We start from the raw sequence: 144,179 nt of genomic DNA on the forward strand, positions 1-144,179 counted from the left end.
GCCATCACCAACACCCATCCTCACAAATCTTCATCTCATAAATCTGAAACTTTATACCTATTAACTAACAACTGCCCGTTCCCCTCTCCCCGCAGCCATTGGAAACCACAGTTACAATTTCTGTCTGATTTTGACTATCCTGGGTACACCTTATAAATGGAATCATACAGTATTTGTCATACTGTGACTCGTTTATGTTACGTAGCATAAGGTCCTCAAGGTTCATTCATGTAGTAGTGTGTGCCAGAATTTCCTTTCTTTTTAAGGCTGAATAATATTCCATTGTATGCATATACTATGTTTTGCCTATCCATCCATTTGCCTGTCCCTCAGTGAGGGACACTTGTTACTTCCATGTTTTAGCTGTTGTGAGTAATTCTGCTGTGAACATGGGTGTACAAACACCCCTTAAAGACCTGCTGTCAGTTCTTTTAGATGTGTACCCACAGGTGGGTTTTGCTGGATCATATGGTAATTCTACTTTTAGTTTTTTTGAGGAACCACCACACTGTTTTCCACAGTGGCTGTACCGTTTTACATTCCCACCGATAGTGCACAAGGGTTCCAGTTTCTCCATGTCCTTGCCATCATTTGTTTTCTGTTTATTTGATGGTAGCTATCACAATGGATGCAAGGTGATGTCTCATTGTAGTTTTGATTTACACTTAACTCTGAGTGATGTTGAGCTTCTGTTCATGTGTTTCTTGTCCGTATGTCTATCATCTATGAAGAAATGTCTACTGCAGTCTTTTGCCCATTTTTGAATCAATTACTTGTTGTCTTATTGTTGAATTTTAGGAGTTCTCTATATATTCTGGGTATTAACCCCTTATCAGATACATGATTTACAAATATTTTCTCCCATTGTGTGGGTTGCCTTTTTACTCTGTGGTTGGTGTCTTTTTCTTTTTCTCAATTTTTTCTTTTCCCCCAGTTTTACTGAAATACAGTTGACATACAGCACTGAGTTAAGTTTAAAATGTACAGCGTACCCTGACTGTCACATCTTGTGAAATGATTCCATAAGTTTAATTAACGTCCATCATCTCGTGTAGATACAAAAAGAAGGAAAAATGTGTTTTTTCCTTGTGATGAGAACTCTTAGAATCTACTCATAACTCCACGTATATCATAAAGCAGTGTTAACTAAAATCATCAAGTTGTGCATCACATCCCTAGTACTGATTTATAACTGTTAGTTTGTACCTTTGGACCACTTTCATCCAATTACCCCACCCCCCACCTCTGGTAACCACAGATCTGATCTTTTTCTCTGAGTTAATTTTTTTACTTAAGTATCATTGATTTACAGTGTCAGGTATATAGCAAAGTGATTCAGTTATACACACATATATGTATCTATTCTTTTTCAAATTCTTTTCCATTATAGGTTATTACAAGATATTGAATATAGTTCCCTGTTCTAAATAGTATAGGCCCTTGTTGTTTATTCTATATATAGTAGTGTGTATTTGTTAATCCCAAACTCCTAATTTATCCCTTTCCCTCTTTCCCCTTTGGTAACCGTAAGTTCATTTTCTATGTCTGTGAGTCTTTCTGTTTTGTAAATAAGTTTATTTGTATCACTTTTTTAGATTCTACATATATCTGAGTTTTTTTTTTTTGTTTGTTTAAAGATTTCACATATAAGTGAGATGATACAGTGTTTTTCTTTCTCTGACTTATTTCACTTAGCATAATACCCTCAAGGTCCATCCATGTTTTTGCAAATGGCAAGATTTCCTCCCTTTTTATGGCTGAATAATGTTCCACTGTGTATATACCACTACTTCTTTACCCAGTCATCTGTCGATGGACACTTAGGTTGTTTCCATGTCTTGGCTATTGTAAATAGTGCTGCAAAGAACATGGGGGTGCAGATATCTCTTTGGCATAGTGTTTTCATTTCCTTTGGATATATTCCCAGAAATAGTGTTGCTGAATCATATGGTATTTCTATTTTTAACTTTTTGGGCAACCTCCATATGTTTTTCCATGACTATACCAATTTACCATGCCACCAACAGTGCACAAGGGTTCCCTTTTCTCCACATCCTTGCCAGCGTTTATCTTCTTTTCAATGATAGCCATTCTAACAGGTATGAGGTGATACTTCCACGTGGTTTCGATTTGCATTTCCCTGATGATTTCCGTGATGTTGAGCACCTTTTCACGTACCTATTGGCCATTTTTATATGTTCTTTGGAAAAATGTTGATTGAGATACTTTGCCCATTTTTAATTGGATTATAATGACCCTTGAACAATATGGGTATGAACTACAAAGGTCCGCTTACATGTGGATTTTTTTGAATGGTAAATACAGTACTGCATGATCTGTGGTTGGTTGAATCCATGGATATGGAACTGAGAATAAGAAGGGCCAATAGTGGGTAGGGTATAGCTCAAGTCATAGAGTGCATGCTTAGCATACACAAGGTGCTAGGTCTGATCCCCAGTGCTTCCTCTAAAAAATTAATAAACCTAATTAACCACCCCCCCAAAAGGGCCAGCTATAAAGATAAACATGGATTTTTGACTGCTCATTGGAGGGGGGGTGCCCCTAATCCCCACATTGCCCAAAGGCCAACTGTATTCATTTTGTTTTTGCTATTGAGTTGTGTGCATCCTTTATATATTTCAGATTTAATCTCTTGTCAGATATATGATTTGCAAACTTTTTTTCTGATTCTGTAGAGTGTTCTATTTTGTTGATCATTTCTCTTGCTTTTCAGAAGCTTTTCTGTTTGATGTAGTTTCGTTTGATTATTTTTGATTTTGTTGCTTGTGCTTTAGGTGTCATATCCAAAAAGTTAATGCTAAGACCCACGTCAAGGAGCGTTTTTTCCTGTTTTCTTCTAAGAGTTTTACGGGTTTTGGTCTTACAATATAAATCTTCAATCCATTTCAAGTTAATTCTTGTGAGTGACATAAGATAGGGGTCTGGTTTCATTCTTTTACATGTGAATGTCTAATTTTCCCACCATCATTGTATTGAAGAGAGTGTCTTCTCCATTAGGTATTGTTGGCTCCCTTGATAAATGTTAGTTGACCACATATGCATGGGTGTATTTCTGGGCTCTCAATTCTGTTCCACTGGTATATATATTTGTTTTTGTGGGAGTAGCAAACTGTTTTTATTACAGTAGGTTTGCAATATAGCCTGGAATCAGGAATGATGCCTCCTCTTTGTTCTTCTTGGTCAGGATTGTTTTGGCTATTTGGGGTCTTTTATAGTTCCATATAAATATGTGCAGTATTATTTCTGCTTCTGCAAAAAATGCCATTGGAATCTTAATAGGGATTGCATTGAATGTATCGGTGACTTGGGTAGTGTGGACATTTAAACAATAGTAATTCTTCCACTCCATGGGCATGGGGTGCCTTTCCACTTACTTGTGTCTTCTTTGATTTCTCTTATTGATGTCTTATGGCTTTCAGTGCAGAGATTTTTCATCTCCTTGGTTAAATTTATTCCTAAGTATTTTTGATGTTATTGTAAATGGGATTATTTTCTTAAACTCTTTTCCAGGTAATTCTTGTTAGTATATAAAAGCACTACTGCTTGCTTAATGTTAACCTAGTATTCTGCAACTTTACTGACGTTGCTCTTAGTTCTAACAGTTTTTTGGTGGAGTCTTCGGGGTTTTTTGTATATAAAATCATATCATCTGTAAATGGAGATAATTTTATTTCTTCCTTTTCAATTCTGATGCCTTTTACTTATTTTTCTTGCCTAATTGCTCTGGATGAGACATTCAGTACTATGTTGAATAGGAGTGGTGAGGGTGGGCACCCTTGTTTTGTTTCTGATCTTACAGGAAGAACTGTCAGTTTTTCACTGTTGACTGTGATATTAGCTGTGGGCTTGTCATAAATGGCTTTTATTATGTTGAGGTACATTTTTTTCTGTACCTAATTCATTGCTTTTTTTTTTATTATAAATGGATCTTGAATTTTGTCATGCTTTTTCTGTGTCTATTGAGTTGATCATATGATTTTTTTTTCTTTCATTTGATTTGCAGATGTTGAACTGTACTGGTATCATTGAAATAAATCCCACTTGATCACGGTGAATTTTTCTTTTAATGTAATGTTGAATTCAGTTTCCTAATTTTTTTTTTCTGTTTTTTAGGGGAGAGGTAATTAGGTTTACTTATTTGGTTTTTTTGGAGGAGGTACTGGGGATTGAACCCAGGACCTTGTGCATGTTAAGCGCGCACTCTACCACTTGAGCTATCCCCTCTCCCCCTTGCTAATTTATTAATAATTTTTATGTGTATATTCATCAGGGATATTGGTCTGTAGTTTTCTTGGAGTGTCCTTGTCTGGGTTTCATATCAGGGTAATGCTGGCCTCATAAAATGATTTTCGGAGTGTTTCCACCTCTCTGATTTTTTAGAAGAATTTAAGAAGGATTGGTGTTAATTTTTCTTTAAATGTTTGATACAGTTCACCAGTGAAGCTATCTGGTCCTGGGCTTTTGTCATTGGGAGATTTTTTGATTATTGATTCTATCTCCTTACTAGTAATTGATCTCAGATTTTCTATTTCTTCTTGATTCAGTCTTGGTAGATTGTATGTTTCTAGAAGTTTATCCATTTCTTCTAGTTTGTCCAAGTTTTTGGTATGTAATTGTTCATAGTGGTTTTTTATGGTCCTTTGTATTTCTATAGAATTGGAACTAATGTCCCCAATTTCACTTCTGATTTTAGTAACTTGTCTTCTCTCTCTTTTTTGGCCTATCTAGCTAAATTTTTGTCAATTTCTTGATCTTTTCAAAGAACTAACTTTTGGTTTCATTGATTTTTCTATATTTTTCTGTTCTCCATTTCATTTATATCTGTTCTTATCTTTATTGTTTCCTTTCTTCTGTTTTGGGTTTAGTTTGTTCTTTTTCTAGTTCCTTAAATTATAAAGTTAGGTTGTTGATTTGAGATCTTTTTTGTTTTTCAGTGTAAGCTTTTAGAGCTAAAAAATTCCACCTTAGTACCACTTTGCTGTATCTCATAAATTTTGGTATGTTGTGTTTTCATTTTCATTTTTCTCTAAGTATTTCAATATCCCTTGTGATTTATTTTTGACCCCTGGTTTGCTTAAAAGTGTGTTCATTTCCACAGTTTCATGAACTTTGCAGTTTTCTTCATATTATTGATTTCTAATTTCATCTTACTGTGATCAGAGAAGATACTTCGTAAGACATTTTATCTTCTAAAATCTATTGAGACTTAATTTGTGGCCTAACATATGCTCTGTCTTGGAAAATGTCCCATGTGCACTTGAGAAGAATATATATCCTGTTGTTGGGTGGTGTCCATATGTGTCTGTTAGATCTAGTTTGTTTTAAGTTCTCTATTTCCTTCATTATCTTCTGTCTGGTCTGTCCATTCTTACAAGTAGGGTATTGATGTCTCCAACTGTTATTGTAGAAATGTCTATTTCTCCCTTCAGTTCTGTCCATTTTTGCTTCATATATTTTGATGGTCTGTCATTAGGTGCTTAAATGTTGTAGTTGTTAAATCTTCTTGCTGTATTGAAACTGTTATTAATATATAATGTTCTTGATTTTGTAAACTTTTTTGATTTAAAGCCTATTTTGTCTGATGTTAGTATAGCCACTCCTGCTCTCTTTTGGTTACAATTTGCATGGAGTACTTTTTTTTCTTAAATCCTGAAAGGATTTTGGATCCCAAGTCAGTCTCTCATAGGCAGCATATACTTAGATCGTGTGTTTTCATCCATTCTGCCCATCTCTGTCTTTTGAATGGAGGAGCGTTTACATTTAAAGTAATTACTTATAGGGAGAGACTTCTGTCATTGTGGTATTTGTTTTCTATATGCCCTGTAGCTTTTTTGCCCCTCATTTCCTGTATTCCTGTCTTCTGTTGTGTTTAGTTGATTTTTTGGAATGAAATATTTAAATCCCTTATTTCCTTCTTTATATATTCTATAGCTATTTTTTTCAGTTACCATAGAGATTACATTTAACATAAAGTTATAATATTCTAATTTGAATTTATAGCAGTTTTAGAACACACAAAATCTGCTTCTTTACAGCTCCATTCCCAACCATTACAGTTGTCTGACATAAAATTACATTTTTATACATTGTGTGCCCTTAAACATAATCATTCTTTTAAATATATGAGTCTTCTCATTTAGTTTCCTAAATTATGTGGAAAACAAGATTTGGAGATACAAATCAAAGTTACAGTAATACAAATTTGTTTTAAAACTTTTTTTTTAAGTAGATTTTTTTTTTAAGTTTTCACTTAAAAAATTTTTATTTTTGGGGGGAGGTAATTAGATTTATTATTTATTTATTTTAATGGAGGTACTGGGGATTAAACCCTGAACCTCATGCATGCTAAGCACACATTCTACCATTGAGCTATACCCTCCCCCAAGTAATACAAACTTTTACATTAATAATTTTTTCTTTAGATGCATTTGTCTATTAAATCATGTAGAAAACAAAGTACAGTTATAAATCATTTTTATAATACTAGCTCTTATTACCCATGTATTTACCTTTATTGAAATCTTTATTTCTCCATGTGACTTTGAGGTACTTTCTAGGGCCCACACGTAACCTTGCAGGACTTCCTTGAACATCTCTTACAGAGCAGGTCTTAGTGGTCACAGTCTCGCTCAGCTTTTGTTTATCTGGGATATTCTTAATTTCTTCCTCACTTTTGAAAGACAGTTTTGCTGGATAGAGGATTTTTGGTTGACTATTTTTAAGCTGAGTACTTTGGCTATATTGGCTCACCAACTTCTGGCCGCCAACCTTTTTTTCTGTGAGTTTGTGTTTTGAAGTATAATTGACCTCTAGTGCTACAACATAGTGATTTGCTATTTCTGTGCATTACAAAATGATCACTATGATAAGTCTAGTTACCATTGGGCACCATACAAAGATTTTACATTATTATTGACTATATTCCCCATGCTGTACTTCCACCTCTATGACTAATTTATTTTGAAACTAGAGGTTTGTACCTCTTAATTTCTCTTGCCTATTTCACTCATCCTCCACCCCTTCACCTCTTGCAGCCACCTATTTGTTTCTGTATCTATGACTCTGTTTAATTTTACTTGTTCATCTGTTTTGTTTTTTAGATTACACATGTAAAGGAAATCATATGGTATGTGTCTTTCGCTGTCTGACTTAATTCACTTAGTGTAATACCTCTAGGTCCACCCATGTTGTGGTAGATGGCAAGATTTCAGTCTTTTTACGGCTAAATAATGTTCCACACACACACACCACATCTTTTTATCTAGTCATCTATTGATGGACACTTAGGTTGCTTCCATATCTTGGCTGTTGTGAATAATGCTGCAGTGAACATAGGGGTGCATATGTCTTTTTGAATAATTGTTTCTGTTTTATTTGAAAAAATACCCAGAAGTGAAATTGCTGGATTTTTTGGTACTTCTATTTTTAATTTTTTGAGGAACCTCCATACTGTTTTCCATAATGGCTGCATTAATTGACATTCCCACCAACAGTGCACACAGGTTCCCTTCTCTCCGCATACTTACCAGTACTTATCGTTCATTGTCTTTTTGATAATAGTCATTCTGATAGGTGTGAGGTGATATCTTATTGTGGTTTTGATGTGCATTTCCTTGATGATTAGTGATATTGAGCATCTTTTCATATGCCTGTTGGCTATCTGTATGTCTTCTTTGGAAAAATGTCTATTTAAGTGTTCTGCTCATTTTTAAGTTGGGTTGTTTGGTTTCTCTTGGTGTTAAGTTGTATGAGTTCTTTGTATATTTTGAATGTTAACCACTTATCAGATACATCATTTACAAATATCTTCCCCAATTCATTAGGTGGCCTTTTCATTTTGTTGGTAATTTCCTTCACTGTGTAAAAGCTTTTTAGTTTGATATAGTTTCATTTGTTTATTTTTACTCTTGTTTCCCTTGCCTGAGGAGGCATAACCAAAAACTATTGCTAAGACCATTGTCAAAGAGTGCACTGCCTATGTTTTCGTCTGAGTTTTATGGTTGCAGGTCTTACGTTTAAGTCTTTAATCCATTTTGCTTTTGTCTTTTAAAATTATGATTATTATTATTTTTAAAATAGTGGTACTGAGGATTGAACCTAGGACCTTGTGCATACTAGGCATGCACTCTACCACTGAGCTATACATTCCCCCGTTTTGATCCCTTTTGAATTTATTTTTGTGCATGGCGTGAGAGTAGTCCAGTTTGATTCTGATTCTTTTGCAGGTAACTGTTCAGTTTCCAAACACCATTTATTGAAGAGACTGTCTCTTTCCCATTGAATATTCTTGTCTCCTCTCTCGCAGACTAATTACCCTGTAAGTGTGGGTTCATCTAGGCTCTGTTCTATTCTGTTGATCTGTGTGTCTGTGTTTGTGCTGTCAGTGTACTGTTTTGATTACTATAGCTTTATAGTATAGTTAATAATCAGGGAGTATAATACTTCCAGCTTTGTTCTTCTTCCTTAAGATTGTTTTTGCTGTTTAGGGTCTTTTGTATTTCCATACACATTTTAGAATAATTTATTTTGTTTCTATGAAAACTGCCATTGATATTTTGATAGGGATTGCATCAAATTTTTAGATTGCCTTGAGGAGTATGGTCATTTTAACAATATTAATTCTTCCAATCCATGAACATGTTACATCTTTCCATTTGTTTTTGTCATCTTCAATTTCTTTCATCAGTATCTTACAGTTTTCCAAGTACAGATCTTTTAACTCCTTAGATTTATTCCTAGGTATTTTATTCTTGTGGATGCAATTGTAATGGGGTGGTTTTCTTAATTGCTGTTTCTGATTGCTGTTAAGTGTATAAAAACATTTCTGTATATTAATTTTGTATCCTGCAACTTTACTGCATTCATTTATTAGTTCTAATAGTTTTTTTGTGACACATTTATAATTTTCTGTATATAGTATCATGTCATCTGCAAAAAGTGACCGTTTTACTTCTGTACTAATTTGGATTCCTTTTCTTTCTATCTGATTGCTGTGGCTGGGACTTCCCATACTATGTTGAATGAAAGTGGCTAGAGTGGGCATCCTGATCATAGAGGAAATACTTTAAGCTTTTCACTACTGAGTATGCTGTTGGCTGCCAGTTTGTCATATATGGCCTTGATTATAATGAAATGTGTTCCCTCTATATCCACTTTGTAAGAGTTTTGATCATAAATGGATGTTGAATTTTGTGAAAAGCTTGAGATTATTATATGATTTTATTCATTTTGTTAATGTGGTATTACATAGACTGATTTGTGGATATTGAACCATTCTTTCATCCCTGGGATAAATCTCACTTCATTGTGGTGTACGATCCTTTTAATGTGTGGTTGAATTTGGTTTGCTAATATTTTGTTGAGGATTTTTGCATCTATGTTCATCAGGGATATTGGCCTATAATTTTCTCTTTTTGTGGTATTTTTGTCTGGTTTTGGTATCAGGGTAATGCTGGCCTTGTACAATGAGTTCAGAAGCATTCCTTTCTCTGCAATTTTTTGAAATAGCTGAAGAAGGATAGGCATTAATTCTTCTTAAAATGTTATGTAGAATTCACCTCTGAAGCTATCTGGTCCTGGACTTTTCTTGTTTGTTGGAAATTTTATTACTGATTCAAGTTTTTACTGGTAGTTGGTCTGTTCATATTTTGTATTTCTTTCTGAGTCAGTCTTGGGAGATTGTACGTTTCTAGGAATTTATCCATTTCTTCTAGACTGTCCATTTTACTAGCAGATATATATACATATAGATATGTGCATGTATATAATATACTAGCATATATTGTTTGTAGTAATCTCTTATTATCCTTTGTATTTCCATGGTGTCAGTTGTAGCTTCTTTTTCATTTCTGGTTTTATTTGCTCCCTTTTTTTTTTTTTCTCATGAATTTGGATAAAAGTTTTATCAATTTATCTTTTCAAACAACCAGTTCTTAGTTTCATTGATCTTTTTTCTTTTTTTTGGTCTCTATTTCATTCATTTCTGCTCTGATCTTTACGATTTCTTTTCTTCTACTAACTTTGGGTTTTATTTATTCTTTTTCTAGTTCCTTTAGGTGTGAGGTTCGGTTGTTTGAGATTTTTCTTGTTTCCTGAGATGAGCTTGTATTGTTATAAACTTTCCTCTTAGATCTGCTTTTACAGCATGCCATTAGATTTTTGAATCATTGTGTTTCCATTTTCTATTTGTGGTCATGTATTTTCTGTTTCCTCTTTGATTACTTCAGTGACCAATTTGTTGTTTAATAGCATATTGAGTTAATCTTACTTGAAACTTGTTGAGATTCTTGGATGTTTACATTCATGTGTTTAATCAAATTTAGGAACTTTTCAGCCACTATGTCCTGTGATACTCTCTCTGGCCCCTTACTTTCTCCTTCCTCTGGACTCTCATGATGCATATGTTCGTCCACTTGAAAGTGTCCTACAGGTCCCTTAGGCTCTGTTCACTTTTCTTCAGCCTTTTTTCTTTCTGTTCTTCAGTCTCAATAATTTCCACTGTCCTGTCTTAACGTTCACTGGCTCTTTGCCTTCTCAAATCTGCCTCTGACCCTGTCTAGTGAATTTTTCATTGCAGTTATTGTGCTTTTCAGCTCCAGAATTTCTTTCTGGTTTCTCTTTAGTTGTTGTTGTTTTTTTTTTTTTTAATGTCTGTTGATATTTCCATCTTGTTTACACATTGGTTTTCTTGACCTTCCTCATATCTACCTTTAGTTCTCTGAGCGTATTTAAAGCAGTTATTTAAAAATTTTGGTAGTACATCTGTTACCAGGTCTTTTTCAGGGAAAGATTCTGTTGAATTCTTTTTCCCTTTGAATAGGGCATGCTTTCCTGTTTCTTTGTGTGTCTTGTGATTTTTTGTTGTTGAACGCTGGCCATTTGAATCTAATGTGGTATTAACTCTGGAAATCAGATTATCCTTCATCCTCATGTTTTGCTAGTTTGTGTTGCTATTCATTTTTTGAGTGTTGTAGGCTATCTCTGTGCTGAGAATCAGTCTGATGCTTTCTCAGGTCTTTTTGGGCCTTTCCCTGGGCATGTGTGGTCACTTTCTAATTTTCCCTGTTTAGGCAGTTGTTTTGGGATGTCTTAGTCTTTAATGTCTGGCTCCTGAAAGGGGAAAATGTACAACATGAAGGGTGGGGTGAAGGTTGTTAGTCCTTTAAATCCCCTTAGAAGTCACCTGAACCAATGATGGGAGTGTGTGTGTGTGTGTGTGTGTGTGTGTGTGTGTGAAACAATGGCTGCCTGCCTCTTTGCACCTCAGTAACCATGCAGCAATCAGTATTCAGAGCATGGATCCCTGATATTCAGGGAACAGAGTCCTTTTTGCCCACCCTAGCTCCCACAAGTCGCTCTAGAAAACTTGCAGAGCTGCCTGCCACATGGCTGCTGGTGGTAGATGGGTAGCCGCCATTGTGCTAGGGACTGAAATTGGCATTGTCTGCCATTTACCACCTATGCCTGGAAGTTGCAAAGCTTCAACAGACTCCAAAATTCCAAAATAGTTACATCAGGCAGATTCTGCCGGTGTAATTGTTGTCTAGGTGGAAGGGAGATTCCTGGTACTTCCTACTCTGCCATCTTCCCAGAATCTTCACACTCAGGCTGAAGAACTGTGATCAGTGTGAGTGGACAGATTTCAGATCAGTGTGGCCTGAAGGCCATTTTGTATTATGCCTCCCTACCCCATGTCAAGTTGTTGCTGGTTCCCAACGCCTCAAAGACCAAAATCAGGTTGCAGGGATTGCTAGAAAACCATGTGGTTCTGGCCTCCACATCTCAAAATGAGTAACAAGAATGAAGGGGCCACTGAGACAGAGATGCAAGGCTGCCTGTGAGTAAGGACAGGACGCCAATTTGTTGAGTGTCTACTACGTACTGGATTGGGTATATGTACTAGATGCTGAGAGGGTGATGAGGGTTCCTTGACCCCTCAGTGGGGGTCACATGAGTTTACTGTGTTTAGCCTGGCGTCACCTTTAGGAAGACTTAAGTATCTGAAGTGCGCAACATCTATGTGGGTTCATGGTTTTAGACTGAAAAGATCTGAAGTTCTCATGTGGCAATGTGGTTATGAGTGGACATCAGATCAGGCTGTAGAGTAACTGGAACTAGTCGTCCCATCGCCAAATACCAATCATCAGCTACTGGTTCTTCCACCTTATCTCCTTGGTAAGAAACTTTTAAGGAGGTAATTTCTTGCTGTAGGCATTGTTTTGGCTTTAAAGTTACTTTATGAAAGCACATTATCCAAAGCAGACCCAGGCCAGAAATATTTAATGCCTCAAGAAAGGCTTAGCTACCTGTCAACTAAGCCAGGTTTGAAATACATGCCCCAGAATTCCTTCCTTGCATTCTTTTGGGTTAGTAAGGACCAGATGATCTTATGTGAGATTTGGAAAGTGGAAACAATGCAGCAGCCATTCTTTTATCTGGAAGGTGAGTGTAAAGAGGGTTTGTCTGGCACGTAGTAAGCAGTTAGTAGTTATTACCAGCTTTAGCTGTGGCTGCAGGACAGCTTTTCCTAGTCACTTTTCTTAGCAGCTGGTACCTACCCTACCCTCATCAAAACCTGGCAAATGACTGAAGATTGTATTACTTGCCCTTGATTATGTTAAAAAGGTGGGGGTCCCTCCAGACATGGACACTGAAGTGTTGGCTCTAACAAGCAGAGTGTGGAGGAAAACCTTTTGCCTTTTCTTTTTCCAATCAGATTCCAAGGTGATGGGTGGGGAGGATCTCGTATCTAGAGAAAAGGATCTGAAAAAACAAACCAAACACAGAAATTCTTTTAGCTCAACCCAGAGCATATGTTAAAAAGCAAAACATCCTTATCCTTTACATACTGGTCAATTTCCCACGTTTCCTCCAAAGTAGAATATGAGGCCTATGGCGACGTTGCTGTTTCAGTTCCACCAAATACGTGCGGATTTTAAGGAACCACCAACATCTCATTCCATATGCCGAGAGAATCATGCTTTAGACTAGAAAAAGACTGATTTTAAAAGTGTATTCCCAGGTGACCTGGATGATGGTGGGCTGATCACTTCATTCTGGATCCTCCCCATCCTTGATTCTAGGGAACTCCTACTTTGTGGACTGTGCTTGAGTTGTTTCATCTGTAGGTAGCAGTTAACTCCAACAGGTGTGGCCAAAGGTTGTCTTGGGAGTTACATTGTGATGTCCCTTTTTTGCAATGTATCGTTAAGGTCACACATGTAGATTATATGTAACTGTATATTGAGATGAATTATATAAATAGCAGGGTCAAAATTATTGTGCCTTCTCTATAGCTTTCCTCTACCTCCGAAAGAAATGTCAGACACATAGGACAGAAAAATCTGAAAGGAAGCACCGAGGATTCCTCTTATGTACACTCTTGTCAGTCATTGCTATTCAAACACGTAAGTAGCCAGTTGATGGAAATGACATACAGCTAGGCTGGGGAATTCTGAGTTTTGGGATTTTGATGAAATCAGCTCAAATTCAATGCATTTTGTCACCAGTGTTGGTGACAGTTTCCTGGATACATTCTAATGCACCATGCTAAAAACCACAAATTTATAGCCAGGAAACTCTGTTCACCTTCAAGATCCCTAGTTAATCACTATTCATTTAGGAAAAACATGCAAATAAAGGGAATTATTCCATTACCAAATAATTTAGCAGCAAAAGGAGAGGAGTATAATTAAAATCCAGAGATGAAGCAAGGAATTCAGAGGGAATAAAAGATGCCTGGAGTCTGTGTTGACCTGTCTGTAGACCTCAGTGGTACAACTGGAGACAGGTGTGCCCCCAGCCCAGCCCCACACCCCCTTTTTTCTGCACAGGATTCAGTGTATGTAGTATCATCTCCTATATGCTACATAAGGGGAAATACATGTTTAACACAGAACATCACCTGACATATGCTTACTTCCACTTTACATATTTATTAAAGAGCAGAATTAAATAGATTTCCCAAAATGAACCTACCTTACAGTCAGTTAAAATGGTGAAGGGTCCACTGATTAATGAAAAAACAAAATTCTCGTTTCTCTGACTTTTTTGGTTCATTTGAACAAAGATGCATGATTCCACTGCCTTTAGCCCAGTGTTGACTTCAGGTTGTGCATCAGAGCCAGGAGCTGAACAGTACTGTCTCATGACAATTTTCTGATATCTCATTTCTTCAACTCGGCTCCCACCATAGTTTTCCAACCAAAACAACCTTTCTTGAAGACTATTTAAGCAAAACCAAGTACAATGGGAAATCATTTGTTTTTCTGAATTTATTTAAGAACACCAAAAAAAGTGCATCTGGATAATTTTTTTTAAAAAGCAATTTATGTTTTTAATTCATTATATGCTGCCTCACCACTCCAAATGCAATCTGAGAGCTGGTTCAAAGACATTTGTTGATTTCTAGACAAAACTGTTGAAAATGACTGAATTTGATACAAGAATGTGTGTGAAGTTTCTTTTTCTTGAGTGGTGATGGACACTTCATAATCTTTTGCTCAGAACCACTTGCCCACCCTTTCCGCCCCTCCTCCCCACATTTTTTCCTGCCTATTTCCATGACCCGTAACACACACTTGGGAGACAGTGGGCTAAGATAATCTAAGTTTTAGAATTTTTTGTTACCTGCGAAGAGCTAACTGGCCTTTTGGATCTAATTTCAATCTTGGCCTTGTTGGAGTCATGCTCTAGTCAACAGAGCTACAAATACTACACAGTTAAGCAAATAAGCAAAAATCAGCTTCTGCTCTTCATATTCCCTAGGTGAGATTGGGGGCTTTTTAAAGAAGTATCTTATGAGAAAAGAGAAACATGTAAATGAGAAATTAAAAGGATTTTAGTTAAAGGAGAAACTCACAATTCCATTTGTTCCATGGAGACAGAAACTGATATAAAAGGAAATGACTATATTTTTAGGTTTTTAACATGGTCTTAACCTAATGATGAAAATGTTTTGTTAAAACCACCATAAAAATAAAAACTAACCTAAAATATAACTGCCAGTGTTCTTTAGGATTTAAGAAAGTGAGATGTTCCAGGTTGAAGCAAATGTTTTCTCGGGTTGCCAGATGCATTCCCGTGAGTGTTTCTTACTTCTTAGGCTGTGGGACTAGAAAGCCAGGCTTAATCTTGCTTACCCGTAAGGACTAAAATTCAGCTACACGTACATATTTAAGATTTGCCCTAGTTCAATGCCCAAGTACTGGAGATTTTAGGCTAGATGTACCTGCATGGGAAGCTGTTCTTACCTCTCTTTCACAACTCACACCAGAACAGAGCAGCTATCAGCACAGGGAAAGCAAGCTACCGCATGTCGGACTTGAAAGAAAATCCTTAAGGGCATTGAGTTCTTTTTCAACCTCAGATTTGTTTTTAAAAATTAAGTTACTTAGTAGTAAAAAGTCAATTTTTTGCATGATAGAGGAGTGTAAATAAACTTTCATACATCAGTATACATATGTTTATGACACAGCAATTTAAAAACGACAACAAAAAAAGCTGCATGGATCCTAGGCAGATATGTAAATAAATTCACTCCAGGTCAAAGGTATGACAAGAACAAGTCTCAAATTCTTAATAATTTGGGGATCAGAACAGAAGGAAGAAACTGAGCCGTAGCAATGTGAGCAGGCAAACTGGACTCAACATAACTTCCTGGAAGGGACAGGAGGGAAGGGAAAAAGCACAATTCTGATTGTTCACATTTCAGCATCTCAGAACTTCATCCAAAACAGGGAAAGCTAATCCAGAAACCCTCTCTGCTCACTATCACTGAAGCGTGTTTTAGGAATGACAGAATGCCCCCTCCGGAGACAGCCTGGGCAGGAGCCCACGCTCACAGGCAGGCTGCTTAACAAGGGGGCGTTTGGGAGGCAGCTAAGTCAGCAAGTGAGTGGCCTCTGAGGTTCTGGCTTTCAAGTTTGTGACGCTGCTGTGGACCTGAGGGGATACCTGGCCCCTCTACTGTGGGTTCTGTTGGTTAGAAATGCAACAGCTTGCATTTGGAGCATTTGAGTCACTGAAAACCAAAACCTCCCCCTCCTCTCCCCTGCCCAATTGTAGGAAAGGAGAAACTCATTAAGCATTTATTGGTAGGTTTCTGCAGTGTATTAAAGTTCAATCAAATGGAAAACCTGACAGACAGCCCCCAATTGTTAGAATTATCTCAAGGGACCCTGAACTGGATATTGCAAGTTGACATAACTGAAATGAGCTGGACTAGGCTGTTGGCTCAATCTCTCCACACCAACAGCCGCCGCTTTGTTCCACCTGGAGTGGTCCCATGCCACCCCCTCACGGAGAGCTCTGGGCAGCAGCAGGGTGGTGGTTTTTGGGAAGCTACTGGTTTTGCCGTTTGCTTCCAGAATCACATAGACTATAACAAACTTTACATTAAACACTGTTTAGTCCTGAGTTGGGGGCATGCCCATGGAGGAGGGGCCGAGTTCACAAGGACTCGTCCCTCCCTGGCGTGATGTCATACGTGGTCCTCAGCTTTCTCTTCTTCCATTGATTGACTTTCTGTTTCTTTTTCATCGGTGACCCCTTCTGAATTCTTCTTGCCCATTGCTTTACTGGCCTCTTCCTGAGGAAGAAATAAATCAAGAGGGTTAGAGAAAAAAGAAAGTGTCCAATTACTTCTTAGCTCCTCTAGACTGTCAGGTATGAAATAAGAGGACGTTACAGGGCTTTATTCAGGTGGCCCGGCTGGGTAAGTCATGGCTCTGCTGCCAATAGCTGAGAGGGAGCTTTCGCTGTTCTTGGGTTAAAATGACTAGCTTGCCACAGGGGTCACCAGGGGTTCTGAGTGGAGGGGGAGTGAGGGACCAGAATATAGCGTTGATGTAGGGAGGTGGACTTCTCCCATCACGTTTGCCAAGTTGGCTCCCGAACCTCAAAGTAAAGGCAAAATAGCTGGGCTTCCCCATCAATCCATTTCCTGGGAAATCTGAAGTCTCAAAAGCAGGTATTATCTGGAGGGAAAAAACCCTGATGTACTTGATTTTTTAAAAAAACAGTAAAAGTTTTAGGACATTTCTAGGGAACTGACTTCCCTCATCCCTTGCATGGACATGCCAGGGCCTCACACCTATGTGCCTGTGGTAAGTAGAGTATGGTGGAACAGCCTTACTCTACTCCTGGATCCAAACCAGCCTCAATCAGATCCGAAATCACTTCCCCTATCCTTGGTGCTCGCGAGTTGTCTACCTGCACCTGTGTCCTGTGCTTCACCCTCTCAGAACAAAAGTCAAAGGCGCAAGGTCAGGTCTTGGTCCTCCTGAAGGCGGGGGGCTGTGCACATACCTTTGCATCTTGCTCTGCAAACTTCTTGAACATGTTGGCATATATCCTGCGGTCCCGCTCATTGTGCTCCTTGGCTTTTTTCTGGCACATGGAGATCTGCAGTCTTGCGGCCTTATTTTGGGGGTTTACTTCCAACACTTTCTCAAAGTCGCCCTTGGCTGACTCAAACTCGTTCATGAGCAGCTGGGCTTCGCCCCTCCTGTACAAGCCCTTCTCATTGGCACTGTCCAGTCCAAGGGCCTAGGGACAGACGGACTACGTTTTAGAAAGGATGCATGTACCCTGTGGGCATTTGAAGAGAAAAAGGTCTCTGGCCAAGGGAATTGGAAAAGGCGTATTGAAAAGACTGGGCTCAAGGTAATTACATACTACTGATCAAAATTTACAAATTATAGAAAATTCATTAAATACAGAAAGTAAAGATCCCAAGGAGACTTGGGAAGGGGGGCTTTTGAGAAGTTCATTTTAAAGTTCAATGGAAGAAGTAAATGCCTAAGAATGGCTGAGAAATTTCTGGAGAAAAAGATATACTATTAAACTACTGAAATTAAAAATTTGGTTAGTAGTCCATGGACAAATGGGTCCGTGGAACAAAACAGCATTCAGAAATAGATTCATGTGTATGTGTGCAAAAAGATTTAATAATCACAAAGATGGTAATGTAAATCATATAGAGAAAGTATTAACTTTGGAATAAATGGGGCTGAGGCAGTGACTATCCATGTAGAAAACTAGTTGAATTCTTACCTTATGTCATATAAACGCAAAAATAAATTCTAGACCAACTATATTTACATGTCAAAAAAACTCCCATAAAATTGTAATAGGGTTTTTTTCTTTTTAAGCAAACCTTGATGGAGTAGGTTTTGTAAGTATCGAACAGGGTTATTTTTTATACTGTCAGGGTGAGGAAGACCTTTCTATCTAGAAAGAAATAGATTTTACTAGGTAAATATTAAAACTTTCTTTTCAGAAAAAGCTACCATCATCAAAGACAAGTGAGAACAGAGTCCCTACTGTCAGGCAAAAAGTTAATGTGCAGACTACCTCAATCAATAGAACACAATAATTTGGTTGAAGGATATGAACAGGCAATTCAAAGATGAAATACAAATGGCCAATAAGTAATGAAAAGATGTGCAACTTCATTAGTAACCAAGAAATAAAAATAAGAATTTTTTGTTGCTAACAATATTGAGAATGAAAACCACTGACAATATTCAATAATGTATAAAGTATTAAAATTTAAATATATTAAAATAACATCTTTGACCCAATATTTGCACTTCCAGGAATCTATCCTATAGAAACAATCCCACACATATTCAAAGAGACACTATATATATAATTTGTAATATCAAAACCTGGAAATCTACCAAAAGGGATTGGTTAAATAAACTATGATAGATCCATACAACGGATACTATATTGACTTTAAAAAAATGAATTAGATGATGAACTGGTAATATGGGGAAAGATGTCCTTATTTTATAAATCTATATATCCTCATTAAAAAAATTCATACATGTTACTCTTATATGGAAAAAACAAAAGGAGTATTTTTTTAATGATTTTTTTTCTCTTTTTTTATGAGGGGGAGGTAATTGGGTTTATTTATTTATATTTGGAGGAGGTACTGGGGATTGAACCCAGGACCTTGTGCATGCTAAGCATGCACTATGCTGCTTGAGCTATACCCTCCCTCCCCAAAAGGAATATATAGGAAATGAATGACTGTGGTCTTGGGAGAGGGTCAATGGGAATTTTATAAATGGGCTCACTTTCTTGCATGTTTCTGTAATGTCAAATTTGAACAAGAACAAAGTTAAAATGTAATTAATAATAACACTGTCTTCTCAGGCAAAATTTAGCATAACATGATAGGGAACACTGATCCACAAAACTTGAAGTCTTAAAACTCAAAAATAATCTTACAGCGGGGAGGGGATAGCTCAGTGTTAGAGTGCATGTTAGCATGCACAAGGTCCTGGGTTCAATCCCCAGTACTTTTGTTAAAATAAGTAAGTAAATAAATCTAATTACTTACCCCCTCCAAAAAAAAAAAATCTTACAAAGAATGTATGAAATAATTGGGTTTTTTTTTTTATCCCTTTGTCTGTCTTTAAGATATATCCAATTATTAGCTTTTATCCATAAGAAAATATACACTGTTCACTCAGTCCAAGTCTCTGACATAACAGCATTAGCTAGTATATAAAATAACACAGTCATACATCACTACTGTCACTGGCCTCTGGTACTTAGGTGCTCCATAACAGCGTTAACAATGCACACGTAATAAGGGAGAGGGCTGCTGGTGCTCTGTGGCTCTTTCAAGTTATGTGTTTTCTGAGTGAATAAATACGATAAAAAGTGACTTGCCAAGGTCCTGGGTTCAATCCCCAGTACCTCCATTAAATAAGTAAATACAAACCTAACTATCTCCCCCATTTCAAAAAGGAAAAAAAACAAAACAAAACTTCTTGAAAAAAATGACTTGCATATCCCTGTAGGAGCAGTCACAGTCTGTTCTTATTAAACTGAATCTGAAGAGTTCTATGTCTAATCTGATACCAAATGTCACAGACTTAAGGTCATGGATAAAACCTGCTTAATTTTATCTAAATCTTTGTTCATAATGTATTATTATAAATAGTCTAAGCATCAGGAAATTATGACTATAATAAAAAATGCTTCTGCGCTTCTCAATTCATCCTGAGAAACAAATAACCCCAAACAAACAAAACTAAGCAATGTGGAAAACCCAGCCCCTGGATGAAAGGCAGCAGAGGAAGACTCAGTATGAGGAAGGAGAAAAAGATCTGGAGGAGCTTAAGTCATCTCACAGGCAGACACTTCACCTTGTCACAGCACTCGACGGCTTTGGTGTACTCTCTGAGCTTCAGGTAGCACATGGCCAGGTTCAGGAAGGCAGCGAGCAGAAACGATTCAGAGGCTTTAGATTCCTTCTCCGATAAGCCATATTCCATCTCTAACCAGGACACTATCTTCCCATACTGAATCACCGCCTGCATGTACTTGCCTCCCTGAGAGAGAAAAGCTAGTGATTACTTGCTGGACAGGCTCTGGGGGTGGGAGTGGGAGGGGTACAAAAGTAGTGCAAGCTCAGCCCCCCCCCCCAAGAAAGCCAAATCCGCAAAAGGACCCCCCCCCCCCATTCTAACCAAGCCATTTGATCATTTCTTCCTGTTTCCAGGAGGTGGCTATCCAGGCACTTTTCCCAAGTCCCCACGACCCCGGAGCTGGTTTAGGACCAGGCACTGTAACGCTGGTCTCCAGAGTCCACCATCTCACCCTATCCAGGGGGCATTTCTCTCAGCAGGTGGGTATCAAGGCTTCTGGGTTACAGTCTTTGGTGCTAGTATTTATCACTTTCAAAAGGCTGGTGAGTAGTTGTAGACTGTGTCACTAGTTTACTTTTCCCTCTTCTTCTGACCATTAGCTCGGCACGATAGGTAACTATATTCTGATAAGTGCCAGTCCCCAGCCCAGCAAATCTTAAGTTATCTAAGGGCTGGCAACCTTCTCCTATGAAGGTGCAGATAGTAAATATTTCAGGCTTTGCAGGCCAGTCTCTGTTGCAACTCTGTCCTTGGTGGTACAGAAGCAGCTCCAGACAATATATAAATAAATGGGTGTGGCTGCGTCCCAGTAGAACCTTACTGTCTACAAAAACAGACCGTGGTCTGCTGACCTCTCATCTATAGACCATGGGAAGACAGAGGTGAATAGCAGCAGTGACGTAAGTAACTAAAACATGAATCACGTGTCAGCTAACTACATGAGAAAAACCTTTCTCTTAGTTGCATTTTTGCTCTCTTACCTGATTAGAATTCTAACAACTGTATAATTAATTAACATGAATTATATATATGGTCTATACAGGAAATACCAGGGCTGAGACAATGTTTATTGCCATTTTAGGATGAATGAAAGGAGTAAGAGCAGGTAAGACGGAGTACAGGGGAGGGATCTCTTCTACAGGAGGTGATTATAAGCTTGAAAACATGACACATCCCGCCAGATGGCAGAATTGCAGCCACACCTCATGGGCATTAAACCCAATGTCTGACCGACAAACAGGGTTAAGATCATGTCACTAGGATTTACCAGTCAAAGTGCGTACACTTCTCAGTCTCCCCACACACACTGCAGGCCTCACCCAGTGAGTAAGAGGAGGAAGATCACAGAGCAGGTCTATGAGAATGTTCCAGTTTTACAGGACTTTAAGTGGTTGGTATAAAAATGTGTTCCACCTGGAGAAAGGAAGCCCCAACACTGATTTTTGGTGATGAGGACGGGGTAGACCAGTTCTAGGTAGAGGGCCTGGGTCAGAATGTACAGATCTTCCTCAAGTTACAAGGGGTCACCTCCCAATAAACCCACGGTAAGTCAAAAATGCACCTGATACACTTGATCTACTGAACAGCCAGGCCTACTTTAAAGGTGCTCAGAACACTTACCTTAGCCTACAGTTGGGCAAAATCATCTAACATGAAGCCTATTTGATAACAAAGTGTTTAATGTCTCACATAGTTTATTGAATACTATCCTGACAGAAGCAGAATGGCTACACCGGTGGTTTGCCCTTCTGACCGTGGGGCTGATAGGAACTGCGGGAGGGGGTCGTACTGTGTATCGCTAGCTGGGTAAAGTCAAAAACCCCCAATTCCAAGCACGGTTTCTACTGAATGTGGAGAGCTTTTGCATCACTGAAAAGTGGAAAGATTGTAAGTTGAATCATCGTAAGTCAGGGCTGTCTGCACTTAGGTTTTGCTGCAGCCTTAGGCCCACCACTCAAGAATAGGGTCCTCACCAGCACCAGGATTGGCATTTTCTGTCACCATCTTTTCTCCCGCTGGAGTGTGAGCTCATTGAGGACAGGAAGCATATCCTATCCCTTTCGGAATATCGAGGGTTTAGCACAAGGAGGCCCTTAATGAAGATCTGCTGAGTAAATAGTAAGGTCAAAGGAATATAACTGTGGAATCAAAAGTTTTTCAGTCATTGGGAGCAAAATGGAGATATGGATGGAAATGAAAAGTGTCATTTCATTTAGGCTAGGTGAGAAGGACAGGCACCTTCCCTGTTTGCCTAGCTGCTGCTTCCCCTCTCTTCTCCTCCACCATCTTTATCAAGTATACTGTCCTAGGGAAAGAGAAGAGCCAGGGAGGAGAAAAACCCAGATCCTACCACTTCAGTTGGTTCTGACTTTCAGAATAGTAGAAGGCTATGGTTTCTCAAAACAACAACAAACCAGAATAGACTTCATAATATACATAAATGTTCCTTCACACGCATCGAGCACTTTAATTTCTTAAAAGCAATTTCATATATAATGTGACTTATATCTCAACTTCTAATGAGCAAAGGTCTTTGTAGTATTTCTGCTTCTGATGTACTAAAGAGTTCTCCACTAGGGTGCTTTTGCCCCAGGGGACACTTGGCAATGTTTAGAGATGTGCTTTAGTTGTCACAAGTGGAGGGCATGCACCTAGTGGGTAGGGGCCAGGGATGCTGCTAGATGTCCTATAACGCACAGGACAACTTTCCGCCAAAACAGAGCTACACAGCCCCAAATATCAACTGTGCTGAGGCTGAGAAATCTTGTTCTAAAACAATGAAGAAAGAGAAAGAGAGGCAGGTTTTGAGTTTTTTTTTTAACCTAAAAACCTAGAGTCAAAGATGACTTGTTTCTAATCAATAACACTGGTTTCTTGGTTCAGCAAGGGTGGTCAAAATATATCAAAGCCTGGTTTGTCTGCAAAGGGTTCCATGGTTGAAGGATGATCCTTAACTAGCTTGCTTTAGAAATGCTTTTTTCCCGCCAAGGAGCACAAGAGGGCGCAAGAACCCCGTATCACTGCAGTGTCCGCAGCTGCCTTACCTCTGCCTCCAAGTCAGAAAAGTAGGTAATGCTGTTGTCCTGCACATGCTGTCAGTTATGAGGGCAAAAATCATGTCTATTTAACTGACTTGCACAATGCCTGGCATAACATCACGGTGTTAAATGTGCTAAATAATTATTTTCAGAGCCAAATGAAGAGAGTCCTCTCCTACCTTTCTTCTCTTTAGTGTTCAGAGGTTGATAGTTTACAGTCTGAACACCAGAATCATTCCCAGTGAAAAGCTTATTACAATTCTACCCTACTAAGGGGAGAGATTTACCCATTTAGAGGTAAACCAAAGCAACAGGTCAATGAAAATAGAGCTCCATTTTATTGTACAAATGGGGTGAAACACAAACCTACACTTCACACCATCTCTGCTCTCCCCTATACATCTGGCCCCTGTGCATATGCACAACGCACGTGCCAAGTCAAACACCCTGGAAGGATGAGGCCCTGAAAGGCAGTGTGGCAGATTGAAGTTTGTAAAGGGAAGGTGTGCAGGAACTTATCTACCACCCATTTTTAAAGTCTTACGGTTAAAATTAGGATCACTGCTGGGATCTTTTACCTATAATTATGAAGGTGCCTCCAGGGATGTTTTGAGTAGTACAAAATGTTCAGAGACATTCTGGGAGAAAAGTCTTAGGTCAGCGGTTTTGAACCTTTCATTAATTTTCCCCCAATAGACTAATGTTTTGAAAGATTTTTGTCTATCAAATTGCATGTTAAAAATAATATGTTCCATATGTGTGACTGCTGATCCAGATTTTATCCAAAGATCAGTAATTTTAAGAGGGTTCATAATATTATGAAATACACAAATCACTATTGCACCAGTGTGATGCTAAGAAGCAGCACAGTCAAGTAATTGTGTAGATACTCGAGCACTGCTTTCTGCTGCTGATCAAATTCTGGCCATCTCTCTGTGTATACTGTGGGTACAGCTATATGACACGTGGCTCTGCAGCATTCATTATCAATACTGTTACCCAAAGTTCTGAGTCATCAGCAGCAACCAATTAGAGCTTCTGAATAGCTAAGCTGTTTATTACACTGAGTTGATATAATTCTAGTCAAATGCCAAAAGCCTCACCTCCCCCCATGTTAATATTCTATTTAGAAGTTTTGGGAAATATAAAAAATACACTTGAAGACTTTTATGGACTCGCAAGTAGGTAGGAAACACAGTTTAAGACCTATGGTCTTAAGTACAGAAAATTTTTTTATTCTTAGTGTATTATGTATTTGAGTCTTTGGATCTTATCTGAATAGTTAAAGAAGTAGCCAGTACCTCAATTAGAAATTAAGAAAAATCAAACTTGTTCTTGAGAACTTAGAAATGCATAGAAGTTTAGGGCTGGAAAGAAAACTTGGGGATCATCTAATTTAATTCCCTCACTTTTCACATGAAAAAATAACTTCTTTGGACCTTAAATGACTTTAAATCATTTGGAGCCACAAAGCCCAGTTTTCCCAATACAGAGCTCATTCCACCATACCCCAGTGCTTTCTGGTGACCTATACGTTATTTTAGTACATATAGTAAACATTTATAAATAATTATATATTATCTATACCCAGAATAAGAAATGTTTTCAATCATGATCCAGTACCCACTCACACACAACAGAACAAGTTTTATGAAACAAAATTTATCCTTACTACATAATGCAATACACTTCCACTAAATTGATTTCATGACCCAATAATGGGGCTCCTCTCAATTTAGAAAACAATGACCATACATGTGGCCCTCTGGCTGTGTAATTCTGTGTTGGTGACGGTCTTATGTAATTCTCTCGCTGTTTTCTGTGGGTTAACGCTGCCTCCTCTCCCTCTAGACAAGCATGTTACCCCAAGGACGGGTCTTATAGAAGCTTCTCCATAAAGATGTGCTGACGTACACTGATGCATCTGCTTTAGACTATTAAAAACATCATCTAATTTTTCTCTTGTTCATGGATTGCAGTCGCAAGTTAAAAAAAGAAACCTTGACAAAACTCCCATTCTTTCTCTCACACTCTCCTGCACTAAGCCCTTTCTGCTCCATACAGAAAAGTTACATATTTGGGGTTGGGGAAGCAATGGCTGGAGCGTTCTGATTAGAATCAAAGTGCTGTTCTCTTTTTTTCTTTATCTGAGAGTTTAAAATCTAAGTGAGGAGATAAATTCCTAGATTGTAAGAAAGGGTTTGCAATAATCAAGAAATGACAAGTATCATTAAGGAATTTCTGAGGATTCCTCACAAAATCAAGTGTGGGAGGGATCATCTTGGCCATTAGACGAAATTAACACACTCCTCCTGTCAGTTCCTTTTAAAGTCTGTGCGTGATCTCTTTTTATCCCCAAGACAGTGGAAAAGAAAATGATGTGAAACTTACCCCTTTGAGTTCTATTACTTGCTAACAATTATTCTATTCATTCTTTGTTTCGCTCCACAAACACATGTTGAGTGCCCACCATGTACCAAGCAAGCTGCTCTAGGCCTTGAGTGACACAGTGGTGGGTGGGCGAGCAGACCTGGTCTGCCTTTGTGAGGGTTACAGTCTAGAGCAGAATGTGTAAAAGAGGCATTTGTGTTCTTTTTGTCACATTAATTCATTCTGTCTCACCATTTCTTATACTAAAAATGACAGACCTGTAAAAATTCAGGCTAATGCTTATCCAGAATGGTATTCATAGAATTCAGAACAAGGTATATCAGCACAACTCACTGATACTTGACTAAATTCTTTGAGATGGAAAGGACTGTACAAAGACTCACACACCTTGAAGTACACAGTTCCCTTCTCTTTGACAATGGCAGCCTGTTCCAATTTTTCTTTGGTATCCATTTCCCAGGATTCTTTGGCCTGTCGTATAAATTTGTGACAATGGTTAGATGAACAGAGATGGAAAATGCACCAGCTGATGCCCGTAAGAACAAACAATAGCTCTTCCTAAAGGCAACCCATACTTCAGAAGCCCCTGGCTTTTAACACTGTCTGCCCTTGCCAGGGCACCAGGCTAGAACTCACTTTCTATGATGACAGGGTGCTTGACCCGTGCTGCTCAGCAGGGAGGAGTGGGCACAAACACTGAGGAACAAGAACTGTTGAGCACTGTTAGAGGGAATCTCTAGAATTATGAGGTGAGGCCACACAGGGAGAGCCAGGGTCCCTTATTTCCCTCCTGCAGACTTCTCCACTAAGCTGCTATTATAATTTAGGCAAGCTGTTTCTCTCAAGCCTCAGTTTTTCAACTCTAAAATGGGAATACTCTTATAGTCAAGTCACAGTTGTATATTCATACACAATTAAAAAATTCCAGAACATGTAGCTGTTTCTCCACTCTAAAACAACCATATATATTAAAACCTCCAAGCTGTAACAACCTGCAGATGTATACTTGGGGAAGCTCAAGGAAAACATAACTGGGAGGGTGAAGGTGATGCAAAGAAAACAAATGATTTCATGATCGTCTGCTAATTTGTATTATGTGTATCATTTCTCCCCACCATTACAGACATCCATCAGGGACACCTGCACTTTCAATATGAGTGTCTGGATCAGTCAATACAACACTGGGGTCCTTTAGGGAAGGTGACAATGGCTGTGTCTGTGCTATATTGCAGAAGAATTAGGAAGCTTAACTGTGTAACTGTAAAATTCTCTACTCAAAGGACAATTAGTGGTATATTCCTGGCGTCATACCAGTGCTCCCCGCCTTAAAAGAAGATAATGAGTTACTAGTCTTTTTGGCAACACTATGTGATTCCTAACAATTTAGCTCTATTATTTAAAAATCTACTTAGTAAGGGCCCTCTGCATTTTTTATATTGTGTTTAGGCTCTATGGAGTGTAAATCTATTATTACAAGTCAGAGAACTAAATCATGTTGCCTCCAACAACAACACACACCTTCACAAAGCTTCAAATACACCAAGCAGTGCTGCCCATGGGGGCCGTGACTAGGCGCAGGTGCATTGTGGGTCCCAGTGAGAAGGCTTCTGAGTGTGCAAGGTCCACTGGGCTGTGATGAGGGGTTACTTTATTAAAATGGAAATAGGAAAGCCAGAGGTCTAAATGACCATATGCTAAGGGTTATTTTCTCTCTTTAAAAATAAAAACCACTTTGTGCTATGAAGGCAGCTTTGGAGGATCAGTGCTGAGCTAGCGAGCCTTCAGATGACATTACCCGACAACAAGCGATGGTCGTGACAAGTGCATGTTTGTTTTGAGGAACATATTATTAGGAACATGACCATTAGGGGACGATCACAAAGCAGTCCTCCCCTGACCTTCTTAGCCCAAAGTGAGAGGCCTACAGGACCGTGATTTCCTCTCTGAGTCTAATAAAAGAAATAGTCACGTTTCCAGTCCAAAGCTTAAAGTACAGAACGTGAAGCTGGCACTGTGGGGATAAAAAAGATACACTAAACGCAGCTCTCGAGGCCCCCGGGGGAGGAGGGGCTGGACATGACAGCAGACCTGAACAGGCATGTGCTCTGTGCCTGCCCAGTGCAGCCGCTGCTGGGAGCCCCCGAGTGGGTCTGAGAGGGAACTGTGCTCAAAGAGGCGTGTCATTTCTGGACCCCGAGGCAAATGTTCTTTTTTCTACTTGGGCAGGTATGAAAAGAGAAGGCCTCAGGTTAACAGGTTTATTCCTTGTGTCCCTTGTCACAGAGCCTGATGGCCTACAGAGCCCTGCATTTTGGATAATAACTTGCAGCCCCAGTGAAGGCCTCTTCACGACTCCCGTGAAGGGTACGATCCGTTCAGCCCTGGAAACTGCACCCCACTCCCCCAAGGAGCTGCTTGGCAGAACGTGAACCTTTTTGTCTTCAACCCAGGAAAAAAGTACAAAAAGAACAAGTCTAAGAACAAATAAGGGAACAAGTCTTGGATTCTACCCAAAAAAGTTAAAAAAAAAGGCTGACACATAGGAACAAAACAAGAACACTGAGCTCCCTGGGTGTGTATCAGCTGTGCTGTATCAGCTGTCCTGTACTCCAGCGGTAGCAACCTCGACAGGAGACACTTGGTCATGAAAAGCGTAACACACACAACACACACACACAAATACCATCTATCTACACCACCTGGTACTATCAGACGCCAACTTAGAGGAAGTGAATGGAAAAGAAATCTGCCATGATTTCAGAGAAGTTGGTATTTTCTCACCTTTTCGAAGCTCTTAAGTGTAACTTCATATGTAAGTTCAGCATTAGGTTCAATGCCAAATTTAGGCTTCCCTGCCTCTCCAAAACCATATCTGAAATGGAGAGTAAAAAAATAAAACTTTAAAGAATTGGTGTATGTCCAGGCACTTCCTTGGGTATCTTGAGGCATCACATTAGCACAGAGCTATCATGTGCAAACTACACACATCCGAGACCCTGAAGACAAAGCAGATGTTGATCAGAAGATAGGGTGCCAGACAACACTGCTGTGGTGTTTTAAGAAACCAAGCTTGATTGAGTTTTCTTCTTCACATTGATACGTAATGTAACACCTGTACTCCTTGGAACAGCTTGCTTAATGTGATTCTAAATGTCACTGCCTTTCTCTGCTTGATTTTATATCTAGTTCTTTTTATAGAAAAGCCATTATTTGACTATTAGGACTCTTCCTGATGCTTTATCAGAAGGACAGAAGACAACCACTGTAATTGTTACAATGCTGTTTGGTAGAGGTATGTTTTTAAAGTGAGAAGTGCTCTTCCTTTCCAAAAGCACCACTTCCAGTCAGATAAACTGAGAGAAAGGTTCACACCTCAGGAAGGAAATACACTCTGACAGTATGTCTTCAAGACTTTTAGAAAGCACACTAGAAAACAGCAATGATATAACAAATATATAATCAAAAAGGAGAGTCCCAGCAAGCTCTAACACTTCATCAAGAGAAATACTGCATTGTGTTCTCACAGCTCTCTGGCTGTAAAACTAAAACACTAAACCTTTTAGCCAAAACTGACTGAATAAAATAACTGGGAATATATACGTAAATCTGTTTTTTCGAACCATTTAAGTTTTTTAACAAATCCAAGGCATTCGAGGGAGCACACGTCCACTGGAATGGAAATTCTGGTGGAGCCTCCGTCTGTCTGGGTTAGTGGTTTTCCAGATGCAGAACAATGCACAAAATATTAGGAAAATATTCACTGGAACGTATCCTGCTCCCGTGTGTTTTAAGCCACACTACTCTTTGACTTATAGAATAGTATTGCAAAAAACTTAGTAAACCCAAACTTTCAGGCTATAAGCTGAAAAGGTACCAAAACCAGGTTGATATGAATACTTAATACCTTCAGTTTTCTCCAGGGCAAAAGGCCTAGAGCGGAACATTCATCTCTTGCCACTCGCACCTCTTCTTTACCCCTTGCCTGAATTTTTCAGGAAGAAAATGCTTACTCACTTACCTCCATTGTTACACAAGAACATGGAAGCTGGAGCCAGAGAGAGGCGTAAAGATACAGTGAGAGCTGGTAGGAACGGGGTGGGGTGGTTTTAATAGCAGGGCAAAGGGTATCTTCAGCAAAGAAATAAAAGAGGACATAATTACCAGTGGCCAGTTGCAGGAAGTGGTGACTAGTTTTCTACTTTGGGCTCTTAGACCAATATATCTCCTATTTTGTTTCTGCCAGCTGGTAAATAAAGAACATTCCTCAACTGCTGGGAATCAGGTAGGCAGGTGAGTCCCTACTGAGCATGTGTTTACTGACAGCATGTTATATTTGGAGCCCTGTGCTGACAGGTACAAACCCAACAGATGATCTGGCACTTGCCTTAGTCTGCTAGCTCTCAGCGGGTGACTTTAATTCCCCCTCTCCATCAGGGATATCTGGGGATGTCTAGAGATTTGGAATCTGTCATAACTAGGAGGGTGCTACTGAAATCTAGTGGGAAAAGGCCAGGGACACTACCAAACAGCCTACGATGCACAGGACAGCCCCCACAACCAAGAACTATCTAGCCCATCTGGACCAAAATGTCAGTAGTGCTGAGGATGGGAAAAGCTGCCCTAGAGTAGCTTACAGACAGGGGGCTCATGGCTGGGGGCAAGGAGTTTGGTGGATCTGGGTCAAAGGAGGCACCTAATTGTCCTGGTTATCATTGATGGGATTAAAGAAGACTAAAGGATTTATTTCTACAATCTCTCCTGGGTTCAAATGAAGAAATTCTGTGAGATGTATGTGGAGCACATAATCCTGGGGAGGTGTAAGCTCACCTCGAACTGTCTGGGAAGCATCTAACCTGACTTCCTATTACAAGGAAAGTTGGCTGACTTATGCTAGATCAGGCTGGGCAAGGAAGGACCCAGGACACACAAATTGATCTGACTGAAAGACAGCACACCACAAATGGAATTCCAGGACTTAACCAAAAGACAAGCTGGGCTACAGTAACAGAAGCAATCCAGAATTAATGTTGTTAAATTAAGAGCTGCCTGCAAAGAGTAGAGATACAAATAATGACTTATTAACGACCATTAAGCCTTTACGTGCATACGAGAAGCACTTGTATCCTAAGTTCTTACCAACTGCTCCCTTTTTACAGATGAAGAAACTGAGGCTCAGAAAGAAGTGCTTCCTGAGAGTCACACTAAGAGGCAGTGGTAGAGCTGGGATTTAAATCTGGACTCTGCCCCCAGAAAATTGTTTAGTTTTTGACCCACACTGCCTCATAATTAGACACTATGGCTCTTGACAGCCTGTGTTATTGTTTGGCGTTGGTGCAAGACAGAAGATAAGAAAAGGAAGAAAAAAGTTAAAATGAGCCATACTTTACCCAAAACAAAAAATATTAAGTCAAAGTATTTAAAATAATATAAAGGACACTTCCCGATGAGAGGCGAGAAAATGGGTTCTCTGGAAGTAAGTTTTGAATTTATTGTGAAAACATCCTGCAAAAGTACCTATCAGAATCAAGAGGAGGTATATGCCCTGGAAATCTTTTAGAGAATGAAATACAGATGACATTAAGAATAACAACATATATTTGCAACAGCCATATTTATAGCAACACGCAGATGTAATGTCTCTGTAAGTGGGAATCTGAGTAAGTCAAGCAAATTCACTGCACAGGCTCACAACGCACCTGTGGGCAGGGATGCTCTACATACATGGATAACCTTACGCAGTGCATGTGTGGACGGTCTCAGGTTGCAGACTTTATATAACTCCTCAACATATTAAGCAGAAGCCTTTCTAACTATGCTAAGTTATTTCCATAAAACGTATGAAAAAAACCTTTTATACCTAGAAATTCATGAAAACTTGTCAACTACATTTATGCCTCAAAAGATCTGAAAAATCTGCCATATGTTAAAACAGAGTTTCCTTTTTCTTATGGTCTCAAGGTAAAATGGAAGAGAAAAACAGTCATCACAACAGCAATAAGAGCTAGTACACTGAGGGTTAGGGTGTGCCAGGCACTTTGATAAGTTCTTTACCTGCATTATCTCACTTAGGCCTCCACAACTTTAGGAGGTAGACACCATTTATCCCCATTTTACAGAAAGGGAAACTGAGGCTTAGGAGAGTCAAGTGCACACAGATGGATAGTTGGGAGGGGTGTGTGTATGGGGTTAACCACTAATCATACAACAAACAGTTTAAACTTGCAAAGAACTATTTGCATTAATAAATATAAGGATAATTCCTGTTTCTCTTTGCCATTAAACTTGGGCCATCTGCTCCCACAACTGGTTTGTCAGCTAGGTTAAAATATAATGAACTGATTCATACAATACCTGCTCACAATGTATGCAGAACTTCTCTTCAAGGAGCTTAAATCTGCAAACATACATGGGTCATAAAAATCACTCTCTTTATATGAGTTTAGAACTACTGCAATTTTGGAATGCTGGAATAAAAATAACTAAATATTATTTGGACAGGGAGGAGATACCCTCCTCTATGCACCACCTCATTTAAAAAGTTCTGTATAAAAAGAGAGAAATAGGTTCATTTAGGAGTGAACTACAAATACAGAGTAAATGCAAATAAAACACACTGAGGTGGGAATACACTAGTGGAATATAACAGAATAAAAGAAGGTATTAAGTAAAGGCTGCCTCAGTGAAGGCTCTAAAGGGTTTGAGGTGTAGAGCATTTTGCAAGAATTTTCAAGTGGGTAGTGGCATGGCTAAAATGTCACTTGAGAAATACGATTATGGCTCAAGTGTGAGGGCAGAGGTAAATATGCCGCTGGATTACTACCGAGGCCACACAAAGGCAAGCGACTGTACAAAAGGCACAGTATTACCGATCGGTAAGTGCAGGTCATCAAGATTCTCAGTAACTAAAAATCCTACTGACTGAAATCCAAGGAGCCAGAGAGGGAGGAGACACCAGATAAGCAGATGCACTTTCACGCAATCAGAATCAAAACACCCTGGTTTCTCAAGGGTCTATTTCTCAAGATAGAAGGGTTGGATTCATGGTATAATTTTGGATCTAAAAATAATACCAAACATGTTTTCACAAGAGAGACTGTCAGTGTCTGATAGTTCTAAGCTTGGAAGTGCTAATGGATATCCTTATGATGGGAAAATTTCAGGCAAAAATGAGTCATCTCCGCTGCTTTAGATCCAGGAAGAACACTCTTTTTTCAGGGACTTTGTATAAGAACAAGTGGCACAAATTCAAGTGGCAATAAATCATCCAAATGCTCTTTCTACTTCCAACCCCCGTGTTTCACTGCCTCCTGCCTAATTTACGGAAAAGGGGAGGGTGGGTGAGAGAATCAAGTGAGAAGGGCCAATAGCTTCCTGTCTTGGCAATATGGAAGGTGAAACAAGAAAAGCAAAACTTGCTGGTCAGTCTTATCCTAAACACACATCAATCACGTAAATAGGCTTATAAACCTCTGTAATAGTATAAGGCCCATTAATTCACTTCATGACTAACTGCAGCCTGATTTAATTGTTTCCATTGTTCGCATTAACTTCACTGAAAATACCAAAACGCTGAGTGAAAAAGCAAGGGTACCCCTGTTCTTTAGATAACTTCACCGTATACTGAACTGGTACACTGCTTACCGTGGTCCAAGATATAAAATACATTGTTCCTCACGCTGCATTTTCTCCAGAGCTTTGTCAATTCCAATTGGAATGTCGTGGTCTTCTCCTTCACCAACGATGAACCCTACATCTCTGCAATCAAACATCCTTCCTCCACAGCGGCCTTCCAGGTGGACTGAGGGAGAGGAGACAGGATGGTCAACAGAGCTGCTCATGACTAGATAATTTAGGGAAGTGATAAGTGAGGACTTCCCCTTATTTCATCTAGAGACATACATGGTCTCACGTGAAATCATATTTCTTTCTGTTTAAGTTTAAACTTATAATTACTGATAACGGTATCAATAAGATAGCTTAGTGGATAATTAAGTGGAAACATAGGTTTAATTTAAACCTACTGTATGACAGAGGTTTCCTCACCTATAATACAAGATCAAGAGATACTAGGTTATTTAATAGGTAATTATCAAAATGCCACATATTTAATGTCAAACATATAAAGGCTTAAATATTTGTGACTGCATCATAGCTTTAGATGCTTGGGTTGAAAACAGCTGAATGGCTGTGATATACAAAGGTTAACTGAATACAGAAACTTTTTTTTTTTTTTAAGAGTCTTAACCTCATTCACAAATATGTTTGCATAGAAATGGAAAACCCAAAGGCAGCATCATCAATAACCAACATAGCTATATCCCTTAGTGGAGTAATAAATGCAAAATGTGAAGGAATCAATAGTCTACTACAACTTTACAAATCAAATTACTCAACCACCTCCTCTGAAATGTTAAGTGAAGAGGTCAGTTTCTTGGGGCCTACTTCTTCCCCACTCCACTCAGACTCACTCAGCTCATTCCAGGGGTAATTTCATATTAGAAAAGGGCCTTTTATTTTTTTTTTTTAAAGACAAAATAGGAAAAACACATATAGATATGTATTTTTTTCTTGATTGGTTAAGACTTTTTTTCTGGGATAAACAATTCTCTGAAACTTTCCAACTACTTTTAATATTAAGGATAATCATTCCTTTCCATTTAGGTCTTTGACTCAGTATGAAAAATGAATGACTTGTATGACTGCATGACAGTCAACAAGCAATATGATAATTTGTCTTTATTCCTACTTCTGTAATGTAATGGCCTTGATTTGAGTGTAACTATTTCCTAAAATGCTTCTTTTCTAAGACTGGTTGCTCTACTTTAGATCAATAACTTGCTTTAGAGAGACTGCAAATCACTTGTTCTGTTACATTCATTCTATGAGACAATTATTCTCCAAATACAAATTCAATTCCAACTTACTTTACTTTTGAACGACTTGATCTCAAAGGTCCCCTCTAAAGCTCTAAAATTCTACAATTCTATGACCCAGTATCAGAACTCTTGACATAGGCCAGAAACCTGTTTCAAAACTAATTCCTGTAGTTAATCATTTGATCGGGTTACCTTTAGCCCAGGCCTGGGAAATGAGAGAAACCCTGAAGAGTAAACAGCAGTGGCACAGACACTAGGGGCCAAAATGTCACATAGACATTTATGCTTTGAAGTTCTCTCCCCTTTTCTAAATCACTTGGATTAATACCATACTGATTTGCTCCCATCGTGGCCATAGGCTGGAGTCAAAGAAGCTTGGGCCAAACTCACGAAGGCCTGACTCTTGAGTCAGATGCTCTAAACAGGTGCAAGAGCTAGATTGGCTTTCAGGGTGGAGCTGGCATACAGAGATTTTGTTCTTTGCCCCATTCTCATATATGCAGATGACACTCTATTATATTCACTTTTGGAATGTTCTAGATAAAATACAACTTAGCTTGCAATACAGTGAAAGTTCTTTTGAAATGGAAAATAGTTTCAAAATAAATTCCAATTTTATTATTTTCAAATATATACATTCTAGAGAGGGTCTGCAGGGAATCCAAGGCTTAAGATATTTTTACTACAGTAAAAGCTGATGTTTCTAAAGAATTTGAGAGTTCTGAAAAGTTTGTGTTCTTAAATATTTTAAAATCTGCCCCCAAAGTTTAATTTAGACTAATGTGATGATACTTTTCATGAAAAGAGATTTCATTCAAAGTGAATTTCAGCCCACATATTGTGGAGTATATCAAGTATTGAAATTTATTATCTTAGTAGCTCACAATTTAGTTGACAGATCTTTTTGTGTGAGGTTTATTGTTAGAAGTACTTTCCTCCCTGAAGGAGAGCACATTTAGTGGGGGAGGAAACTATCAGTACATTCGTTGTGGTTTTTGGTTGATCAAGTCTCAATGTGTTTTCAAAACAGGAAATCCAGAGACTCTGCAAAGGATTCCTGCCTGTGTGTCAGTTTCCTAAGCAGGTTTTCAGCCTGATGCATGTACTTGATATTGAAATTATAAAAATAATCTCAGGAATTCTCTTTACATGTGATAACTCTTCATATTTGGGAAAGAAAAGATTGGCTATTAATAAACATGCTAAGAAAGACAAGTGAAGCAAGCAAGCAAGCTTAAAACAAAAGCTCACTGCAGCCGGTCTTTGAGAGAGACAATAAATGACAGGCCCAATGTTTGTGGCCACCTATTAGGAAGGTAAAAATTTGCAATAACTTTTATAAATACTTACTACCTTATACAGGGACTAATCTTTTTTCCAATAAAATGTCTTTTAAGTTGACCCTGAACAAGCACTACCCACAGTACCATAAACTCTTAAATTGATAAAATAATATGCATGCACACACACACATCTATATGTGTATATATAAAACCATCACCTTTTAATAATGACATTATCTGCAATGTCAGTGTAAGAGGAGGTATCATAGCCTCAGGGAGAATAGAGCCCATGGATTCTTTACATCTACAAGTAGCAAAGGCTATCACTCAGTTAACTGGTTTCTAAACTTGGAATACTGGTGTGACAAATTCTACAGGACTGCTGACAAGAACTCACACACCACCTTGGAGCCACAGAAATGCTTGCCTATTGCCACAGCAGGGCCCCCATCATGGTGACAGATGCAGACACATCTAGTTCCTACAGATTCAGGTTTTTTTTTTTTTGTTTTTTTTTTTTGAAGGTCTCAACAATTGCTACCAAAGAAAACTGTAGCAGCCCTGGCTGTGGAAGACCTGTGGTTGCTTTTGACCTTGTATCTCTTAGTGCAAATACTCACTTAATAAATATTTAATAATAACCATCATGACTCACTGGGAGCTCGGCCTCCAGGGCTCAGGAGGTCTGTTGCTAATTCCAACCAGCATGATTTACGGGAAGTAAATGATCTATGACGTGCCCAAAGAGAATAAAAGTACATACAGGATGCTTCTACTTAGGGCTTTTTTGGGAGAGAAAGAAATATGCAAGTTAAAAAGGGACAACATTTTCTCTTGAGTTAAAGTCTACGTAACTTAAAGAGGGGAGGTTCTCCAAACCCCACGAAGTCAAACCAAACCAAATTACCCGAGCTTTGCTGCGCAATCTGAGTGTAACCACATCAAGTGAGCCCAGTCTGCTGCAAAACATCACTTAAACTGGAGCTCTGACTTATTGTTCTCTTACTGCCCTAGAGCAATTTTGTTTTGAAGAGCACAGAACACCCTGTTCTGAATGTGGCTGGCACATGAACTCGATGTGCTGACAGCAATTTGTACTCCGATTAAAATGGGGGGAAAAGGAAAGAGAGTGCACTGCAGTAAGGGAAAAAAAAAAAACAACTGGAATGCAAGAAACCAAAAGCTGTATAATTTGTATTTTAGGAAGCAAAACTGAGAGAGGTTCCATAACCTTAAAAAAAAAAAAAAGTGCTGTAAATGCTCCAGCCTAAAAGACATTAGCTCTGGTAAGTGTTTTTCCCTTTTCTAATTATAGTAGTTGGTGTCTGATAGCTTTGCACTCATTCCTGAAACAATTACTAGGTCATGGGGATCTGAATGGGAATGTTGTAATGGCATTACTACTACACAAGATGGGTCATTTAGCCAGAGAAAACCAGGTTGTGACAGGTTACTCCCACTCGGCAAGGGTTTTCTCTGCTGCCTAATTCATGCCAAGTGAGTTTCTCTCTGCCTGCCTAACAAAGCAGGAGCATCCAAGAGACAGTGGGATCTTAACGACCCCCTGAAAAGGCAAATGGGGAAGCAGAGGCAGATTTATAAAATCAGGAGGGGCATATTAATCACTGATTAGAAGACAAACTCCTCATCAGGCATGATGGTTAATTTCCCCAAAACTGCCTCCTGTCCTCCTCTGCACCATTCTGTACTCTTCGAGATGAACAAATACCCAAGACTGCTTATGGCACTGAGGGGCCAGATGCTGACTGAGAGCAGGCATGGAACCTGGCTCCTTGAAGAGAATAACATTTATGCAGATGATTACATCTTAGTCTACACGGGAAGCATACACAAAGCAATAAATTCTACACCAACCCAAATCCTCACCACTCTTCTCTTTACACCAGTATAGCGCTTTAGTTAGACCTGGATTCCAGGCCCATCCCGCCACTTAACTATTGTGGCTTTGGGCAAGGCCATTTAAATTATCTGAAGCTCAGTTTCTACATCTCTAGAACAGGGGAAATAACATTAGCTACCTCATAACCATTGAGAGGATTAGATTAAGTACTGAATTAAAGCTTTTAGCCCAATAGCTGGCATGCATTCATTTATGCGTCAGAGCAGCAACTATATGAAAATACTTTGTCACGTGTGGATATAGAGATGGACCCAATGAATGTTAGCTATGATTATTTTCCTGCAATTAGTGGTAAATTATACCAGATCAACCATGTTTTAGAGCGTGGTATAAGAAACTACTTAAAGTCTCCACAGAAAGAGGTGTCAAAGTATGAACAAAATTCAAAGTGGGCAGAAGCAGTATCTTCTTTTGGATCTCACAGGGCCCGACACACAGTTCAGGGCCAGAAAGTAAATATTTATTTAATGATTAATTTGAAAACAGGACATTAAGGAAAATTGCAGTAATTTTCACTCATTTATAGGAATTTTCCTTTTTGAATATATTAGCATTTCTATTCTTTTTTTGCCTGATAATTTTTTCACTTATGAAATTTAAAAAATTTATACCATTTTAAAGGTTATTTTCCATTTATAGTTATTACAAAATAATGTAATTGGCTCTATTCCCCATGCTGTACAATATACCTTCGAGACAATCTTATACCCAACAGTGTGTACCTCCCACTCCTCCACCCCTACTGTTGCTCCTATTTTTAATAAATTCCAAGAACTATTTAAATTCTTTACTGATACACAGCTTTTGTTCTTTAATACCATTCTAAAATAAATGGTCCATTGGCTAGATTTTTTAAATAACAAAAGCTTATTTTCTATTAAGACTTTACCCAAAGACTTGAAGATCCCTTTTTGGAAGAAAGGAGCTATATAAATCCAACATATTTGAAAGAATAAACACTATCCATTTTAGACCAAGTACCATACTACATCATTTTGTGAAAAATGGTTTCAAGAATTTAATTTCTCTTATTGGACAAAATTTGCCAGGACATTGATAAACACTTCAAAAGTATGGGAAAAACAAAACCAAAAAGCCCTCATACCTCTATCAGATCTCAATATGGGCATACATGAAATCTTTCCTCTGTTTAAAATTTTTGGACCATTTTGTTTTTTAATGTAATAATAGTTGGATTTTGTTGTCATCATTGTTTTATCCTTATGAGGATTTCTGCCCTTAATAGGTGGCTTTTTCCCCATTCATATTTTTTGTAATCACTGGCATGACTGATTTTATTCTTACCATCTTATTTTAGGTTTCCTACATAATGTTTTCTTGTTATTTTTCTTTTATTACTTTTTCTAGATTGAGCAAATTTTCCTTGTTCCTCTACTTTCCCACTCCACCCTGGGTGGTCTCGGAGTTCTACATGCTATTCTTACTCGTATCTAACGTTAAATTTTAAACAAATCATTCAATGTTATACATACACATGTACATTCATGTTTATCTATATTAACTAATCAGCATAATATCCCCTGGAGTAAGAAAATCACTTTCCTCTTCATTTTCCATCTGCACAACATTTTGTTTAAATGACTCAGAACCTAGCTCCGTACTATTAAACTATTATTATTTTTAATGTTATAGTTCTACCATTTCAGGGATCTTTCAAGATAAATTTCTAACTTCATGGTCATGTTATGGAAGTTACTTTTACGCCCACTAATGTTTCTTATGCTTTGAATCTTCAGTTCTTGGCTTTATTTTTTTGTGATGTTTTAGTATATCCTATAGTATTATTTTTTTCAAAAAGGGCACAAGTCTACAAATTCCAAAGTTAATTTTGTTCTCATACTTAAATGGTAATTTGGCCGAGTATAGAATCCTAGGTTCAAAATACTCACAGTGCTCAAAGCATTGTCTTTTAGTGTTTAGTGTCACAAATTAGAAGTTTGATGTCATTTTGATTCTCATTCCTTTGCATCTAGCTTGATTCTCCCTCGAAGAGTTCAAAATTTTCTTTCAAGCTATGGAATTAAGAAATTTCACCAGATACACACACACACAAACACACACAATGAAATACTATTCAGCCATAAAAAAGAATGAAATCTGGCCATTTGCACCAACATGGATGGACTTAGTATTATGCTAAGTGAAATAAGTCAAAGACAAATACCATGTGATTTCACTTACTTGTGAATCTAAAAAACAAAGCAAATTAACAAATATAACAGAAACAGAGTTACAGACACACAAACAAACAGGTGGTTGCCAGAGCTGAGAGGGGTAGGGAGGCAGGGAAACCAGTGAGGGAGATAAAGAGGTATAAATTTCACTAGAAAATAAGTCAGGGAATATAATTACAGCATGTGGTCAATATATGTAGGAATACAGTTAATACTGTAATTTTGTATGGTGACAAATGGTAACTTGACTTATCATGGTTATCGTTTTGTTAATGTATAAAAATACTGAATCACTATGTTGTACACCTGAAACTAATATAATAAGTCAATTATACTTCAATTAAAAAAATAAACTTCATCAGGATGTATCTTTAAAATGAAAAAGCACTTCTTACTCCTGTATGCCACTATAAACTAAGACTTTCAATCTTAAGGCTCTCCTATCTTCTCTAGGAAGTTTTCTTCTATTATGCGTTTGGTTATATACAAACTGTCTATCTTTGACTTATTATTCCAGTCTTCTAATTTTTCTTTCATTTTTCATCTCTTGGGTGTTTTTTTTTTTTTTTCTTTTTGCTCTGTGTTCTGAGATATTGTTGACTATCTTTCATATTACCAAGTCAGGATTCTGGGGCTGTCCATTTTGATTTTCAACCCTTCCTCTGGATTCCAATTTTGGTAATCATATTCTTAACTTCCAGAAACTTTCTTCTCTTTCCTTGTCCAGAGAAGCTGGTTTTTGACTTAGAATTTTAATATCCTGTTAAATATCTATTAAGATAGTAATTAGTATTTTGAAAATCTTCTATTTCTTCTTAGTTCACCTCAGTGCTTGTTTCATGGTATCTGCTGATAATTCTGTATTGTTTGGTCATATGATAAAGGAAAGATTCAGAAAGATCAAGTGATTATAGTTACCTGACACAGTTTTTCTAAGCATTTGGATATACTTCCATGCTAGGCCCGTTCCCAAAGGAGGTGGGCTGACTGTGGAGCTCTCTGGGTGAAGATTCCACAAGTACCTATTGTGCATTTACTACGTGCTGAGCATGATGTCCACAGGAAGGCTGGGGATACCATTTTCCACTGTTGATGCAGGAAAAAGTTGTACTTTAGGAACCAAACACTTCAGCATATTACTGAAAGAGCAGGGCTGCTCTTTCACTTGTTTCCCCTTCAAGTCTGTTTTCAAAGTTCAAAGCTACTTTATGCTTTCATGTTATAGTCCAAGTCCTAACATGTGGAGTCTTCTGAGGCCCATCTCTATTTTATTTAAAAAATCTGGCCTAACTCACTTTAGCCTGAGAGCGAAAGTCACAGCCAGAGCCTATAGTAATTTTCAAGCCTTGGCTGCAAACTAGAATTACCTGGGGAGTTTAAAAAAACATACTTGTGCCTGGAGTACCACCCTTTGAGATTTGAGATTCTTATTTAACTGGTCTGGGCTGAGACGTAGGCATCAGGGTTTTAAAAGCTCCCCAGGTAATTCTAAATTCAACCAAAGTTGAGAACTACTACACTAGAGGTCTACTGGCCCAGCTGTTCCATATTGTTTTATAACAACCCTGATGATTGCCCCATAGTCTGCTTTGGCTCCCTTGCACCAGCTGACTGAGCTTGGAGTTCTGCCCAAGCTCACTGAGAAGAACGGCATGTACCTCTGCAGAGGTCTTCTCTACACCTGTTGTGGGTTGGGTTTCCTGAGTCTAGTTTCCATCAGTCCAATTTTATCTACTTTACATATTCCAGAAATTCTTCCTAATTTCTGATCCACTTCTTGTATTCTTCCTTTTTTCCAGCACTAATATGGATTTCTTCCTCTTTTTTGAAATCATTCTCCACCCCTCACCTCCCACCATCTCTCATTTCAGCAGGATTTGGAGAGGGAAAGGGGGTGAGAGGGAAGGGTACTCCAATGACTTCAATCCCTGCAGATCACTCTGCTGAAATGTTCACATTAGAAAATACTGCCAATTGCGTGCATTCTTTGCATTCAAATGTGGTTGAAAGCACTGTGAAACAAGAAGCAAGAGAGCCACACACAGCTGGCATTTTGATGTGCCTACTCCAAGCACTAAGTTAACAAATCAGAAGATGTGAAAGATGGGAGCTGGGGGAAGAGAAACTGGTAGCTATTCACAACCTTATGTCAGACAGATTGGATTTTCTAAGAAAGCAAAGCTTAAAAGTAACAATTTAGCCACTACTGGCACCTAAACTAAAGTATGATGACTAAAGTATCAGTTATCATGATAATGTCAATTAGAGTACCTTAGAACAGTGTGACTTTTTTTTTTTAATAGAAAAAGGACAACACAATAAAAATTACAAGATGGTCATCTTAATTGACACAAAAAAAGCACACTGGAACAGAATCTAAAAATTGATTTGCAAGCATAAGGATCTTGATAGAGTAAAAATCACAATTTCTTTAAGAAATTATAAATCCTGTCAAATTAATGTTAAGTTCTCTCTACCACATAGAAACAAATTATTAAAAGGAAGCAAAAGATCACAGGGAACTATATTCAATATCTTGTAGTAACCTATAATGAAAAAGAATATGAAAATGAATATATGTATATGTATGTATGACTGAAACATTATACTGTACACCAGAAACTGACACAACATTGTAAACTGACCACACTACAATAAAAAAGGAAGCAAAAGATCATAATTCAATAAAAGGCTTTTGATTCAGTCCATAACTTTATTCTTCAAAAAACAAAAATCCTAGAGAAATATGATTTAGGTAAAATTACTATTAAGAAGATATATAACCAATACCATGCTGTCTTGATGACTGTAGCTCTATAGTATTGCCTGAAGTCTGGGAGAGTTATTCCTCCAGCCTCTTTTTTTTTCTTCAGTAATGCTTTGGCAATTCTAGGTCTTTGATGGTTCCATATAAATTTTATTATTATTTGTTCTAGTTCTGTGAAATATGTCCTGGGTAATTTGATAGGGATTGCATTAAATCTGTAGATTGCCTTGGGCAGTGTGACCATTTTAACAATATTGATTCTTCCAATCCAAGAGCATGGGATATCTTTCCATTTTTTTAAGTCTTCTTTAATTTCCCTCATCAATGGTTTATAGTTTTCTGTGTATAATTCTTTCACCTCCTTGGTTAGATTTATTCCTAGGTATTTTATTACTTTGGGTGCTATTTTAAAGGGGATTGTTTCTTTACTTTCTTTTTCTGTTGATTCATCATTAGTGTAAAGAAATGTCACTGATTTTTGAATGTTAATCTTGTAACCTGCTACCTTGCTGAATTCTTCGATCAGCTCTAGTAGTCTTTGTGTGGACCTTTTAGGGTCTTCTATATATAGTAACATGTCGACCAATGGAACAGAATAGAGAGCCCAGAAATGAAACCACAAACTTTTGGTCAACTAATCTTTGACAAAGGAGGCAAGAATATACAATGGAATACAGACAGTCTCTTCAGCAAATGGTGTTGGGAAAACTGGACAGCAGCATGTAAAACAGTGAAGCTAGAACACTCCCTTACACCATACACAAAAATCAACTCAAGACGGATCAAAGACTTAAACATAAGACAAGATACAATAAACCTTCTAGAGGAAAATATAGGCAAAACATTATCTGACATTCATCTCAGAAATTTTCTCCTAGAAGAAATAAAAGCAAGAATAAACAAATGGGACCTAATGAAACTTACAAGCTTCTGCACAGCAAAGGAAACCATAAGTAAAACAAAAAGACAACCTACGGAATAGGAAAAAATTTTTGCAAATGAAACCGACAAAGGCTTGATCTCCAGAATATATAAGCAGCTCATACGACTCAATAAGAAAAAAAATAACCCAATCCAAAAATGGGCAGAAGACCTAAACAAGCAGTTTTCCAAGGAAGACATACAAATGATCAATAAGCACATGAAAAAATGCTCAATATCACTAATTATCAGAGAAATGCAAATCAAAACTACAATGAGGTATCACCTCACACCAGTCAGAATGGCCATCATTCAAAAATCCACAAATGACAAATGCCGGAGAGGCTGTGGAGAAAAAGGAACCCTCCTTCACTGCTGGTAGGAATGCAGTTTGGTGCAGCCACTGTGGAAAACAGTATGGAGATTCCTCAAAAGACTAAGAACAGACTTACCATATGACCCAGGAATCCTGTTCCTGGGCATATATCCAGAAGGAACTCTACTTCAGGATGACACCTGCACCCCAACGTTCATAGCAGCATTATTTACAATAGCCAAGACATGGAGACAGCCTAAATGTCCATCAACAGATGACTGGATAAAGAAGATGTGGTATATTTATGCAATGGAATACTACTCAGCCATAAAAACCGACAACATAACGCCATTTGCGGCAACATGGATGCTCCTGGAGAATGTCATTCTAAGTAAGCCAGAAAGAGAAAGAAAAATACCATATGAGATCGCTCATATGTGGAATCTAAACAAAACAAAACAAAACAAAAACAAACAAACAAACAAAGCATAAATACAAAACAGAAATAGACTCACAGACATAGAATATAAACTTGTGGTTGCCAAGGGGGTAGAGGGTGGGAAGAGATAGACTGGGATTTCAAAATTGTAGAATAGATAAACAAGATTATACTGTATAGCACAGGGAAATATATACAAGATCTTATGGTAGCTCACAGAGAAAACAGTGTGACAATGAATATATATATATATATGTTCATGTATAACTGAAAAATTGTGCTCTACACTGGAAATTTGACACAACATTGTAAAATGATTATAAATAAATAAAAAATGTTTAAAAAAAAGAAGATATATAAGTAATTTGAAGACTGTTATTAAAGACAAAGACAAACTGAACACTGTGTTCTAGGTCAGCCCCAGTAGAGCCAAAAGGATTTGCTGGTGAACTGGATGTAGAATGTAAGAGAAGTCAAGGATTTATTTCCTTTAAATCTATTTAAAGGAAGCAAAACAAAAGATATAAACATAATACAGAAGGTTAAAAAAAAAAGAAATTAATTGTCTACCATGTACTAGGCACCTTTCTTCATTTAACTGTCACAACAATCTGGGGGGGTAAAAGATTATTATTACCATTTTACAGATGACGAAACTGGATGCTCAAGGTGATTAAGTGCCTTGTCTAAAGCAATAGAAAAATCAAGTAGTGATTCCAAGATTCAAAGCTCACGTCTATCACTTCCAAAGCCTATGTGTCCCCTCCCCTGACTACTCACTGCACCTTTATACAGAAGTGACAGAAACTTGGTGACTCTTGTGTATCTATAATTACGTTATAATGGATGATCACTGTGTTTAGTTCTCTTTCACTGTAGGACTGGCTTTAGTTCTAGGATTTCTACCTGGTTTTGAATCTAAGTCTAAGGGTGATACTACAAAAAAAGGCAAACCGGTAAAGACTGAGAAGACTTCAAAGAACAAGGTGACCTTGGCTTCTGGCAGGGTCCACTTTTAAGTCCACCTTCTGCCCTCCACCCACACATAGCCAACTGGTTTCAAAGAGGGAAAGCAGGACACCTTAACCTTGATAACTGACAATACAATACATTTTTATAAAACTGATTTGTTCCAAAAAACCAAAAAGGGCTTTTGGGAGAAGAAGTAAAAATAAGCCATTTACTCTAAAATTTCCCAGAGAAGTACAATCTAACAAGATGAGAGACGAAAAAAATCAGTCATTGCCCTTTCTTATTTCAAAACAGAAAAACTAAAATTATATAAAGGATTATTCAAATACATTTAAAAAATTCCATTCATAGTGTGTTTTCTTCATGCAAAAAGGAAGAGGATATAAGAAAAAATACATGTATCTGTTCATTTCTTAAAAAAAAAAAAAAAAAAAAAAAGAAGAAACCAGAATCTAATGAGATTAGTTACCTACAGGAAGTAGGAAGGAACAGAGTAGAAATAACCAGGAAATGGGAATTAGTTAGTAGCGGTAAGGGGGGGAATAACACTTCTGAGTATATCTTTTCGTATAGTTTAGAATCTATTTAGAATTTGTTTCATAAACCCAAGAAACAAAGAAATGAAACCAACCAGACCGTGGGGGGAACCCCAAAGGGAAGGCAAACACGACAAATGAATTGAACTATATTACAAATGAATAACATAACCATACTGAAGGGAATGAGGATGAAAGAACTAACCTAAGGTGGAAAACAGGGCTTTCAATGCGTGCTATAGGCTATGACAAAAGAAACTATACACAGATACTTCCTATGTAGGAAATTTGTTTTTCACAGGGATATAGGTTAGCAATTCTGAAACTACTTTCTGTATATACTACAATGGAGCAAACAAACAAATATATTGTGGATGATGAGAGCCAGGTTTCTCGAGTTGGAGAAAGTAGAGTCAAAGAACCAAAGAGAGAAGGTTAAAACAAGTGGGTGGTGTTGAACTGGAACTGAAAGTGTCACTATGTACTCATAATTTTTAATATACATACACAGACTAATATCAAAGTACATATATAAGTATATGTATGCATCTTGAGGTACATGTATTTCCTAGCTCTGTTAAGAGGTTCTAGAAGCAATAACATTCCATAGCATGAGTATACCTACCACTCAGATCTTGGTTTCTAAATACCATTCTCCAGTAAAAGGAATCAGAGCTCCTTGGAGAAATGGCTGATTCTAGGCCTGGAGGAGGGAAATGACAAAAATGAGCCTATAGCATCCCGTGGTGCCAAAAGTAAGAAAGTGCTCAAAAAACAATGTTGAAAGGACAGGGGGTTCCAATGGCCAAATCTGGGACAATCTGAGCAACAAAAAATAAATAAGAGCAGTAATGAATAATAACCTACAGAATACAGTAATATCCATGGGTCAGTACTGACACAGACAAACAGGAGAGAACAGGCAGCTCTTCCTTACAACAGAATTCCAATTATGTGTAGAAGGAACAGTAGAAATAGAAAAGTCACCATTAGACAAATACCAGAGTAATTACTGTTGTATGCAAAAATCATTCATGAATGCTAAAATTAGTGTGTGAAGATTTGATGTAAAAGAAGATATTTCCATAGTCTCCTATTATTTCTCTCCCAATGAGATACTGAGTAATTACAAAGAGAAAAACAGTTAACTTTACAGTGGAGAAACATGGCAGACTCCACCTTAACCAAGTGACCAGAGTTAGTACCACCAGTAACAAGAAGTCAGCATCATGTACCTCCTGATAATGAAGAACTGAGACGGGCACAGCATCACTTGTGTGGTATTTTTCCAAAAATGCGTTACCTCAGTCTAATCAGGGGAAAACATCAGACAAACCCAAATTGAGGGATAGTCTACAAAAAAATTGGCCAGTTATCTTCAAAAGTGTTAAGTCATGAAAAACACAGAAGACTGATGAACTGTCATAGACTGGAGGAGGCTAAGGAGACATGACAACTAAATTACAATGTTGGATCCTGAATTTGATTGCGTACCAGAAAAAGGACATCAGTGTGGCAACTGGTGAAATTCAAGTAAGATCTAAGAAATAGTTAATACCATTGAATCAATGTTAATTTTTCTGTACTGTGGTTAGGTAAGATGTCAACATTAGGGGAAGCTGGGTGAAGCATATAAGGAAATTCTCTGTACTAGTTTTGCAACTTTTCTGTAAGTGAGAAATTATTTCAAAACAAAAAGTTAAAAAAATTACTCCCATCGAAAGTATTACCACAAGCAAAATTTGATTTAATTTATTTAGCTTGCTCCAAAGTTAACTCTATGATGGTAGTTTTGTGGTACTGCCTATGACAGGGAAAAGGTTTCTTTCAATTTAGTTGACAAAAACTGCCAGTTTTAAAATATAGGTTATAAATTGTTGAATCTGGGGAGTCACTGTATCATAGGGGAAAAAACTCACCTTTTGAATATGTTTGAAATTTTGCAATAAAAATTTAAAAACATGTTATGGACAAGATTTTTAAGTGCTTGTTAATACACTGAAGAGAATTTTCTATCATTCCTATAACATTCATAAACATTTAGAATTCTATCATGGAGTGTTTAGGGCTAGCAGGACCTTAGAAATCAAGATGTCTACCCTGCATCACTGTATAAAAAAGAAGCTAAAGCCAGAGGGGCAAGAGTCAGCCAAAGCCAGAATCCTATCTCCTGACTTCTGGTCTAGGTATTCCTCCAACATTATATACATAAGCTCTTCTTCATTTATTCTAAAACTTATCATGAATGACAACCATCTAAACACTTCAAATACAACAGCACAGTGATACTTTTTATAACTGTTTCCAATTAAAAAAAAAAACAACAAAACAAAATTTGAACTAATTTGCCAGACTTGTGAAAATGAAATATGGGTTCAGAGTAATATACCCAACATTAAAGATGAGAAAATCAACTATTCTAGTTTACTGTTTAAAATGAACTCTTCACTCTAAATAGGCTTTTTATAATAGTTCATGTTGCCATCCTTCTTTAGTGATTTTTTTTTAATGGAAGTATTTATGTTTTCTCACAACTCTCTTTCGAAGTACTTCAGCTCAGTAAATGACATCTTTCAAACATTTATCCATGCAGAAAGCATTTACTGAATACTAAATGTGTGCAAGGCACTACAGGTGATGTTGGAAACAAAAAGAAGATGATTCTGGTCCTCCAGCACTCATTCACTCACTGGGGAAATGGGCAAGTGACAAGTAGTGTACACAGAGGCACACATGTACATACCCCTCCCTCTGGGAGGGAGGGAGGGTGATTAGTATTCTAGTCCTCAGTAGTGTCCTTACTTTCAACTTAGCAAATGAAAAATGCAGTAGCTTCAGGTCACTCAATAAATGACAAAACAGAACTTGCACAGAACATGTCTAGGTCTCCTGACATAGAACAGAATAAACACTATTACCCAGTTCTGATCTAACTAAAATGATAAACTGATTTTATCTTGACGGCAACCAGTGGGATGGGTTTGAGAGCCCTGAAGTGCACTACAATCTACTGCTTTATGTAGTAACTCTATAACCTTGGGTGATTTATGTTAACTTCTCTGAACTCAGTTTTCTCACCTGGGGATAATTAATCATACCTCAAAAGTCTGTAAGAAATAAATTAATAAATATGTAAGGCAACTACTATAGCTGTTGGCACACCGAGGAGTCCTTGGACTAAGAATTCCTTGATGGATGGGGCAATCTTTTATTCATTTTTTGAGTTTGTAGAGGCTGATACAGTACCTGGCACACACAGGGTGAATATGTATTTACTAAATGAAGTCATTATTAAATAAATGTTGAATTAAAGACTATTCTTTATATATATATATAATATATATAATATTATATATATATATATATTTTCAATATATTTGTTTCTATAAACAGATTTTAAAAAATGAATCTCCATTTCATCTGCATAAATGGAACCCAACTTTTAAGGACCAGTTCCCTCTAGCAGCAATACTTACTTTCTACCGTCGCTCCTTCGTTTGGGTTTGAATACCCTTCTCCTTTCCGTTTAATTCTTCGGATAATACCTCCATCTTCAAATAAATCCTCTCCTTTGAAATCAAGGAGCTCAATCTAGAAAAAGAAAAGGGATTTGGCTGATAACTGATCAAAAAAGCCAATGTAACATACCTAAGGCAAGAGCAACCAATTCTTTCGTTTTACAAAGTAAAACTGTTTTATATTTATCTGTGCATCTTAGTTATTGGAAAAGGAGGAAAAAAAGAACACTGCACTTTTCAGTACCTGGAAAGAAACTTCACGTAACGATAATGTCTAGGACTGCATCCTGTGGGGCTGCAGTGCAAAGACAGACAGGAAGTACTAGGAAAACTGCCTTGTGGGCAAAAAGCCAGAGTGACACAGTGCTGGCCCAAAACTGTTTTGTCTGACTCTAGAGGCCACTACTTTTCCACCCTGGATTCATGAAATTCCCTTCTTAAAATGTAAGAGCAAATCTTATGAATCAGGCCTACAACCAACCAAAGGTACATTTTATCTTGTTACAATGTTTAGGCATTTGCCCTCTTAATTTATAAATTAGTTTTGGCCAAATATGTATAATTCAACACAGGATGAATAACATATTATCACCACCTACTGCTTCTAATGAGGAAGTGAGATCTGTGACATTTATAAACCTTTGTAATACAAAAATAGCTTTACAACTTGATTTAGATATATTTCAACATTTATCTCCCACATTTCCACCCTGTCTTCTGGTGAATTTTGAGTACGTCATAACTCACACCACTGACCAGAACCTTCATTTCTAAGCCTGGTGTCTTTTGTTTATTTGGTTATGACCGTTTTGTGCCAGAGACACGTTTCTAAGAAAGCACTGGCACACACCCCTTGGGTTTGTGGGAAACAATTCAAGAAGCCAAGCTCCAAAATAAGTAAGTTGGATCTGATTCTCAATAGCAAGCTTAGCTCCTTGTTCCACTGCCTATTGCTTCGGAGCCAGCACTATAGTGGAGCAGATGCTAACAAGGCAACATCACACACATACTTGCCTCAAAAAAGAGAGTTGCATTCGAGGGAATTTTGGGGAGACTGCCAGCAGAGCCATATGCATATTCTGGTTTGCAGAGTAAATGGCAGATCTCTCCTTTCTTCATGGTAGCCACACCAATGTCCCATGCCTTGATAACCTGGCCTATGAGAAAGGAAAAGGGGGTTGAAAGCTATAGGCCATATTTTAAAAAGATTTAACTGTCATGAAACAAAAATCAAACAAATCTCTAATTCTTTATGCTATATACTACTCAGCTAGGCTATGAAAGAACTCGGTAAAAGCTATAAACTGAGAAATAAATTGTGATTTTTTTTTTTTGAGGGCTGTTAGAGAAGATTCTCTGCTGAGAAGGATGCAAGTAGTATCAATTTCTAAACTGCTCAAAGATTAAGTCTTTGAAAAATGGTAGTAACATAATCTTTGACATGTGGCTGGGTTGCAGTTGTTGCTTAATTTATAATTTCAACTGCAATAGTAAGTGCATGTTTTCTAGGCAGTGATGGAACAAAAATAGTATAGCAAATGGAATTTGTCCTAAGGAGGCTTATAATTTAGTTGGGTAGACAAAAACAACAAACAAGAAACAACCGGTAAAGTATAAATTGCATTAAAAGGCCTATGAAACAGATTTTCTTCCTCAAAATTTAGAGTACAAAAAAAGTGGTTTTGTCTTTTTAAAGAAAACAAAATGATGTGTCACAAGAACTACAAAACTCAGAAATTTTTTTTTTTCGGCCTTCTTCCAGGAAACTAAAAGTTAACCTTACTGCTTAACTGCAGAACTGTATTAACCTATATAATTTTAATTGTATCTTACAGTAAGCAGTTCCAAATCCTTTGGGAAACAACAGAAAATGTACATAATTTCAAGGGATAATATACAAATTTGAGGTGCTGTGTCAATCAAAAACTTAAGTATTCAAAGTGAGATCAGGTAAACAATGAACTCCAGAGGAAGTGACTTTTGAAGAGAGCTGTTACTGTGAACTGATGGTAGGATTAGGTCAGGGTAATTAGGATAAGGGGGACCCTATACTAAGGTATGTAAGCAGGGATGGACAAAGCATTTGTGACTCATGACTTCAATTTAGTCTTCATTAATTGTTACATTTCAAAATATCAGATATACTTACTTAGTTAAAAGTGTACCTACATGCCTATTATTAAAACACACAAAAGAGAGAAAGATATAACTGAAAGGTAAAGGGTCATCCATTCCCTCCTTGTAAGAAGCCACTGTTACGTTTCTTTTGTATCCTTTCAGTGTGTGCTGTTGCTTTTAAAAGAATTTAAGACACAAATGACAGCATCCTATACATTCAGTTCTGAACTGTTTTTCTCTATCAGTAGAAAGGAGGACATCCATTTTGGGGGTTAGAAGTGCAGCCTGCTTTAACTTCAGACCGCCCAGATTAGATACCAGGTCTGCCCCTTATTAGTTGTGTGAACTTGTGCAAGTTTCCTCATCTGCAAAATGTAGATAATCATAGTTTCTGCCATATAGTTGTTATAAGAATTATTAGATAAAATATGTCAAACACCTGGCACAGTGCCTGGCATATAACATGTATTTAATAAAGGACAGTCATCATCATCATCGTAAATACATACTGATCTACCTCTTCTGCAATAGCTTCATAATATTCTAGTCACTCCCATACTGAAAAATATATTGCCAACAGTTCTCCAATAAGGCTCTTTGTCCATGTATGTTTGCCTGTTTTGTGCAAGTATATTTGGAGAGTAAATTCCTAGAAGTGCAAAGGTGATGTGCATTTTCAGTCTGACAGATATTGCCCAACTGCCCTTCCCAAAGGGCTACATCAATTTATATGCCCACATATGGTTCTAATGTGAAAACAGTCTAGAGTCCTCAGAAGAAATGTAAGGCCTGCTGCTGACAGGCTGCTTTACCGTCACTGATGCTCTTCAAAGGCTGCTGTGGTTTTTGTGTGGGCCATTGACAGCTTTTTTTTAACTCTCAACTCTGATAGTTTAAGACAAACACCTTAAACATTCTTTCAGGAAATCTCTATATTGTAGGGGAACTACTGTACATTTATTAAAGACATTTAGCCAACTACCGAGGAGCAAAGGTCTCTCTACGGACTAAGAATACGAAGGTGGCTGTTCCCTTCTTCCTTCCAAGAAACATGCAATGTAGTATGGCCAGTGGAACAGAAAGATATATGCACTGTTTTTTTTTTCAAGTGTCGTGAACACTAAAATAGAAACATGGGGCTTTTGCCTGGGGGTAGAGATTGGTGCAATCAGCAAAAACTTAATTCACAGATGGTATCTATGCTAGGCCGTGGAAGTTGGAAATATCAGCCTGTCAAATCCCCAGGAGCCCCTCACTAAATAAATCATGCATTTGCTTTTCTTCTCATTCAGGAACATTACAGCTTCTCTAACATGGAGCTTCAGACACTGAGTGAAACACACTGAGCAAAGAGCCACACTGATATGAACACAGGTATGTTTCTAAAACTGCCCATCTTGGGCATCTTTTCTTAAAAAGCATTTCCCCCTCATTAAAAAAAAAAATACATACTCAATATAGAAAGTATATAAAAGCACAGAGAATACAATAAAAAAGAACTTCTGAAACTTTGGCATCTGGGGTAAACTGTCCATTTTTTGGTTCATTTCCTTCCAATTATGTATGTCCACTTTGCATATTAAATTTTGATATATACATTATTAAAATTCTGGCCATAGTTTATTTGGTTTTGTAGCCTAGCTCTATATTGTAGCACATTATATGAACATTTTTCTTGTTAAAAGATGATAGCTGAAAACATGACTTTTAGTAACTCTATGCTATTCTATCTTTTGAATATACTATAATTTCCTGTTAATAAACATTTAGATTGTTTCTATTTTTTTTTTACTATTATAAAGTTAAAATGAACTACTGTATACCTAAATCTTTACATGATTTTTTTTTGCATAATAAAAGCATTTTACCTGACACAATCAGGACTGTGGTTGTAGGTTAATTTAAAACGTTGCTTTAAGTGAGGAATCATAAAGAAGAATTTATACATGACCTCAAACATTTCTTTTTAACTTCAAATATATCAAAGCTATTAATTCACTAACTTTGTGTTAGAAGGCCAAGGCCTTGTCTCTGAGTGTGGCTCCAGTGATAAGAGTTCCACGTCCTTTGAGCTTATTCAGTATATGTTACCGGGATTCTTCTGTAAAATGGGTGTAATTTTCCCTAAATTACAGGTATGTGACAACTAGAGAAGTTGCCTGCATACCAATTCAAATCATTCTATATAAAAATGCTGTTAAAAAACAACAACCAAAAATAATTCCATGTCATCTTTACTATATAAATCACACTTATGGTATATCATTTGCCATTTACAAGTAGATTTCTTTAAAGAGGAGTAGGAACCAGAAGATACTTGTAAAGCCATCAGCAAGCGAATACTTCTAGTAAAAATGTATTCTAATGGCCTACTTATTTTGCCTTTTACCCACGCCTAACTCAAAGCCATTTATAAAATGCTTTTAGCAATTAATCTTATTAAGTCTTTGCAAAGATGTTTAACTTAGTTTCCAAATAATTCTTTCTTACTACACTAATTTCAGTGTTTTATATACTATCTAATTAAATTATATAATGACAAGAAGTTATAATCACAATTATACAATTAAAATGGATATAAGGAGGTTTGGACTGATTTTTTAAAAATATATTTTCTTTTCTTTCTTTTTTTTTTTTTTTTTTTTGGTGGGGAGTAGATAATTAGGTTTATTTATTTTTAGAGGAGGTACTGGGGATTGAACCCAGGACCTCGTGCATGCTAAACATGCACTCCACTGCTTGAGCTATACCCTCCCCCCTTAGCCTGATTCTTAGCACTAGTCTGAGGAAGGAAGAAGCAGCACCTGACATCTGGAAACTGCCTGACACTTACAGAGGCCTTGGTGATGTCTGAAGCTGGCCTGGGGCACACAGCTAGGCCATGCTATTCTTCTGTTGGACACAACAATCTCATAAAACATCAACATCAGACAGGGTCACTCTGAGACCATGAAAAAGTGAGACAAAACAAGAACACTTCAAAATTTTGTCTGAGCATGGACAAAAAAACAAGGTCCCTGTGCAACCTACAAAATACCAAACATCCCCCTCTCCTGGTGACATGAGTGACTGCTGCTTCTCTACAGGTACAGCTTTAGTCTCACTCCAGGCAGCCCTCTTCCTAGGTAAGATTTACTAAGACACCCAAAGGATCATCCACATCCTAACAACACCCAATCCAGAGCAAATCCCTTCTTCCTTAAATCCTCCCCAAATCAAAATACAAGCCCAAATCCTATAAAAAGTCCTTTCCAACACTCTTACTGAGACACCCACAGTTTCCCATGGTGTGTGTTCTCCCTCCCTCTGAGTAATAAATCCAGCTTGTTGGACTACAGCTGCGTTCCTAGTGGTCTGTGGCTGCAGGGCACTGACAAGGCTCACTCAACTGGCTGAAGCAGAGTGTGGGACCACACCAAAGAAGAAGGAAACCAGTGGCATCATTCAGTATATTTACAAGCAGAATGGAGCCCATCAGTTAGTCTGGAGTTGGTTAAGCAGGCTTCTACCATATTTCCTCAGAATCAGTTCCTAGAAATAGAATTACTGGTCAAAGCATAAACATTTTTAAGATTCCTGTTCTTTGGGATCTTTTGATTTTTAAGGTGTTAACTGTAGCTTACAATACACCAAGAATTTATATATGCAATTTATTCTTCCACTTCAACTGGACTTCAGCTTTACTAGCTCAAACATAATTTATCAATTTCAGGAGTCCTATTCCATTTGTAACAAAATCTGAAATAAGAGTATATACTTATACAAATTTATAATATATCTATCCATAGTTAAAATGCTTTTTATATATACCCAACTGTAGGCATTTGAAAAATTTTAAAGTGAACAAAGCTTAGTATAAAAGCAATACACTGTACTTTTTCCTTTCTACAGAGTATTATATAACTTTCTGATTTAGAAAGATCAAAATCAAATTTTATAGGTTCAGCGTAGGGTCATCAGTTATAACAAGTGTACCATTCTGGTGGGGGATATTAAGAGAGGGGAGGCTATGCACATGTGGGGGTTGGAAATATATGGGAAATCTCTATATTTTCCACTCAATTTTGCTGTCAGCCTAAAACTGCTCTGAAAAATAAAATTTATTTAAAAAATCATACAATACATTTTAACATATAACATTTCTTTTAATCACTATTTTCACTTATAATAAAGACTATAGTGACCACTTTACAACATTCTAATTTTTTTCTTTAATGACTTAAAATTTTTTAATTGTGGGAAAATACATATAACACAAAATTAACCATTTCAACCATTTTTAAGTGGATAGTTAAGTACAGTCACACTGTTGTGCAACCAATCTCCAGAACTTTTTCATCTTGCAACACTACCACTCTACTCATTAAACAACACCTCATTTCCTCCTGCCCCAAATCCCTGACAAGTTAATTTTTGTATATGATGTAAAGTAAGGGTCTAACTTAATTCTTTTGTGTGTGAATATCTAGTGTTCCCAACATCACCTTGACTATGTAACTTTAACTTTTAAAATTTTTATTGAAGTATTTTGATTTTACAACATTGTGTTAGTTTCAGGTGCACAGCAAAGTGATTCAGTTGTACATATATATACACTATACAACTTTCAAATGTATGTTTGCATTTGAAATCACTGATAATACTGATGTTGTCTTTCTTTTTTTTCCTGTATATTTTTTCCTCTAATAAATTTTATTTGGTTGTCTTTTTAAATGTCTTATACAGGGCCCTGAAAATCATCCCTACTCCCTACCAAAAGTATCTGGTTATGAATAGAACAAATTAATTTTTATTTTAAGATTCTTTTAAAGTGTTCCATATGTCTTACGTTATATTTTATTTTTGCCACTTCTCTACTTAATTACTAAGAAAACTGATCACAAGATAATGACCTCTCCTTATCCTCATGGCTTATAGTTTCAAAAACAGGGAGGAAAAATAATCCGTCCTGGGACAGCCTTAATGATCAACTCTGTTAGGCTAAAGTGTTAGACATGGACCGGAAGGGAGAAGTCATGTCTTGATTATTTTTTATTTCCCAAAGAACTTAACACCACAATATTATACTCAATAAAGGAACACAGTCCACACTGCAATATCTAATTTAAATGGAGTTAGAAATTTGTTAGCTTCCTTCAGTCTACTCAGCCCTGCCTAAATCAGATTCTCCTTAATATCCATTCAGCAATGAAGTTGGAAGCATTCTGCCTCTATTGGAAAGGGCCAGGTAAAGCCAAAGAAAGTACTTCCTTAAAAATTAGCCATCTTTCTGGCTCACACTTTCGGGGAGGGTTAGGAAAATTAAATATTTGGCCTAAAAGCTTTCCTTCCAAATCCTGAATGCTCCTAAACTGCACATTAAGAAAAAAAAAGTAAACATGTTAAGAATACATTTAAGTAGGAGAAAAAAGAATATATTTAAGTGGGAACAAGAGTATCAATAGAAATACAAAGGGAGCATTTGGCTAAACCACAAACAACCCACAGGAAATTGGCTGTATGGTTACCCAGTACTAGTAAGTGTATGTCACTAGTGTTATGAATGTTGTTGAGGCTTAAAATACATGGGAAAAGATACTTCAAATAAAAATAAAACTGTAAAAATATGAATTAGGCCCATGTAACAGTAATATTTTTGCTTTTGATAAATGTCATTAACTGTATTACTCTTGTAAGAATGTCTGGTGTACAGTAAGCACTCAGTAAATTCTGCTGGACCAGGATCTACTTTGATTCTGTACCTAGTTCTGGGGCTAGTTTTAAACCTTAAGATCTAACATAACTTGAAAGAGACTGCTTGGGTTTGAATTCTGGCTCTGCCACTTCCTGTATAACTTTGGGCTAATTACTTAACCTCTCTCTGTACCTTAGTTTCCTCTTATGTAAAAAAAAAAAAAAAAAAACCAAACAAAAACAAAAGTGGTTAATTATAGTAAGTACCATAAAAAATTTAGTAAAGTGGACTTCATCAGAATTAAAAACTTTTGTTCCCTGAAAGACTAGTTAAGAAAATGAAAAGGCAAGATAGAGACTGGGAGAACATACTTTCAAAATACGTATCTGATTAAGTGCTTGTCTTGCTGAGTACAACTCAATAAAAAGATACTACTGATTTTTAAACTGGGCAAAAGATTTGAACAGATATTTCACAAAAGAAAATATACAAATGTCCACTAAGCACAAGAAAATATACTCTCAACATCACTAGTTATCAGGGAAATGCAATTGAAAATCAAAATGCAATACCGTTTCACAACCGTATTAAAATGGCTAAAGTTTAATTAAAAGACTGATAATATTAAGGGCTGACAAGGATGTGAAAAACGACCTCTCAAGTATTACTGGTGAGAATGCAAAATGGTACAGCCACTGTGAAAAACAGTATGGTAGTATTTTATGAAGGTAAATGTATGTTTACCATATGACCAACAAGTCCAATCCCAGGTATTTACCCAAAAATAAATCTACCCAACACATCTACACAAAGACAAGTATGTGTATGCTCATTATGTTATTCATAATAGCCCCAAATTGGAAACAACCCCAATGTCCAGTTTTTTGAATGGATGAACAAATTGTGGTGTTTCCATACTGTAAAATACTACTTGGCAACTCAGCATGCATGAATCTCAAAATCATTATGCTAAGTGAAAGAAGTCAAACACCAAAGATGACATCTGATTCCACTTATATGAAATTCTGGAAAACACAAACTATAGTAACAGAAACCAGATTAGCGACTGCATGGCCCAAGGTCCAGGAAGTGACAAAAGGACGTAAGAAAACTTTTTGGGGTGAGGAAATTGTTCTATATGTTGATTGTGGTGGTGGTTACCCTTAAAAGGGTAAATCTTGTTATATGTAAATAGTACCTCAAAAAAAAAAAAACCACCTCTAAGAGTCTTAGACACAAATGTTAATATGACTGTCACCTAATTATACTAAATAAATTGTACAAAGAGTCTAAAAAATAATAATAGGACTCGTGTGAGGATTAAATGTGATGACATATGTAAGGCCCTTAGCTTGGCATTCTAAATACTTCAAAAAGGTATTAGCTATTAGTCTTTCAAACATAAACTTTCCCCTTTTACCCCAATATGCTAACGACGGACTAAATTAACAGGTATTTTTACTAATAATCATGAGTCATCATGCATTTAATAAGGTTATATTAATGTTAAAGGTAGACTGCTGATATTTACTTCATTATGGTTTAATCTCAATAGTAAGAGATAAGTATAGGTATGTGAAAAATCTAAAATGACTGATTTGTTTCTCTTCTCAAATCTAGGGGAAGAATATAAGAAACAGGATTCTTATCTTCGTAATTCCCAACCATGTTAGTCACATACCAAGAGCACCAAAAACAACTTCTTTGAAGTAGCCTTTTATCAGAAATCACCAGACCTTTCCAAGGGTAGGTGGGGAAGGGGTGAGGCTTTAGTTTTCCTGGACTTATATTAACTCAGCCACTAACTTCTAACAAGCCATATGGTCCACAAAGTTCAATTTGATGTATGGGCTATTATTCTTCTTCCAAGATAAAAAAAAAATTATACTAAATTAACTGAAGACATTTAAAAGTATTTATAAAGATATCAGTAAAAATCACATTTAAGACTTGAAAATAGTGGTTCTCAACTTTTTTTCCTCAGGACCCCTTTATAGCTTAAAAATTAAAGACTGTAAGGAGCCTTTTTTTTTTTTTTGTATGTCTACTGATATTTACAATATTTAAAAAATTTAAGTTACTTAGAAATTTGTTTAAAAATAACAATAACCTCATTTTATGTAAACATAAATTATTTTTATGGAACTATATTTTCCAAAACAAAAAATTAGTGAGAAGAGTGGTGTTGTTTTACAATTTTACAAATGTAAAATATGTCTGACTTAATAAAAAACAACCAGATTCTCATATCTACTTTTGAATTCATCTGTTGCAATTTTGGTTGAAGTATATGAAGATGAATAATTACAAAAGGTAGGAGCATTAAAAAAAAAAAGGTAGGAGTATTTTAGTAGCCTAATATTCATAATTATCTGATACTACTTTGAAACTGGACAAGTGGTAGTTTCAAAGGGTAGCTGCAGTATGGAATGTGAAACCATATTAATGACCTTTTCATATTATATTACATTAAAATCCACTGGTCTAGCTTACACATCAAATGGATCTTTTTAGTCATGCATGATTTTGTAACATTTTGCATTGGTCACTGGGAAAATGTTGTTCACTGAGTTATATAATCTTCCAAATGTTACCACATTTCCTTGTATAATATTTAAAAAATTACATTCATTAATACCTACTGATCTCATCAGAAGTCTTAAGTTTTGGGAAGCTGTCAAGCTCTGAGTGGCAGATACAAATTTTCCAGAACTGAAACTTTCACTTGAAAACTCAATGGTAACAAATATTGTCAGTTGTTTTCCTTTAAGTGACAGGCTCACTTCATTCATTTGCAAGAAAGTATCTGCCAAATACGGAATAATCAAGTCTGAATAATCACAGCTTGCCCTTTCAAATAAAAATGGTGCTTCATGAAAAAATGTAGCTGGTTCAGCTCTCAACTCAAGCAAGTGCACAAGTGCCTTTCTTTGAGATGACCGCTGTACTTGGGTGTGCAGAAGTGCTCTATGTGTGCTTCCTGTTCTGCCACAAACATAAAAACAATGAGAAACTCAAGGATTAGGATTTAATAGCCCTGATGTTTTTTATACTTTATCAAGGACATTCTTAAGTGAAACTGGTCTTCCTTTTTTTTTTTCTTATTTAAACAGTGAGTGAGGGCAGTGAAGAATATACTACTGCTTGTATAATTTGGTGCCATTGCCTAGATCTGTGCTAAGGCAACAGCAATTTTTTTTTTTTTTAACCAAAGCAGCTTTGGTACCATCAGTGCAAATGTCAACATAATGAAAAAAATAGATAACATATTAGTATTATTATGAAAGTAATTTTGACATTATGGACCCCCTAAAATAATCTCAAGGACCCCCCCCCCCCCAGGGATCCACAGACCATAGTGTGAGAACTACTGCTCTAAAATATGTTTACTTTTGTCAAGGATAGGATCCACTAGCTCCTATATAATACAAATAGCAATAAATTTAAGCAAATCACAACTCAAAAAAAACCAAAAAACCTTCTTACCTTTGCCAAGACTAAAGACAAATGGTTCGTTTCTATCATGACTGGAATCAAACTTCTTCCCATTTGACAATTTTCCTTTGTAATGGACATAAACTTTGTCTCCAATCATTGGTGTTTCCTCACTATTCCCCACTCTTCTGATAAGCTAGAAAAGACCAAATGTCAGGGAAAAGGAGGTGAAACATTTTACTTCTAATCAAGAGAATAAAAACGTCAGTCTATTCTACATCACCCAGGCAGATTTACAAACTTTTACCTGTCCTTTCTAAAGGCTTCACTCCCAGTTCTCTCAATAATCCTCATTGTTAGCAAACTGTCCTGTGCTACTCTAAATCTTTCATACTATATTTAATTTTATTGTTAATCACACTTTTCTCTCAAAATAATTAACTAACAGTTCCTGCTGCATTGGTTTAATGCCCCATGCTTTCACACTAAAATCTCTCAAAACTCCATGTACAAACTGAATTAGACCAAAAAGATTAGCTGACTTTCACAAACATTCAAAAAGAAGTCTGAAGCAAAGTTTCAAAGGTGAGATTTTTACTTCCCTCCTTTGCTAAAATCATTAGCTTTTGACTAGATTCCACTAGTTTGGTTTAATTTCAGAAAGCCCAGTTTCCTGTTATAACAGGTTATTTCTTACTATCTGAAGAATATTCAATGTGTGAAAAAAAGTATCACTGCACAGTTTGATATGATACCAAATAACTTGTTTTCTAGTAAAGGAAATGCCAAAAAAGCTCAAAGTTGAAAAATATTTAGCTATCTTAAAATCCAGCATACTTAATTTTTGTTTTTGGCAGAGCAAACCACTAATGCAGTTGGTCAGTTCTGGGAAAAAAATCAAATCCAGGCATATGGTGGTATAATTTATTCTGTCAATCACTTATGCCTAATTAATCATTTTGTTAGATAACAGAGATGGTACCTAAAGTCCAATAGACATCTTCTGAGGGGAGGGGTTTGAATTTTTTTCCGAAGAATTCAATTATTTACTTCTAAATTCTTTTTTTGAGCCATGTCCCCCCTAGGCCCACCCTCATATCACCACATAAACACTGTGAACTTAGATTCTACAACTTTCTTCGTCTACAAAAACCCAGACATTCTTTAAAGGAAAAAAATGATTACTGCAACTCCATAAGAAATCTGTCTGAACTAACCAATGAACTCAGTAAAGTTGCAGGATTGCAAAATCAACACACAGAAACCATTTCTATATGCTGACAACAAAATATTCGATAAAAATATAAAGAAAACAATCCCAGAAATGCAAAGCAAAACCACAATGAGGTAAATACACATACACACAATGCAATATTATTCAGCTATAAAAAAGAATGAAATCTTGCCATTTGCTACAACATGGATGGACCTTAAGGGCATTATGCTAAGTGAAACAGATCAGATAAAGACAAATACTGTGTGATCTCACTTACATATGGACTCTAAAAAAAGAAAAGAAAAAAACAACTAAGTTCATAGATACAGAGAACATAAACAAATTGGTGATTACCAGAGACGAGAGTTTGAGAGGAGGGTGGGAAAAAATGGGTGGAGTCAGAAGATATAAACCTCCATTTGTAAAATAAGTCACGGATGTAATGTACAGTATGGTGCAATAGTCAATAATATTGTATTGCATATTCGAAAATTGCTAACAGATCTAAAAAGCTCCCATCACAAGAAAAAAAAATTACCTATGTATGGTGACAGATGTCAACTAGACTTATTGTGATGATCATTTCACAATATATGCAAATGTCAAATTGCTATGTTGTATACCTGAAACTAATATAACGTTATATGTCAATTATACCTCAATAAAAAAAAATTCCATTCAAAACAGCATCAACAGCTATCAAATAATTAGGAATAAATTTAACCAAGGAGGTTACAATGAAAACTATAAGATTCTTATGAAAGAAACTGAAAAAGGTAAAAATAAATGGAAACATATCCTATGTTCATGGATCAGAAGAATTAAAAACGTTAAAATGTCCATACTATGAAAGACATCTATAGATTTAATGCAATCCATATCAAAATTCACTATGGTATTTTTCACAGAAACAGAAAAAAATGCTAAAATGTGTACAGACCAAAAAGGCCCCCAAAAGCCAAGGCAATCCTGAGAAAGAACAAAGCTGGAGGCATCACATTTCCTGATTTCAAATTATATTATAAAACTATTGAAATTAAAACAGAATGGTACTGCCATGAAAACAGGCACATAGACCCATGCAATAGAACTGAGAGCCCAGAAATGAATCCGAGCATATACAGTCAACTAATATTTGATAAGGGAGCCAAGAATACTCAATGAGGAACAGATAATCTCTTCAATAAATGGTGCAGGGAAAACTGAATAATTACATGCAGAAGAATAAAACTGGACACCTATCTTACACCACTCATAAAAATTAACTCAAAATTGATTAAAGACTTAAATATGAGATCTGAAAATCTAAAACTCCTAGAAGAAAACAAGGGGAAAAAGCTTCTTGACATTGGTCTTGGCAAGAAATTTTTGGATATGACACCAAAAGCACAAGCAACAAAAGCAAAAATAAGTGGAACAGCAAACTAAAAAGCTTCTGCACAGCAAAAGAAACAATCACCACAGTAAAAAGGCATCCGGTGGAATGGGAGAAATCTGTGCAAAACATATCTGATAAGGGGTTAATATCCAAAATATACAAGAAACTCATACAAATCCATATATTTAAAAAATCCAATTAAAAATGGGCAGAGAAAATGAATAGACATTTTCCCAAAAGATATACAAATGGCCAACAGGTACATGAAAAGACACTCCACATCACTAACCATCAGGGAAATGCAAATCAAAACCACAATGAGACATCATCTCACATCTGTCAGAATGGCTGTTATCAAAAAGTGAAGAAATAACAAATGGTGGTGAGGATGTGGAAAAAAGGGAACCCCTGTGCACTGTTGGTAGGGATATAAATTGGGACAGCCACTATGGAAAACGATATGAAGAGTCCTCAAAAAATTAAAAATAGAACTACCATTTGATCCAGCAATTCCACTTCTGGGTTTAAATCCAAAGGAAATGAAGTTACTACCTTGAAGAGATATCTGCATTCCCATGTTCACTGTGGCATTATTCACAAAAGCCAAGCTATGAAAGCAAATGAAGTGTCCATCAATGGATGAGTGGATAAAGAAGATTGTGTGTGTGTGTGTGTGTGTGTGTGTGTATCACACTGGAAAATCATTCAGCCATGAGAAAGAAGGAAATCATATTTGTTACAGTACAGATGTACTCTGAGGGGATTATGCTAAGTGAAATAAGTCAGACTGAGAAAGACAAATGCTGTGTGACACTGCTTATGTGCGGAATCTAAAAAAGCTGAACTCACAGAGAGAGAATAATGGGTGCCAGGGGCTAGAGGATGGGAGAAATGGGGAGAGATTGGTCAAAGGGTATAAACTTCCAAGTTATAAGACAAATAAATTCTAGGGATCTAATGTACAGCATGGTGACTAAGTTAACAGCACTGTATTATATACCTGAGAGTTGCTAAAAAAATAGCTCTTAAATGTTCTCACCACAAAAAAGAAATTATTATTTGAGGTGATGGAGGTGTTAACTAACTCTACTGTGGTAATCATTTCAAAACATACAAGTGTATCAAATCATCACATTGTACACCTTCAACTTACATAATATTTCAATTATATCACAATAAAGCTGGGAAAAATCATTATAATTTTAAAAATTAAATTAAGAGGTTTAAAAAAAAAAAAAAAGAATCACTACTGCCCTTCTATGACTCAAAGGGAAAAAAAGTTTCAAAAAAATATAATCTGAAAGAAAGCACATGATATTCTAAAAGTTCTCATGTTCATGAACTGCATGCAGTATCTGGGAGCCTGAGCCTCACATGGAGATTCTGCTTTTCTAGGACTATAACCAAGTAACTGGGCATATGGGATGAATGGCTACCAGGGCATCAGAGAGCTGTTCACATCTGCACATGACACTACTGTATTACTTTAGGTTTCCCCAGCAAGGTGAATTTAGTGTCAAAATCTGGAGTTGTCCTGAGAATACAATCTAGTCTCAATTCATGTTAAAAATGTAAGCTCCACAAAGAAATTTTATCTTCCTAAGCTAGTTTCTGACTTCCCAGATCTGCCTTGGTCTTTAAAAAAACACACACACACACATACATATAAAATGGTTAATAAGAGAGAGTACTACAGGCATGGCACTGTGCTAAATGCTTTATGTAATCCTGACAACTCTTCGAGGTAGGCAGTATTATTATTCTAATTTTACAAATGAGGAAACTTCATCTCAGATAGGTTACTAAATTGCCCTAGGTCACACAGTTAATAGACCTATTTAATCTTAACCAAAGCCTCATGGTGAAATCTGAGGCTCTAGGCACTGATAAATGACTTAAAGGGCTTATAACCTAAAAATGCTTCTTACAGGCCTAAAAATCTTGTTAGATTTACTCGCTAGAACAAAGCAGGACCTGAGGCAAGCTGGGGACTGTGTTCTCTGCACGGGTGCTCTGAAAAGATGAAAGAGAAGAACTTAAACAGAGGTGGGGAGATGCTGAGAACAGCCTACAGAATTTCCACTGTCTCAAGAGGCATCCTGGAGTCTGGGATGAGGAACTCACATAGCTACAAGGTTGAGAACCCTCTGAATGAAGATATCATGATATATATATATCTATAGCACAGAGCCCTTTTTCTACAGGTATATGTCTTCAAATGTTGGCTTGGCACATGGCAAGCAAACAGTAAAACATGTATATTCAGAAGAGATTTGGGTGCAGAAAACTTTCACATAAGCAAGGTTATCCAAAACAAACTAAAAACTTATTTGCTGATGACATGAGGCAATAGTAAAACTCAGTTTAGTGGTAATATTTAGAATTCGTGAGATGATCTTCAGCAAAAAAAATTAAGTCAACTGTACAAACCTTGAATGTGTAACAGTGTAGAAGAAAGAACAACTTAACATGACCAAAGCCATTTAACCTTTCTTTATTACATGGAATAATAACACATATATGTCTTTCATATATAAATGGAAGAATCAAAAGGTGCTCTGATTGTTTCATAAGACAATTGTGAGATACAAATAAAAAACACACGTAAAAATGCTTAATTACAGAGTGAAAAAAGTGTTTTTAAGGAGGAAAGTTGATTCAAAAAGTGAGATATGTTCTCTCATGAAACCACACAAAAAAATCTTCACTGTATACACTAACACTGTTTGTATGTAAAAAACAAATCTTTTTGAACTTTAAATTAGCTTTTCTTTTTCCTTTAAAAAATTTTTGTTGAATTGTTATTAGCTAGCTTTAATATACTTAAATAACACCTGTTTGTACGTTCTGCAAATAGGGAGACACAGTCTTCTGGAGTCAGACATAACTAGGACCTGACCCCAGATCTGCATTTACTAAGAAATATGATTTGAGGCAAGTTAATTTACCTAGCCCGGTCTCTATTTTACCATCTATAACCTGGATTAAAAACAAACCTCAAATCTAAAAACAAAAACAAAAACAAAAACAAAAACCCAAACCTCATTATGAAGATGAACTGAGTATCTGGCACTTAGTAAGCCTCAATAAACATTATCCATTGCCACCTTCAGCCAAAAAAGCAAAAAAAGATTTTTATAAACAATCTTTCCAGATAGCAGATTTCCCTACACATCATTCACCCTTGTGGTCTCACCTTTAATACTCCTCTATCTTTTTTGGAGGTAATATCCTCTCCCTGTTCAGCAACAGCTGCTGCTGGGTTTTCTCCATTGTTCTTGGCACCTTCATCAGTAGTCATTGTCTTTTACAAGTAGAAACCTGCTGAGAAGAAACATATTTTAGCTAGGAAAAAACCACTTCTTTATGCATCTTAAAATGCCCCCAGGAACTGAGCTTTACCTGACCCAGGATTTCTTAGATCCAATAAGGTTAAACACTGAAAACAAAAATAAAAACATTTGCTAGGAGCATGTACTGATGTCATGAGGCATGTAAATAAAACATCATCCAACTCTTCAATTTCCCCTCCAGCTCTGGTCCCAAATTAGAGAGCAGTACAAGTCAGGTTTGGTAGTGATTATATTCCTTAGCATGATTACACATTGAGAAGTAGTCCTTTCAAAACTCTGAAAACAACCTCTCCTTACAGCCATATTCTTGACAGAGAATTAAGAACTTATCAGGAAATATGATGAAGGAATGACAATATATCACAGTGGTAAACAGAACAGCCTTCAGAAACTGACAGACCCCAGACTGAGTCCTAGCTCCAGCAATAACCATTTGACATTTGCAGACTTACTTAACTTCACTGAGCCTCAGTTTCATGTCCATAAAATGGAAATAGTGTTTGTTCATAGTTACTGTGAGGCACTAATGACATTACAGATGTTAAGAGATTAGCAGAGTCCTAACTTAAAAATGTAAACACTTATCGTGATTATTATTGGGTCTTCTACAGAGCCACATTTTTCATTTTCTGCTCAAAAGACCTACAGAATGAGCTTCTCCTCTACAAAAGCACTCAAGGTCCTCCACAACACGATCCTAACCTATCTTTCAGGTCAAGCTTCCACTACTTTCTTTTACTACCTTTCATGCAGCTCATGCTCTAGCCAAACCAGACCAAGGTCCCATAACAAGCCCCGTGCTTTCCCATCTCCATGCTTTTGGTCACTCTTTTTCTTCCCCATTTGTCCCACTCAAATGCTACTTCCATCGTACCAACCTTGACCTTGTACTTGGCAGCTGACTGCCCTTTTCTGTACTTTCTTAGCTCTTCCTTGACTTTTTACCTATAATATATTCATAAGAAGACACACTTGGATTTTAAAGACCCTTGAGAACAGGGTCATGCTTTGTTCATATTTACATTCTCTAGAATGCCTCTACCTTTGAGACTAGTGAGACAGAAATGGCAAGGAATTTGGAGTTCCTACGGCATCTGATGTTGCCTACTTTAGCTTCTCAAAGCCTTTTTCCTCTACTTGTGTAATTAGAATAAAAATATATCTTTTCACAGAGTGATCTTCTAGCTTAAATGGTATAATTTGATGTTAAAAGTATACTACTGCAATGTTAGTGCTTATTAATATTATCATTCACCCAAATGACAGACACTTTTTTTTCATGCAAGGCAAATACCAACAGGCTAATCAACAGACAAAATAAAACACACCTCATTGGCTGCTACCATGATGAATTCTATCCTGCTCTCCTGGTGAGCAGGGAAAGTCCAGACTTAATCACTTCTACAGCTATTCAAATTAGGTTAATAATGGACATAAGGCTCCCTAAGTCACCTGCGGGACCCTCTGGCCTACACGGTCAAAAAGAGCTATTTTACAGCTGTGAAAAATGTCTTACTGATACAACTGATAATTAGACAACTAAATATAGTTGATATAGTTAATTTCCAAATGACCTAAATTTACTTCAGTGTAAACAAAGACACAAATGAAATTTTGCTGTGCCCAAAAATCTTCAAAGAGAACACTAAAAACCAGGGGCTAAGCCCCTTTGCTTTATCTTCTAGTACAGTTTATGCCAAACACAAAAGATCCAAATGCTTGGCTCAGGATAAGGGAAAGGCCAGAACAAAGCATTCTCAAACGAACAACTACAAAAGTTAGGTACGCAGTTGTTGTATGTGATTCCGGGCAAGACAATTAGGAAAAGCAGATGAACAGAGCTGGCTCCCAGCTTCTGGTAACCTACACTTAGACTTCTCTGATGCATAGAAACTTGCAGAAGGCACCTCAAAAACAGGAGAAAAAGATCTTTTAAATATTTTGGACATCATGGACCAATATATCCTTGGAAAAATATATGTACACAAAAAAATTTCCCGTGGCTTTACATATACACTGGCAACCATCAATAAACCCCTAGGGAAATCTTGGATTAAATCAACAAATTAAAACCACCAGGCGAAAGGTTATTAGGAAACAGGACAGTCACACAATGTCAAAGCATGAACCTACAGATTATTTATTATTAAAAAAAAGGGAAAAGGGCCTTCCAATGAAGTGATTTGACAAATCTCCCCTTAACACAAGTGATCTACATCATGACCAAACTCTGCATCACCTATATGAACACAAATTGGTATCACTGTGCCTCCTGATGTGATGTAAGGGGAGGTATGCATGTGGTATTCCTACCAAAAAAAAAATTAACCTGAAACCAATCAAGAAGAAAAGACAAAACTAAGTTGTGGAACATTCTACAAGACAAGTGGCCTAGACTCCTCAAAATAATAATGTTATGAAAGACCAAAAAAAAAAAAAAAAAAGAAAACAAAACAAAAGAAAATGGGCCTGCTCTGCTTTAAAAAAGACTAAAGAGACACAACAATCAACTGCAGTGTGTGATCCTTGGCTGGATCCTGGATTAGGGGGACAAATTTTATGGAAGTCCATTTTGGAGAGAATTAGAAAAATCTGGAAAAACAGACTGCACCTTACCTTATTATTACTGTAAAATGTTAGTTTTCTGGGGTGGGCTGTTGTATTGTGGTTTTATACACAATAATACCCTCATTCTTTGGAAACACAAGCTGAAGTATTTAGGGGTGAAGTGCCACGATGTCTGCCATTTAGTTTCAAACCATTTGAGAGCGTGCATGCATGAACACAAGTATCACAAAAAAACTAAAAACAAAGCATTCAGAAACCATGACTACAAAACATCCAAAGGCAATGCCTTTCTTTTAAATGTTCATCATTTAAGGATCAACTAAATTTTTAAATGAAAATACTGTCAATCAAAAAACAAATTCTTTCGATTCCAACCCTCCCCACTGGAAACAATGGCTTGCTAAAATTCAAAAAAATAGGGAACTTGTATAAGTTGATTTGCAAGTTTTGTAAATCTCATTTGGTAAAGAATTTGCTCTTCATTTTTGGTTTCTACCACTTCAAGGGATATAAGTAATCTCTGTAATTTCTGAATGGTTCTGAATAGTATGAAGCCCATATAAGGTAGTATGAATAATTAAAACAAAAAATAAACATGACACAAACTTTCTGAACTTTCAAAGAAAGATAATCTAAAAGAATAAAGAAATAAACTGAACTTTCCAGGTATCTTCCTTTAATTCCACTTATGCCATCTGGGGTATAGATTTTTGTAAGCAGACAAAACAAATACGTTAAAGAAACTTCTTTCTTGATCTAGCATTAGTTAAAAAAAAAAAAAGGCAGTAAGAACAGACAATTCCTAAAAACCTATAAGACATTGAGAAAGTTTCACTTTTTTCATAAGAGCCTTTTCTTCTTTCCCAGTCTAGGTTTATTCTGGATTTAAAATCACTATGTAGCTATGGATATTAATCTATGATAAAGCTCACTGTTTCGAACTGTCCAAAGGGGGAAATTGTTGCCCAGTGCCTCAGAGAGGGAACACACAGTTCGTTCTGTTACGGACATGCCAGATAAGCATGCACTCTCCAAAGTGCTAGTCAGCAAACACCTGAGATGTCACAGAAAAATGAGACGCTTAAAATTTCATCAACAGTATACGGAAAACTTCAGTTAACATAACTAAGTTGTCATATTCCCCCAAATAAGAAGTCACTTTAAAGCTTTATCCACTAATTCTCCATGTATATTACTTACTGTGTAGTTGTTCCCTTTCTTAAAATACAGGTATCTTGTATCACAGATTATCCTACTTACAGGAGAGCTTCCAGAAAGGAGACAAAAAAGAATATAGGAACTGGCTACTTTGCTGGAAGCACAGGAAATTACAGCAGCATTCTTTCTAAGTATACACGTGCCTGGACCACAAAGGCTTTCAGTCTCCTAAAACTAAAACATGAAAGAAAACACAAGGAAGGAGGTATATCTAAGGCTTGTAACTTAATACAGGGTAAGTGCAAATAAATTTGAAAATACCCATGTAAGGATGAACTGGAAAGCTCTCATTAAATTTCTTTTTTAAATTTTTTATATTAAAAATTATTTATTTTATTTTGGGTTTTTTTTTTTGGGGGGGTGGATTCGGTTTATTTATTTTTTAAATGGAGTTACTGGGGATTGAAGCCAGGACCTCCTACATGCTAAGCATGTGCTCTACCACTGAGCTATACCCTCTCCTTCATTTACTTTCAACCCTAGGCCTCCCTCAAACATTCAAGTCCAGTTAACACAAGAGCATCAGAAGTAGTTATCTACTTGTAGACAAGACATAATGTATGAGGGAGAGAAATACGCATGCAGAGGAAATGAGATCAAATATTGAGAGACAATACACCTATATGAAACTGCACACTACATTTATTCACCTGCTTTCCCCCAGTTAATTTCCCTCCTCCACACTGGAGCAGGGAACGGGGAGATGACGAACAATACTCTTATACATCTCATACATTTATTTTTTCTCCTTTAAAAAAAAGATACACAAATATCTCATGTGAGAGAAGATACACAAATAGCCAATAAGCACATGGAAATGTGTTTGACGTCATTAGTCATAAGGGAAATGCAAATCAAAATCACAATGAGATACCACTTCACACCCAGGAGGATGGCTGTTATCAAAAAAGGAAAAATGACAAGAGTTGGTGAAGACATAGAGAAATGGAAACTTCATGCATTGCTGGTGGTCATGTGAAAGGGCACAGCCTCTGTGGAAAAGTTTACTGGTTCCTCAAAATATTAAACATAGAATTACCATATGGTCCAGCTAGTCCACTCCTAGGTATGTATCCAAAGAAGAGAAAGCAGAGATGCAAACAGATACCTGCATACCAATGTTCAAAGCAGTATTATTCACAATAGCCAAAAGATGGGGAAAAATCCAATTGTCAATAAACAAAATATGGTATGTGTGCATAGATGTATCATATATTATTAAAATGAGTATTATTCAGCCATAAAAAGGCATGAAATTCTGATACATGCTACAATGCAGATCAACTTAAAAACATCAGGCTAAGTGAAATAAGCAAGACACAAAAGGACAAGTATTGTATGATTCTACTTTTATGTGGTACCTAGAATAGGCAGGTTTATAGAGACAGAAAGTAGAAGACAGATTACCAGGGACTGGGGGAAAGGGGACTAGACAGTAGCTGTTTACTGGGTACAGAGTTTGTGTCTGAGAAGATGAAAAAGTTCTGGAGAAGAGTGGTGACAGCTACACAACAATGTGAATGTACTCACTGTCAGTGCACTGTACATTTAGATATGGTTAAAATAGCACATTTTATGTTATGTATATTTTACCACATTTTTTTAAAAAAGAAAGAAAAGGAAATCTGAGGCCGAAGTAGACAGTAATTAACTTAACAGAATGGTCAGCCAGACTTAACTTCTCTCTCTTTAATCCTCCTACTTTCCCCTTAACTGAGGATGCCTTTCACATTTTGAGCACAATTCCAGAGTTGAGCCTTCCCAAGTGACTCCTGCATCAGTTCTTCAGGGACCAAAGGCTCTGGGATGTCCAATCATGAAGACAGGAGAGGAGAGAGGATACTAAATGGAACTACCACTTTATAGCTACAAATTATTTCCTCCTTTATTGTATCTCTTAGATACATACAATGCTTTGGTAAACTCACTTTTCTTCTCAATAAGTACTGAAGAAAGCAAAGTTCATAGACCATATTTATAATTATTCCTTCTCTGACTGCTTACTTGGAAGAATTACTGTTCTTAAATAAGTAGGAGGCCAAGCATTATATTAGTACTAAAACAACAACCAATAAATCTAGAAAATATTAGATCATCCAAATGCCAAAGGTTGAAAGACAGTACTAAGTTATCAACTTTCCCCCAAGATGACACTGGAGCGACAAAAATATTTGTAAAGCTCTCAGCTCGAAAACAAGAAAAGTTGTATCACTGAACTAGAACGCAGATGAGATTAGTCTGAAGGAGAGAACAAAGAAGAGCAAACTGCCTTCTAAACACCAACTGCAAGAACAGCTTTCCCTAGGGAGCCTGGTCAGCATCAAAAAGAGCAGGAGAAAGCCAGAGGAATTAAGCAGAGAGGCATACCTGGGGAAGAGAGCAGACGCTGTTCAGATCAGTTAGGCCAGGTAGATTTCTCTCCCTCCCCAATGCACAAGGTGGTTCCCATTTTTCTCTGTGGAAGATGTAAGAATTTTCTTTATTCTTGGAGTTTGGATATATCTCCAGGATATATTGTGGAATCTATCTTCTTTCCTTAATTCCTGCAGGGGCCTTAACATCCTGGTGCATAATTGCTGAAGATAAGTCTTTGGGGATTTCAGGAAAGTTCCTACTGTGTTCTTCAGTGTCCATCCTCTGCTTCTAGAAGTCTTATTAGACAGACTTCAGGCATCTTGGTTCTCTATCCTTCAGGTCTCCTAAACATGTTTTTCTGGGATAAACATTAGAATCACCTGGGAATCTTTAAAAAGCCACCGATGCCTGGACCTATTCTCAGAGAGTCTAGATTTAACTGGTCTGTGGTCAGAACATCAGTGTTTTTAAAAAGCATCTCAGATGACTCTAAGGTGCACAGGGCTTAGAAATAATGATTTTTCTCTCGAATTCCATCTCCATCTTTTAGCTCTATATTCTAAGAAATTTCCTTTGATGGAATTTCTAGATCACCATTTGGTTGTCAGCTATGTCCAGTGTGTCATTTAACTTGTTCAAAGAATTTTTTTAAATGTTTATTTCCGTATACTCTTTTATTATCTGCTCACTTTTTCTTAGCATGTCCTTATTTTATGGATGCAATTACCTCTCAAATATTTCTGAAGATTCTATTTAGAATAAAATGGGACATCTCCTAAGAATAAGTATCAGGCTAAAGCTTTCTTAAGGAAAAAATGCTGATTTTATGTAGCCCCTGGCATCTCCCAAGGGCACTGGGCAGTGGTAAAGGTTGAGAAGTTAAGAACTAGAAATGAGAGAAAGGCAGCATATTGTAGTGTAAAAGTTAAGTAGAAGGGGAACGTATAAGATGTAAAAGTGACAGGTGAAAATTTTGATACTTGTTCTAGCCTTACAAAGAGAACAAGTAAAATGCTTTAGGTGAAAGGGGAGTGGAAAGTGAAGGCTTAAGAAGAAAGAACTAGTTACAAGCTTAAATACACAGGGGAGTCACAGGGAAATGAAAAGTAATGATTTAAGAGTAGGAAGAGCAAAAAAAAAAAAAAAAAAAAAAAAGAGTAGGAAGAGCACAGGCATAGATCTGTTCATCAATTAAACACTTACAGACTGCTTAAGTTATAGCCGAATCAACTATAGCTAAATGAAAGTATTCTAAAGCTTCTCCTCAAGAGGAATGTTTAAATAAAAAACCAACAAATTCACACTATAAAAATACTATGCAGTCTTTGAAAAGGATGAGATGAATCCATAGGGAAATCACTGATCTAAGAGTCTAAATATTCCAAAAGCATCAAAACAACTGCACTGAGAAAGGGTTTTATAGATGTCCATCCACTAAAAAAGGAATCATTGTAAGACATGAAATGTATTATGATACATAGGGCCCAGTGATGATTTCGTCCTCCGGGCTGTTTAAACAACAACAACAAAAAAGTCAGTTGATGATGTCACAAAGGGATAATACATGTGGTACAGACAATGTGGTATAACGTAATTACTTGCAGCAACCAACCATGCCTCCTAGTTGTTTACAGATTTTGGTGCATACAATCATTTTAAAGCACTAGGTTACAATTACACAAATATTACCCATTACGTGCCACAATGTCTTTTTCACCATTGTTTTTCCTTCGTGTTAAGACAGCTGAACTCTGGAAACACTAATATGGAACATGCAAGGTCTTAAGCACTCCACATAAACAATCTTCTAATGATGACACAAAAAAATGGAAAGACATCAAGATGTATCAGTAAGTGAATGGTGAGCTGCAAAAAAATTTGTAGTATGACCCTATTTTTAGGAAGAAAATAATGTGTATTTGCTTATATATACAAGGAGGACATATTTAACCACCATTAAAAGTGTTACCTCTGGAGAAAGAGATTGTGGGGAGAGGGGACAAGAAGAAATTCCCATTTTTTAGATTTCATTTTGTATCATTTAAATAGTTTAACACTAAGCATATATTACTTCCATGATATTTTTTTTTAACTTAGGACAAAAAGATGAAACATTTCTCAGTTGCACTTATCAGGACTTTTTATTATTTTTGTTCAATTTAATTCTAACATTTTAGAGTGTCTTCTATGTAGAGGAAGCAAACTCTGATTGAGCAAGGGGTGCTTGTGAGATATCCAGAAGGCAGTCAGAGACGAGGCCTGGCTCAGGAGAGAAGTCTGGGTTGACAGTAGACATTGAGGAGTTATCAGATTCTACCAGGTACTTAAAAGCATAGCTGCAATTACTTCTAAGAAAATAAAATAGTGGTTCTCAAAAACTTTTAACATCCAAACCTCACTTCTGATTACTAGGACTTGTGGCAGTACAGCTGAACAGTTTTAAAAACTCAAACCATCGCTGAAGAAGTCAACAATATCACTAATGACAGATTAAAAAAACTCACAGCACTTTCAAAGTACTATTGCTCTCACTGTCCTTTAATATCACACCACCGTTCAAATAACACCATTTCTTTTGAGGCAAGCACTAGAATCCACCTCTGGTACTTTCTTGACTTTACACACTGCCTCTTACCTCTCACTCGTAGCCTGCTTCACACCAAGTCACGACATCCCTTAGCTCAAAGGTACATCTGTCGGAAATTGTATTACAGTTGTGACAGAGACTGCTAGTAATTCTCAATATCCTTTTCCCCGCTTCTTCCTTAGTAATAAAACCTCTACTTGTTAACTAGACATGGAGCTTTCCAGAATGAAGCCCGTTTCCTCCCGTGCAGCTAAGTGTGGCCATTTGACTAAATTCCAGCCAGTGGGATCTAAGGAAAATATATCCATAAAGGAGCAGGCAGCCAGCTCAGGGGGAAGAATACTAACATACATCTTAGTTGAAAGCTGAAAGATAAGGACTCATTTTCCCATTTAGTCAACAAGTATCTATTGAGAACCTACTATGTACCAGGCTCTGTTCTAGGCAATGGAGATATAGCAGTAAACAACAGAAAATAATTTCTATCTCCATGGAACTTACATTCTGATAAGGGTAAAGACGATAGGAGTGAGCCTCTATTACTTATTCATGTTTCTGATAGAAAAATTAAATTTCTACCTGTGCCACAGTGGTAGATTAACTTGGGTTGATTCATTAGGGCCAAACAGCTTGATTCCAAGTCTGCTGATGATTTCTAAGAACAGGCCAACACAGTAACAGATGGCAAAGGTCTGTAAACACTGTATAGGCAGAGGATGTGTCCTGTTCATTTTTGAAACCCTCCTCCCCTAACCTAGTGTAAGTGGATGGCATAAAAGAGGCACTCAATAAACACTGGAATGAATTGTGATTTTCAAAAGCAATCAATACAAAGATGGTAAAATGTGAGACTGGAAGGAATCAGTACTGAAATATCATTTCCAGTTGACTATATTCCTTCTCTAAATCTACTCTGAAAAATCTAATCTGGAGAATTACATCGTACCTTAGAGTTCAACCACAGGGCAAAAATAATACTCTATTCTAATCATAGTAGTAATCAAGAAAACTCGAGCATAATTAATACATCCTGGAAGTGCACTGTAAGCATATGTTTGTGCATACATACAATAACAGATTTACTAATTATATCAGTTTGACTTAAACCTGGGCAGTCAAAAGCACAGGACCACACCTCGCTGTCAATCTCTGAGTATACACTAAAGAGTAATTGGAGGAAGAGATGACTCAAAGCTGGAATGCAGAAGAAAGAAACCTAAGATAAAAATTCTGTATAATATCGCACCCTCCTAAAGTCTCATTAAAGCATTGTAATATAAATTAAGCAGACTTAAAACACGTTTTCACTATATGTTTCCCAAGGGTCCATCATGTATGTCCAAGAGTAAAACTGTCCAAGAATAGCATTTTAGGTCTGCGAACAAAGCCTAAAACGTAGAAGGAACAAAAACCTTGACCACCTTAATTCCCCACCATGAAAATGTGGAAGGAAGACAGGGACTGAGGATAGAGGAGGGAAAGAGTGCTGCTCCCAAGCCTGATGACCAGAGGCCTCTGTCTGGGCACTGGGTTTTGAGAACAAATGAATGTTCCATAACAGGAGAGGCTCGGTATTTGCAGAGAAGTCTGGGGAAAAATGGAATCTTTAGGACTGTAACAGATTCTATGCAGGAAGAAGTAAGGCAACTTTATTTTTGATGTGGCCCTACCATCTCCCAAACCCTGAGTTGGTACTGCCTCTGCATGCAGATCTAGTTACTGACCAGTGAAGTTTGTTAATGTGACTTAATCCATCTCTTCAGGGTCAGGCTCCTCAGGGCCTTCCAAGGTGACAAGTTAATTAATTAATCCTGTCCAGCAGATAAAGATTTGTCTACCTCCCTAAGTAAACACCTTCTTTGGAGTTACTCATATATTCCACATTTCCAGGACAAATTTTTAATTAAAGGTATATATGAGAGAGGATTGAACCATGCCTGAATTTAAACTCAAATCCATTGGTAACTAGCTATGGAATCTTTGGTTGTCATTCAGTTTCTCCACCTGTAAATTTCAAGAGGTTAGACAAAAATGGTATCTAAGGTTTATTTCAACTCTAATATTTAATATTTAGAATAACTTTTAAAGAATAAATAGATGCTTCACTTCACTTTATAGGAAAATGAGGTCTGATATGTGGAAGGGAAAACAATTCCCAAGGAATGGAAAAAGTTACTCCGGTATCAGAGAGTTCACTTTCCATTGCAGTCCTCTGGGAAAGCATGATTAATTCTGAGGTTTATCCCCTTAGATACTGTGTTAGTTTTCTAGAGCTGCCACAACAAATTATCACAAACTCAATGGCTTAAAAAAACACACAAATTATCTTATAGTTCTGGAGGGCAGACGTCAGAAGTAGGTCCACTGGGCTACAATCAAGGTGTTAGCAGGGCTGTGTTCCCTCTGGAGGCTCCAAGAGAGAATCCCTGTTTTTTCCAGCCTCTAGAGGCTGCCCACATTCCCAGGCTCATGGCCCCTTTCCTCCATCTTCAAAGCCAGCAATACTGTATTCTCCGATCATTCTTTTGGAGTCACATCTCCCTTTGGCCACAGCCAGGGAAGTTTTTCTTTCTTAAATTTCTTAAGAATCTATTTGATTGTGTTGGGCTCATCAGGATAATCTAGGATAATTTCCCCATCTCAAAGTCTTTAACCATAATCATATCTGCAAAGTCGCTTCTACTCTGTAAGATAACGTTAACAAATTCCAGGGATTAGGATGTGGACATCTCAAGGGAGCCATTATTCTACTACCTACTATAGATACCTAGTCATCCAAACAAGATCATAATAATTTCTCCCAAGCCTAGAATTCTGTTGATGTCCTCCATTTTACACTTAGGGTTCTTTCAACAATCTCTCCTTCCTCTCCCTTTACTTATCATCCAGTTGGATAACAATGTTCTAATCTGACAATATGATTAAATCTAACATTTGAGATTTTTATATATATATTTTATACATTTTATATATATATATATATAAAATTCTGAAAATTCTTCAGAATTTCAGAAAGCCCAAACTGGAACATTTATTCAGTTTCTCAATTGTTTAATAAGTTAAAATTTTAAGTAAACTTGATATATGTAATACATGTTTTCTCAATTCATCAAACTTAATCACTGAAAAATTATTTAAAAAACTGAGTCATTTATGTGATTCTGAAATTTGAGCAGCTTGCTATAAATGCTGAAGGACACACAAATACATTTTTTAAAATCTAGTAACAGTAAATTGCACATAAGTATTTAATTTTTAAATTTTGACATATGTATATATACATATCCACTAAGCTATCACTACAATCAAGATTATGAATATACTTGTCACACACAAAAGTTTCCTTGTATCCCTTTATAGTTCACCTCTCTCTGGCTCATGTCTCCAGCAATCTCTGATATGCTTTCTAAATAGTCTGTATTTTATAGAATTTCATATAAATGGAATGTCTTTTTCCATTGCTTCTTTCTCTTAACTGTAATTATACTGAGAATAAAATACACTGTTGCATGTATCAATAGTTTGTTCCTTTTATTGCCTAGTAGTATTCCAGTGTATGGAGATATGCAAATTATTTGCCTGTTGATGCACATTTGGATTGCTTTCAATTTTTGTCTATTACAAATAAAGCTACTATGAATACTTGGTTACAAATCTTTATGTGGTCATATGCATTCATTTCTCTTAGATAAATGCTTAGGAGTGGAATGGCTAAATCACAGAGTAGGTGTGTATTTTAGGTCTTTAAGAAAGTGGCAATCTGTTTCCAAAATGGATGAACCATTTTGTATTCCCACCAGAAGTATGTAACAGTTTCAACTGCTCCACATTCTCACTAACACTTGGTACTGTAAGCCTTTTTAACTGAAGACATTCTAACATGTATGTAGTGGTATCTAATTGTCATTTTAATCTGCATTTTCCTAATGACATGATATTGATCATCTTTTCATGGGCTGATCAGCCACCCTAGTAGTTTCTTTGGTGAAGTGTCTGTTCAAATCTTTTGCCTATTTTTGACTGGGTTGTTTCCTTATTATTAAGTTTTTAAATTATTATTCTTATTTTTTTATTGAAGTGTAGTAAGGTTTGTTTCAGGCGCACAGCAAAGCAACTCAGTTATACATATATATTTTTTCAGTTTCTTTTCCACTACAGCTCATTTCAAGAAACTGAATATAGTTCCCTGTGCTATACAATAGGTTCTTGCTGCTTACCCACTACACATATAGTAATGTGTATCCATCAATCCCAAACTCCCAATCTATCCTTCCACAACCCCTTTCCCACCTGGTAACCATAGCTTGTTTTCTATGTCCGTGAATCTATTTCTGGTTTGTAAATACAACTTGTATCTTTCTTTTTTAGATTCCACATATAAGCAACATCATATAATATTTGTCTTTGTCTGATTTACTTCCTTCTTATTAAGTTTTGAGAGTTCCTTATATATTTTGAGTACAAGCCTTTAATCAGATATTTTGTAAATATTTTCTCCCAGTCTGTGACTTGTCATTTTATTCTGTCAAAGGTGGCTTTCAAAAAAGATGTTCTTAATACTGATACAATCCAATTCATCTTTTTTTTCTTTTATAAATCATGCTTAGTGTTGTACCTTAGAAATCTTTACCAAACACAACATCACAAATATTTTCTTCTAGAAACATCACAGATTGGGGCTTTACATTTAGGTCTATGATCAATTTTCAATTAACTTTTATATATGATATAAGGTACAGATTAAGGTACGGATTTAGTTTTTTGTATATGAATATTAAATTGTTGCACTATCATTTGTTGAAAAGATTAACCTCTTTCCCATTTAATTGACTTGGCATTATATTCAAAAATTCATTGATCATATTTTCTGTTCCATGGGTCTATTTGCTTACTTTACACCAATACCATTGTTTTCATTATTATACACCAATATCATTGTTTTGATTATTATAGCTAAGTTTTAGAAATCAGATAGCACTAAATCCTCTCTGTTCTTCACTAAAACTGTTTTGGAGGAACTCTCCTACACTCTTGGTAGGAATGTACGTTGGTGCAGCTACTATGGAGAACAGTAAGGAAGTTCCTTAAAAAACTAAAAATAGAATTATCATATGATCCAGCAACCCATTCCTGAGCATATATCTGGACAAAACTCTAAATTCAAAAAGATACACACACCCCAATGTTCACAGCAGCACTATTTATAGTAGCCAAACATGGAAGTAATAATAAATAAATGTCCATCGACAGATAAATGGGTAAAGAAGATGTAATACACACACACACACACACACACACACACACACACACACACACACACACAGTGAAATATTACTCAGCAATAAAAAAAGAATGAAATAATGCCATCTGTAGCAACACAGATGGACCTAGAGATTATCATACTAAGAGAAGTCAGTCAGAGAAAGACAAGTATTATATGGTATCACTTCCATGTGGAACCTAAAAAAATGATACAAATGAATTTATCTACAAAATAGAAATAGACTCAGAAAACAAACTTACGCCTACCAAAGGGCAAAAGGCGGGGAAGGGATAAATCAGGAGTTTGGGATTAACATATGCACACTTCTATATATAAAATAGATAAACAACAAGCACAGGGAACTATATTCAATGTCTTGTAATAACCTATAGCGGAAAAAAAATCTGAAAAAGAACAGATCTAGATATATATATATGTGTATAACTGAATCACTTTGTATACCTGAAACTCACACAACAGTTGATTGTAACAGTTGATTGTAAATCAACTATACTTCAATAAAAAGATACACATACACACACACATTTTACAAAGTGAAAAAAATTGTTTTGTCTATTCTAGGACCTTTGCATTTCCATATAAATTTTTAAAACTTGTCACTCTCTACAAGTTGCCAGCTGGGATTCTGACTGAGATTGCACTGAATCAGTATCTTTAGAGAAAACTGACAACAATATTGAGTCTTACAATCCTTGAACACAATATATCTTCATTTATTTAGGTTTTCTTTAATTTCTCTTGGTATAATATTTTACAGCTTCCAGTGTAGAGGTCTTGTGTATCTTTTCAGGAAATTTATCCTTGGGTAATGAGTATTTTTTATTTTACTATAAATAGTATTCTTTTAAAATTTCAACTTCTGACTGTTCACTTGCTAGTATACAGAAATACAATTGATTTTTCTATGTTGATCTTGTATCCTGCAACTTTCCTAAGTGCATTTAATTGTTCTAGGAGCATTTTTTAAAATCATAGGCAATCATGACATCTGTGAATAAAGAGTTTTATTTCTTCTCCTTCAATCTAGATGTCTTTTATTTCTTTTTCTTGTCTGACTGCACTGGCTAGAACCTCAAGTACAATGAATAGAAGTGGTGACTCATAGTGGACATCTTGTCTTGTTCCTGATCTTAGAGGGAAAGGCCTCCGTCTTTCAGTATTAAGTATGATTTCAGCTATTGGTTTTTCATAGATGTTTATCAGATTGAGGAAGTTCCTGTCTATTCCTAGTTTGTTGAGAATTTTTGCAGTAATGCATGTTGGATTTTGTTAAATGCTCTTTCTGCATCTACTAGTTGATCATGTGGTTTTTTGCTTTTACTTTATTAAACACGGTATGTGACACTGATGTTCAACCTTGTATTCCTGGGACAAATCCCATTGGTCATTTTATCCTTTTTATAAGCTGTTGGAGTCAATTTGCTAAAATTTTGTTAAGAATTTTGTCTTTTAACTGAACTGGTTAGATCATTCATAGTTAATGTAATTATAGACCCAGTCTGGTATAAACCTTGCTATTTGTTTTCCGTTTGTCATCTATTCTTTGTTTCATTTTTTCTTTCTTTATTTCTTGGATCTCTGGGTTTATGGTTTTTATCAAATTTGGAAATTTTTTGGACATCATTTCTTCAAAAAACTTTTCTGTACCCCTCCTCTCCTCGAGACTACAATTACATGTATATTAGGCCACCTAAAGTTGTCTCACAGCTCACTGATGCCTTATTTTTTTTTTTCCCTAATCTGACTATCTCCTCTCTGACTTTAATTCTGGATAGTATGTACTGCTATGGCTTCAGGATGACTAATCTTTTCTCTTGCACTGTCAAGTTTGCTGTTAATCCCACATAGTTTATTTTTCATCTCACATATTGTAGTTTTCATCTCTAGATGTTTAATTTGGATCTTTTAAATTTATCTTACATATGCATTTAACATTCTCAATCTTTTCTCTGCTTTATTGAACATATGGAATATAGCCATAATAACTTAATATTTTTGTCTACTAATTCTATCTTTGTCATTTCTGGGTCTGTTTCTAATTTTTATTTTTCTCCTCATGGATTATATTTCTCTTGCTTCACTGTAAGTCTGATGTTTTTGACTGGAGGTCAAATGTGAATTTTACTTTGTTGAGTGCTAGATACTTTTTTCCTCCAGTTTTACTGAGATATGATTGACATACAGCACTGTATAAGTTTAAGGTATACAGCATATCACAATAAGTCTAGTGAACACCCAACATCTCATACAGTTAAAAAATTAAAGAGATAGAAAAAAATCTTTCCTTGTGTTGAGAACTCTCAGGATTTGCTCTCTTAACTTTTCTATATAGCATACAGCAGTGTTAATTATATTTATCATGCTGTACATTATACCTCTAGTACTTATTTATCTCATAAGTAGGTGTTTATACTTTTTGACTGCCTTCATTGAATCCCCGCCCCCCAACTCCTGCCCCCACCTCTGGTAACCACAAGTCTGGTCTCTTTTTCAATTGAGTTTGTTTTTGAAGTATAATTGAACTATAACACTATATTAGTGCCTGTTACACAACATAGTGATTCTGATATTTCTATACATTTCAAAATGATCATCAGGATAAGTCTAGTTACAATATATGAAGACATTACATAGTTAACTGACTATATACCCCACACTGTACATTTCATATCCATGCCTCATTTAATTTGCAACTGGAAGTTTGTACCTCTTAACCTCGTTCACCTATTTCCTCCTTCAGCTCTCCTCCCCTCTGGCAACCACCTATTTGTTCTCTGCACCTGTAACTGTTTCTGTTGCTATGTTTGCTCATTTATTTTTTCAGATTGCACACATAAGTGAAATCATACAGTATTTGCCTTTCTCTGTCTGACTTATTTCACTTAGCATAATACCATCTATGTCCATTCATGCTGTTGCAGATGGCAAGATTTCATTCTTTTTTATGGCTAATATTCCATTGTGTGTGTGTCTGTGCATGCACACACACACATATATCTCACATTTTCATTATCCATTCATCTACTGATGGGCACTTAGGTTGCTTCCATACCTTGGCCACTGTAAATAATGCTGCATATGGGTACATAGATCTTTTCTGATTAGTGTTTTTGTTTTCTTTGGATAAATACCCCGGAGTGGAATAACTGCATCATATAGTAGCTCTATTTTAAATTTTTTTGAGGAATCTCCATACTGTTGTCCATAGTGGCTATACCAATTTACATTTCCACCAACAGTGCACACGGGTTCCCTTTTCTCCACATCTTTGTTAGCATTTGTTATTTGTTATCCTGTTGATAATAGAGTGCTAGATATTTTTGTATAACTATACATATGAAACTTTGTTCTGGGATACAGTTAAATTACGTGGAAACAGTTGGATCTTTCTGACCCCTGTTTTTAAGCTTTGTTAGAAGAGATCAGAGCAGTCTATAGGTTAGAGCTACATCTGCATCACTGCTGAGGCAATACTCTTCTGAGTCCCCTACCCAATATCCTTTGACTTACAAGGATTTTCCCCTCAGGCTGGTGGGAACACAAACTATTCTTAACCCTGAAAAAGAATAAGGGATCGTTCCCTCTAATCCTCTTGGGTAGTCCTTGGCTTTGGGTAGCTTCCACACAACATATGCACTAATCAGTAGTTATCTGAAGATGTAAGGGGCACTCTGCAGACCTCTGGAGTTCCCTCCTCGTGCAGCTCTCTCTTTCTTCTCCTCCTTGGACTCCAGCCCTGCCTCCTCAACTCAGGGAGACTGCTGGGCTCTGCCTGGGTTTCCCCTCCTTATGCTGCAGCCTAGAAACTCTTTCCAGGCAGTAAGCTACGATAATTGTAGGGTTCATCTGTTTGTTTCTGCTTTCTTGGGGATCATTGTCCTGTGTGGCCAGTTGTTCGGTGTTTGAAACTTCACATGCTTTTTTCTGGGGTTTTGTTTGTTTGTTATGTGATTGCAGCCAAAAGAGTAAGTCCCATCTCTGTTATTCCATCCTGGCCAGAAGCACAAGGCCACAAGTATATTTTTAAGCCAGAAAAAAGGGAGATAGTAAAAAGACACAAGTATTATGAATGGAGTTTCAAGTGGGGAAGAAGTGTCTTATAAAATAAACATTATTTAGAACTAATTTTGACCGTCTGAAATTTGAAGGATATAGTTTTTCCACGACACTACAAAAGTCAAAGCCTGTAACTGATGATAAAAAATCTCTCTCATAAAATTGCAGGTTTTGTGCACATTTATGGAAATCTGGATAACTGTGATATTATATTTTTTCTTTAACCTATATAAAAAAATAGGTTTAAACTTCAATAATTGAAAAAATTATGATTTCACATTTCTAAATGCCATTAGCAAACATGCCACAATTTTTAAAAAATCGAGCTAAAAAAACTTTTCGTTTCTTTTGATTAATTCAACTAAAGAATACAGTGCAAATTATCTTAATACTTAATAATTCAAAGTCATAATGCTACAAAAAAGTTTGCTTGTGGTTGACAATGGTATTAATTGTCTTTAAGGGGGGGGTCTGTAAAACTTGCTTTTATTTTGGAACAAACCTCAAATGGATACCTATTGTATCTAAAACCTATAAAAAGTATTTCAATATACTGAGATTTTAACACTGCTTAAACTCGAAAGAAAGCCCCCAAACTATTTCAACACACACAGTCTGCAGTGGCACTTGCGAACAACTAGGAACAGCAGTCTGTCACTGGCATCACATGGCCTGCTTCTCTGGGTACCTATCGAAACTTGTAACTAGCCACAGCAATACCTGCAGATCTCTGCCCTCAGCATATGATTTCATAAGAAAACAACATTAACAGATGCAAAGAAATGGAAAGAACACAACAAGGGCAAAGAAGGCAGTAAAGAGCTCTGCTTGGATGACTTTTTCCCCCTCTCAAAATCACTTTCCATCAAAGTGGCTTCTGTGGCTCAGACTGCATTATCTGGCTCCTGGCCCTCATGCTAGTCAATCACCATTCATTCCATTTATCAATGGCAATTATACAAACTAGCCAGACTCCCAAAATTTTACCTAAAGGTTCTGAGGAAAATCTTAGCTAGGATGTGAGGGAGGGTTTTTAGTGGAGAGTTGAGAAAGTGGGAAGAAACTGTAGGAAACTGGAGACAGAAAGGAGAATCCACGGAGCTGAGTATTAAATCCGAGACCAGCTCATTCTAACCATAATCTTACGCTCCAGCTCTTCACCTTCATACACACTTCCTGGAAAGTTAGGTAACTCAGATTTTTATTTACAGAACTAAGAGTTGCCTCTTGAGTTAAAAAAAAAAAAGTATTCTATTAGTTAAACTTAAAGTTAAAAATTTTAAATTATAAATATAGTCATATATTACTGAAAGTGTGGGAAATAAAGAAAGGAAAAAAGAATTCACCACAATCCCAACATTACAATTTAGGAGTACTTTTTAAAAAATAAACTTTATTTTTTAGAGCAGTTGTAGGTTCACAGCAAAACTTAGTAAAACAGCCAAAACAACTGAAAAAAAAAAAAAAAACAAAGTTGGGAGGACACACACTTCATGATTCCAAAACTTTCTACAAAGTGACAGTAATCAAGACAGTGTGGTAGGGTAAGAAAAGGCACATAGATGAATGGACTAGAACTAAGAGCTGAGAAATAAACTCTTACAGTAATGGTCAATTGATATTCGAAAAGGGTGCCAAGATAATTCCATGGAGGAAAGTACGGTCTTTTCAACAAATGGTGCTGGAACAACTGGATCTCCACATGCAAAAGATTACAAAGTTGGACACCCTACCTCACACCATATACAAAAAGTAACTCAAAATGGATTAAAGAGCTCAGTGTAAGAGCTAAAACTATCAAACTTTTAGAAGACAACATAGGCATAAATCTTCACTGACCTTGGATTAGGCAATGTTTTCTTATGTGAAACTGAAAGCACAAGCAATAAAAAAAAGAAAAAGATAAATTAGACTTCATGAAAATTAAAAACTCCTGTGCTACAAATGACACCATCAAGAAAGTGAAAACAGCACAACAGGAGAGGAAAATTTTGCAAATCATATATCTGATAATGAGACTTATCTTAGAGTATATTAAGAACTCTTTCAATAATAGACAAATAACCCAGTTTAAAAAGGGGCCAAGGATACTAATTGACATTTCTCCAAATAAGATTTACAAACGGCCAATCAGCACTTGAAAAGATGATCAACATCATTAGTTATTAGGGAAATGCTAATCAATGCCTTACCACTCCATACCCACTAGGAAGGCTATTGGCAAAGAGACAGACAATATCAGGTATTGATAAAGATGTGGAGAAAGTGGAATTCTCATGCTTGGCTAGTGGAAATGTAAAATGATGCAGCTCCTTTAGAAAATAGTCCAGTAGTTCCTCTGAAAGTTAAACAGTTATCATTTGATCAACAATTCCAGGAAAAGTGAAAACATGTCCACACAAAAACTTGTACGTGAATGTTCATAACAGCATTATTCATAATAGCAAAAGAGTAGAAACAACCTAAATGTCCATTAAGTAATGGATGGCTAAACAAAATGTGGTTTATCCATACAATGGAATATTAATTAGCAATGAGAAGCAAACAAGTACTGATAACATACTACAACATGTATGAACCTTGAAATATTATGCTAAATGAAAGCCAGACACAAAATGCCATATTTGTATGATTCTATTTATATGAAATGTCCAGAATAGGTGAATCTATAGAGATAGAAAATAGACTGGTGATTGTGCAGGGTAATGAGGGAAACAGGAAGTGACTGCTAACAGGTATGAGATTTCTTTTGGGGCGATAAAGTGTTCTGAAGTAAGATAATGGTAACAGCTGTAAAACTGAATAATACTGAAAACCACTGACTTACATACTTCAAAGGGGGTGAATATTTTGCTATGTGAATTTTATTTCAATAAAGCTATAATAAGGATTATTCTATTGAAGGATGGACCATATTTCTAGATACTCATTGCTTCCAATTTCTCTATTCTACATAACATGGCTGTGAAGTTCTGTGCCTAGGCTTTTATCATATCATATAACTAGGGGTATGAATTCCTGTTTCAATAGGAATCCTGGCTTGACAACAAAGCAGCTGTAAGGGCTCAGGCAAGTCAGCTGACTTCTTTGTGCCTCAATTTCCCCATATGTGACATGAAGCTAATGGTATCCACACCTCTTGGGATTCTGAGGGTTAAATTAAGTAATGCACATGAAGGGCTTTGCATGGTGCCTATAACAGTAAACCTTCAACATTAGTAGGAGAGGTAGCTATTATAATTGTCATTCTACTTTGTATTACTTTCTTAAGTTCATTTCCAGAAGTGATATCACTAGCTCAAAAAACATGGACATTTATGTGTCTGAATACATTTTGCCAAACTACATTTCAAAAGGGCACACTAATTTCTGGTGCTAGTAGTAAATGTGTGAGAGAAACAGAGTAACCATGCCATCATCAACATTATGTTAAAATAAATTTTTGTTACCTTAATAGATATCCCACTTTAATCGTTCATTTCTGCCACTTTTGATCCTTTACAGCTTGAAATCCAATAGTTTTGTAATTATCATATGAATCCTATATACCATGAATATCTACTGAACATGAAATCTGCACAAGGCCCCATACTGGGGGCTACAATTGAAAACAAAAATGAGTAAGGCCAAGGATTTTATGTGAGGTAAGGCAAAGAAACATTTTAATTCAAGATAACTATGATCAAGTACAAGAGAGCTAAGTATTTATGAAGGTAGGGAAAAGAAAAGTTTATAAAATAAAGAAAAGATGGCAGTGTTTGAAGGATGGGCATAATTTCAACTGGCAAGGGTGTGGCAAGAGTAAAATCAAGGCTGGTAAAAGAACACAGCACATTCCAAGACTACGTGGCTTGAGTACAAAGTGGCTGGGGAGGGAGCGGTGCGAGAACAAGGTACAGGGTGCTCTGGGAGCACAAAGAGGACCCTCTAAAACAGAGCCAATGACCATGTGAGCCGAGGAGGAGGGTTTCTCCCAGGACAAACAGTGTGCAGAAAAACATGAGGACACAAATCATCATGACCCATCCAGGGAACTGCACGTAATACAATTTGGCTAAAGTGAAGGGTACATGTGGGAAGGAGGCAGATGATGCTAAATAAATAGGCAGAGGCCTGACTGTGAAGGACCTTGTGTGCCAGAATAAAGCATTTGAACTTTACTCCAAAGGAAATAGAGAACTGAAGGATTTTTAAGAAAAGAAGTGACAATAAGACTGGCTTAAAAAAACTGACTCTGGCAATACTCCAGTGAATTCCCTTCTACACAGAATAAAATCCAGTCCTTCTTACACTTAAAAGCCCACAGGCCGGTCAGTGGCTATCTCTGAATTTCTTATTGCTCCTCCTCTCACTCACACTCCTTTTGTGACACTGGCCTTCTCCAATATGCACCCCCTCAGGGCTCAGAAGCCGACACTTGCGGTTGCCTCCACCTGGAACTCTTGCCCCAGACAGCCACATAGTTTGCTCCCTCATTCCCAGGTCTCTGTTGAAACACTTCCTTATCAGATAGGCCTCCCCTGTTACTGGAAAGAGCAAGAAGCGACAGCAGTCAGTCCTACCATTTTTTACCTCCACTTACCACCTGACACATATATTTATTTGCATATTTCCTGTCTCTCTGTACCAGAATGTAAGTTCCAGGATGGATCCTCTTAATAACCTTGATATAGGAACTGTCATCATTTCCAGATAGTGAAATTAAGGGACACAATATTGGCAGTGAACAGTGGAACCAAGTAGAATGACTCCTGAGCCTGCACTCTAACTATTTCACGTACTGACTCCCAGTAAAGTCAAAGGTTCCTGACTTTGATTCTAGAATATTTCCTGTGAATAGGCTCCACTCTGACAAGCTCTAATGTAGCTTGCTCTCATTTCACACTATGTCCTTCCAAAAAGATACGGATTCTCAACATTTATTAGCCAAATTTCAAATGCCAGGAAACAATTTTTTGATTGAAATATAGTCAATATACAATGTTGTGTTAGTTTCTGGTATACAGCATAGTGATTCAGTTTATATACATATTCCTTTTCATATTCTTTATAAGCTATTACCAGGAATTGAATATAGTTCCCTGTGCTATACAGTAGGACATTGTTGTTTATCTATTTTATATATAGTAGTTGGTATCTGCAAATTCTGAACTGTCAGTTTATCCCTCCCCACTCTCCTTCCCTCTGGTAACCATGTTTGTTTTCTATGTCTGTGAACCTGTTTCTATTTTCTAAGTAAGTTGATTTGTATTATTTTTTTAGATTCCGCATATGAATAGTATCACATATTATTGGTCTTTCTCTGCCTGACTTACTTCATCTAGTATGATAATCCCTAGGTATCCATGTTGCTGCAAATGGCATTATGTCATTCTTTTTTATGGCTGAGTAGTATTCCATTGTATAAATATACCACAACTTCTGTACCCAATCATCTGTCAATGGATGCCAGGAAACACTTTTTAAATGATCAATTAAAATGCACAAGGTATCTGGTCTTTTATCTATTCAACAATAAGCTATATTTTTTTGGACCACAGGTATTAAAACAAGATGAAAAGACTATGAAACTAGAAGCAACATAGCATATGACACCAAAACTACTTTCCCCAGATCTTTTTCAAGTATAAGTCAACTTCAGGGATAAAACTAACTTCATCTTCAAAATATACATCAAAGTTTTCTAAGTATTACTACTAAAGGAAGAACACAGTATCTATCTGGAATACATCCAGTAAATACAGTGTCATATGTAGAGTAAGAGAATAAAAGTGAGATCTCCGTAACATTTCTCCCGACTCTTTTCCTGTTCCTCAGATTATTTATTTCTTCTCTCCTTGATTTCTCTTTCACCCCATCCCCTATTATTGCAAGTACCTCTTTTCAAAATGTAGTTCTCAATCAACAGCTTTTCCCCTGTCAACCACTTCATATCAGACCTCATCCACTCTTAATTTCAGCTATCACTTCCACTAAGATAACTTCTAGATCTAGTTATCATTTCTCCATCTTCCCTTCTCCAGTTTTTAATCTCTAACTGCCAGGCTACAGATACTTCAGGACCCTTTTATATCCCTAGTTTTTAAAGAAAATGGACTCTTTCAAAATTGGTTCCTTCTCTATCTACCTCAGTATCTGTATCATCTGGTTATTCTCCTAGGTTTATAACTTTAATATAATTTTTCTCCCTTTAATCAATGGGACCTACAACTATTCATTGTGTTTCCTATGATCTTACTTTCCAATTCCACAGCTGTCACCACATTCTTGGCTTTCTTCCTTTCCTTTCTGAATCACCACAGTTCTCCAGCAGACCTGCCTATGTCCAGCCTACTCACTCACTTCTTTCTACTCATTCTATACATACTGCCAGTAAAGAGGGGAAAAAGTACATACTGCCAGTAAAAGGAGGGGGAAAAGTACATACTGCCAGTAAAAAGGGGGGGAAAGTAAGTTATAGAATGGAATGTAAATTACTATTCTATTTGTAGAAAGAAAATGCATATACACTTGTAAATGCAAGAAATTATCTAGGAAAAAATACACCAATTAATAGTAGCTAATTCTGGAGAATGGGATTCAGGAAAAGAAATAAAGGATTTTTACTTTTTGTTCTATATGTGTGTGCACGTACCTCTGTATTTTTTAAAAAAGTAATCAGTTTATTAAATGTTCATTTTAAAAAAAGAAAGAAAAGGCTGAGCCCAGCGAAGACTCTTAACTTTGGATGAATATAACTGATCGTGATTATCCACAGTGCAGGAAATATGAGCTACGCAGAGTGCTTAATGAGAAAACTCATCCATTCAGTCAACAACCATTTATGGAACACTTAACTATGTGTCAGACATCGTGCCTGATGATACTGACATAATGGCGAACAAGGAAGACCTAGTCCCTGCTCCATTTTTCCTGTTTCCCCTGTGAGAACCATTCTGACTTCCAGGTCTGTTTTCATTATGCCTATCACGCCTATGGTCTCCCATGAAATAGCTACAAATTAATACAATAATTATATCATACAAAAACAAAGGCTTTAAATGTTATTAACTCCTATTTCCTTCATAATTAATTTTAAAGGTTATCAGAAGCACAATTTGTGGAAAGAACAATTCAGTAAGCAACGTATCAAATAAACAAATAAAAAGTAACTTAGATGTTAAATGAAACAGAAGGGAAATTAGCTAAAAAATTCAAAAGGAAAAAAATTACAGGAAATTTTTATTTTTTTCACTGATTTATATATATTTACTACAATTTTCTACAATAAACATGTACTATACAATAAGAAGAAAGTAAAAGTTATTCTTAAAAAGAACCTTCTGTTCCAACAACAGATCAGCTACTGCCTAAAGCACAACTCCTTATCCCATTATACCAGGCCCTTTATGGTCTGGCCTTGTCAGGAATCCTTGTTTTGTCAGCCCACAGCCCATTTTGCCTTCTGCTGGAAGCAGCATTCTGGGACTTTCCACTGGGGAACCGCTGCCCCTCACCTCCTGGGGTGGGCCTAGTCCCCAGTCTCTGTTAGTCAGCACTTCCTATTCCTGGGCCACCCCAACAGTTTAGAGGTAAACACATTACCGTAACAGATCCAAGCCCAAATCAATCATGAAAAGAGGCTAATTTTAATGAGGCTATTAAAATGACTGTAATTGCTTATACATAATACAGCTAAATTTCCTGAAAGAACTTTGTAATAAATAGAATTCTCAATAATGTGGCCCCTGAATGTTTTGTGTGACTATAATTTCAAGTCACAAAACTGGCAGTGAAATAGTCTTCATGACCTCTTTTGCTGAAACAGAACAGCAACAAAAATATCAGAAAAAGTCCCATTTCTAAGAAGCTATTAAAAGTTCATACTGTCTCAAAGAATAAGAATGTTGAATCCATATAAATTATATCCTGTTAAAATAGCTAACTATAGAAACGGTAAGAAAATACAGGTTACCAATCATAAATGTTAGTCACATGTCATCTGACAAAAATCTTTTTAAATAACTTAAAAAATAAGGTAGTGTTTCTTGAGGCATTTAAAATACCACAATACCTTAAAAAAAAAAAAAACACTTGGGATATATTTAACTTTTCAAATAATTTTGATCCATTAATCATTTTCTTTGCAACACTAAGAAAACTACAGAGTATATTAATGAATTACAGGGAAACAAAGTTCAACCCAATATAAGAAAATAAAACTTAACCATTAGAATTTCCTAAGAGTGAAATGGACTATCTTGTAAAACAGGGACCTCTCTTTTCCTGAAACTAAAGCTAAAACTAAAACTCTGTAATTCTCTGAAAATAAGACATCCTTGAAGAATTCGATTGATGTGCCAGCTGTTTTATTTCTTTAGAGTATAGCTGAACACATATAATAATCCATTGCATTTTTTTTCTAGCATTGCACAATTTTCCTGGCCCACAATGCACATATTGTATTTATTATCATATTTAAGCATCTGACAGCATCATTATAAGAATCCATATTATTCTCTTAACTAAATGCATATATAAATATTTCAGTCTTCAAACTGCCATGGATTTCAGTAGTTAAATATCATATATATTTTTTCCACAAAGTCTAAATACATTTCCTGAACATTTTTAGCTTTCAGTTTCCTGTTCATCAATGGCTACAATTCTAGAGGTAATACATAAATACACCCTAGTCATGCGTTATTTCCACTTTTGACAGCAGTGGATGTGAACACAGTATGACCAAATGTAACTTGGTGCATATAAATGGTACATGGCAGCTAACACAGCAACAGAAGGAATTAAGTTACAAAAATGGAAATATAAATTATATTCCTTATATAAGAATTCATATTTAACAACGTACTTTTATAACTTAAGAACTCAGAAACTTTCTCTCTCATGAAAAACTGATTAGCTTTATCAGACAAAAACAATGAAACCCATCCTGTTTCCTTTTTTCTCTTGCTTGCCAGGAAGCTCAGAGCTAAATTTACTGTTTCAGTACAGAAACTACCTTGTATCAGATTACAGGTGTAAAGATTTCTTTCCACTCCCTCATCCTGCTCGTTATTTCTCAAATGATTCATGCTTGATTTTTTTTACTGTTTTTAATGGGATTTGCCTTTTTTCTCTTAATTACAAACCATCAGATATTTTCAATGAACAGAATATAAATAAAGGAACTTAAAAGATTATATCGACACATCACTGAATAATCTGTTAACGCATATAAAATATAGGTTGTAAAATATCTCATTTCCCCCTTTTAAAGTTAATTATTTCACGTAATTCATGATTCACTTTTAGAAAAGCATTGGCAAGTTTTTAAAATACAAGAATGATAGAATGACACAAAGATCAAAACTAGTTACCAAATTAGAGACACTAGGAAGATTAGTAATTTTTAAATGTTTTAAGTTTACTAACAAAATTTGTCAGGCAAAGCTAGACAGTTACAAAATATTAACTCATAAAATGTACTAAAATCTTACATATTGTTATCAGCACTTTGGATGCAAAATAGACATTAGGTCTAAAAATATTTAAATAGCTTAGGAATCTAAAAAAAAAAAAGAGGGAAACAGTCACACTTGTTTAGAAACTATGACACACAAGTATACACACATTCAGCATACAGTAATACCAAAAAGTTTTAAGTGGAGAAAAGGAGATATTAATAAAATGAACAAAAACAGTATTAAGATGTAAAGAAACTATAACCCAAATTGACAAACTTGCCAAAAACTAAACAAAAATATATCATGAATTAAACAGAAAATCTAAATACAGTCATATTAAAAATGGAAAGAGAAATGAACACATTTTGTAACAGACTACAGTCTGTAAGAATACAATAACATAATATTAAAGCTCTCCACTTTTAGAAGCCACAAATAAAAAAATAGAAAATGATAATAAATGGAAGACAGCCAAAATAATTTACATAAAAGTTACAAAAACCAACTGTCCCTTTCTCTCTCAACATATGAGAATTGCAAGACTTATACCCAAAGAAGTTAAATTACGAAAAACTTAACATTCTAAAAATGAAGTTAATAGCAAAATGTATTATTATTATTTACTATATAAAGTATAGTATATAGTATTATATATTATGTAGTTTTAATGTTATAAATATATACTATGTTATATGTAGTATATACATAATACAGCATTATATATAGTATATATAATATAGCATTATATACAATATATAAAACAGCATCATATACAGTATACTTTATATAGTATTGTTATTATTATATAAATTTGGAAGGAAAGACTAGTGACCACTCATAAACGTATAGTTTCATAGATTTCTTTCAAACAACAAAACAGTTCAACATAAGAAAATATTTTAAAAACAGCAACAAAATCCTATACATTATTTGAAGGGGCAAAGAGAAACTTACACACACACATTCAGCCCTTAAAAAAAAAATCCAAAATCTAATTTTGAAGCATTTCTCTTCCTTCCTAATAGCATAAATAGGAGTTAAAATTTGAAATAAAGAGTAAATTACCCACATACAAAACAAGTCACAGATCATAAGAGAAAAAAATCCCTTCTCCCTTCAGAAAAATGAAGACAGGAAAAAGAAACCAAACCATGGGAAATACAAACACAATACAATCTGATACAGAAGCACTGAGGCATGGAAAAAATTCTCCTGTATAGATATCTGTGTACTATACAATTCAACTTTGTCATTCACTGAAAATGATAAAGAAAAATTAGTATTTCAGTAAAAATGAATCTAGTTAGAAGTCTTTTTTTTTTTTTTTTGAAGGAATATGTCAGCATGAGCAGAGAGGTCTGGGACATCTTTATGTAACCCATGCCACTTTTTCTTTCTTTAACCATAGGAAAGAATATAGAGCATGAAAAGACTACCAGCTGTGAAATTATGCTTACAGTGATTAAAACGTAGTATTTGTACATCATGCAAATTTTCAAAATGGAGGGAGAGCATCTTGCCAAAGTTAAAACAAGACATTTCACAGGAAGAACACTGATGTGACAGTGATTTGGTGATTAGGAACCGATATTATTTACACATGAGAAAAAATTATGTGCTCTGTAAAAAGGGTAGGGAGGACTTCCTGAAAAACTAGAGTATCCAGACACTAAGCTTGGGGCTTTAGAAAAAAGATATTCCATCACAATGCATCTAGGTAGGAAAATAATACAGAAGAAAGCAATGCTTAAGTAAGTTTCTCACTGTTATGTGTGGCATATTGTAAAATGTAAGAGACTGGAGAAGATGTAAACTTAAGAGAGTACTTGTAATAGAAGTACTGGGGGATTGGGTATGGATAGAAGTACAATACTTTCTGACTTTCATAGTAATCTTACTGTTCTGTCAATCACTCTGTAAAAGAACCTGTGTCCCAGCACGATAGAAACAAAAAGTCCAGTTTTTTTTTTGAGAATGTTATTTACATTTACAACACTATTACATTTATAATTTATAACTGAAAATGAAAGAAAGAAACCCTTTTCTCCCTACAGCAGATTCTGGAGCCTTGGTTTTAAATATTACTTTAAGAACAGTAATTCTTGTCCAAGAAATGTAATAATGGGCTTCTCATTGAGAACAGGGTGAATTATTATCACATTATCCCTGGTAGTAAAATTATTTCTTAACTTGATGTTTAATAGCTGTTAGTAGAAAAATTACTGGAAATACTACTGTAATTCCCACCCAGATGGCTGAGAATCACACTGATGACCGTAAAAGCAAGCCCTGGTTTAGCTCTGAAAGGGACAGGCCTGCTAATTAATTAGCTGTGGATCTAGAGCACGTGACTTTACTTCCTCTGGACCTCAATGTCCTCACCTGTAAAATAAAATCACTGGACTAGAGGATATTTCCTTACCTTCTTCCCCCTTTCTCCCTCTCCCTGGCCCTTTCTACTTTATGACTCTGGTGATTTAGGATCCAGACTGTGATTTTTGAGGACAGAGAAGAAAATAGTAGCAGAAATCCACTAAACTTTGGAGAAAAGGAACAAGAATTATGTAAACAACTAGAATATAGGGAGAAAAAGAGAAAGTTAGCCAAAAACATGTTTGCAAAAAGAAATGGACCAAGTAAAGAGGCATAATGGTTCCGGATAGAGGATCATGAGCTAAATTGTCAAAATTAGTATGTATGTATGAACAGTAGTTTCAGTCATACTGAAATCAGGAACGATAATGAGAAATGCTAGAGATACAGACTTAGAAATGTTATTTATAACACACAATAATTTCACTAATAACTCCAGAAATCCTCTCAAGTTACCCCAGTTCATATGGAAAAGATGCCATACTCCCTGGCATAATCGTTCATAACCTTGCCCTGACATAATCACCCACTGTTTTCCAATAGGTTATTCCCTCCAGACAATTTGGCATCATCATTTCAAACAAACCTACAGTATTTCAACTTCACTGTCACTCAATGTTCTATCTGAAATGCATTCTCCCTTCTCTCAACTTATAACAATTTGTCATACTGTAACCATGTCTGAGGCACCATTTTAAGTGCTTGACATGTATTAACTCATTTAATTAGCTCAACAATGCTAGAAGGGAGTCTAAGTAACTTGCTTAAGATTAAACAGTAGCAGAGCCAGGATTCCAACACAGGCAGTCTGGCTCCAAATGGCCTGTCCTCTTAACTTGCTAACTGGTCCTCTAAAACTCAAGTTCTGTCATCTTCCTGTTTTCATTTGCTTAGCAATTATTCCTGACTCTTAAATCCTCAAGAAACCACTCATTTGTCACTTACCACAGGACCTAGCTTGTTATTTATCTTTTGTGCACATTTTCCTATCTTTTCTAAGAACAGGATCTTGTCTTACTTATTTTGTAACAACACGACTTAGAACTCAACAGAACTGAAGCACAAAACTGCTTATTAATGAAACTATAATGGCATTTAATATTTATTGACGACATATACCAGACCGTGGGCTAAGTACTTTATATGTATTGTCTCATTTAATCCTCACAACTCTTAGGTAGGTATTAACACTGCCTGTCCCTTCTCAGTATTATAGACGAGGAAAATGAGGCTTACTTAGAGAGAAGCTTAATATTTTGTCCAGTATCACAAAGTGGTGGTGACAGTCTTACTTAAGAGTCTAGCCAGACTCAATCTCCAGCCCACAAGACACTGTGAAGAAAGAATCAGTCCTAACAGCAATTCGGTTCAGCCTGCACTTACTGTACAGCATTATGATGAACACCAAGTATTAAGAATTAGGGGCACAGTTGCTGACCTCACAAAACTCAGTGCATTAAGACTTCAGGACCAAACTTTGATATCACTGGCACAGTCACCATCATCAAAACTTAAGAAAAATTTTAACTTATATTTTAAAGCAAAATATCAAATAATCCTTGGAAACTCTCCCACACCATTCCTTCCCCCTACAGCACCCCCAATCCCTCTATCCTAGGACTTATCTAATTTCTGTATTATGGAGTGGAAGGGTCCCATTAATCCAAACAATATTTAGAATATCTAAATTTAATTTACTGATGACTCAGACTCAAGGGTCTATTTGATGAATTCCATGCCAATAATGAAATATGGGCCATGGATAGCTAGAAGATACTAGTAGCAAGAAAAAACAGCAAAAAGAGGGCTACGAAAGTCATACTGTAAAGGGAAGATAAGAAAAAGCAAGAAAAGTAGGAGAGTAGGCACAAACAGTAGAGTCCAGAATAAATCCAGTAGAGATGTAGATAGATGAAAACACTAAATCTAATTCATTTTCCGAATGCCGACTCCTTTATTATTTCTTTTCCTAACTTCTAAAGGAAATGGAAATAAATGTATTTGAAACAGCCACTGAAAAATCACTAAGCTACTAAAAATCATTAACTAGTATATAAATTAGGAGGTCTTTTTTTTCCTGAAAAATCACTTGCTTTAGCTGCAAAAAGACCTTAAAACACTATCTAATCTAAGCCACTCATTTTACCATTAAAATAATGCTCAGAAAGGTTAAGTAACTTTAACTTGGCCAAGATCATGTACCTACTTAGTAGCAACACTCCTGAATCTCATCCCAATGTCTATTCCAACCATGCTAGGTTTCCTAGAAATGGTGTATTTTTCTCTTGCATTTTCCACTCTTGATAACCACTAAATTAATTTCTGCATAAGTATCTCAGAATCCCCATATTATTTCTCCTTCTCTTTAAAGAAAATAATCAGATATTCTGGATTCTCTAAAATATAGAGTTTCATTCTCTTATCCCCAAAGTCAGTAATCTTAACTTGGGTGTTGATTTCTACTAAGAGGAAATTTAAACATTTCCCAGAAGAGCAGAAAGAAGAAAGACCTCCATAAACTGACCAAAAGCAAGCCAAGTTGATAGGCTATAATCCACCTGGAAAGGACTCAAGCCCAAGACCACTGGAGGCTGGATGACTGCTAAAAGGAAGTAGAATGCATATCACTTATTTTTTTGTTTCTATTTTATATCCTACCAACTAACTTTAGGTTCCTAAGTTTCTGACAAATGTCAATTCCTGGAGCCTTCAGAGAAGGGAAAGTACTGAGATGGAGTCATGTCTAAATCACGACATTTTCGGCAAAACAGCTTTTTGACGAGAACTATACTGGCCAGGAAATATATGAGGAATAGAATTTTCAGGTAAAACCACAGATTTTTATTTTTAGCTATAAAAACACTAGAAAGCCTGAAAATGTGATATATACACGATTTCCCCCACTGCAAAGCACCTGCAGATATTCCAGGTGGGAAGGAACTCATCCCAGCCATTTTTGTGGTCCAAGAAAGTCCACTGCTTATAACCCTTGATAAACTGTGGTCCTGCCAGTCGCCATTCACCAGATTGAATTGAGTGATTTGGAAATCATCTATATCACTTTGGCTTAAATATAATGATCACCTGGGCCTTAAAAATTGCGTTTGCTTGTAAAACTGACTGAAGCCTTCTTTGGAAGGGAAGAAAATGCCCTATTTTACTTTAGGAACACATTTTAATTTTGATACACATGAGGTTCATTATAGACTAGGGATAAGTCCCTGCTTTAACATGTTACCCAAATTAGGGCAATTGGAGTGGAAATGAAAAGGACAAAAAGATAAAAAGACATTATAAATTTAGAAACAAAGTAATTTAGTGACTCACTGAGCTTAAGAAGTAAAGGAAGAGTAAGAAATGACCAGTAAGAATAATGGTGTCACAAACAGCTAAAGAGGAAAACTGGGAAAAAGAAGCATTTTGGCTGGGGGTGGAGAGAGGGGGTGCTGGGATGCAGTTGCTACAGAGATGGTATTTAAATATACTTAGTTTCAAGACACAGGTGAAAATTTGGGCCTCAATTTTGGAAGGCCTTGAGTTTAGAAAGATATAGATTTGGGGCCTAAGAAAAGCACAGCAATGATTGAGTTTTTAGAGAAACAGAAAGTAACAGAAAAACATTTAGACAATAGCACTCCTCAGATACTACGCTCTGAAGATAATCTAACTTTCCAGATGAACAGTACCTTATTCTGTATAGAATATTCGGACTAATTTATTATAAATGAAAAGCTCAAAAATTAATCTATCTTTTCCAGGCTATGAATTGACAGAAAGGAACTAAGGATAAAAATTGTTCCATAATTACTAACTGTCCAAACTTAAGTCTCTGAGCTAAAACACACTGCTTTTCAGGTTTCTCTATAACAAAACTTTCGGGAAAAAAACTGACAGAAAAGTCTGGTGCACTAACAATACTACAATTTTACAAGATTTACGAGAATTAAACAATTTTAAAAGCACATTAACCAAAATATTGATAATTAATGTCTGGAGAATAGGTACATGGAGGTCATTACACTATTCTTTCCAGTTCTGTGTATGTTTGAAACTTCCGTAATAAAAAATCTAAAAAAGGCTACCTACAGATATTTTAAAAAATTCATCTAGTTAAGGCTTGACAACTCAGAGCAAAATTCTAGCAGATAAAAACTTTTCAAATTATGTTTCATTCGTGCTCAATAGACCAATGAAATTTAGTGTGTATGATAGACAGAAATGACCCCAAACTGTCATTTCAGAGGAACATGAGTATGTTCATTACATGGAGAAAGTCCTTTTATCCACATTGGTTGAGTTGGACATTTGTTATTTTTCTCTTCAAAGAACTTGTGTTTGTTAAAGAAAAATATACAGACCCCATAAATGTATAGTTTCAGTTAGTAAAGGCAATATAAATGTTTATCCCCAGTTATTAATGATTAATTTGTTGAACCTGCTGTTTAATCCTCCTGTTTCTTCAAAACATCTTCCATTCCAGGAAATAACCAAATTTTTATGTAGATACCAAAAAAAAAAAAAAACTAATAAAAAAATGAATACCCATCAATTACATCTAATCCTGAATTGTGAAGAACACATATTTAACATTATATAACAATAAGTCAAGGAAAAAAGTTGAAAGTTTTAAACAATTAACATAGTTTAAGCTATTATTTAAATAGAATGAATTTAAATAAAATAATTCTATTCAGACTACAGCAGCACTAAAATAGAGAATACCAAATTCACCACTTAGATTTACCACTTAACCTGTGATCAAGCTTAGTTTACATGGTTTACAAGCACCAAATTTTTTTATTATAAAACACCACCCAAAAATGACAGCCAGATTTGTTTGCCTCTTCTCTAGTAAGTTCTAGGACAGTAAAGACTGTACATGTCTGTACAAAACCTTGCACACCAAGGTGTGCAACTCTCTCAATAAGAATTATCACTACTTCAATTCCCAGGAAGCTATCACTAGGTATCAGGCTCATTCCCCAGGTGATTTACACAGGATAACAAAATAAAGCATTGTTTCCTTGCTGCCAGTTCTGCCTTGAATCATTTTCAGGATCCTGTTTCTTCTAACAGAAACAGATTATCATGAAACTTCAGAGAGCAGCAGCATAGGAATATATGTAGGGACAAAAGACTGTCAGTGATTCTCTTTTTCTACATCATTATTAAAGTGCTGCTTAATTTCAAATCAAGGTATTTCACCTCGTGCAGATAATAAGATCATTCTCCTCATCTTCCACAAATTTTTATAGCTTTTTTCTTCATCAAAGTAAAAGTTACATACCGTAAAATGCACAGATCTTAAGTATTCAGCTCAGTAAATTTGAACAAATGTATACACAAAAATTGGTGAATCTCAAAATTCCTCATACTAGTCTTGCAACTGTTCTGTAAGTTAAAAATTCTATGAAAATTAAATTACCTCAAAAGTGTACACTTGAGTTCTATTACCCAAATCAAGCTGTAGAACATTTCCATCATCACCTTAAAAAGTTCCCTTTTGCCCCTTTCCAGTCAACCACAGCCCTTACCCAGAAACCACTGTCCTGATTTCTATCACCATACCTAAGTTTTGCCTGTTCTTGTATTTTTTATAAATGGCATCATCGAGTAAATATTTGTGTTTGGCTTCTCTTGCTTTGAATAATATTTCTGAGCTTCATCTACATTATTGTATGAATCATTAGTTCATTCCTATTGTGAAAAAAGCTGCCATGAACATTTTTATCAGTCATTTTGTGGACATATACTTTATTCCTCTTGGTGCAGAAAGATTTCATTAAAAAAAAAGGTTTCATATATAAATAAGCCTGTGAAGTCACAAGGTATAACTAGATTGGATTGATTTATACATGTACATATACATATAGTAAACATACACATAGTTACGTAAGTATATAATGCAAATATATATAACACAGATAACTACCTGTGTGTATATATTTATGTGTGTATACATCTATATGTCTGTGTGTATCTATGTGTGTGTGTGTATATGTATGTGTGTGTATACAAATGGATTTGGAGAAGTCCACCTGGGACCAAAGATTTTTTAAAAAAACTTACAAAGTTCATAGTGAAAATAAATTTAAGATGGCAAAGATCTCAATTTTATTTAATAAGTATTAATGTTTTAACCTAAGAATAATTCAAAAAGAGAAACAAATTTCTCTCCATGTAAGTTATCCTGTTTCACTTCAATGGAATACCTTCTCAGAAAAAAATTCCTTTCCCAAACTAGAATTTCAAACCATTAAATGTTACTATCCATCATGTAATAATTTTTCATGCTGGGGCAAAATCCAAAATACGTGTTAAGACTACAAGATTTTGTTTCATTGTCATCTTTTTAAAAAGCTAAACATAGAAATAATTCCATTGGCTAATATTTAACTTGGGTAAAGACCATTCCATCCTCATTTAGAATACGCTATATTCTGAAAAGGACTAGAATGTTTTCTCCATTCCAAAAAGTAGCTTACCGCCCTATTAAGTCTGTGATAGAGACACTTTGACCTTCAAATTCCATGTGTAATATTCAGCAGACAATAGAGGAGGCTCTTTAATTTCCAGGGATAGGAATATTAAGAAAAATACACACAAATCTGATTTTTGTCAAGATCAATTTGAAATTCCCAACCCTGTTTTTGATAATCAGATTATCATTTTCAGGGGACTAGGAGTGGCTCCTCATTTAACATCATCTTTAAATTACCAAGACTGAGGCTGAATGCTACAAATGGCTCTGGAAATTTACCTCTGCCTGCTTTAGGAAGGGTTTGCAAGCACAAAAGGGAAAAAATAACCCTCTTCTAGCCTTTGATCTGTTTTCATCCTTTGTTCCTCCTTCCAAAAAAATGAGCAATTTCAAAGCCATACAATTCAAATATACTACATTTTTAATCTCTTTTTAAAACTGTTGAAATAGGTTTAATTGAATACATTTTTAATCTTTGAAAAACACTCTTAGCATCTGGACGTTCCCTAACTTTCACAGATGTGTATCTGTTTACTTAAAAACCCATTATTTCACTCTGAAAATACATCATTTTCATTTTTTCTAATAATTGTACCTTTTTCTAAAAGAAAAAAAACAACCTTCATTAACTGGTACAAAAATGACAGCAGCTCCAAAGAGCTATAATCCCCCAACTTTCATATCTTTTATCTGATTATTTTAGAAAACTAAAATAAAATTTGATTCTTATTTTTAAAATGTTTTTCTTCCAGACCAACAGTAGAAAACAGGTATACCAAATGTGTAGACCCCATACTCCCTCTGGTGGTCCTTCACTCTCATTAACCAGATGTTTTCCAAAAGACCAGAAATACTAAAATAAGTATAAAATGAACTTGTCCTATTTAAGGATTATAGCCTTATACGCTTAAATTTCAGCTAAGTACAGTTCAATTCTGATCATAACAATGAGGTACAAATTATTTTGAGTACTTGAATTTTAGTGTTTCAAATACTACTGAAACATCCTTAGTAACTTGTTAGCTATGTACATAAGGTCCTACTATAACTCATTTTAGCTTCATTTGGCAGAACTGTCTTTTATACAATAAACATCTTACTTGCAAAAAAAAAAAAAATTCACACGTAAGTGGCTACTGTTTTTAAATCAATAGTTATGTGATCTACATACCAACATCCACTAGTCTCTGATGAGTGTAGATTTATTTTCCTTACACTTTTGTGGGTATAATGTCAGAAGTTAACAACGCACTGTAAAAAAAATTCAGAATGTAAAATAATAAAAAAAAATCTAATTACTAGTCAGCTAGGTTAGAAAGTTCAAATAGTTTAAGAATTATAAAATGCACATATTTAACTGTTCAGCATCAAATAATTACAGAATTTAGTGTGCCAAAATACGTACAATATAGATTCTTTACTAGGAATTATGAATAATTATATTGAAGGCCTACAGAGGATATTATTAATGACAGACACAACATTCATTTTACTGTTAAATAAAGCAGTATTAATGTCTAACAGTATCATGTGATTTATCCTCAATTTAGCTGGTTTAATATGTCCCTATTTTTTGTGGCTTTATTCATCCAAAAATACTTACCCACGTCCAGACTCAAAAGGAGACACACCTGAGGGTAAGTGACTTAAAAACACTCCCAGGGAAGGGTATAGCTTAAGTGGTAGAGTGCATGCTTAGCATGCACAAGGTCCCAGGTTCAATCCCCAGTACCTTCTCTAAAAATAAACAAACCTAGTTACTTCCCCCCCAAAACAAAACACTCTGTTTATTGTGTAGATGCAAGAATTCAACTTATGCTTAATTTTGAAACTGTAATGTGGTTGATAATTTTATGATGTGGTCTACCCCAAGTTTAAAGTGAACAAAAATCAGTAATTAAAATATGTAAAAACTGAACTTAAAATAGACTTAATTAAAAGTTCCTAAAATATACTTTTGTGTAAAATAAGACTATGAAATATAACTAATTTATGATATGTGGTATATTTAAGCATAACCATAGGATAAAGATTATAATACTTCTAATCGCACACAGTAGTTAAATATATTCCTATACATTTTAAAGAACAATTATATAAGTCATCCATAACAATGAGAGCCTCAGTCTCATAAGACTCCTTAGAATTACTTATATAAAATAAAACTCACACTACACCAGCCACTATTCAATCTACCTTCACTAAGCATCAAAAAACCAATTCAACTTTTAGTAGCAGTAACTTCTACAGCTATTGAAAGAGAATGTTCTTCCTTCTCTAGATTGACTCATTCTAAGCTAAGCCTCCTTCAGGAAACTAAATAACCTAAAATACGTATCCTTTTCCAATCCAAGAATAAACAGAAAATTGAAGATTTCATTAGTTGCCTAATCCAATATTTAAAAATTCTCATGTTAAACTAGTTAAAATTATGTTTTAAAAAAGAAATTCACCCCAAATTTCCATAACTAAAAAAAAAACTGTAATGATTCAGAAACGTATTTGCTTTGTTAAATATCGGAAAGACAAAGACCTCATAGCATATAAGCCTGTTGTTTTAGAGAAATGAAGCATTTTATAGAGACTCTGATTTTTTTTTTTAAATTCCAGATAGTCACAACTAGCCTACTGGTTTCAGTTCACCTTTAAATGGTGGTACTAATTAGCTAGGTAAATAACTAAAATTCCATTCAAAGAAACACTAATAAAGTAGCATAATTAAATCAAAATTATAACTTTGAAGAAGTTAAAACTTACATCTCTTAAGTATAAATCAGCACAGACATCAAAAAAGACACAAGTAAAAAATTGAGTAATCTAAATCAACTGCTTCTCACAAATGTTAATCTTCATAATATATTTTGAAATAATTATTATATATTTTAAAACATTTTTTTCTATAGATGCTCTAAATTGGTCATAACTGTAGACTGCTAAGCAGAGGCCAGTTGGGAGACAGAGAAACAAAAAAATGTTAAGTTAAAGTATAACAAACAAAAATTTCCCACAAGAATAAGAAGTTTTTCAAGTCTATCCCTGCATTTTGATTCAGACGCCAAGAGGAAAAGCTAGTATACTTCTCTAAAGCAAAAATTCTCACGTGGGATTGGGGGTGGGGGAGATTCCCATAGATTATTAAAAATACTGAATCAGAATACGCCGTAAGTTTTCCCTTGTCTACAATCTAACAAAACGAGAAGACAATGAAAATACACACTCCTGTCTACCCTCAGAGAGGCAAAGAAAGCTCCCATTCAATGCTAAGCTTTATTCTACTCCTGAAAAGTAAATCCAAAACCACGAGCTCAAACTTCATGCAGAATTTGCTGAATGGCGGCCAAACGTTGTACACGCTGTCCTGAACCACACTCAAGGATACCTAGAGTTCTGCATTCTCCATTTACAACGTGTACCTTACTGTGCTTTCGCCAGCACTGCAGAAACTGAATTTTAAATTGGGACTAAGTGTTCCTCCCGGCTCGTCAATGGAAAGAGGGCAACCTACACGCTGACAACCCCCACCCCACCGCCGATTTAAAAAAAAATCACTACTGGTTTTGACTCCAGTACTGTGGCGGGCACACCTTTTTAGACATCATTAAAGGAGAAGGCGTTATAACGTCCCGGAGTAAATTGAATACCGAGCCCTGAGACAACTCTTCACTGGCTTTCACCTGGATTTAGAATCACCTGTTAGAACTGCGCTGCACGAGCACTCTCTAAGAGGGCCTCTAAGAGCGGCCGAAAGCGGGATGCTGTTCCCATTCACTGGTCCGAGAGGCAGGTGAAGGCGGTGAACGTACGCCCACAATCACCTCCCGGGGAGCGCAAACTGAAAACGAGCACAGCGGCAACCGGACAGTCCGTTATCCTCCCCTTTCTAGGGCCCCGCCAGGTGTGCGAAGCTCCATCGCGCCCGCGGCGTCCCGGCGCACGGCTCACCTCCGCTCCACTTCTCCGGCCGCCCTGGCCCCGGAAGGCGAAGTTTCCCTCCCGCCCGCGGCAGCTGCTGCTCACGAGCGCCCGGCTCTCCGCGGGTCCCGCCGCCTGCTCCGGGAGGTCATGGGGGCCGGGCCTTGGGCGAGTCGGGGGCCTCCGACGGGAGCCGGGGCTAGGACCTGTCACCCGGGCGGGAAACAAAAGCCGGGTGAGGAGTAGCGGCCGCGACCCGCCTCGCCTCCGCGACCGGGAGCGTGGTGGGGGCCGGGAGCGGCTCCTGTGGCAGCCCAGCTCTGCGCCTCCCGGAGGGAGCCCCGGCCCCGCGGCTCGGCGGGACGCAGAGGGGCCCCGCGGTGGGGCTGGGGGCCTCCGGCGCGCCCGCCTCAAGGCTTCTCCGGCCCCGCTCGCCCCGACGCGCCGTCCCCAGGCGGGGGAGCCGCGTGAGGGGGCGGGGAGGCGGCGCAGCGGCGGCCAGACCGCTAAGGAGGGAATTCTGCTCACGGGGCTCCGCAGCCGCCCGCCCTATCCTTGCGGCCATGGCGCGGGTACCTGTCGCCACGGTTGCTCTTCGGTTCTGTCTCTCTCCGCCTCACTACCGCGCCGCTTGCTCCTCAGCCCGCCCAGCAGGCCGCCCGCGCACAGGACTCCGCCGCCGGAGACTGGCAGCGCCCGCGAACTGGCCCGAATCCCCGGGGCAGCGCCCGGCGCCGTCCCGCCCCCGCCGGCCGCAGGACCCGCCTTCCATAGGGCCCCGGGGCTGTCAGTCCGCCCCCAAAAGGCGCGCGGGCTGTGGCTCGGCCTGTCCGGATTGGCGGCCGCGCAGGGTCCATGCAAATGAGGCCCCTCCCCCATCTATTTGCACCTCCGCCTTAGTGTAACCTCAGCCTCTCCACGCCAGTCCACGTGTCTGGCCCTTGCCCTTTGTGGGGGCTGGAGGGAAGGGATGGAGGAAACTGACCTACACTCCCTCACACCATCCCTTACCTCCGGAGGAACTAATGCCTCAACAAGCTAGTTGACTTTACATAGGAACTGCCCCTCTGAAAGCTCTTCCCTCCTTTCTGCCCACCTGATCTGCCTGGAGGATGGAGTAGACCAGGTTGTTTGTGTCAGGTAGGCAGGCTTGGTTAGCCCCAAGAAGCAACCCTAGAAACTCAAAGTTGTCAAGTTGGAACTGGGGGAAATCCCATCTGGGGATTTAGCATGTAGCATTTACCTCTAGACACTCAGTGTCTGTGAAGACTACACTTTCCCATGGCTTTCCACCTTTCAAACATGAGATCCCAGGTGATTGCGACAGCAAAAGGCCTTAAAAGATGTTTGTGTTCTCTGCCCTCTGAGCAAACTCACCTTCAAAAGGGGCTCAGGCTTCTCCAATGAAATGGCCACTCAGAGATTCAGATGAAGGGGCTGAACTAGCTACACCTGGGCCTCAGGGAGGAAACAGAAACCTAGCTTATGGGACTTAATAGTTACCTATGGAAACCTAATGTCTCGTAGCCAAATTAGAAGCCACCTCTCCTAGCTCCACATCTGCTCTCTATACTGTATCACGTTGGTCATTTAGGTATTCATGAAGAGCTTCTTCCACAAATCACCATCCCTGCCTTCAAGAGATGGAGAGTGTGCAGAAATGACCACTAGAGCTGACACTGAAACCTCTTTAATTGCAAGGGCCCTGTCTCCATGCCTAGAAGCTTCCCTTTTTACCAGATCCCAGGGAGAGTTACTGAAACAATTTATTCGTGCATTAATTCAGCAAGAGAATGGTGTTTTAAAACTACTCTGCATACTAACATGAATTGATTAAGTACCTACTATGCTTTTTAACAGGAAATATTAAGCACTATGCCATGTGCAGGGTATACAGACGTGAGAAGACATTGTCCCAGCCCTTAAGAGCTTCAGCCTAGGAGACACTGACATCCACATTACATGCCAGTGCTCCTCACATTACAGAGACTGTGAGAGACATCTGCATAGGGAGTGGCTGTGCATCGGCCAATGGAGGGCTCCAAGGAGGGGGAGAAACAGCTCTTCCTGGGAGAGTCAGGGAAGGCCTCATTGACAAGGTGACGTTAGAGCTGAGTCTTAAAAGATAAAGTATTAAAAGATGGTGTTTGCCAGACGGAAGGAAGTGGAAGAGGAAGGAAAGGAACTCCCACAGTGGGGGTTGGTGGTGGTAGGAATAATGTGAGCAAAAAGAATGCGGACCTGGAAAAGCCTAGTAATTGAGGGAACAGCAAGGAGCAGTGTGGGCAGAGCTGCAGGGCTGTGTGGCCATGTCACATGCTCTGGGTCCAAGCCCTTCCAGGAGGAAGACAGACCCGGGAGGCTGCCAGGCTGTGTTGTAACACACCGCAGCAAACAACAACAGGCCCTGTAGATACAGCTGCAGGCTCTTTTTTTCTAGGCCAGAGTCTGTGGGGAACAGTCAGTTCCACAGTTCCGATGGCAGCCTGGCTGGCCCCACCCACTCTCTTAGAAAACCACTCTGGTCAGTGCACTTGCCTTTCTCAGCATTTGGAAACACGTGTGCTTGCAATTTCCCTAAACATTGCTGCCTTTCAGAATTCAAAGATAATGTGAGCTATGGCTGCAGACACCTGGGTGTGGGATGAGCAGCCCTTTTCTAAAGCAGAGAGCAATTCTTTGCAAGGCCTGTCACCAAGGCTGGCTTCATGGCCATGTGACCTGTGCTTGGTTTAGTGCTCTGTTGTCACAGTCTTGAAAGTCTTAATTTTTTTCACAAGGGGTCCCACATTTTCATTTTGTGATGGGACCTGCAAATTATTTTCCAGTCCTACCCGTCACTGTGAGTGATCCTGCTCCAACCATATCTCATTTTTAATACACTTGGCATTCACCTGGTTTATTCACATGCATTGTATCACTTGATTCTCACAATGACAATGTAGGGTAGGCCAGTGTTACCAGCCCTATCTATTAGTCGAGAAAACTGAAGGTTGGCAACCTTCTCCAGGTGGCACAGCTAGGAAGTGCCAGTTTGTACTTGAACTCAGCCCACCCAAGCCCTATTCCACCTGCTGCAGAACTACCTCCATGTTGGTTGTAAAATCTTTTCAAAGGCAGATTTGTACATGAAGGATATACTGTTTTAAGGGCCAACACCAGATTCAATGGATATCTGTCATTTCATGGCTGCCTCTTTTAAGCAGTTTTTCGCCAGTTTTGAAAATTTTTCAGCCATTATACATTCAAGTACTGTTTCTGTATCTTTTCCTCTTTCCTTCTGGGCCCCCAGTTGAAACATATATGAGACTTTCTCACTATATTCTTATCGTCTGTATTTTCTATCTTTTGAACTTCTATGCATTGTTCTGAAAGTTTCTTCTGACTCTTTTTCAGTTCACTAATTCTCTCCAGCTTTTAAAAAAATTCTCCTCTGAAACCTATCCATTGAGCTATTAAATTTGGTTATTCTATTTTTTTTTTTAAGTTCTAGAATTTCTATTTGGTTCTTTTTCAGATCTGCTATATCACTTCTTATATCTCTTAGTGCCCTGCTATAAGTTTCAAGCTTGGCTTTGCTCTTTTTAAACACAGTAAGTATAGTTGTTTTATGGTCTGTGTCCCTGGAGAGGACACAATCTGGGGTCCCTGCTGGTCCACTTCCATTATCAGTTTTTACTACTGGTTCTTGCTCATGTTGTTTTATCTCCTCGTGTGCCTAGTTATGTTTTGGACATTGTATTTGAAAAATCATTTGAGGCAACGATGAAAATATCTTCCACTAGAAAGGATTTCCATTTGTTTCCATAGGCATCCTGGGACACTAGGAAGCTAGGATCTCCTTAAGCCAATTTCAGGGTTTCTGATTTTCTGAGCCTCTCTGAAGACTTGAAGCTAGACCAGGGTCTGTGGGAGGGTTTCTTTATTTTTGGATCCCCCTTACCAATGCTACAGTTCTTTGAGGTCCCTGTTGAAGATGGGGAGGTTTTTTTCAGTTATATATTGTTTCATAGCAAACTGTCCCCAAATTTAGCAGCTTAAAACAGATGTCAGCAGACTTTTTCTTAAAGGGACAGATGGTAAATATTTTAGGCCTGCAGGCCATATAGTCTCTGTCACAATGACTCAACTCTGTCATTGTAGTACAAAACAGTCATAGACAATGTGAAAATGAATGGCCTAGCTATATTACAATGAAACTTTATTTATAAAAACAGCCATCCTCAACCTGATAAAGGGCCACTACAAAAACCCCACAACTAATCCCATACCTAATGGTGAGAGACTGGATACTGCCCTCAGAAAATAAGACAAGGAACAAGATAAGGATGTCCACTCTTGCCACTTCTATTTAATATTGTACTGGAGGTTCTAGCCAAGGCAATTAATTAGTCAAGAAATAAAAGTTAAAAGGCATTATGGTGCAGCCACTGTGGGAAACAATATGGAGGTTCCTCAAAAAACTAAAAATAGAACTACAATATGATCCAACAATTCCACTCCCGAATATATATCTGAAGAAAATGAAGACACGAATTCAAAAAGATGCATGCACCCCAATGTTCATAGCGGCATTATTTACAATAGGCAAGATGTAGAAGCAATGTAAGTATCCATCAACAAATGAATGAAGATGTGGTATATATATACAATGGAACATTACTCAGCAATAAAAAAAGAATGAAATTCTGCCATTTGCAACAACATGGATGGACCTAGAGAGTATTATGCATAGTGAAATAAGTCAGTCAGAGAAAGACAAATACTCTACATTATCACTTATATGTGTAATCTAAAAAATGTAACAAGTGAATGTATATAACAGAACAGAAATAGACTCACAGACATGGAGAACAAACTAGTGGTTACCAGTGAGGAGAGGAAAGGGGAGAAGGGCACAACATGGGTATGGGACTAAGAGATACATACTACTATGTATAAAATAGGTAAGCAACAAGGATGTATAGTACAGCAGAGAGAAATATAGCCATTATTTTGTAATAACTTTAGATGGACTATAACCTATAAAAATATTTAATCACTATATTGTACACCTCAAATTAAAATTAACATAATATTGTAAATCAACTTACTTCAATCACACACACACACACAGAGGCATCAGATTAGAAAGGAAAAAGTAAAACTATATCTACTCACAGATAACATGATCTTGTCTATAGACTGTCCTAAAGAATCCACTAAAAAGCTGTTAAAAGTAATTAATGAATTCAGCAAGGTTGCAAGATACAAGATCAATAACAAATATCAATTGTATTTTATATATTTGCAATGAACAATCCAAAAATAAAATTAAGAAAAATTTTCCATTCATAATAGCATCAAAAAGAATAAAATACTTGGGGATAAATTTAACAAAAGAAGTGCCAAACCTACACTCTGAAAACTGCGAAATTTTGCTGAAAGAAGTTAAAGACCTAAATAACTGGAAAAACATCCTATGTATCAAAAGACTTTAAACATTGTTAAGATGGTGATACTCCCCAAATTGATCTATACATTCAATGCAATCCCATCAAAGTCCCAGCTGACTTTATAGAAATTGACAAGCAGATTCTAAAATTCATATGGAATTTGCAAGGGACCCAGAATAACCAAAACAATATTTAAAAAGAAAAACAAAGTAGGAAGACTCACATTTTCTGATTCCAAAACTTACTGCAAAACAACAGTAATCAACATTTTGTACTGGTACAAAGATAGACACATCCTTGACAATGAAATATCTTAGATCAATGAAATAGAATTGAAAGTCCAGAAGTAAACCTGTACACCTGTAGTCAACTGATTTTCCACAAAGGTATGAAGTATTGGTAAGTATGCGGAGACATTGAAACCCCTGTGCATTGCTGGTGGGAATGTAAAATCATATGGCCTCTGCAGAAAATAGTTTGGCACTTCCTAAAATGTTAAAAAAAAATTACCATAAGACCCAGCAATTCCACCTGTAGTATATACCCAAAGGAACTGAAAGTAAGGACTCAAACAGATATTAGTACACCAATATATATATCAGCATTATTCATAATAGACAAAAGGTGAAAATAACCCAAATGTCTATCAACTGATGAATAGATAAACTAGGATGTGGTATATCCATAAGATGGAACATTATTTGGCTATAAAAAGGAATGAAGTACTGACAGATGCTATAGTATGGATCAACCTCGAAAGCATTACACTAAATAAAAAAAGCCAGTGACAAAAGACTGCATATTATATGATTCCATTCATATGAAATGTCCAGATCAGGGAAGATAAGACAGGAAGTAGATTAGAGATTGCTTAGAACTGGGAGTGTAGGGGAAGGAAGGACAGGAAGATAATAGGTAAAGGGTATGGGTTTATTTCTGAGGTGATGAAAATGTTCTAAAGTTGGCTGTGGTGGTGGTTGCACACATCTGTGAATATATTAAACCACTCAGTTGCATGATTGGGCTTCTAAACATGGTGGCTGGCTTTCGCCAATGGGCAAATGTGGAGATTGTCAGTCCTTCTTAAGGTTTAGGCCTGGAAATGACAGTGTCATTTCCACCATGTTCTGCTGGTTAAAGCAGGTCACAGGCCAGCCCAGATTAAAAGGGAAGGGAACCAATCATAGTGTGACTATTGAGATACACAGTTCATTGGGGCCCACCAAAGTAACAATCTATCCTAATCTGCCCTCTATCCCCTAATAACCTACTTCCTCCCCCATGCAAAATACACTTACTACCCCTTAAAACCCCCCAAATCTCACCCAACTACAGTACCAGGATTGAGCTGGAAGTCCATAATTTCATCATCTAAACCAAGTCCAGGTATGAGTAAGGTTTCTCAAGTGATACTTCTCTGAATCTGATGACTTTTGAACTAGAGACTAGTTATCTTCCCCCTACGGGAAATGGTGAAGCAGAGAAAGGGAAATCTCAGTAGATACTCTGGTTCAAAAAGGAGGAAATGGCCAACACACAGCAGCCACAGGCCCATGCAATTCTGAAATCTAGTTGGGCACATGTCACCAATTCCTTGGTTAGGTCCCAGTTCTTAGGGAAGTAGGACTTCTTTTGTGGCAACTGGCTTCCCCCAGAGCCAAAATATGGAAAGTGCCTTCTTAAGGCTAGAACCAGGCCCGGTGCAACATCACTTCCACCACATTCTATTGGGTAAAGTGGATCACAGGGCCTGTCCAGGGTGAAGAGTAGTACACAGGGCATGAATACCTATAGTCATGGTTCACTGAGGGTCATCAAAGTAATACTCTACCACAGGGTGGTTCATCAGCCTCCAACCCTGGTGGGCCCTGAGCTCCAATTGTGAACCCCTAGTCCTGAGAAACTTTCAAAAGCACAACTCAGCCTCTCCAATGCCTCAGACTGGCAAATGCCTTTGGGTCAAAGAGGCCCCAAGTGCTGGACTCACTTCTCTGGTAGAGTTGCCAGATTTAGCAAACAAAAATACAGGACACTAAGTTAAGTTTGACTTTCAAATAAACAACAAATTATTTCTTAGTATTACTATGCCCTAAATATTGCATGGGCGTACTTATGCTAAAAAATAATTTGTTATTCATCTGAAATTCAAATTGAACTGGGAGTCCTGTATTTTATCTGGCAACTCTAATCTCTCTGGATGCTTATCTTTTCATATGTCTTCGTCTAGTAACTCCTCACTACCTTGTTAGATTTTTTGATGCTTTTAAGATTCAAAAATATTTGTCTAACATATATAGTTGTCTTTGATGAGAGGATTGGTCCAAGTTCTAAGTGGCCTTTCTATATTTGGAAAAATCCTTTATGAATTTTGCCTCTCAACCTGGAAGTCAGAATTCAAATTCCCAGCCTCCCTTGCAGCTAAATCATAGATATGTGACCAAGTTCTACCAATTTCACACTCAAGGGAGACTTCAATTTGAAAGTACAGGACAGGAGGTTTGGTGAGTGGCTCCCAGTTTTCATTGGGCAAGTGGCTATAAAAAATTCCATTTTTTTAAAATGAGGCAAATCTATATATACTATAGCAGAGATTGTTAGTCATCCCCCAATACCCATTCTCCTCTTTTCTGACTTTTGAACTGGGTATATGGCTATCTGGAACAAAGAATTTGTTTCCCAGCCTCCTTTGCAGCTAGATGTGTCCCTGTGTTCTGACCAATGGGAACTAAACAGAAATGTCACAGAAAGTGTCCTTGATGGGAAGAAAGAGGTCCCTCTCTTTTCTTTTCCTCTTTCTGTTGGCCAGATCCAGATGTAATGTCTGGAGCTCAGACAGCCATATTGGACCATGATGTAAAAGCCCCATATTGAGGATGGCATAGCGAAAGACAGAAGGAATCTGGGTCCTTGATAGTTGTGCAAGTATTGCCTGACTACTTATCTCTGGAATTCATTAATGAGAGAGAAATCAATGTCTTTTGCAAGGCACTGATATTTTTAATTTTCTGTCACTTGCAGCTGAGCTTACATTGTTAAATGAAAAAAGTAAGGTGCAAAGCAATGTGTAGAGTATAGTACTACTGTACCATAAATTTGGAAAGATTTTCAGATAGGTATATCTATATTTGTATATAAGTAGCCTTTTCCAATATGGTCTACTGTTTGAATTTTTTTCTATGTGCAAATATTACTTAATTAATACTAACTTTGAAAAATCAAAAAAATTTTTTCTTTTTATTTCCAGCTTTACTGAGGCATGATAAACAGGACACACTGAAAGTACACAATCTGATAAATCTTGACATATGTATACACCCATGAAACCAACACCACAGTTAGGATAATGAACACACCCATTACCCCAGAAGTTTCCTCAAGCACATTTATATGCTCCTAATCTCTAGCCAATCACTGATCTGCTTTCTTTTTAAAAAATTAAAACTTAATTAATAATTTTAAATGATTTATATTTTTAAACCATAGTAGTTTGGTGAAACTATGGTTGATTTTCCTCCTTTTTCTACTTTTCCATATTTTTAGGTTTCTAACCATATTTACATGCAAAGTAAAATTGCCCCAGGCAATAAAAAATGTATGCTTTAAATATTTTTGCTTTGTAGATATGCTTATCCTTTAATCCCCAGGACCTCCAAGATCAATATACTGAACATCCACTTTGGACTACAAATCCACTCAACAATAGATATTGAATACCTACTATCTCTCAGGCACTGTTCTAGGTAAACAAGACAGACAAAATGCCTTTGTTAATGGAGCTGAGGTTCCTACAGGGTAGAGAGTCAACAAGTAGACAAACAAATAAAATACTTTCAGATGGGACTTGCTGCTATAAAGAAAAGTAAAACAGGTTAAGGAGATAAAAAGTATTGAGGTCATCAGTAGAGAAGGTGGGGAGGAAAGACCTCTGAGGAGGTGACACAGTGCTGAGAACTGAATCATGAGAAGGAAACAGTTATGGAAATTTTGAGAGGACAAGAATTCCAGGAAAGAAGCCCAGAACATGCGGGAAACAGAGAGAGGGTCAGAGCGGCTGAGGAGAAGTGTGGGGGCGGGGGAGTGGTTCCAGAAGAGGTTGGAGAGGTGGGCATGTCTGTGCTGCAGTGAGAGACCACTACACACCTAAGCAGAACTGCTAAAATTAAAAAGACCAACAATACCAAGAGCCAGTAGAGATGTGAAACAACTGGAACTTTCATCCTTTCCCGGTGGGACCATACAGCCACTTTGGAATACAGTTTGGCAGTTTCTCTTGAAGTTAAACGTACACTTGCCATACAGCTCAGCAATCCTGCTTCCAAGAGAAACCAAAATGTGTGTTGACAAAAAGAGTTGTACAGGAGTGTTCATAGCAACTTTTCATAATAGCCTGAAATTACAAACCACCAAAATCTCTATTAACAAGAGAAGGGATAAACAAATAGTGATATAGCCATATGATGGAATACAATACAGCAATAAAAAGGAAAACACTACTAATACATGCAAAAATGTGGACAAATCTCAAAATGATGATGTTGAGCAAAAGAAGCCAGATGCAGAAGAGTACATTCTGTGTGATTCCATGTATCTGAAATTCTAGGAAATACCAATCTAATCCAAAATGACAGAAAACAGATTAGGGGCTGTTCAGGCCAGGTGGGGATTGATTGCAAAAAAGAACAAGGAAATTTTCGAGGGAAGGAAATGATCTATATCGTCATAGAGGCTACGCAAGCAAACACATTTGTCAAAACCCATCAAACTGTACACTTAAATGGGTGCCTTGTATGGTTATGTAAATTATGCCTCAGCAAAGTTGATCGAAAACACACGCCATGTGTGTGCTTATTTACTAGTCTGGTACATTGTCTGTCTGTTTCTCCCTGTATCTGTTAGGAATTAGCTTGCAAATCATTTCTAATCAGCTTACTTGTTTTTCTCCCTCTACTCTTAACCCCAAAAATGAGTTAAATCTGTCACCCAGAATTTCTCTTTTAAGGCTGACTCCATCACTTTCAGCACTCCACACAAAATGTTTATCCTCATTTTATAGAGAACAGAGATCCCACATGGTTAAGTCAGAGGGAGTGCTTTCCCTGGACGCTTCCTTGGTGGATTTGGGGGAGCCCCTTAAAGCCCCCTAAGTGTATCTTTCCTCTGCTGGATGATACCTGAAATTCATGAGTCCAAGTGTTATCCTTTTCACGTTGGGCTTCAGGCGCCTGCAATGGGAGATGGCACCAATCTTGCTGACTCGGTGAATGAAGAGGAACCCTTGCAGCTGAGTGTTCTGTTCAACAATCAGGCCCACGAGGACTGGGGACACAGAGAGGAGTGACAATGCAGTTGGAGCACTCACAGTCTCTGAAGACTCAGCCAGGAACTTGTTCTGAAACACAGACTCTCAGGTCCCTGGGGATTCTTATTTGGGTAGGGCATTGTTAACAAACTCCCAGGTGGTCCCCTGCAGACCATCTTCAAGACGCAATTGTTGGGATAGAAGGAAGACCGAAATCATTTAGAATAAGAAACAGCTGAAATTGTTCTGAATTTGATGATATACCCCAAGCAGGATAAACACAAGGGAACTCTCACCGAGGCCCATTGTCATCAAACTGTTAAAAAAAAAAAAAATACGGCAATAAAGAGAAACTCTGGTTTAGAGAATTTACAAGAAAACTTTTGCAGGGTGGAGGTGGATGGATAAAGCCTCAGAAGTGAGTAAGATGAGGGGGGTGGGGGGTGGGAGATGAACCTGATAGTTTAAAGAGAATCATCGTCAAGATCTTCACCATTTGCTAAGGAGCAGCCTGTCGACCTGGCCCTGGGGAAGGGCCCTGGCTCTGTTTTGTAAGCTAAGTCCCTCCTCGCCTGCCCCTCCACTGTGAGAAGCCAGATTCGTATCCCATCCCAGGCTGGTTCTCAGGATCTGTGGGCTGTCATTGCATAGCTGGATGCTCTTATCCTGTGGGGCAAAGACCCAGCAGGTAGTTCCCAAGCCCGGCTACACGCAGTGATGTAAGCTAGTCATCCCCCAAGGGAGATGCTGAGGCACCAGTGCCTACTCTCCAGGGACTTAGCTCTGTTGTCTGGAACCTGACTGATCCTCAAACTGAAATTGGCCACATGCCCTGTGCACTCCCAGGAAGTGTTGACTCGGGTTTCCTCCCAGCTTTGCTTTCCCATCCAGGCCCTATGGGCACAAAGCAAAGTTAATCTAATCCCAAGAACCCAGTGTATCAGCATAGTAGGCATAAGTGGGCAGGGGCAAAAAGAGGGGGGACTGACTTGGGGCATTTATGGCTTAGGTCAACAGGAACCACAGCTGGGGCTGGAAAGAGGTGGCAGAGAAGGCTCAATCCTGTGGCCTAGAAGAGGGCTAACCTACTGAGATTGTGCATCATTGTGAAGACCTCTGACTACAGTGACCATATTAGCTCATGTCTATTGGGCACTTGTTGAAATCGGATGCTTGCAATGTTCTAGATGCTTTAAGTGCTTTAAGTAATTTAATCTTCAACAACAACCTAAGGAAACTATGGCACAGGGAGGTTAAAAGACCTTCCAAGCCAACAAGTGGCAGAGTCATGGCTTACCCTCTAAGCCACACCACCTTTCAGAAATGAACACAGGGGGACTGAAGCTGTTAGCTGGGTTCGATGGCGAGCCAAGTATGTTAGGTTGGAGGATCAGCAATCTCTCCTGCCCTGGGGATGTTCATCTGTGTTTTCTCTCAGGCTTAAGTGCTTTATTTGCATGTAGGCTAGCAGAAAAGTTTTAAATCAGCCAATTGTCCAAAACTGTGCAGCCACCCAAGATGGAGGTGAAGGTGATTGCTCACCAGCCACTCTGCCATGTGGCTGTTACCTACCTGGTCTCCCATCACATTCTGTTTCCCTTTGCTGTTCTCCTGTCCTGCCCTTCCTACCACCAAGTCCAATCTTTCAAGACTCAGCCCAAATCTCACCTCTTCCAGAAATCCCACACTGATATCCCTGGTGGGGACGACTCTGTCCCAGGCCTGTGCACTGAGATGGGATGTTTTTTCAGCATGAGCCACCATTCACCTTGCATTCGGTCACTTCTCAGTGGATCCATCTCCCTGGTGGCAGCAGGTCGTGATGAGCAGGTCATTAGAGTGTCCTGAGGACATCTCTCTTCATTGACTTGAAAAAACTGAGGCTTGGAAATTCTGTAAATTTTATATAAAAAAGCAGGAATATAAGATGAAAACATGATGGATGGGATTTTGCTCTCACAACATATTTTCTTTAAAATTTTCTACATTCCAGAAAAATAAAATAGCTTTAGCATGGCAGCTATCTTATAAATGAGGATGATTCCTACTTCTTCATTCCATTCAATTTTAATGAGTCACTCATTCATTTATTCATCAGACATTGACCCTGATTGCTCAAAAGCTGTAGAAGTTGGCAAATACAACAATGAGTGAGGCAGTGCTGGGCAGCAGTAACTGCACAGACTCTTCAGCTGAACTGGCTGTGTGTAAATCCCACTCCACCACTTACTAGGCATGTCACCTTTAGTAAATAAGTTACTTAAATGCTCCGTGTATCAATTTCCCAACTATAAAATGGACATGATAATGGTAAAATCTACCAAGGTTGTTATGAGAATTAAACAGGCTAATATATAGAAAACCTAAAGCAGTCAGAGTAGTGCCTGGTATGTGCATGTGAAAATGTTGGCTTTTAAATCATTATTGTCAGCACCATTAGAAAATGTGTTCTAATAGAGACCAATAAAGACCCCCTCAGTTTAGGAAGATGAGTAGGTCCTTGCCAGGTCAAGGAGGGGATGGGCATTACAAGCAACAGGAACAGCATGTACGAAGGCTCAGAGGTACACACCAGCTCAGCCAGTTGGGAGAACCAGAAGGCTAGGACATAATGTGCAGCTGGGGGCAGGCTGAGATGTGCAGGGTCCCTGCAGGTGGTGCAGATGGGGCACTTGGGCCTTCATTCTGATGGTAACGGGGAGCCAGGGGGGTTCTAAGCTACCCTCAGTAAATCAAAACAGGAAATACAGCAGGAGGAGCAGGCAGATGGTGGTGTTTTTGATGCTCTGGGGAGGGGTGGGCAGAGGTGATGGCTTCAGTGTGGAGCACAATGTGTTTAAGTTCCACTCGCAGGAATCTCTGCCTGTGTGATGTTCCTAGGCTCTCAATGTCATACACACACACACACACACACACACACACACACACACACACACACACACACTCACTCACTCTTAGAAGACAGTTACTGTGTCTTACTCATTTCTGTATCCACCCCGTCATCCTCCCCGCCCACCCCAATACCACACCAGGCACATACTCTGTGCTCTGTGACTGTAGCTAAATTGGGTTTAATGGAATCCAAGCTTGCTCCCTGCCCAGCCCTCTAGATTGAGTAACTGTCACAAATACAACTATCCCACCTCACCTCTGGATCACTGCCGTGCTGCCCAGGAAGAGTCCAGGAGAAGCCCCCCTTCCACTTGAGGGAGTCAGGCCGCCTGGGACCCTGCTGTCAGACCCAGAGCTGCCACATCAACCTTGGGACTGAGCCCTCTTCAAAGCTTTCCCACTCCCCAGGAGGAGAACATGGGCCCGAGGCCCACAAATGGATGGAATGGAGAGCATGACAGTGAAAGCAAAGAGATCAGCCTCACACTTACAGGCCCCACAAAATGATGGCTCTTTGGAGACATTGTTCCCAGGAGAGAAGGATTCCTCCCTCACCCCCTTGACCCACTCCTGTCAACCACCCATACAAGATACAGCCCTGGAGTGAGCCCTGAGCTCTTGGCACTTTCTCTGCTTCCCATTGGGCCATCAGTAAGGGAAATTAAGACAAAAGAGCCCAGTTTGACATAAATCCAGAGGCAGCCAGACCCTGACAATGGACCACTCTCCTCATTCCAAGTCTGAGCTGGGCTTGCTCACCTGAGAGCTGAGGGTGGAGAGGAGAGTGTGTATATATGTGTTCCCTTGTGTGCAAATATGCACGCCTGTGTGCCCATGCACACATGTGTGTGAGTGTGTGCCACCAAGGTGCATGTGGGCCTGACTGCTGCCCGTGATGCATTCATGTTTGCACTTGTGTCTGTGTGCCTGTCTATGCCTCTGTGTGTGCCCATGTGTATATGGGCAAAGAATGTGTATGTGTGTGCAATGCCTGCCTGGGGAGGGGCAAGGGAGCAGAGGGAGCAGTGGGGGACACGTTTACAAAGTTGCTAGTCTGTTCGTGGGCAGGTAGTTAGGCATGGGTTTGGGTGTGGTTCTGGGAGCAGGAGCTGTGTGTTTAGTGTGAGGGAAGATTTCTGCCCAGGTGTTTGTGAATAAGGATGGGACAGGTGAGGCGGGGCAGCCACCCTTCTGGCTGAGGCCCTGCCTGTCCTTCTCATCCTTCCTGGGCTCACCTCCCAGGGCAGCCATCTTTGCCAAAAATGCCCAGGTTAGATGCCCTGGGTTGGGCTTGCCTGCCCAGCAGGAAGGCACTGTCTCTCAGAGGGCCTGAGGAAGGATGAGCTCATTCTCTGCAAGTTGAAAGGGGCACAGGAAAGTGTGGGGTGGGAGCAAGAATTCACTGCAACTCCTCCAGTGTGGCTGACAAAAGACACCTTCCCCATGGGAGGCCCTGCCCTAGAATAGGAGGGGCACATTGAGAGAGGTCTATTCTGGAGGTGGAGACCTAGGTGGCCCCATTCAACAGATCCCCCAAAGACTGTGGGGTTCACATGGAGTTGCACTGGAATTAGATAGCAAATGATTGGGAGGATGTCAGAGGAAGGAAGCGGGAGGCACAGGGAGCTTCCAGTAAGAGAAAAGCCAGAGCAAAGGTGCTGAAACAGGAAAATGTCTGATGCGCTTGAGAAAGTTATCGCGAAAGGAACCTTAAAGCTCCTCTGGTGGCTGCATCATTGACGTACATGGGAGAAAACCAAGGCCCAGAGAGAGGAAGTGCTTTTGAGACCTAGAGGCAGAAATGATGGCTCCTGACTTTCAGGTCAGTGCTCTTTCTGCTGCTCCAGAGAGCCTGGGGGGAAGAAAGCCAGAGCATCTGGCTGTTGGTTGTGTTTCCTTTGCTTTCTTATCCCCAGTGAGGGAGGCTGAGTCAAGGGTCCCAGTTCTCCAACTCCCTCTGCCAGCAGCTAGCTGTGTAATACTGGAACAAGTCACTCTCCCTCTCTGAGCCCCTTATCCCATTTGAAGGAGGAATAAAGCCTTGCCTCACCTGGGAATGCTACCTTTGATTCCCTAGTGAGCCACAATTTGTCTTAGTCATCCTCCTATCCCCACAATAGCAGAAGCCACAGCACAAGGTAGGCGCTCAAATAAGAGTTTTTAAATGAAGGAAAGAGTGATGAGCTTCCTGATTCTCCCTCTACCACCCTCCTCTGAGAGCCTCAGCGTCTCCCCTCCCCAGGCAGGACATAGGGTGAAGGAGGCCCAGAATCAGAAGGACCTTGAAAGCGAAGGCAGGAAAGATGAACAATCTAATTGCACAGAAGCCTTGACTTCTCCCTGTTTCTGGGAGGATGCCCTTGAAAGCACCCTTCCTTGCAGCCTTGGCCTTGCTGGAAACTGCTGTGCTGAGGGGGCTGGAGGAAGGGCCTGGATCTCTAGCAGAACATGGGGGCAGCTGGACCCAGCAGGAGCCCTGGCAGGCCTCTCCCCACTCACTGCCTCGGCTCCAAGCCCTCCTGTCCCAATCCTAAGGGGTTGGGCTGGCCCTAGAACCTCCTGTTTCCCATGCCAATGATTCCTTAGTTTTTTTCATATTCCAATTACTCTCCTTTTTTGAGGCCCTCTTTCCACGTTAAAATTTTTATTGCCCATTTCCTTTTCTATGGTAGCAGCTGTATTTCTTTTAATCTTGTAAAACGCACACGTGTATACACACACGAAATTAATCTGTGGTGATAAGAATCAGATCTTGGTTGCCGCTGGGGTGGGGACTGATTGGGAGGGGGCACGAGGGAACTTAGGGATGCAGAAAATGTTCAGAGTTTTTATCTAGGTGATGGTTACACTCGTACATATATGTGTGTGTCAAAATTCATTGAGCTGTGCACTTAAGATTTGTGTATTTTACCATAGTAGATTATACGTCAATAAAGTACTGCTAGCATTTAAAAGACACACATACAGAGAAATACGTAGAACAGACACTCTCAGTTTAGGGAGTTATAAAGCAAGCTCCCACATAAACACTACCCAAAATGCCTGGTGCCCCTACGTCGTAGTCCACGGTGCTGGCTGTAACCAAGTGTCTCCCCTTGGACCCCAATACCCACAGTTGGGGCCTCACCACTCCAGGCACCTCCTGCTCCCCAGAATTATGGGGACACAGAGATCAGGGATGGGGACAGCCCATAGGCTTTGGAACCTAGAATTTCCCATCAGTGTAACCCCAAGCTTGACTGCAACTCTTGTTCTGGTGAGTTGAAGGAACAGAAAACACACCCGTTTCCCTTTTCTGGGAGGGGGGTTTCCGTACTGGCCTCCCCCAGGCCGCGTCTTGCCCAGGGGGTGGGGGATGTCCCCAGTGAAAGTCCAGGAGCAATGTGCCTTCCCTGCATCCCTGCTAAAAATAATCCCGGGCAGCTCTGCTGCCACCGAGCCGCCGCCGCAGGAAGGACGGAATCATGTTTTGCTTTAAACGTAGAAACAGCTCAGCAGTTGGGGGCGAAGGAAGGGTGGGAGAGAGAGGCTAGTGATCTGAGAGCCCTGGCAGGACTCTCCCCACCCCCATCCTCAGCTGCAGCTGGTCCTCTCAGGGGTGCCTAGGAGGGGTGTGTGTGTGTGTGTGTGTGTGTGTGTGTGTGTGTGTGTGTGTGTGTGTGGTGACAGAGCAGGAAGCCCAGGGAAGTTTGGGGATGGTTGGAGAGGGGTCTCTGTCCTGCTAACTGGAGCATGCAGGCTTGGAGGGCCCGGAGTCACGTACTCCACGGGGTCCCCACCTCCTCTGAGAAGGGCTCTGTCTCAGCAGTCCACCCCAGACTCCCGCCGCGGCCCCCGCCCTCCTGCAGCGTGGCCGCCTTCCCCTCGGGGGCTCCTGGCACACACAGGGCTGAGGACCGTCACTTCACAGTCCCAAGCTCTGTCTGGCTTCCGCTCTGCCCAAAGAGATCGGGAGGTCCTCAAGGGCGGGTGCGGTCCAGCGGCGAGGAATTTCCCTGGAAACGGGAAGTACAAGATGTGTCAGTATGGGATCCCAGCGTGAGGAGTGAGCCGCTGAGTAAAGGGAAGAGGCCCTCCTAGCCACCGGCCCCTGCTGTCTCCTCCCACAGCTCCTCTGCCCGTCTCAGGCATCCGAGGCCTCACAGGGTGACAGGACCATCCTGCAACTGACCTCAGTTTTCAGAACTGCCATGAATTGAATGTGTCCCACGTTCTAGGCACTGTACTGACCTTACATAGATTATCTCATTTAATCCTCTTAGCAAGCCTATGACATTGGAATGAACACTCTCCCTGTTTACAGTTGATGAAACAGGCATACGGTGATGAAGTGCTCATCCTACCAACTTACTGGTAGTAAGTGACAGAGACAGGGCTTGAAGTCATGATTTGGGACACAGAAAATGCCCAGGATGGCTGTCCAGAGCACGATGAGACAGAACTTTGGAAATTGGACATCTGTAAATAATTTAGGATATATGGTTGGTGTACTTGATACTTCAGTAGAAAAAAGAGCAGTGGCTTCAGAGCCAAAGTTTGTACTACCAGTTACTGGCCAAGGAACTTAATCATTCCAAGTCTCAGTTTCCATCTCTACAAAATGGATACAACAACCCTTGCCTAGAATTGCTGGGGAGTAATGAATGAACCCAGCATTTTTCTTAAGCCTGAAAAACGTCAAGCTCCATCCTGCCTCAGAACTTTTGCAAGTGCTATTTTCTATGCCCAGAACCCTATGGCCCCAGATGTTCACATACTGGTTTGTTCTTGTCATCTAGGTCTCAGCTCAAACATAAGTTGTCCTTAGAGCAGCCTTCCCTGACTGCTCAGCCCACCCCTTTACTTGCAATTGCTTCACTCTGTTTTATTTTTCTTTGCGCTTAGCACGATCTGAAATTATCCTTTTATTTGTTTTGTTTGTTTGTTTGTTCATGGCCTCTCCTCCCTCCCAAACATCCCTCCTAAGGATGTTAAGTTTCTTGAGAGCAGGGACCTCTGTGGGGTTCAATGACCCACTCCCCGTGCTCACATCAGGACCTGGCAAACATCAGAGCTCACCAAACATTTATGAGTGAATGAATGATTATGCTTTGGAAACAGCATTATATTTAAGTGTCTGACTCTTCCTCAGGCCTTGCTGACCCAAAGGGTGGTAAATGTGGGTTAGTGGAGACTTGGGAGAGTGTTTTGGGCCTGGCCTGGGCCCAGCCCTGGAGCTCCTAGGATATAGGGAGCAATAAGGCTGCTTGGACTTCCAGCTGCTCTAGGATAAAGGTCAACTCTTTTGCTGGAACATGAGGTTTTGTAGTATCTGCCTGCCTGCCTCTGGCCACATCTCCCTAGCTTCCTCAGCCTGCACTTCATGTCCAGGCCAGACCAAATAACTCAAAGCACCCGCCAGAGAACCCAGGGCTGCTTCACGCCTGTGTGCCTCCTGCCTGGCACGCCCTGCACACTTGCTCTGCCTGGCCAGCTCCTCACAGACTTGAAGACTGGCCTCCTCAGAGCAGTCCTCCCAGATCCCTCCCTGAGCCCTCTGGCTACACCCAGTCCCTAACTTTCCAGGGCATTATAATGATCTGCTTTTGTGCAGCTTTTCAAGTAGCCCAGAGATCTCTTGAGGACAACGACCGGTTTTTTTGCCCCCAGGTTGAAGCACATGCCTGATGCACATGGTAGGTGCTTAATAGATGCCCCAGCACAGCTTTTGGACTTTGGATCCCCAGGCATTAACGCATTTCCTGGGACACACAGCAGGCACTCATTAAATGCACACTGAGTGCATGAACTGGAGCAGTCTGATGCTGGTAGAAGTTGGAATCAAGGACTGGGGGTGGGGTTAGGAATGGAAGATGCTTCCTCAAAAACAAGATGGTGTCAGAAGGAAGAAGGCAGAGGGGACCTCAGGAGACTCCCCAGGAGAATGGACATACAAAAAGCAAAGATAAAAATCAAACACAGATGGATAGAGACATATAACCAGGGCTCTCAGTGAGCAAGGACAGAAAAAGAGAGAAGGAAGGGTAAAAGAGGAAGAAAGAACTGGGCTCAGAGGGGACAAAATGTCCCCATGAGAGCCGCAGAGGACAGGAAGCCAGAAACCAGGCCAGGCCGACTAACTACAGGATGTCTGGTGCCCTTGCTTCAGCCCCTGGGGGTAGATGAGGGTGGCATGGGCAGTGTGGTGCTGCGGTCCCTTCCTGGGGTAACAGGGCTGGGTGAAAGGCCACGTGTCACCAGGTTTGGGCCATCTTGGGACACTCTTTCTCTCCTAGCTCAAGAGAGGCCCTGTGTTATGAAACAAAGCATCCCATGTCACAGTCACAAATCTAGTTTCTTGCCCTTGGCTGAGTAACTTAGCTGCTCTTGCCTCAGTTTTCCCATCAGGAAAGTGGGTACTGTTCTTACTTTAAAGGACTATGAAGATCATACTGTGTTAGGACATAGAGGTGAAATGTACCCCTCCCAATACAGCCAGGGAGTGACATAATGGTAGTGATTTCTCCCCAAGCCCTGCTGTAAATGGGTCCTAAGACAGGCCATGCCACCATGTCACTGGGTGCTACAGATAGACCTTAGTTGAGAGACTTGGAACCCAGGTTCAGTCCCTTGTTTTTAGTTCCCAGGGCCAGAGCGTTACAGTGAAGCCAGTTTATTCCCAGATGAGGGGGTGAGCAGCAGCAGGCATGCCAGTTGGCTGACAGACAACTGAGGCTGCCCACAGCCAGCAGGCCTGATCATACAACTCCACCATTGAGTGACTTCTGGGGCCTCTGCATTTCAGCCTGTCAAATGGGCTGAAAATGGCTTTCTGGCTGTCATAGTATTCCTCATGGTGTGCATGGGCTCTAAGTAGGCAGAGGTCCTAGAACCCCTTGAAGGGAGGAGGGACTGAGACTCTGAGGCTTGAGAAATGGAGGGTTTATGATTTCAGTACATGATCTAAGCCATCTAGCAGAACATTGAGAAGTGCTGGCTTTGATGTCAGACAGACCTAAATGTGAATCACAGCCCTGTCACTTCTCTGAGCCTCAGTCTTCCAAACTGTTGCAGAGGCCTAACACAAGCACCCACCTCCTGGAGTTGCTGTGAAGAGTAAATAAGCTTGTGGATATAAAGCCCTGAGCCCAACACTTGGCCCCTAGGAGGCAACCAATCTTAGTTATTATTGTGAATAATAATACCATGTGCTCCTGAAGGAAGAAGTCCAGATCATAAATGTATTGATATCTGAATATTGAAGCCACTTTGAAGCGATTAAGCTGGTCACAGCTCAGAAAATCATTATGTCACTGGTGTCAAATTCCATTTTCCACCTTCTATTAGGAATGTGTGACTCCTGGGGTTGGGGAGGATCAGATCCCCCTCCCCTAGCCCCCACCTCTGCCACATTCTCTGTGACTGATGGGGAAGGTCTGCCAAGCTTTTGGGAGTGGGGGAACAACTTAAATAGAGCCTTCAGCTCACTTCTTTAGCTCGGCTCAAGAATGCTGCTAAAGTGCTCAGGAAAACATGGGTAGCAAGGAGTAGAAATCAATCTCAAAGGCCCAGAGAACCTTCAGACCCAACCTGGAGTGTCTATGGCCTTAGAGGGTGTTTTAGGGCCGGCTGATTGGAGAGAGGGCACTGGGGGCTTCAACCTTTCAGAGTCCAACTTCTCTCCTCCAGGGCTCTCTCTGCACTCCACCCTCACCTCTCACAAGAGTTTAGACCCCAAGAACTGACCCATGGTGGGGGGGGGGCCAGGTGGGAGGGAGGCAGAAGAGAGCAGGGGTGACTGACAGCAGGATGCCACAGCTGAAGAAGGAAGTATAAATATAAAGCCGCCAGTGTAGGACTGGACAGAGGCCATATGAAACACACGGTACATTCCGGCCCCAGCGTAACAAACTGTACCAGCCTTTTTCAGAGCTGGGAGCACTGAGGGGAGGGAAGAGAGCAGAGGTTCCTTCGAGGTTGGCCCTGCCTCCTCCTCCCCCACTTCTCCCACAGCAGGGAAAGTCCCGATGTTCCTTTTGCAACCACAGGAAACCTACTATCCCTGCTCACACTCTGTACCCAGTGTTCCTTTCAGCAGCTCCAGACAGGGAGGGAGGGATGAGTGGGGGAGGGGCAGGGAGGGAGAGAGCCACAGCAGCCCAGGTAACATCTGGGGAGATGGGAAGCATCACTGGGGACGCTGAATCACTAAGACAGAGGTACAGATGACAGGGAGGTGCAGGGAAGGAAGTGCCTTGCCCAAGGTCACACAGCCAGTTGTTCACCAGGGTGGGTGGGACCACAGTGCGTCCAGAGCCCGGCAGTGCTGGGCAACTCTCTTGGGTGTAGTATGTAGGAGTGGCACGCCAGGGAACAGGCAGTGCCCGGGGAGTGAGGGTGGGGAGCCCAGATCCAAGGCTGCATCTACACTCTAGTTGGCTCTGGGCAGGTCTGGCTTGGGCATGGTCCCCTCCCCACCCCCAAACTTCCCCCCACTCCCTTAAATATTAGAGATAATCCATGTGAAGTGCCTAGAACGGAGGCTGGTTTGCGATGATGTCAACTAGAATGAGTCACCCCCACGCCTTCTCTCTCATCCTCCACACACACAGCTCAAGGCCTAGAACCTCCTGGGATCTTTCTCCCACACCACCACCTTCTTGCTTTTGAGTTTCTATAACTCGAACACTTGGTACTCACCACCTGTTGGCTTGGGTTATTATTTAACCTCCCATGCCATGTGTTTGTCTCTTCAACTGGTCTGCAAACTGCCCAAGGGCAGGAAATCATTTCAATACACCCAACATTTATTGAACATCAACTCCAGTGCCAACCTTGGCCTGTGGGGGATGAACTCAAGCCATGGGGGGGAGGCCTCAAAGCAGCAGACTTTGTTTCTGCCTCAAGAACTTTCTAATCTGGTTAGAAGAACAGAATTAGTAAACAGATCACTAGAATATGAGACAGGCCACATGCTGTGCCGTGAGAAAGGTACAGACTAAGTGTGCTGAGCTTTCAGAGGAGGAATCAGATTTGGCTGGTGCTGTTCCAAGCAGGCTTTATGAGCTGGAGCTTGAGAGATGGGTAGACATGGAGGACAGGCACTCCTGGCATGGGAAATGACAGAGTGAACTGTGGAGGTTAGAAGGAGGGAGAAGAAAGGACCTTAGGAATTGTGTCATAAACTTTTGAATGACATCTTTAGCAGGACCTAACAGAGTCTTCCATATGGTTGGTTCTCAGTCCTTTATTCCCTCCTTGGTTTAGGGAGAGTGGAATCTTCAGGACTAGCACTCAATGATGTCTTTCTGCAGAAGGATGGTTAAGGAAAAAAGGTGGCTCTGAATAAAACCGGGTTTTGATTGGACAAAGGGAGGGATCAGGCTTCGGTTTGGGGTCTTCCTCCACCCTGCCTCCCACTCCCACCGGCTAGTGTCCAGGCTCTTTCTACTCCTGGAGTCCTGCCAGGGGGTTCCCAAGCTATCCAACAGGGCTGTGCTTGGTTTGCCAGGCCCCTGGGAATCCCTGGAGTCTCCAGGCTTGTGTGAAGAAAGTGTTTCTTAGGGAAGGGGTCCGAGGAAAGGGGAAGCGCCTCCGGGAGATGGCTTGAATTGGCCCCTTCTAGCGGGCTTCCGTTGTCACGTGACAGCATCCCAGGTCTCCCAGGTCTGGGGCTGGCGCGCTCCCAGCTGTCTTCCTCCAGACTCCTGGACTGAGCACTATTGGGGCTCAGGCGGTAACCTCGGCGGCTCCTTCCTCTGCGTGGAGCTACCAACACCTGCCTCCCACAACTGTGCTGCTCCGGCGTCCCCCACACGCCTGGGGTTCCAAACCAGGGCTTCGGTGGGGGATGGATAGGTCTGGGTGCGCTAAGGCCCGTGACGGTTAGGGCTGCCAGGGCCACCCGGCTGGGGCGCCCATCCCAGGGGCTCCACACCAGCCCCTGGCCCTCTCTCTTGCCGTGCCCAGGCCTGGCGCGGCCCCAGCGCGCCCTCGCAAGGCTGCGGCGGCGGGGAGGCTGCGCGCCGAGCGCAAGCCGCGAGCACAAACAGGGCGAGGAGGCTGGTGTGAGCGCCTGGGCCCGGTGCCAGCGCGCCGGGGCTGGAACACAATGTCCCGAGCGGGCGGGCGGGCGAACGGGGAGCGAGAACAGCCTGACTCAGCAGCTGGGTAAGTGGGTGTGCTCACTCACCAGATCAACCGCTCTCGCAGCCTGCGGTCAGCGACGACCCAACTCTCAGAGGCTCCCTCGAGCGGGAGGGGAGGGGGGAGCACAGGGCTCCTCGACTCCTGCCCTTCCTGTCGCCTGGGACCTCCACGTGGCGAGTTTGCGCATCCCCCTGCCTTCTCGCCGCTCCAGTAAAGGGTCTCGCAGCCCCTAGTGCGAGCAGAGCGGGCTCTGCCCACTTGGGAGGGGCACTCTCCTCACCCCACCACCCTAACCGGCAGGTGTGGCCGGCCATACAGCTGCCAGGTACACGTTGTCCCATTCCCCCACCACTATGGGAGGCCTCTGGAGGTCTTGGCGGGGTGGGGGGGGGGTAGGTGATGGGAGGGGATGGGGGTGTAACTCTTAGATGCAGATGTAGGTAGAAATTTCTTCTAGGTTGGTGGGGAACAGAGGAAGAGGATGCTGGGAGAAATGGGATATAGGGCAAGAAGACCTTCCCCATCTCTGTCCTCAGCTGACCCAGAGTTCAGAGTCTCTTCCTGTCCCCTCCTCTCAAAACCACTAGGCCCCTGAAGATTTCCTCAGAGGGAAGGAGAAGCAGGTGGGGAGGTGCTTTGAAGCCTGAGACCCTGCTTTTCTGCCTTACCCACCCTCCCCCAAAAGCCACAACAAAGACCCACCAATCCTGCCACCCAGCCACAAAGCTTCTCCTTCCTCCTCTGCGCCTGCTGTCCCCTGTGGTCTGCTGAGGCCATTGTGAGGACGACAGCCCCAGGGCAGGGAGCTCAGATGTCAGCCCAGTGCAGGACTCTTCCTGGGGGGTGGGGACCTGTCCCATGCCCCAGCCTCCTGGGGTGTCTACAAGGTGCCCCAGGGGACATGCTGTGCCTGGAGTGTGCCAGGGTAGGCAGGGAGGGGCTCCAACCTCTGCCAAGCTCCAGGAAAGGCCCTGGCAGTCAGCACAGGCCTGGGCTCCAGGGCGTTCCAAGGTGGGGCTGCAGGAGGGATCCTGGGCCGCTGAAGTGCCTCACCTGGGCCTCAACCCCTCTCCTCAACCCCAGACATCTCTGGCACCCTCAGTAGCCAGAGTTGAGAAGGATGCCTGCCACCTTCCCACACATACAGACATACCTCCCACCCATGTGCTCACCCAGCCAGTGCTCACCAGCTCTCAAGATGTACTTTCACTGTTGTTGACTCCAACCTCTACCTGATGGATGAAATCTGTTCACAATATCCTGGGTAAATGATTGTTCTGAAACTGCACACCCACAGTGACAGGGACACTCTTTCACAAGGCAGCCCACTGCCCCTCAGGACTTCCCTATCTCTAAGTCCAGTCACCTATAGGACACCTGCCCTCACATGGCCTAGAAGTGACTGAACTCACCCTTACATCCCTGTCCCTTTCACCAGCTCCTCCCCTCTGCCCACCATGACCCTCCTACTCCCCAAACTCACCATGAAGGTGGATTCATTCTTAACTTTTTTCTCTCCTTCACTATCCTAGATCTCATCTATTACCAAATTCTTCCTTCTGTTGCTTTTATTACAAGATATATTGTTTGTTACTTTCCTCACTTACTTCTTCATTTCCAAGCCCATAGATTCCACCTTTGGCCCCAATTCCCACCATCACTGCCACATTGTCCTTTCTGACCCAGGTTTTTTCCTTCCTCCTACACACCCTGCTGGAATAATCTTTCTCAAACACTGTTTATTGTGTATGTTATCAATTTCAGACTCTTCAACCAAGCACACTGGGTACACCAGCTGCTAACCCGTGTGTTCCATTTGAAGGGCCCTGGATTCATTCATGGTGTACCCAGACCACAGAGTCCAGCACAGGGCCTGGTGTGCAGCAGGAGGGCAGCCAATGTGCCTCAAGTGGCCAATCCACTTGCTTGTGCTCCTCTCTCATCCTCCCAGTTCTCTTTCCTGCTTGGTCTCCCCATTCCCATCAAGCCTGTGGCCTTCCTAATGCTCACACAGGCCCTTCTGTGGGAGTCACAGTTTTTTAATTTCCCAGATTCTTCAGAGAGGGGAGGGGAAGGGAGAAGCTGACATCCAAATTAACTTTAGGGGGTTGCACCAAATCCAAACTGCAAAGACCTGGATTGCAGAGTGGAAAGAGTGTAGCTGTCTGCAGAGAGCCTTTGCTCCAGCAAGAAACAAAACCGCTAAAGAAGGTGGGAGGCAGAAATGAGAGTAGGGGCAACTAGTGGCTTTGGGGTTTACAGAGGGACCTGGCCATTGGAGATTCCAGCCTACGTAGCTCTGGGCTGCTGGGTCTGATGTCCTTAGATTGCTCTCTTTCTTGGCACCACATCTCTCTCTCTCCCTCTCTCTCTCTCTCTCTCTCTCTCTCACACACACACACACACACACAGACACACACACTCATACATGTGCCCAGTGATCCTGGCCCATCACCACCTCGTAACCCAGCTCAAAAGCTCTGATAATCTCCACCCGACTTTGATCATTTTGTCATCAACTTCCCTCTGAGCCTTATAAACTGCCTTCCATCTTTTCTATATTTTATTGCTTCATTATGTCCTGTAGTATTTTCAACTGGATAGATTATAAGCTCCTTCATGGCAGGGACAGTTTTATTTATTTAATAGCATCTATTTATTTTGAGAAGGAAGCATAAGATAGGGCAGTTGGATTTTGGAGGCTACCCGGACTTGGGTCTGGATCCTGGTTCCAACCCTTAGCTTTTTGGCCTTAGGCAAGTCTCTTAACCTTTCTGAGCCCGTTTCTTCATCTATAAAAGGTGCGAGAGATATTTACCTTATAAAATAAGTGGCAACGTTTACAGAGACTACAAAGTGCCCCTTGCACAGTGAGCAGGTAATAGCTCGTCTTCCTTCCCTGCCCGGTAGGGGCCTTCCCTGAATTGGCGGACAGGGTTCCTTAACTACCCACCCCCATACTGGGATACGCCTAAGCTATTAATAATTACACTATTACTATTAATAATTACACCGGTAACACAGACTTAAGCCGGGATGCATGGCCACCCTACCCTAACTCACAATAACCGGTGAGGGCAGGGTTCGGATCCAGCGCCGTGGGAACCCAGTGCCTAAGTATGGTGCCAAGCATAGTTCAAGCTCAATCAATGAACGTCTGTTGAATGAACGAGCGAGCGAACAGAACCCGTCCTTCCCTCAGCTTTTTGGAGCATCAGCGAGTGAAGAAGCAAAGATTGAAAAGGCCGCCAACGCCGCTTCCCCATCCCAACCTGGGTCCCAATGCCTCCAGCAGCCTCCTTTCTCTAAGGTCTCTCCTTCTCCAACCCGCGTCCCCGCCCCCTGGTTGCCTTGGAAACAGTGACGTATGCGCGAGGGGCGTGACCTCTCCCCATCTTCTGGAGACCCAGGCCCGTTTTTATCCCAACCTGGGGAGAGGGTGAGGTTGGGGGTTCTCTACCCTGCCATCCCCCACGGCCGGGCCTGGAGCTAACCCCACCCACCTGGCCTCCCCCTTCTGGTGCGAGGCCTGCCCGATTTAGGGCACCCCACCCGCAGCCCACCCAGCCGGGGTCCAGAGAAAGCCGGCTTCAGCCCCTAGGATCCGTCTCCATCCCTTCACCCCGATGGGCCGATGGATCTCGAGAACCAAGGCCCAGCGCTCAGTCCAGGCCGGTTTCTTCCCGGAAAGCCCTCGGGCTTGCTATGCGTTCTGCGGGTGGGCTGGAAGGGTGGGACCCCAGGGCGCGCGGGTGCCGCAGAGCACGGGCGAGGAGGAGTTAAACAAGGTGTCGGCGCCGGGCGCGGCGGGAGCGGGGGAAGGGAGCGAAGGGAAAGTGAGAGCGGGGGCGGAGGAGGGGCGGGGGGACCGGAGCGAAAGAACATCCTGTGCCCGCCGCCGGATGCGCGCGGGGGGGCGGGGGAAGGCGGAGAGGTAGTCGGGGGAGGGAGGACCAGATGGGGGGAGGCCCGGGGCGGGGAAAGGCGCGGCCTCCGCCCCCGACCCGGTCCTCGTCCTTACGAGGTGCCGCTCCCTCCGCTCCCCGGACTTTTGCCGCCTTTCTTCCAGTCCCCGCGCCTACGTCGGCGTAAGGAGCTACCAAGAGGCCCCCGAATCCGGTCCTGGCCCGGGGTAAGCGCGAGCTGGGGAGGGGACAGTCTCGGAGAGTGTGAGATCCACGTCAGGGCAGGGGCGGCCCCCCACACTTTCATCTCTCCGCTTTTTTTCTGCGGGGGCAGCTCGCACGTGTTGAGCGTCCCTTGTTCGAGGGAGAGTCACAACGTACATTCTCATTCAGTTCTGACAGCGACACTTTCCTGGAGTAGGCAGGTATTAAAAGACACATTTCCCGGAGAAGGAAACTGAGACCCAGCTCGCTCAAACCCAAGCTCATCGGACCCCAACGGGCTTTTCATTAGAGTATAGATAGAGTAGGTTAATTTTCCCATAGCTTCTCCTGTGCATCCGGTTGCCGGGCCCCTCCTGGGTCGCCCTCCATAATGGCCTAGCACCCTTTTCCACACTAGGTACCCAGTTAGGCTCCTCTGATACATTAAGCTGAAACACCTATTATCAGAGTCCTGGTAGAGAGAATGCGGAGATAGTCTTAGGGTTTCACAGGTGGGAGGATGGTTTTTAGGAATAAAGGAGCTCAAGGGAATGGGCAATAGGCTGGATTTCCCTAGCCCTCATGATTTAAGTATTTGGGCGTGGCGGGGTTGGGGGGGGTGATTCAAAGAGGACTCCAGAGTTGCTCAAGGCAGTTAAATAGGTTTCAGGAGATGAGACTGATTAACCTGAAGAAGACCAGGGTGGGAGGGGTAGACAGTGAAATGGAAGGGGCTGAATAAGGTGCCTTTCAGGCCTCACAGAGGCCCGCCATCCGTATGCTCACTGCCTTCCCACACCCAACATTATTGTCTAGGTGAAACCTGCTTATAACAGGAATTATTCTAGTTACATTTGGGGAGCTCTGTGTGCTGGGCACTGTTCCAAGTACTTAATCCTCTCAAAAAACCCCAAGATGTAGGTATTGTTATTCTTCCCATTTTATAGGTGGGGAAAATGCGGCACAAAGAGATCACAAATCTAAGTCAGTGGCTGAGCTGGATTTGAACCCCAGCAGTCTGGGTTGAGCCCACACTCTCACTTGCTAAATAAACTGCAACTAACATGATGGGAACATCAACCTATAAGGTAGAAAGCTGGTGCAGGTGACAGAAAGGTGTGTCCTAGGGCAGCCTGTCAACTTTTGCATTGGGGAGGGTGGGTAAGAAACTGGGGCTTGGTTGTGTGTATATGGAATCCTAGACTTCTCCCTAACCAATATTCCAAACTTCTGGATTTTACAGAAAAAAAATGAAACAAGAAAACAAAAGCCAAGTTCTCACAAAGAGTTGCAGCCTCAATTTATGCTCCCTAGGAACCTTCAAAACACAACTACCATCTGTTATCACCATCATTTCATAAAAGCAAGTCCATTTTAATCCTCCTCAAAATAAGTCAGACATCATCTGAATCAAAAGCAGTTACTGCCAAGAAAGGACAGTCATTGACTTTCCACCACCAACTAGACATTCCTCCATATTTTTTCATCATGCTGTGGACTAGTGAAAATCTCACACTGGTGATGCCTCTGCTTTTAATCTCTCTGAATCATTTGAGGGCAGAACCAAAAGAAATGGGCTTAAGTGTAGCAGGAGGGATTTAGGTTAGAGCCAAGAAAGAATTTTCCTCTCCTGGAGATCTTTAAAGAGCAGGTGAGTACTGCATTTGCTTAGGTTGTGAGGGTTGCAGGATCAATACCATGGCCAGTAGCTCTGCATCCCACCTCAGACAAGGGCAAGAACTTTGTTTTGAAGGACCTAGTCTCACATCCACCAGGGTAGCCTTGGAACCTGAAATAGTTCCATCAGGCAGCCATTTCCTGCCCAGAGTTCATGGGACTTGATAGGTGGTCCCCAGGCAGTGAGGCACCCACTGTTGGGTGGCACCCCCAGGCCTGTAAGCCTTGAAACTGAAGAGCGAGCCTGGGGACAGCAACAGACATCGATGATGCCAAATAGTGGAGAGGCAGTATAACCACAGACCTTAGTATGATGGTGCCTTTCTCCAGTCCGGGGCCCAGGTTAATTACCTTAGTAGTCTCAGGTGGGACCAGGTATAAAACAGGTGAAGTCTCTGAATCCCTTTCTAATCCTATTCCCCGCAGGATGGCAAACCCAAACCATCAGGACTTACCAGGCAGTCCCAGGACCATCTTATGTGTTCCCCTGGGGGTAGATCCTGTGGCAAGGGCAAAAGTGAATTATTGTCCTGACCAATAGTTGGCCACGGTCCTTTGGTAGTCAGGAATTGAACTCAGATTGCATTGACTAGTTGCCTGTGGATTAACATGGCACTGGGACGATTGCACCTGGGATGTTCAGCTATAGTTCATAGGGCTTGTGTTAGCCTCTGGTCCGCCTGTTGAGAGAGTGGGTTTCCATCTCAATTGTTTAAGTAGTCCATTGGTCCTTTCCATTAGCCTAGCAGCAGTGGGGTCGAAAGGCAGGTGGAAATGCCACTGTATATCCTTTTTATCAGCCTATTCCTGAACTTCGTGGCCAGTAGAGTGGATTCCTTGGTCACTGTCAGTGTCCACGGGGGTTCTATATGTCACACACAAGCGGTTCTAGACCCAAAACAGAGTTTATTTGCGTTGTTAGATGACTGAAGTGGGCCTTTTGTAATGTCTTCCACTTGTCGTAGCACATTGTAGACTGCATACAGCTGTAGTTCCATCACACTGTGTCATTGCTTTGCCCTTTTCCATAGCTGGGACCAGAAGCCCAAGGGCACTCTTATTTTGTCGTTGCCCCAGGCCCCAACCAAACCCTTCCAGGTAACTGGCAACGTTCAATTCACAAGCCTGTCCCTGAGTTAATATCCCCAAAAGCCTGTGTCTAATTGTTTAGGGGTGAGGAGTTGGGGTTATCCTTGTCTTTTGTAGATAATCCTGGTCCTTGGATTTTGTCTGTATTCACCAGCCATCCCTATGCAGTCAGATGAGCCATGAGTGTGGAGCAGCTACTTTTAAGTTATAAAGAGACCCTGAGGTTCAGAGGATATCAAAGTAATGGAAGAGAAAGACATCATTCATGGTAGTCAGCTACCACGGGGCCCCAGCTGCTAGTGGACGGTCACAGTCACTCCTGCGACTCTCCGTTCTCCGTCCTCACTTCCTGACATCTTGGTGCTTGCAGGAGTTTCCTCGGCCTCTTGGCTGGCTTGCCAACTGTTGGGCTGCAACCCATGGACCTGCAGGAGATAGCGACAGAGACATCAGTGGTTTATGGGCAGGGGATCTTAAGCAAAAGGTCCTGGAGTGATAACCTCCACCGCGTATGGCAGAAAGAAGGTGGGATAGCAGCCCTTTTCACTACTCGGGGGAGAAGGAGGCTACCATTTATAGCGGGAATTGATGTCACCTTGGCTCCTCAGGTACCAGGGAAACCAGCAGCTTGGGCACATCCCTCACAGCCATCATAGATTAATTACCATCACTGGGGTAGATGTTTCCTTTTAATAAACTTGCAGGTGGAGCCGTTCTGGCCTAGGGATTAGATCAGGGCAAGCACATTCACGTGAGTGGGTGCAGGTGAAGAAAGGACTGGTGGAGCAGGGGATGTACAGAGAGCAAGAGAACAGCTATCTTGAATGGCCTGACCACTCACCTTAGGGCTGTGTAGAGGGCTAAGAACCACCTAGGAATGACCCTTGAGGAGACCTAAGGCTGGAAGAGAGGAAAGGAAGAGAATGGCCCCCTCAGAATGTTGCCTGGAGTCTGGGGTGAGATAGATGAAGGCTCAGTGGACAGACCTGGCTGACTGCGGCATCCTTGGGAACAATTTTTTCCTATTTCCCCACTGCCTTCAAGCCCAGGTGCAGCCCAGGGCCCAGAGCCTTCCAACAGCAGCTCAAAGCCAGGCAGGTGAAGCCCTGTGCTGGCTTGGACTGAGCCTGGCTTAGGCTCCTCCCTGCTCTGTACCAGAAGGTGAGGCCAGAGGGTGTGGGGACACTAGGGGCAGTGGGGAAGAGAAGGAGGGAAGGGTCTAGTCTCACCTGCTCCAGCCTAGTGGTAGAGACCAAGGCCTCCAAAGTTGGGTTCTCATCCTCCAGGATTTTCTGACTCCAGAGGAAGCCTCCAGCTTCATCCTACCCTGTGTGTATGTTGTGGGGGCAATGGGGTGTGATACTTCCAGATTTAGACCTCCGTGGTTTAGTAGCACAGACCTACCCACAGTTTAATCCTGGAGTTTTAGAATGCTAAATCTGGATCCTCTTAAGTTACAGTTGCAGAAACAGACTCAGGCAAGGGCAATCCCTCCTGCTCCAGAATCACACTGGTTACATGGGCCTGGAGCCCCTGCATCCAGATTCTCTGATCTTGTTCTGTCCTCAAAGAATGACAGAAGCTATAACTTTAGCATCTACTAAGTGCAGGACTCTGTGCTGGCTGTTGGAGATGCAGAGACAGCTGCCTTCAGGAGCTTTTGGTTAGCAGGTACGTATACACTGCTTTTTATCCTCCAAAGGAAGGATAAAATGTTCTACCTACAGAAACACCCCAGGCCCAGAAGTGGATCTATGGTAAAGAGATCAAAGATGGCAGGGCCAGGCAGGCAAGTGAGGGAACAGGACTGTCAGTGGTCACCCCCCTCCCTCCTCCAACTTCAATGGCCCCAGCCCAGAAATTGGGCCTCTGCTGCCCTCTAATGGAAGAAAGGCAGCCCGTGGAGCTGCCTGCTGGGGCCCGAACAACCTGGTCCACTAAAGAAAAGGGGATGAGGACATTCCTGCTCCCAAATTTTTTATTCTACTAGAGTCTTGAGCTTTGTTTCCAACAGCCTCTGAAGCTCCCTGGCTGCCCTGGGTCCCCACCACCACCCTCCATCCCACCATTTCCCCCGTTTCCTTTGTTGCCCGGGTTCTGATTCTGGTACCCTGGTTCCTGGCCCTGCCAGAGTTCTAGTTCCGGAAGGCCTTTGCCAGATGCCTCAGGCCTAGCTCCCACCCGGGCGCAAAGCTGCACTGAAGACTCGGGCATGTGCTGCATCCCCCAGCGCCTGGGGCAAATGGACATCTACAAAGGTGTAGTGAGCCTGGCCACAGGTGCTGGGGCCATCTACCTGCTCTACAAGGCCATCAAGGCTGGCATCAAATGCCAGCCACCCCTCTGCACTACCTCGCCCATCTGTATCGCCCGTGAGTGCCCCCGCCCTGGGGAGAGGGCTTAGCCCCAGGAGGTACCTGTTCCCGAGGCCTCCAGTGTGGGAGGGCCAAAGGTGACTCCTCCACGTTCCCTCTCTCTCCTCTTCTCCATCTTCCTCAGACCCACCCTAGAGATGCTAGCTCAGGGTCCCTAGGTGGTGGGTGGCACTCAAGTACATCCTCAGGAGTCATCTGGCAGGTTTCTAAATTCTACACTCACTCTAGCTTCCAGGGTGCCACTGCTTGGAAACTTGGCATCAGCAGTTCTCCCCAAGGGAAGGTTGGGGGACCTACATGCCCAGAGCCTCTGCTAGTCCAAATGACAACTTTGTGCAAAGTAGAGAAAGGCCCCCCTTCTGCAAGACTTTTTTATTGCCATCTGCTGGAATATCATTGCCGTATACTGATTACGATGAAATACTACATGTTACTGCCATATGCCAGCAAGTTGTTATAGTAAATATTCAAAATGTTTTTGTTTATTATATGAACAATACGGCATTAGATGTGGTGCCCTTGTGCAGTACACACCCTGTTCAACTGTACATGGTGGTCCTGCATATAGCAAGAAGTCTTCTCTTCAGAAAAGGCAAGGCAGCCTTGCCCCCAGGTCCCTCTCCCCAACTTCCCAACCCCATTCTTTAATCACTTCTGAGTCCACAGCCTGAACTGGGCTGCGGTGGCTATCTAGGCCTGGCAATCGAGCGAGAGCGGCACGGGCGGGACTCAGGTGAGCTCCGGAGGCTCCTCAACTCTTTGGAGTGCAAACAGGATGTGTACGCCAAGAGCATGATCCTGCACAGTATCACGCGCTGTGTGTACTTGCTGGAGTCCGAGGTGAGGGAAGGGAAGCGGGAGGTCCCTCCCAGCCAGCCTGGCCCCTGACGTGTCAGACTGTGTCATCAGACCTGCCTCCATTGGCGGGAGGGGTTGTGTCTAGGGGTCTTGGTGACATGGGGGCCTGGGACCAGGACACCTGCTTCTGCCTCTCCCATCTCTCCCGTCTCTGCCGGCACTCTCTAGGCCTCTGCTTGTACTAATGATGACATCGCATTGGTGGGCTCCATGCTGGATGACAAGGACAACAGTGTCAAAATCCAAGCTCTGAACACGCTTAAAGCTTTCTCTGGCATCAGAAAATTTAGGCTTAAAATCCAGGTGAGTCCAGCAACAAGCAGTGGGGCAGAGCACACAGAATGTCCATAGTCCATAGGTCTTTAATGGGAATGGGCTGAAGCAATCATTCCTCTGCATTTTGTTCACCAGTTCCTTGATTTTCTTTGTAGTTCGACCACATTCGCATGTGTCTTCTTCTGTTCTTACAGGGTGAGACAGACAATAAACGAATAGGTCACATATAGCTGGAATGTTTTAAGCTTCATGTATGTGGAAGTGTGCAGTTTGTATTCTGTAGTTTTCCTTATTCTCTCTAACACTTTTATGGACGTGGACAGCTCTGTTTCCTTCTCCCCTGCTGTATAGTATTCCAGTTCATGAATACCCTGCAATATTATTTATCCAGTTGTTTCCATGTTGTGCCATGAGCATTCTTATACACAGCTCCCTCGTGGACATGGGTGAACTCCCCCTGGGCTATGTAAGCAGGAGTGGAATGGCTGGATGACAGGTATGCCTGACTTTTCAACCAGGGTTGTACCCATTCACACCCTCCCCCAACCCTGCATGAGTGTTCCTGGTGCATCACCTCTTTCCCAGCACTTCGGGTTTTCACACTTTCAATTTCTTGCATCACAACTTTTTTGGGGAAAAAGAGGGTGTCTTGGTCTCCACTTGCTGGCTGCCTCTACCTCATCCCTCGGTAATCTCAGTTGTCCTAAGGCTATGATTCTCAAGCAGATCAGAATTGCCTGGAGAGCTGGTTAAAAATGAACATTTCAAGGCCCCACACTCAGAGAATCCAGTTCAACAGGAGAGCTGTTTTTCACAAGCCTCCCCTTGCCCAGAAGATTCTGATGCAGGTGGCCTGGGCACCATAGTTCCTTCTTTCTGCAGAGTCTGTATCCTGAGGACCTGACCCTGTTCTCCCCTCTCTGGGGGGAAAGCGGCCACTCCCTGGCCTCAGCTTTCATGGGTTCTCCTGTGTCTCTGTCTGCAGCCTGGGGTCTCCCTTGACCTCCAGACCCTGGGCCAGCTGCTCCACTCAGACAAACTAGTGGCCCTCTAACCACACAGGTCTGAAATGGAGCTCGCCTGCACCCCCTGAGTCAGACCACCCTCTTCAGAGGGATCTGATTGCATCGGCCCCTGCTTGGTCTTCCTCAAGCCTCATCAGAAAGTGCACCCTCAACTTCACCACCTTGCCCCAACCCTAGCCGTTTACCTTGTCGGTTTCATACTCTCTCCCCTCCCCAGTTATATTTGCAGTTCCCTCTGCCTGAAACCCCACCTCAGACATGCTAACTCCTACCAGTGCTTCAGGTCTCAGCAGACAGTGAGGGGCGAGGGCAGGGAGGATCAGGGTGCCAATGGGGATGCTGTGTTCCCTACTCCAGGACCTGTGCTTCCTTCTTACGTGGCTTACAGGGGTACAGCTTGTAAGGGTACCTGCCTTTGGTAATACCTTTTGGCCCAAGTATCTTGCATCTTAGAAGCCAAAGTCCTTTTATTCATTCAACAAATGTATATCAATTGAGCACTTACCTTGTGCCACAGCTCTGTGCTAGGCACTGGAGCTATAGCAGTGAACAGAACAGGAAAGATCCCTGTCCCAGTAGAGCTTATATTTAGCAGAGCAAGGCAGGCAATTACATAAATAAGTAAAATATAGAGTGTGTTTCATGTGATAAGTGTTATGGAGAAAAATAAAGAAGGGTGGTAAGGAAGGCTGGTGTGGGCGTGGTGTTGCACTTTCAAAGGAGAAAATCTCTGGGACTAGGGCTTGATGAAGAGTCATAGAAATAACACCAAAAGCACAAACTGTGAAAGAAAAAAATTGATAAATTGGAATTCATCAAAATTTAAAAAAAAAATTGGTTTTGTGAAAGACCCTGTTAAAAGGATTAAAAGACAATCTTCAGACTGGAAGAAAATATTTGCAAACCACACATGTGTCACATATCTGACAAGGTACTCACAGCTGGATTATATAAAGAGCTCTCAAAACTCAATATTAAAAAAAATAATCCAACTCGAAAATGGGCAGAAGACATGGAAATGTTTCACTGAACAGGATATACGAAATGCAAATAAGCACATGAAAAAGTATTTAGCATCACTAGCCATTAGGGAAATGCAAATTAAGACCACAATGAAATATTACTATCCACCTATTAGATGATTTAAACTCCAAATTAGTGACAATACCAAGTGCTGGTGAAGATACAGAGAAACCAGATCTCTCATATGTTGCCGGTGGGAATGTAGAACAGTACAGCAGCCACTCTGCAAAACAGTTTAGCACTTAAAAAAAAAAAAGATCTCTACATTTACCATACAAACCAGCAGTTGCACTCCTGGGCATTTATCCTGGAGAAATAAACAACTTAACATCTGTATACAATTGTTCATAGCAGTTTCATTTGTAATAGTCAAAAACTGGAAACCACCAAAATGTCTCTCAACTGATTAAGCAAACTGGGGTCATCCCCATCATGGAACACTACTCAGTGATAAAAGGGAGAGAACTGTTGATATACAACAACTTGGATGGATCTCAAGGGCATTATACTGAGTGAAAAAAAAAAATCTCAGAAGGTCATAAAGTATGATTCCGTTTATATAATATTCTCAAAATGACAAAACTATAGAGATGGAAAACAGGTTGGTTGTTGCCACTGGTTAGGGCTGGTTTTGGTGGGGAGGGGTAAGCATGAGTAACAAGGGAGCCCCACAAGGGAGATCTGTGGTGGTGGAGCAGTTCTGATGGAATACTCTGCTGATTGCAGCAGTGGTTACACGAATCTACATACATGATAAGATGACACAGAGTTCTATATACACATTGTACTAATACCATTTTCCTAGTTTTGATATTATACTACAATCATGTAAGATGTAACCATTGAGGGAAACTGGGTGGAGGGCACACGGAACCTCTACTATTTTTGCAACTTCCCATGAATTTATAGTTATTTGAAAATAAAATGCTTAAAAACAAAAAGTGTGTTACATGTGATAGTGCTATGGGGAAAAAATAAAGGGGGAGGATAAGGAAGGCAGGGATGGGAGTGGTGTTGCCGTCTTAAAGGAGGGGGTGGTCAGGGAGGCCTCACTGAGAAGGTGACATTAAGACCAAGTCTTGAAGGAGGTGAACTCTGAATAGCTGGAGGGAGAGCATTCTAAGTAGAGGCAACAGCCTGTGCAAAAACCTTGAGATAGGTGTGTACCTGGCATGTT

General features: G+C 39.5%; 2 protein-coding genes and 2 long non-coding RNA genes across 16 annotated transcripts in view; 2 read left to right on the plus strand and 2 right to left on the minus strand.

Moving 5' to 3' along the window:
* Window positions 1-14,276: 14,276 nt before the first annotated feature.
* On the minus strand, window positions 14,277-107,542 carry FKBP5 (FKBP prolyl isomerase 5). Of its 5 annotated transcripts, XM_031434861.2 has the most exons (12): window positions 107,393-107,525; window positions 106,847-107,022; window positions 66,383-66,507; window positions 60,644-60,788; window positions 50,380-50,522; window positions 49,324-49,438; window positions 33,263-33,419; window positions 28,403-28,493; window positions 26,009-26,092; window positions 20,190-20,375; window positions 17,329-17,568; window positions 14,277-16,609 (listed from the first exon to the last, which is right to left on the minus strand). In XM_031434861.2, the coding sequence occupies exons 3-12, from the start codon at window positions 66,485-66,487 to the stop codon at window positions 16,502-16,504; spliced, it is 1,374 nt and encodes a 457-aa protein (XP_031290721.1). In that variant the 5' UTR covers window positions 66,488-66,507; window positions 106,847-107,022; window positions 107,393-107,525; the 3' UTR covers window positions 14,277-16,501. The 5 variants fall into 5 exon arrangements, with proteins under 5 accessions (XP_031290721.1, XP_031290719.1, XP_031290723.1 ...); XM_031434859.2 differs by lacking the exon at window positions 106,847-107,022 and having other exon boundaries at window positions 107,393-107,542; XM_031434863.2 differs by lacking the exon at window positions 106,847-107,022 and having other exon boundaries at window positions 66,383-66,510; window positions 107,393-107,521.
* On the plus strand, window positions 35,625-45,756 carry LOC135318622 (uncharacterized). The gene is made up of 2 exons (XR_010376877.1): window positions 35,625-37,066; window positions 43,219-45,756. It is a non-coding gene; the product is annotated as an uncharacterized LOC135318622 (long non-coding RNA).
* A 5,060-nt stretch (window positions 107,543-112,602) lies between the features above and the next one.
* Window positions 112,603-117,796, minus strand: LOC135318581 (uncharacterized). The gene is made up of 3 exons (XR_010376747.1): window positions 117,423-117,796; window positions 116,430-116,560; window positions 112,603-112,738 (listed from the first exon to the last, which is right to left on the minus strand). It is a non-coding gene; the product is annotated as an uncharacterized LOC135318581 (long non-coding RNA).
* Window positions 117,797-134,576: 16,780 nt separating this feature from the next.
* Window positions 134,577-144,179, plus strand: part of ARMC12 (armadillo repeat containing 12) — a 12,848-nt gene continuing 3,245 nt past the window's right edge. Inside the window, exons 1-5 of one of the 9 annotated variants that reach the window (XM_031434855.2) lie at window positions 135,310-138,606; window positions 139,056-139,116; window positions 139,577-139,817; window positions 140,515-140,660; window positions 140,847-140,981. In XM_031434855.2, coding sequence (XP_031290715.1) covers window positions 139,658-139,817; window positions 140,515-140,660; window positions 140,847-140,981 — 441 coding nt within the window. In that variant the 5' untranslated portion in view covers window positions 135,310-138,606; window positions 139,056-139,116; window positions 139,577-139,657. Of the gene's footprint in view, window positions 134,703-135,309; window positions 139,818-140,514; window positions 140,661-140,846; window positions 140,982-144,179 lie in introns of those variants that run through there. The other 8 variants (XM_031434856.2, XM_064476421.1, XM_064476424.1 and 5 more) reach the window with 8 other exon arrangements.

The sequence above is a fragment of the Camelus dromedarius genome, chromosome 19, assembly GCF_036321535.1.
Source record: "Camelus dromedarius isolate mCamDro1 chromosome 19, mCamDro1.pat, whole genome shotgun sequence".
NCBI classification, from domain to species: domain Eukaryota; kingdom Metazoa; phylum Chordata; class Mammalia; order Artiodactyla; family Camelidae; genus Camelus; species Camelus dromedarius.

Excerpts from the sequence above, each read along its gene's own strand:
- FKBP5 (XM_031434859.2), bottom strand. The coding sequence starts at position 66,487 with ATGACTACTGATGAAGGTGCCAAGAACAATGGAGAAAACCCAGCAGCA. Across the intron at positions 33,420-49,323 it reads CGAAGGAGCGACGGTAGAAA|TCCACCTGGAAGGCCGCTGT; the intron begins GTAAGTATTGCT and ends CCTCTCCCTCAG. Across the intron at positions 16,610-17,328 it reads TTGCAGAGCAAGATGCAAAG|GAAGAGGCCAGTAAAGCAAT; the intron begins GTATGTGCACAG and ends TTTCTTCCTCAG.